Consider the following 144,179-nt stretch of genomic DNA (forward strand, 5'->3'; position numbering starts at 1 on the left):
CTTTTTTAAAAATAACTTTCAGAAGCTTGTAAGTGGGCCAATCTTTAAATAAAAGCCAAGCTGGAGAAGCCTCCTGGTAGCAGGTCCAGCACTAGAAAGGGTAGATGGGTCAAGGGCATTGTCAGAAGCAGTAGGATGGACAGTTTCCTTTGAACATTTGTTGCTTGGATTTTTGGTTGAAGAAAGTCCAGAAGATAAAATGCAGTCACCTTCTGAGAATTCAGATTCCCATGAGAAAGAAAAGTGCGGAAGGTTGCAGTGTACCGATACACAAATGAAAAAAGCAAGACAAAGAACAAGCGTGTGACTTGGGCTTTAAATAGGGAGATTGACAGATATTTTGGTGGGACAGAACAAGGTGGAGGAGCCCTTGCTCCTACCCCCTCAACCACACTAAAGGTTACAATACCAATCAATGGCAATTATGTTCCGCATTGTTTTAAAAGCCAATTGGAAGCAAATTTTACTCTCATCCAGGGTGCTGACATTTTTAGTGCCATACTGCCATACAGAGGCCGTAAACTGACAAAGAAAATATGTTGCAAAACTATATGTAGGGTTTTGAATTTTTCGGTTTTTATTTTTTGTTTAGTTCGAGGTGGGGGGGTTCGGTTTTTATTATTATTTGGCAAAATCGGTTATTTGCAGTTATTAAATATAAACACCACTGAAACGCATCAATTTTCAGTTTCTATAATAAATTGCATGTACGTTTCACTCATTTGTTGTTTTGTTTTTTTTCAGCCCACCCCAGCGTATGACTGTAGCTTACTATAGTAATTAATCTCAGCATACATGAAGTTATTTACATTTTTTCCTAAGATTAAACATTCATCATAGTACTTTAATTAAGGTGTGATATTTATGTAGCTATAATAATAACCCCTCGACCCGATGCATCGGGGCTCAGACACCCCTACTGCAGATGCTCCGGGCAGCACCATGTCTAAGTTCCACCCTTGCACGTCCTGTGGAGGGATGATTCTCCCACAGGATGATTCTCCCACAGCTGTGTTTTAGAGGTGGGGGGGAGGTGGCCATTGGGGGCTGTGTGCTGTGCACACAAGGGCGGGGGTATGTGGCAGGGTGTGGTAAAGTGGTTTGCAGTGTACAGGTGCAGGAGTGATGCAGTGTGTAATTAGCAGACAGAGATTTGTAATCCAGTTTGAAAAGTATTTTGTTCCCCGAAATAATGATCCCAGGCCCTGAGGTGAATAAATGGGACATTTTTATACCTCACGCCCTACTGGAACACACCTACCTGCTGATTAGGATTCCACACCTGTCAATCACACATAGCAGACAAGCTCTCCCAGTAGCGTCAAGTAATTAATTACAACAATTACAATAATACACAGTATTTACACTATACATTTACACATAAAACCCTCTTCATGTGCAGGAGAAGAAGCTGTGTGTGTGTGTGTGTATGTGTATTAAGATCCCAAGCTGAAATACAATCCCATTGCAATGCACACAATTCTCTTTACCTCAAGCTGATCTGAAGAAGATCCGACTATCCCTTCGTGTGTGAGACTAATTTAAATTTTTCTCCAGGGTAGCGCCAAATGTGTCAAACTAATTAATTACAAAATTTAAAAAAATAACTAAAAAAATTTGAAAATAAATGTTAATGCGATGATATTGAAGTTGACTTCTTATTCAGCCGCCTTCTTATCCATATGTACTCTTCCCTGTCTGACATGGAATTTGCTTTCCTTTGCTCTCTTGTCTAATAACCAATTTTTAAGTTTCGTGCTTTCCCAATTTAATATAGCATAGTCACACAGACCTGAACAAGAAAAAGTCAATTTAACAAACCATTCTGGAAGAAACTATGGGCCACATTTTCAAAGTGCTTACTCCAGTCTTTAATTAACTCCTATTTTTTGAAAGCGGAAAAACATCTATTGACTTCCCAAAACAATTATCAAATATCTAAGTCATGTAATCAATGGGCCTTTAAGCACTCTCCAGTTAGTTGTTTCTCAGTTTTGTACATTAATGTTGAATTTTCATCTTTCAAAAACTAGGAGTTAATTAAAGACTGGAGTAAGCGCTTTGAAAATATGACTGTATAAGGTCTATAAATATACTACAGAACTAAAATGTTATTTAGCAATGTTTAATAATGATACTGTACAGGGTACACATTGCTTTGCACTTTAGATATACATTGGGCTTACCTTTGAAAAGTAGAAATAAAAACTTCAACAAGGAAAACTGGCTTTCTGTACGCTGCTGAATAAAGTAGCAAACTTGGACAGGTGACTTTACAACAGAATGGTTTGTTAAATTGACTTTTTCCTGTTGCTGAGTATTTTGGACCCTTCTCCCAGACATCTCCCGGGACAGATTGTCTCCCATATTTTGGTCAAAACTGTACTGTTAAACCCCCTTATGTCAGTAAACCTTTAATGTCTGCAAAAGTCATGGCCGGTACCTAGCAGGGTTTAGGACCCAGGGGAGCCCTGTGGCAGGCATGCATTCAGTGCACGAGGCAGGTTTACATACTTAGCCATGCACCTGCACCGCCTCCCCCCCCCCCCCCCCCCCCCGGTTTACAGGGGAAAAAGTAAATAAGGGTTACAAAAGGATTGCACCACCCCGGTTTTATGACCCTATCCCTGCCAACTACCAACACATTTTCTTCAAGCAGGGATTTGCCCTGCCACACTGAATGGGAAACACCTGGGTGCATGTGAGGGAATTTGAAATTGAATTATTGGTTGAGGGTTTGTAATTATTGTTATGGGCTTGTGTATATAAGGTTGTTATTTTGTCTGTGTTGGTATGGATGTCTGAAAGGAGGAACGAGTTAAAATTAAAGTAAAAAGTAGCAAGAAAACTGGATTACTGCCCAGCCTGACCTAGGTCTTGTTTTATTTTATGTGTTTGTTGTGATTTGTTTTGGTTAAATATTTATTTTGCTCTGCGAGTGTTGTTTTTGTATAAACTTATTTTAAATTTTCATATTTATTTATTTATTTATTTTTACATTTAGTCGTCGCCAGTAGTTTTTACCCCGGTTTTCTCCCCAATTTGGAATGCCCAATTATTATTTTAATACCAGTTCACAGTTGCATCTCCCTCGTTGACTCGGGAAACGGCGACAGACACACATGTCCTCCGAAACGTGTCCTGCCAAACCGTCTTTTTTCACGCTGCAGGTCTAAAGCGAAGCCACGAGACCCATTGTGCCGGAGGACAACACAGATCTTAGTGGCTTCTACAGCAGATCTGTGAACCAAGGATTACCCTGCCGACCTGAACCCTCCCCACCTGGGCGGCGCTTGGCCAATTGTGCGCCACCCCCTGGGAACTCTCGGGCACGATCGGCGATGGCATAACCTGGACTTGAACCAGCAATCTCCAGCTAAGGGCACATCCTGCACTCCACGCAGAGTGCCTTTACTGGATGCGCCACTCGGGAGCCCCTTTTATTTATTTTTGTTGTAATAAAAACGCACACCACTGCTTTCACCCGCAAGTACCTGTCTGCCTCTGTGTCAGTGTCCTGGTCTGGGACGTCACTATTCAGCCGCCCTGTCGCATATGGTGTCCAGCATGGGATTGTAGTGCCTCCACGGACCCAGGCCAGAACAAGTACTGCGGGTACACATTTTATTATTTATTATTTGACAGAAGTAAATGGAGAGGTATGAGAGCTCACTAAGGGACATCCACCTGGATATCCTTTTGGACTTCATCAGGCTGAAGCCTGAAATCCAGTTGAAGGGGATCAGCAGATATCCAGGACTGATGGAAGCAGTGGAAAGGATGACCCCGGGCAGTAGACTGGGTTTATGAAAAGCGAGAGGCAGGCCAATCCCAGTTGGCCGGGGCCGGTGTCCCAAAGTGCTCCTTCTGCCTATGCTATGGGCATGAGGAGGACAGCTGCCTGGAGGCCGACTGGGACCCAGACATGGACCTGGAGTGGGAGAAGCCCGCATCTCCAGCGCCCAAGAGGGGTAAGCCCAAGCATCCAGCGTCCAGGGGGGAGCCCGAGCATGCACAGCCCAAGAAGGGGAAGCTCAAGTCTCCAGCGACCAAGGGAGAGCCGCACCAGTCTCCACAGACAGAAAAAGACTATCTGCTGCTCCCGACTCCACTGCCAGAGGGAGACTACTTGCTGCTCCCACCTCCAACGCAAGAGGGAGAATGCCCGCTATTCCCATCTCCACTGCCAGAGGGAGATTACCTGCTGCTCCCACTTCCAACGCAAGAGGGAGAATGCCCGCTATTCCCATCTCCACTGCCAGAGGGAGATTACCTGCTGCTCCCACCTCCAACGCAAGAGGGAGAATGCCTGCTATTCCCATCTCCACTGCCAGAGGGAGATTACCTTTTGCCCCCACCTCCACCGCCAGAGGAAAATTACTCACTGCTTCCACCTCCACCGCCAGAGAAAGATTACCTGCTGCTTCTGCCTCCACCACCAGAGGAGCTGGCACTACCTCATGAGGGTACGCGTCTGCCGACACCTCCTGAGGGTCCGCACCTACCATCGTCTCCCGAGGGTCCGTACCTGCCATCAGCTCCTGAGGGTCTACACCTGCCGTCGCCTCCCGAAGGGCTGCTCCTGCCTGGTTCCGCATCGCCATCGCCCGGGGGAGCCAGTGGGCCATTGCCTGGGGATGCCAGTTTGCCATTGCCTGGGGGTGCCAGTTCACCATCGTCTGGGGGTGCCATTTCGCCATTGCCTGGGGATGCCTGCATGTCACAGCCCGGGGATGCCTGCACGGCACCGCCCGGGGATGCCTGCACGTTACCACCTGGGGATGCCTGCTCGTCATCGCCCGGGGATTTGGTGTTTCTACAAGCGGCAGTTTCCCTGATGGAAATTCTGTGGCCGGAGCCCAAGAAGAGAGAGCCGCCGGCTACAGAGAAGGAGGGGGAGGTGAGGAGACCAACTCCACCACAACCCTGACCACCACCCCTGTGCCATAGCCCGCCACCTGGGGGTTGGATACCACAACCTGGACTCCTAGACACCTGACCTTCTTGTCTGGACCTATGGTCGCTGGGCCTGACTCCCAGGTTACAGCACCACCAGGCACAGTTGGTCACCTGGTCTCCTGCTTCTCTCCCCCTGGTAGCCCAGACATTGCTGCACGGTCGCCTGGGCTCGCACCTGTGCCTGGGGCTGCAGCCGACTGGTTGCCTGTCGTCACTCCCAACGCCTCATCACTGTGCTGGGTCCCCTGTTTAGGGGTGCCACCAGAAATATTTCACATGGTACGCAAAACTGAATCACACCAACATCACATAAAATACTGAACAGTAAACCAAACAGCATACTACAACAATAAAAAGTATACATAAATCTATTTCAAATATATATTTAAACCAGAGGGGAAACCACAAATCATGCATTTCTAATTACTTTTACAATCACTAATGTAATTTTTACTCCCATCTAACTAAACATAAAACTTTATTTTCTTGCATGTTGTAGCAAAAAAATTGTGCAATAATAATAATGGTTATAATAATAATAATAATAATAATAATAATAATAATAATAATAATAATAATAATGTGTTTTTCATTTTAATATTAATGGAACTATAAATGTGTTTTTACCTTGCTCAATCCTGAAAGAGCAGAGGAATTCTTCGGGTTCCCGTTGCATCAAAGTCCCGCAACACTTTCTCACTGTTGATCGCCACATCGTGGTGAATGTTCATCAGTGCTAGTCCAGTGAGTCGCGTCTCTGACATGGTGCTGCGCAGGTAAGTTTTCATGCGCCTCAAACAGCTGAAGGAGCGTTCAGCTGAAGCAGTGGACACAGGCATGGTAAGCAGTACTTTTAAGATGTTGTGGATGTTAGGGTACAGTATCACTGTGTCCTCTAATATTTCGCATATTTCACTGCTGCTCTTGTCAGTATTGCAGTGACTCCAGAGCTCAAGCTCTGCCAGCTGTTTGTACACGGGGCATCGTAGCCTCATACTCGTCTTTCATCTCACTCCACATTGCTTGGGTTAGCATTGGCAACGTGTTGGGGAGAAGATATTGGGCTTTAAGTCAAGGCAAAGAACTGCACACTCGATCATTCAACTGTGTGGTTAGATGATCCAAAAATGAAAGAAATAGATTCAAGCGCCAGTATTCTTGTGGCATTACAGCTGGGACATTCGACCTCTGTGTTTGAAGTCTTGCAATATGAGGCATTGAGACAGTTATTTCCATTTTTCCAGCCAGTGCACAAGCATTTTCCCACAGGTTGGTATAGGTGCTGTCCGCCCTTTGTCCCCAAGCAGAGAAACTAAATTGCTGGCTTGACTGGCTTTCACGAGATCGCAAGACGGGTTCTGAAGAGCATTGCTGAGTGGAGTGAGATACTGCAGTAACCCTTGGCACACAATAATACAGACCAGAAACTCAAATGACTCCATTGCTCTGGCTATGGATACAGCGGTGTCACTACACTTGTGGTCTGTGTCTGTTTTTAAATGATCGATGGTGGCAAACACATTTTCATAGTTCATGATGACAGTGGAGAGGCACGCATCATGCTGAGACCAACGGGTGTCAGAAAACTTCACAAACGCTGCTTTGTGTCACTTTTATCCAAAAAACACTGCATTTGTTTTGGAGATGCAGTCATAAAAGCCACGATCTCTTGAACGGTATTCAGTGTATTGCGAACTAAAGGGATTCTCGTTGAGTGTGTAATTGCAAGGTTTAGTGAGTGGTTTCTGCAGTGCACATATGCTGCTGAGGGGTATTTCTCTCTGATGCGGGCCTGCACTCCACGTATTTTGCCACTCATATTTCCAGCACCATCGTAGCCTTGTCCGACCAGGTTGGAGGGGTTCAAATTGGACTGCTGCAGGTGGTTCAGAAGCAGGGTTGTAAGCGTTTCACCTGTTGTATCGCTTGTTGAAATAAAAGTCACAAAGTCCTCTCGCACAGAGAACTGCCCTGATGGTGACTGATCCACATATCTCAGAATAAGGGACACTTGTTCTGTGCAGCTAATGTCAGCACTCTTGTCTGCCAGCAATGAGAACAATTTAGCATTTCTGCATTTAAGTAGAATGCCATCATGTATTTGCTTTCCGCACAGATAAATAATTTTGTTTTGTACTCTGTGGCTGCAGTACTTCACTTTGCCTGGTGCTTGCTGCAAGTGCCTTGTCAGTGCCTCATCTCCTTTCGCACGGTACTCTAAAAAAGCTCTGAAGTTGCTGCGCTCGTCGGTGTGACCCCTGATTGAAACGTTTTGTTTACCGCAAACCGCTATTAAATCTACAATTGCTCTCAGAGCTGACTTACTGCGTTCTGCATATTCCTGGTGGGCTTTATTCAAAGATGAAATTATGGACTGTTGCTTGTTATCACAAACACGTAAAAATTCAACAGCACGTATTTGAGCACTCAGATGCGTTTGTGTTGTAAGATGTTTTGTAATGATTTTCTTTGTGTTGCTCCAGTCCACAAGAGGTCGTGATCGTAGTACTATGTCACCAGATGAAAATATGATACAGGCAACACATAACACACCATCCTTTGCTTCACTGTATCGCAATGTTGGATACAAGGCCTCGTCAAAGAATTCATCTGGGACTCGTCGTTTCATTTAAAAAATACTGCGGAATGGTGCTGTCCATCCCTTTTTTGGCTGAAACCGGTTTTGAAAAGCACTTAACTTTATTGCGTTGGGTGCCGTTTTAAGTGCATCTGCACTGACAAGGCCAATATCTTGTACATCTTCAATCTCAGATATACTACTAGTACTTACATGGAATGCTGCTCCTGCCATCTTTTCAGTACTGAAAATCTCACTTCTGAAAGTCCCTGAAACAGACGGTTCGGTACTTGTTGTAAATATTGTTATTTTGATCCGATTCACCCTTCCTGCACTGATCATCAGAAGATAGCACTTTTTTGAAGCCGGCATCAAATAAACTCACTTGCTTCCATTTGCTCATATTGTACTATTTGAAAAGCTTAAAATAAAAAAAGACCACTGCCCGCCACGGACCATGACAAATTAAATAAACAATAATAAATAACTGTCCGTTTCTAAATAATCGTTCATTCACACTTCTCTATCGATCAACTTTTTATTTTAATCTCCTCTCCACACACCAACACTCCCCTTCCTCTCAACTCCGCCCCTGTCGGTGTTCAACAAACCAGGTAAGGCATTAGCTGAACTCCGCCCCTTAAGTAAAAATCAGGCGGTTGAGTGCCTGTCCAGGATTGGTGGACCCAGACAGATTGACGGCCGTGTATTCCCTCCTTCCTTCTGTAACCCCTCGAAACATCCAGAACATAAACAAACTGCAGAGCGAAACCCTGGGTCGCTTCATAAATACAATATCCGTCTGCGGATCGCACAAGATTACTTAAATATTAAGATCCAATGGTACGCATTAGTCCCGCCATAAAGGCACTGGACTGTGGACCAACCTTCCCTCAAGGATGGGAGAAGAAGGACAATAGAGGACTTGAGGGAAGGTGGTTGTGTTTTAGCGGTGGGGGGAGGTGGCCGTTGGGGCTGTGTGCTGTGCGCACAAGGGCGGGGGTATGTGGCAGGGTGTGGTGGTTTGCAGTGTACAGGTGCAGGAGTGATGCAGTGTGTAATTAGCAGACAGAGATTTGTAATCCAGTTTGAAAAGTATTTTTATTTTAACAATCAAGGTCTGGTGACCAAATAATAATCCCCGAAATAATGATCCCAGGCAATCCACAGCAATGTGTAGTGCACGGGGTGAATAATAACGGGTTTGCAGTCCCAAATAATAAACACAAGTATCCTTCCCACAATGTACAAACACGGTCACCAGTCCATGATGCGTGCTGTAGTGCTCGTGGTGGGTGATACAGCTTTTTGCGTGACAATAGTGCAGTGCTGTTCCAAGTTTTGTGCTGGCCCTTGGCGACAGCTCCGGAACCTGTTAGCCGTCTTAATACAACAAGCAACAATTATAGACAAGACAAAACAACACAAACACTCATGATAAGTTATCACATACTGCACATGTCCTTCCGGGTTATTTTCTCGTAACCAAAGCGAAGGAACAGATTGCGTCTCTCCGTCCCCTTTTATGCCATCACACATGACCCCTTGGTAAGCGAGTGCAGCTGCCCCTCCAATCCGCAACTGCCACATAATTTCCCTTCCGGGTCGATGAGTTAATGCACCAGAGTTCCACCCCCTTTCTAGCTGACCGACTTACCTTGAACCCTGGGAAAGAACTGTCAGGCCAGCCAGTTCAAGGTACTCTGTTCCCGCTACTTAGCGCCCTCATAGGTTGGGAGGGAGATTTACTACCAAGAATCATTGTATTTCTGTCGCACTGGGTGGTGTAATTTTGTAGTCCATGGGATGGGTGCCATGGCCGTAGGCCTTAAAAAATGACATTTCGCTGAAGCCGCTAGGGCTGAATGGGAAACACCTGGGTGCATGTGAGGGAATTGTAAATTAAATTATTGGTTGAGGGTTTGTAATTATTGTTATGGGCATGTGTATATAAGGTTGTTGTTTTGTCTGTGTTGGTGTGGGTGTTTGAGAGGAGGAACGGGAGTAAGAGAGAGCGAGTTAAAACAAAAATAAAAAGTAGTAAGAAATGTGGCACAGCACGGAGGGGTTAATATCCTCCCTGCCTAAAAACATGTGTTAATTGTTTTTGATTATTGTTTCATTTTTAATTATCATCTGCACCTGGCTAGTATTGTAAATTAGAGCCAGGTGCAGGTATTAAAGGAAAGCAGTCAGTCTGCTTAAGGCTCAGTTTAGCCCTGTACGTTTTGTGTTTTTTTTTTTTCATTTCCTGGTCTGACATCACCACTGCAGCCCTCACAGTGACAATCACACTGTGGGTTCTGCACAGAACTAACACATTAGCTGCACATACTAATAAGCTGTGCTCCATCCCTGCAAAAATGTATCTATTTTCTAAGTGACAGTGGTGCTGAGGGCTGAACAAATTAAATTCTTCAAAGTGACAGTTGCAAACATTACATTTTCCCCAAGATAACCGCTGCATAATCATTTTAAAATGCTGTTTCTACAATAAATTATGTTGAAACAGAATACTGTGTTCATATACTTTATATTTCTAAGTGCTGTCTTATTCTAATCACTTACATGTTTTACTCTGAATTAACTCTGGCATACAACTTTAGCTTCCTGCCTTTTTCCTGATCTTTTTGTTTGGTGCTGCAGTGCAGGCTTAATTTGTTCAGAACCTGAACCATACCATAACATTTTGATAGTGTCCCTAATGCTCACGCATCCAGAGAGGCTTTACAAACCAAACAGAACTTCATTTTAAACAAAAGTCAGATTAAATAAATAATATTTCAGCCTAGTCTTCAAGAGAAGAGAACTCCAGAGCTGGCACCGCCACTAAAAGCCCTGGCACCACAGCTCTTTAATAGAAATCAAGATGCTACCTAGAGATCAGCGTTTGCTAATCTAAGACAGCAGTCAGGAATGTAAAGAGAAAGGAGCTCAGTCAAATAAGGCAGATAACAAGAGGCAGAACTTTAAAATAACTGCAAACTAAGAACTGGAATGATGCGGTGAATAGAATATATGTTACTGTAATATTTTGCAAGTGAGATCAGACTGTGGAACTCCCACATGTCAGCATCCCAATTGTCTGCAAGACAGAAAACACTAAAAATAAATCAATAAGAAATGTACTGTATCCATATGCAACATATTATTATTAACAACATAATGATATACAGATTTTTTTTTTTATCCAGCCACAGTATTCTTTGAGAACCAGCCACTTGCACTGTGTATTTTCTTTATTTTTTATAAATGGGTAAACTTTACAGAAAGTGTCTGTTCTATAATAATATAAAAGCAATGTGACAGCATAATTAAGTGTTAGAATATTTATTCAAGGGAATGACAGCATGGGTTTGGCCCAGGATCTCGCTCTTGGGTTTTTCAGACACGCTGGGGGAGGGATTCTAACCCCAGCCCTGACATATTTAGCACAAAGTATTTTTCCCCAAAATGAAAACAGAAACAAAATACACACTTTTTCCCCATGGAAGGCCTCAGCCCTGCCACATTTAGGTTATAACTGTGGTTTATGATGTCACCGCAACCCCTCGATGCAATTATAACTTTGTAAATCACTGCAGCCCATCCATTATTCTATATGTAATTACAGTGTATCTGCATGCGTGGTAACATAGTAATTACATTATGAATACATAACCATGTGTAAATACAAATACGTGTAATTAGAAAGAGGCAACTGACATTTTTTTCATTTTGTAATTAAACATGTTACACTGTAGCATCACAACAATATGTGTACTTACTATGTTATTTCAGTGTAATTAGACATGCTTAACGTTAATTATTACCAAGCTAACATGTACTTTTGTGTGACTGTCTGAAGTAATCAAAGTCACTGTGGAAAACATGACATTAATTGTGAAGCCATTCACTGCGAAGCAGAACAGAATGATTGGCAACAAGATTATAGGACTACTGACTACCCAACTTTTGTCATTTTAATATCAACCCTAACTAATGCATTAACTAAGTTTTTGCAAAAAGAAATATATATATATATATATATATATATATATATATATATATATATATATATACTGTATATACTGTGTGTATATATATATACGATATGTTGTACATATCTTTTTGTAGTTGGATTCCCACATACTGTCAGAAAATCCAAAGAATCTAAAGAAAATCACAAATCATGAGGGATGAAATAAATTATTTGCATTGATTGGAGCAAACCTTGAAATGAACTGCTAACCAAAATGCTTCCTGAATTGAGTCCAAGTCCCAAGAAATGGCTGACCAAGGGGTTAATGAATAAGGAAAAACTGCTGGAGAGCAGGCAGACATATGGATCAGCAGGGGGCCTATGCAATATGTAATCACTCTGGTCCATCCTGCTGGGATAGGAATGTAACCATGCAGCATACTGTATTACAAATGTTGACTGCCCAACTGGACTGGACAATAGGGAGAGCTCTGGTTTTACTCTCTGTGGATTTCTATGGTTCCAGAAATCCTCTTTTTCCAAATAAATAAAGAAACACATTCCCACGTGTTTCTCCCCACACAGTGCAATGCTTTCTTATAAAAGTTGAATTGTATGTTCCTTAGTTTTGCTTCCTTTGTTTCAGATATTTATATAATATTACCTCCAACCCTCAGTGAAAGCCCAAATATTCATGTCATTCATATAAATCAAATCTAGGAAAGTTAGAACTTATTTTTTAATGTTTTGCGATCGTAGTGGAATTTTTTTAACCTAATTGCTTAAACTAACAGTTTTAAAAACGTTTTAATATGTTGCAGTACCTATCTTATTTAAGTGATTAAATTGAGGTTTGTAAATAAGAATAATAATGTGAGGATCTATGCGCCCTATAGCTTGGAGATCGCCGGTTCAAATCCAAGCTAAGTCACTGCAGGTTCCCAGGGGGTGGCGCACAATTGGCCAAGCGCTGCCCGGGCATGGTAGGGGTCAGGTCGGCTGGGGAGTCCGCACACCAGCGACCCCTGTGGCTGGCAGGGGGCGCCTGCAGGCCGGCCTGTATGCAATTCAGAACTGTGTGGTCCTCTGAATATGGCTGCACGGCGGGCTTGCAGAGCAAAAAAAAGCGGACGGCTGATGGCACTCGTTTCGTAGGACGTGAGTGCTCGTCTTCGTCTCTCCCGAGTTAGTTTGGGTGATTAATTCATCAACTGGCTGGGTAGCGGTGAGCCAGGTTGAATAATAATTGGACATTTCAAAATCGGGGAGAAAAATTGGAAAAATTTATAAAAATAATTGTTAAAAAAGGAAGCTTTTGGTTAGGCATTCCTGCACAATGGACGTATTCTTTACAGGAAATGTAGATGTTACCCTGGTATGTTTGAAACAAAATGGTGAGTAACGTAAATGCTTGTCTCTAAATAACAATGTGACAATCTGGTAAGGAGGTGACTATTTATTCTTTTAAATGATTTGCTATTGGATTGCTCACAGTTCATTTACCTTCTCATTCTAAAAATAATCTGGTGTCTTACTCTTTAATTTGTTAAGAATAAGAACCAACTTTGTCTCCAATTGTTATGAATCCCTAAAAGCAATAGCTCTCTCAGTGAGCAGGTGAAACAGTGGCGTCTTCAGGGGCCCTAGCTCTGGGGGGGCTTGGGCTCTGGAGGGGCTTGGGCTCTGGGGGGGGGGGGCTCGGGGGGGGGGGGGGGGGGGCTCTGGGGGGGCCTGGGCTCGGGACTTAAAATGCTTTGTTAATAGAATCTGATGCTCAGCTAAGTTTTGGTATTGAAACACATGATATTGGTCTTAAAGTATCTCTGAAAGCACATTCTTACCTCTGAACAATTTCCAAAGTTGCTGCAACTTCCATAGGATGGTCCATATGTTCAGACAATAGAATGATGCAAACAGCATACAGAACCCCAAAAATAAATTGGTCCTAAAAATTAAAAAGGCAAATGTTTAATACTTAATACATAACCACCAGTATTTATCATGTAGCAACATTTACCTTACTGCAGTGGTGTAAGTTCTAGGCTGTGCGTTTACACTCCTGTCACAAGTGCCATAGGTGCTCAAGACTTTGTATACATAGTAATACAACTAGGCTCTGTAGCATGCTCTGCAGTTTAAAAGAATCAATAAGAAAGTCAAAGTCCACACACAGTATTGCACAATCACACAAACAGGTGCATGAAATTAAGGCTTGTTCACACTTATGACTCTTGAACCCAATAGGCCAACTCCTTAATTCAGTTCTTGCAGTTTTTGGCTAAGTTTCATCTTAATCTATAGTGTACATTCCTCACCATGACAATGCATTTTAAAAGCTCCTTTATAAGCAGCAGTAATGTTTGGACTAATCTACAACATTTTTTAAAGAACTGTAATTAAAAACCTTCACTGATAAAAACAATTAAAATATAGGTAATAAGACTGCACTGATAAGCTAAGCAATATATTAGCCTACAGATACACACAAAGGAAACCAAGGTTTTTATTTGGACCTAAAGTAGAGAAGCAATCTAGGTTCGTGCATTTCTAGTTTAATAATGAGCATCTACAACTAGTCAGCATCAGCTGATCTTGATTACTTGCTATGAGGGTTAGTATTTGCTTGCCTACCTGTCATATTTTGGAGTTTGGACATTTTCAACTGCCAGGGAAATAATGTCAAACTAAAACTGTATCACATGATTATAATTTTATACCAGATCATTTTTTTTAAATATACACCACCACAGAACGTAAACCTTGATTAGTTTCTATGTACCATTAAAACTTTTGTTACTTTTACCAACCTAAGCAAATTTCTTAAAAGTAACTAAAAAATGAACCAGCCTACACACGTAGTTAAATAAATAAATTAATGTTGACAATCTTTGTCTGTTAATTATTGTCAGTGATATACAAATGATAACGATTTCAAATTAAGAAAGCTTTATTTGCAAGAAGTGCTCCATCATGCGTTCATTAATGCAGAAGGTTCCCCAACTTGAAAAACAAATTGGAATACTTAGAACATAAGAACATAAGAAAGTTTACAAACGAGAGAAGGCCATTCAGCCCATCTTGCTCGTTTGGTTGTTAGTAGCTTATTGATCCCAGAATCTCATCAAGCAGCTTCTTGAAGGATCCCAGGGTGTCGGCTTCAACAACATTACTGGGGAGTTGGTTCCAGACCTTCACAATTCTCTGTGTAAAAAAGTGCCTCCTATTTTCTGTTCTGAATGCCCCTTTATCTAATCTCCATTTGTGTCCCCTGGTCCTTGTTTCTTTTTTCAGGTCGAAAAAGTCCCCTGGGTCGACATTGTCAATACCTTTTAGAATTTTGAATGCTTGAATCAGATCACCGCGTAGTCTTCTTTGTTCAAGACTGAATAGATTCAATTCTTTTAGCCTGTCTGCATATGACATGCCTTTTAAACCCGGGATAATTCTGGTCACTCTTCTTTGTACTCTTTCTAGAGCAGCAATATTCTTTTTGTAACAAGGTGACCAGAACTGAACATAATATTCTAGATGAGGTCTTACTAATGTATTGTAAAGTTTTAACATTACTTCCCTTGATTTAAATTCAACACTTTTCACAATATATCCGAGCATCTTGTTGGTCTTTTTTATAGCTTCCCCACATTGTCTCGATGAAGACATTTCTGAGTCAACATAAACTCCTAGGTCTTTTTCATAGATCCCTTCTTCAATTTCAGTATCATTTGCCATGTGTCTGCCCATTTTGAATGACCTTTGCTGCTGCAACTGTGTTTGCCACTCCTCCTATTTTTGTGTCGACTTTGTCAAAAGCTTTCTGGAACTCTAAATAAACCATGTCGTATGCTTTGCAATTATCCATTGTCAATGTTGCATCTTCAAAAAAATCAAGCAGGTTAGGTAGACACAATCTCCCTTTCCTAAAGCCATGCTGACTGTCTCCCAGAATACTGTTACCATATAGATAATTTTCCATTTTAGATCTTATAATAGTTTCCATAAGTTTACATATAATAGAAGTCAGGCTTATTGGTCTGTAGTTATCTGGTTCAGTTTTGTCTCCCTTTTTGTGGATCTGTATTATGTTTGCAATTTTCCAGTCTGTTGGTACAACCCCTGTGTCAAGAGACTGTTGCATGATCTTGCTTAGCGGTTTGTAAATAACTTCTTTCATTTCTTTGAGTACTATTGGGAGGATCTCATCCGGCCCAGGGGATTTGTTTATTTTAAGAGCTCCTAGTCCCTTTTGTGGGGCAGAAGTGTTAAAGGGACTAGGAGCATTTCATTGAAAATAGTTTTAACAAAATTAATAACACTTGGTTAGTTTTGGATACTGAAGATGAGACTGAAAACAACTCTGATTTTAACTTTATAAATGCGCCTGCTCCATGTGACGTTTCAGTGCCACAGCATAAAAGTGGAACTGTACGCAAAGGACCTGAGAACATAAATATGGATGAAAGGCAGGAGGTGTGTAGTGACTGGCTAACTGTTAGATAAAGTACGAAGAGTAGGACGACACGAGCAGTCAACATAGAGAGGAGATTGATCCAGCTAATAGATTCTAAGGACTGAGCAATGATGACCTAGTGCTGGATGAAAACAGGGGTGAGGTTTTAGTAGGTGATTCAATTATACTCTATGTCGACAGTAAAGATCCCGTAAATAAGGTTGTTACCTGCCTCCCTGGAGCAAAAGTAAAAGATATTGAATCAAAAGTGCACAGATTATTAAATCACAAAAAAAGAGTCTGTGGTCATTGTACATACTGGTACAAATTACATAAGGAACGGAAAATCTGAGACTCTGAAAGAGGATTTTAAATCCTTAACAAGAGAGCTGAACTGTTGTTGAAATGATGCAGAATTGTTCTCTCAGGTCTACTACCTGTTGTTGGTGGTGGGGATGAAGTATTCAGTAGAATTAGGGCCTTAAATACTTGGCTGGCTGGTTGGTGTGTGCAAGAAGGGCTGGGATTTATAAACAACTGGGATTGCTTTTGGAAAAGAAATAGCTATTATAGGAAAGAAGGACTTCTCCTAAATAGGTCAGTGGCAAGCAGGCTAGCTGATAACATTGAACATCACCTCACAAGGTATTTAAACTTGGGGGAGGGAATCTATAGAGGCATGTAAAATTCAGGTTAAAATCCTGCCATTCCTGCTACCCGCTGAGTAAACACAGAGGTGTGTGCTACAGTAACCTTCATCAAATTCCTATTACCCCTGCTCAATCACATTCTCTTGATTGGACCAATTTACGCCTAGGTTTATTTAATGTCAGGTCTCTGTCTAATACGGCTGTTATTTAGTGATTTTATTCAGGATTACAACATTGCTATTCTGAAACTTGGCTTGGACCGAATGACAATATTTCCCTGATTGAGGCTTCTCCACCTAACTATTCTTTTTTCCAGAAAGCTCGCTCTACTGGGTGGGGAGGTGAACTTGCTACTGTTTTCTGTAGTGAACTTAGAATCAAACAGGAAATTGTTGAAGGTTATTGTGGCATAGTGGTTTGCAGTGTACAGGTGCAGGAGTGATGCGGTGTGCAATTAGCAGACAGAGATTTGTAATCCAGTTGGAAGTATTTTATTTTTAACAATCCAGGTCTGGTGACCAAATAATGATCCCTGGCAGTACACAGCAATGTGTAGAGCACGAGATAAATAATAACGGGTTTACAGTCCCAAATAATAAACACAAGTATCCTTTCCACAATGTACAAACACGGTCACCAGTCCATGATGCGTGCTGTAGTGCTCGTGGTGGGTGATACAGTTTATTGTGTGACAATAGTGCAGTCCTGTTCCCGGTTTTGTGCTGGCCCTTGGCGACAGCTCCGGAACTTGTTAGCCATCTATTAATACAACAAGCAACAATTATAGACAAAACAAAACAAACACTCAAGATAAATTATCACAATACTGCACAGGTCCTTCTGGGTTATTTTCTCGTAACCAAAGCGAAGGAACAGATTGCGTCTCTCCCCTTTTATGCCTTCACACATGACCCCTTGGTAAATGAGTGCAGCCGCCCCTCCAATCTGCGACTGCCACATCGTTTCCCTTCCAGGTCGATGAGTTAATGCAGTGGAGTTCCGCCCCCTTTCTAGCTGGCCGACTTCCCTTAAACCCTGGGAAAGAACTGTCGGGCCAGCCTGTCCAAGGTACTTTGTTCTCGCTACTTAGCACCCTCACAGGTCGGGAGGGAGATTTATCACCAAGAATCACTGTATTTCTGTCACAGTTATTCATCTTTTATTCATAGTTTTAACCTTGACATTAAACAGTCTGTTACCTGTTCATATTGTAATTATGTATCGACCACCTGTCAAACCCACTATTTCTGACTGAATCCGGGGCTCTGCTATCTATATTAACAGTCAAATATGACAGGATTCTTTTATTGGGTGATTTCAACCTTCATGTTGACATTGATTCTGATTCTAATGCCTTGGAATTTTTTAGGCTACTGGATTCCTTAGATTATATCCTGCATGTCAAAGGTCCTACGCATAATCGTGGCCATACTTTAGATCTGGTAATTTCTCGTGGTTTAGCTGTTAAGAACATCCTATTTACTTACTATTTCTGATCATTTTGAGATGAATCTGCCAGTATCTACAAGGACTGTGGACCGTACATTTAAATCCTGGGTAATTAATTTATCAACTGCTGTTAAGCTTTCTGATGTATTCAGCTCATTCACACTCTATGAGTCCTTATCAGTAGATGAGCTGATTAATACCTACAACACCACCTTGACTGGTATCTTAGATACTGTATCGCCAATCAAAACTCGGAGAGTGTCTTTTGAAAAAGGCTCACCGTGGTTTAATTATACAACTCGTAAGATGAAACATGAGGGTCGTAAACTAGAATGGAGATGGCGGGAATCTAAACTGCACGTTTTTATAAACTATTAAAAGATGTTCTTGGTGTTATTAATACCCACATTTTAAAAATGATAAATGGTTCACTTTCTTCCTGTATAGTTCCCTCAGCAGGTAGCTGTGGTAAAGCCTATGCTTAAGAACCAGAATTTGGACCCTAAAGTCCTCAATAACTATAGGCCTTATCTCCAACCTACCATTCTTAGATAAGGTTCTATTACAAAAATTTCGAACTCTTAATGGTAGTTTCTAGAAGTTTCAGTCTGGTTTTTGTGCTGCACATAGCATCAAGACGGCCCTTGTCAGAGTTGTGAAGGGAGCGCCGCGCCCCGAGGCAGAATGGCAAGGCTTGTGCACGCAGGGCAGGGGAGGCAGAGTGAGCTCAGCGTCCCTAGGCAGAACGTCAGGGCTCGTCCAGAGAAAGGCAGAGATGCACCGCACCTCTCACCCTGACGGATGGTTGCAGCATGGAGGACACGACAGCACAGCCGGGGGGGGGGGGGGGGGGGGGGGGCAGGATCCCCCCCCCCCCCCCCCCCCCCCAGAAACAGCTGACAGCACCATCATGACCGTGCCCACAACTTGGCGGTCTCATCCAGGGAGAGCCTGTCAACCTCACCTGACGAAAACCAGAGCCTGGCAAAAACCAGATCGCTTTGGGACTGTAGCATTATCTCTGACGAAGAGAACTTTAGGAGGGAGCTGTGTAGCGATCTATACTGTGTTGTATCGTTTTGTGTCGCTGTTCTGTGTTTTGTCTGTGTCCTGAGTGACTGTGCATGTGAGTGAGTGTGCTTCACGCTTTTCTAAAACTGGCCCAACTTGCAAGGTACATGTTAAGCATAGTGATCAAAGTTTTGTTTTGTTGTGATCCTAGTATTTTCTGTTATGAGGACTGCAATAAACAACAACCAAAACGGTGAGGTGTTTTTTATTTGTACAATGCCCCCTTTTCTAAAACATTTTGAAGAGTTTATTTAAGTTAAATGTGAGTTTTCACTTGCATGTACATTTTTTTAAAAAAGGCAGACGTAAACCACAATAATGACATTACTTTATGAAAATGTGTCTTTTGCCACTTTGTTTCTTGTGCAGAAACCACAATACCAGGGATAACATTTTAAAAAAAGGCTACTTTTATAGTGTTTCTGCCTGAAAATTATTTTTCTGGAATAGATCATGGTAATTAATCTACACAGAAACACAACAGAGAAGCACACAAAACACATTAATGTAAGATAAGTAATAAATACAAAATAAATAAAAGAAACAGGGATATATGTTCTAATCCAAGGCTATTATTGTAGCATGGCCAGGTCCTGTTGTAGGTGAGTGCCCAGGGTCTGGAAAGTATGGGGGTGATTTCAGAGAATACTATGGGGATTAAAATGGCCAAGTGCATCATTAGTCGTAGTAGTGCCTGTTACATAAAAAGATTGAGGGGGATTTTGGCCAATATTGTGCATTGTTTGACTTAGACCTTATTGTATCATTTTTTCATAGCATAGTTGTTTTTTTTATACCTTTTTTATAACATCATCCCTTTTTTAGGATATCTTGAAACAAAACTCCCTCTCTACAGCAGTTACTGCATAGTGTAATATTTCTTAATACTTATCATTTAAGGTTTAGCTTAAGTGTTATATTACAGTACATGGCTGCGTGATACAAGCAGAGGGTACACAAACTTTCAGTATTTTCAGCTTCCTTGTTTATGGTGAATTGGTTATATTTGATTAGTTATTTTTTAAGTCTTATTTTGTATTCATAAATGTAGCTTGTACCAATATGTATACATTTTAAAAGTATTTATTCATTAGCACTCAAATTGTCTCAATTTTTAAATGTTTACACCCGGCTGTGCATATGAACCTTTTTATTGAGAATTTCAACCCTATATATATCCCTGTTTCCTGCCCTGATGCCCCAAAAGCACCCTTTTTCTCAGTCATGCGATGCTTGAAAAGTGCCCTTTTTTCTCAATGAGCCCCTGCCCTTTTAACGTCCTCTGCATGTTACTACCTGTGTGTGTGTGTGTGTGTGTGTGTGTGTGTGTGTCTATATATATATAACCTAGACTAGATCCACCAAAGAATCTTTATATAAGTAAGGGCTGCCATCTAGTGATCTGCCAAAAGTTTAGCTGGCAATACACTAATGTGCACTAGATGGCACCGGCACTTACTAACTTAAACATACTTTGGCTGATCTAGCCTACAGTACGTATGTCTATGTCAAGCAACTGCAACAACATTTCTCCTTACCAGGAGAAATGTATATATCAGTACAAAAAATGTTTCCTTATAATGCTTACCCTTACTGAAATGTAATGACTGAAACAGAAAATGACAGACAAAACATAGCTTGGTAAGAAAGGACAATTGACCTTGTTAAGTAGCGTAACTTGGTGTAAATGGAACATGAGGTAATTTTAAACTGATTTCAAATTTGTATGTACGGTGTCATTATATACAACATGGTTGAACCAATGCTCAGTGGAATTCTGTTTAATGCTTTGTTTCACTTAAGAAAAGGTGCATCGTAAAATGATATTTGTTTCTTTGTTTTCCATGTGTTGTCTGGGGATATTCTTTATACAGCTGATGAGAGCTCAGGACGGTCATCAGAGACTAAAGATAGTATTTTAGCCTTTCAGCCTGCAGGTTTTCTGACCAGTGACATATAATTATAAACAAGGACTTGCCAACTGAATTGTTGGAAACACTTATCCATTACACAACTCAGCATAGTGTGGGCTTAATTTGATGAAATGCTTGACTTTTTAAGTCTAAATAGCCTTGACCACTTATTATTTAGAGTTCATGAATTCATTCAAGTTGGTGTTTTAGTCAGTGTGGATATTTCTTTGCAACCATATAGTCTTAGACCGTCATCCACACCTATCATAAAATTTGAGATAAAACAATTAAGAAACTTGACTGGAGACTCCCTCTTTAAAATGTTTGTTCTATATGTCTCCCTCTTAAAAACATGTTAAGCCAATACTGTATATATTCCAATAAGACTTGTCAAGACCTCTCTCTAACTGTATTAAAGTCGACTTCCTAAAAGCATTTTGACACTGGCACAAAGCAAAGCTTCTCACACGTTACCAAACTTCATTGGTTTGCCACTTTATAATAGTCCTTTCTTTAAAAACGTGATTTTCACAGGCTAGCGTTAGATTAATCATTTTAGTAGTCATCCAATGGTGGCTGTAGTAGCTGACTATGAATTGGGACATTGGAAGTTTTAGAATGTACTTAATAATATGCTGATCCGTAAGGAATTCCAATGGCTTGGAAAACTCTCCACCCGTTTTTCAGTTTTCAATTAATTTCCATTTATGTCGAGTCTCTAGACCACAGCTTCGGAACCCAACACTCGGCAATAAGACTCGGGATCATCTCGTACTCTGGCTCTTATCTGAGCTCGATTAAGACTTCCTGTAACAGCGGAGAAGCGCAAATGAGCCCAGCGCGCAGTCTCTCTGCCTATCTACTGGCATTTACTGAAACACAGCACTCAGTGGAGTAGAGCGAGAGAGAGAGAGAGAGAGAGAGAGAGCGAGCGAGCGCTGAGTGAGTGAGTGAGAGAGAGAGAGAGAGAGAGGGGGGGGAAAGGAAGGAGAGGCCATACAGATACAACAACTGCAAGAAAAAGTGTCTACAACCTTACAAAACATCGGCAAATAAACACGGACCATGGCTTCGGAGGAGCTGTATGAGGTACCGTAACCCTTTAATAGCGATACTTTCGCCCTTTGAGGCCCCCAGCAGTGTTTTAAACGGCGGTCCTCCCAGCTCGGTGGACGGAAATATATCTTAAAGGAGACGGCGAAGTGTTGCGATTGGCCTGCCACACTTTGACTGGGGGTAGACTACACAGAGTAAGGGGCTGACTTTACTATAGTGTGGTAAGTGGGGTTTGTTTATAAACTGGACACTTTTGGGGATGCGATTGCTGCTGTTCTGACTGAGTTCCCGAAATAAGTGAATCTGGTGTGTTAAAGACAATTATGTGGTTGTTATTTAATGTGCTGAAACAGCAGATGGAATAATAGAAGACCTACCTGTTACTAACTCACCCAGTCATGGGTTTCCTAAAAATGTAGAGCTAAACAGTTTCTCTAAAATGTTCTATTTTACTGGTTGCTGCTTTTTGTTGTTGCTTCAGCACTTTTTAAGTTATGCGGCGCAAACTCGTATATCGTTCATAAACGTAATTGCAGTGGGAGCACATCTCCATAGGTTTATGGAAGCATGCCTATAGTGGAATAGTTACAATTGTCAAAACTAGATGTTATACTTCAGTGTGACTTAGGATTTATGGAACACGTTAGAAAATGTGCGTGCATTTAGTAACGTGTCTTATGATGGAGATTTAAATATACCATTAAAGTAAGGTTAATGGATTTGTCAAAAAAACAAAACCATCTAAAATTGATTGGATTATCAGACATGGATTATTTGGCTTTCAAGATTTCATTATGATGAATTATTGTTCAGAAGTTGCCAGAACATGAAGATGCTGAAGAATTAATAAAGTGTTGACATATTGTATCCATTCTAAAACACATTTTTGTAACCACGGTGGCTTTTTACTACCAGTTTTGTTTTGGATGTTACAAACAAACCGAGATGAGATCACGAGAAAGCAAACGTCGTCCCCCAATTTAGAAGAGTTATCTGGAATGCTTCAACTGGATTGCATCGTCAAGTGGATAGGCATGGGTGTGTTAGTTTGTTGTTGTTTTGTTTTTAAATCATGGCTCCATTACAATATGAATGAACACCCACTGTAGGACATACCTTGGGATATAGAGGACGTGTAAATAGAGAAAATGGATTATTCGATTTACAGAAATAGTTTTTCCTGAACTTAAATCGTTGGTGGAAAAAGTAGCATTTTTCAAGTTGGCAGAAATAAACCCAGGCAGTCAAGAGCCTTTAAATGTAAGAGGTTAAAGATGACAGTTGAACCATATCGGGATTTAACCAAGGCAAGTGATGAACAGAAGTGTTTTTAATGTTTTATGGGAGTGGGTCAGAGCTGCAAAACCTGTTAATTGATTTCTGAAATGATTCTCGATATCCCTTTTTTAAATCTTTGATAATTAGAAATTATTCAGTATCCAATTAGTGACTCATGTCTACATTTTGAATTGGTTGAGGATGTTCTACTGTATATGGTAAGGATAATATATATCTTGTGCTGTTTACTATTGAACAATAATCCATGTTATTGATCTTTTATAGTGAGGTACTTCAAATTATATCTTGCTGAACACTATTCCTGTAAACCATGTGCAGCTCAATGGGTTTGCTTGGGTAAGGTTTATATGATGATGAACAATAGTATGACGAAGGAAGTTCTTTGTTTGTGTCTATCTTTTGCTGACTCTAGATTGCTAGTTGATTATTTTAAAATTGTGTTGGTGTACAGTATGATGATGTGTAAAGTTGACAGTGGCAGTCCAAAAAAGGTATCACAGAACAACAGCAAAATCGTTTTTACCCCACTGCTGTTCATGTTTTATGAAGTATTGTGGGATTATTTAGGTGCAGTTTTGTAACCTGAGCTATGTTTGCCAACCATTCATACCTACTAATGCCAAGTGACGTTTTCTTGTGTTCTGTATTGTCTTAAACACCCCTATCATATAAATCCCAGAAGTACATTAACTTGTTAAAATAAAATACAATCTGTTAAGTAATCTTCAGTCACACAATCATAATTTCTGACGTGAGGGTAATGGAAATCGGAGAAACCTTAGGTACCTAGTGTACACAACTAGCAGCACAGATGAAGACATGTCTTCTTGACTTGGGTTCTTATTGTCTTTCCAACTCATTTTTAAGGAGGTTTTATAAATCACATGTGATTGACAAAAAGGATCAAGAGTAGAGTCATTTTGATGGCTTTTTAATATTCCTTTTTCAAACAATAGCCTACAGTACTGTGAGAGAATTGATTTTGGATGATGACTACAAGTATTGTTTTGTTTCCTACAGTATATTTACATTCGCTGCAGGAAGGTGATTATTTGTGTTGTCTTGGAACTAAAGTGAAATTAAGGTTTTGGTTGAGAATGGAGAAGTGATATTTCATATACAGCAATGAAGTTACAGCAATGAAGTTAAAAGTCATGGAAAACTGTTGTTTGATGCATGCCACTGAAATACATGTTGGGTGCAGTTCATTGGGAAGTCATGGTATGGACATGGTATGGAAATTTATCTGGATGTGCCAGAGCTCTGCAGGATTAACCACTGGCTGTGGGTAGGAGTCCTTATCTCACAATGGCTCCGAGTCTTCAGTGATTGCTACTCTTTAAGATGTGTGCTTGAATGTTATCTGCCACTATGTCTGAGTTTCTTGGCAAAACATTGTACCTCTGAATTTCATTGACCAGTTACTCTCTGTTTTTAAAGAGGCAAGGGGAGTGAGTGTCTTTGTGTTATTCCTTTGTGGATTAAATATTGTAGTACAGTATTGTTCACAATGCACATGAAACCACTTTTGTCCAGTTCAAAGAGAAGGCATCAGGGTTCTCACCAGGAATTTTTCACAGCAAGGTAGTGGAAGGAGCGGGGTGGGGCGGGGCGGGGCGGGGCGGGGCGGTAGCAACATGCCGAAAGAAACGGAGATGCTTTCAACCCCCTACAGGCAAGGCAGGACAAGTCATGCACATGCTTACGCTTTGTGGAAGTAGTTGTCAGCATATATAATATTTTATGGGAGGCCATCTGGGTCAAAAACGCGTTGTGTAGTACACGTTTCAAATATTCGCTACACGTACTAATTTGGACCAATCAGTGCACAGAAATGACTATGTGTACCAATTTTAATTGGTACGTGTTCTAAAAAAATGAGACGAGCTACGTATTTCCTACATTGGTGGATAGTCATTTTACATTAGTGGCTTGTCATGACAATGTATTCGCTTCTAATCGCTTTTTATGCACGACGTAATTGGTGCAGTAGCCAATAACCATTGGTGTATCATTTAGACAAGAAGACATCAGTTTAAAATAAGGAATATTGCAAATATGGTGGCGAGAGATTTTCTTCTGCGCTGCAAGCATACATTTGCTGAGCGCACCCGTCTCATTGAGGTTTGGCATTTGTTCTTTTACGTGGCCAGTGGTCCTGGCCCGGACAGGGACCTTGTTTATTATCAAGTATAATACATCTGTTAATAATTATTATCTCTCAGTCTCCTGCTTTACTGTCAAAAATAGTAAGGATCATCACAATCTATTATTATTATTATTATTATTATTATTATTATTATTATTATTATTATTATTATTTTTTATTATTATTATTAACAACAACAACAACAACAACAATTACAATTATTTTATTTTGTTATAGCGCCAGGGGCGTTTCTTTACAATATCTGCCAGAAGCTCTGCCGACTATTGAGACCCAGCGTTTATTATGTAACATCACTAACATCTTCAAATACTTCAGATGCAATCATGGAGATGCCACTAACATACAACCTTCTAGCATTAACATAACTAAATTGCAACATTGCAGCAACATCGTTAAAAGGTTGTGTCAGTGGGTATTAAGTAACAGTTTTATTTTATAACAAAATGCCTCTGTATTGCACACCCCCAAAGTATAAAGCAAAAGTAAGCAAGGCTATGCAAAATGTTAGAAAATGAACAAGCAGAAGAACGAATCTGCATTGAAAAACTGAATTGCATCTACCACTGTTAATAATAATAATAATAAAAACAACACAATTCACTAAAAAGACCACATCCAGTGTAACGCACATTGTATCATAACTCGCCGTTTACAAAAGACCCGGCGATTATTGGAACTTTTACGGTGACAGAAATAAAAATAAAAAAAAAACATACTACAAGTAAAGGCATATAAAAAACATTGTACAAACAGAAGTTAAACAATTGGAAAGGCAAGTTTAAAAAAGGATGTTTTGAGACGGCTTTTAAAAATATTCAAAGGCTCAGATTCCCTGATCACTTTTGGAAGAGCATGGAAAATGTGAGGCAACTTTTCATTGGATCTTTTAGTACACATACTATTTTCTTTAAATTCATTTGCTCTTATTTCATTTGTAAAGAACCGATTGGCCCAAATTTGTACGTGTAGTAAAAATAGTACGTATAGTTAACAAAATAGAACGCGTAGTGTATCGCAGTGCTACATGTAGTAATTTATTTGAAACAGCCTTCCATAATATTCTATATCTATGGTTGACGTACTCCCTAGCAACGCATGGATGCCATTCCACGGAGGGGAAACTAGATTTTTGCCATAGTGTTATCGTTTTTGTCCGACTGAGAAACCTGTTTTTACCTTTTAAAACATTACGAAAGGCCTACAATTATGTGGATATAATTAGTGCTGTTTTTATTCTTTTTTCAAAAATAGCATAAATCTTAGGCTTTCTAAACATTTTTTTTAATTGAAGACTGTTTTTTTTTTTTCAATCTTAGCCTACTGCATAGTACAGTTGACCCGCGTTATACCGCCACCCTCGCCTACCACCAGCTATTCTTTCTGAACAAATGTCACCAATATAAAACAGTGCTATTTTTACCTGTTATATCGCCACCCCGCTGTCCACCACCCGTAACTTCCCCAGCCAAGCAAACGTAAATATAAGCATTGTAGTTTCCCTCATTGTAGCGCCAGCGAAATAATCATGGCCAATTAAAACAACAAAGTTATGCAGTTACAGTGTTCGCGCTAGGCCACGCCAATGTCCCCCCGAAGGGGTGTAATAATTCTTTGTGTATCATTGAATGCAACATTCCTGTTTAGCTATATTTTTGTTGATTGAGACACACACCATGAGCCAGATTGCAGCAGGGATGAAGAAACATTTGCTCTAATCAACATTTGGGCTGATTGTTTCAGTCCAGAGAAGGTTGGATGGTAGCGTCCATAACAAGCTGCTTTGGGGCATTGATACGTGCGTTGTGTACTTGCCTCTGTCACCCAGGTCAACCCTGCTTTATCAAAAGCAGTGTGAAATTGCATAGCTGACCCGCATGACACTGGGTCCTGACCCGGGTAGCTTCCGTCCTGGGTAGAGAATGCCAGTGTGAAAGGGGCTTCACCCTTCATAATGTTTGACCTGATATGGTACCATATTGTGGTGATTTGACTTTCTGGTGTTTGGGTGATAAAGGCCTAACACTTTTAAATGTTGTCTTCATACTCATTACCTAACTGTATTCTGTGATTCTCTTCAAGTTTCATGATGATTTTGTACCCTTTTATGGCAGTAATTATCCCCTGCTAGGGATGCATGTGGAGGCAGGCATACATTTGTCACACTTGAGAGTTTTCTATGTGCCTTGTTTAGCATAAGTTATATAATCAATCATAATCTGGGAGTACTGAATATAGAGTATCCATCTGACTCTGCAAATCACACTTACAATTTAAAATCTAGAAAACCGCTTTGCCAATTGTGATGAGACTTGAAAATATATATATTTTTTTACCATAAGGGTATCACATTCTGTTGCACATTAGTTACTGTGCAAATTGGAGATTATTGATTCTTTTGATAAGTTTAATTATACAGGGTTGGAATATCGCAAAAGATGCATCGTTTATGGATCATATCTTTTATATGTACAGTGTCATATTTTTCCTTTGCAAAACATGTTTTATGTATCTCCAGTTTTCTCAGTCTATTTATTCGTATATTTGTTCGGAACCAATTCCAAAAATCTCCTCAAATGCACATCACTAGAGAACAATAAGAATAAACTGTGAAATTCAGACGTGTACCGTAAAGTGTCAACAGGCATAAATGGAATGGCTGCTTCGTTCTGATTGGACCATATTACATTTGCATGACAAACCGGATAGCACAAATGGCAGTGACGTTGCTGCGTAGCAACACACATTTCTGACTTGATGTTTACACGATCTTATAGGGCACAAGTGAGTACATCACTGGCACGTTGTGTGTAAGTAGTTAATCAATATTTTAAAATAAGTTTCCTTAATTTTAAATAAGAAAACACAACGCCCCATTTTTTAGTTAAAATGTCCCTCTCCCATCCTCTTGGATGTAAATGCCCCCCTTTGGCTTCAGAACACCCCTTGGTGGGGCGGGACCACCCCCATTGAGAAACACTGGTATAATTTTTACACAGTAGTAATCCAACTGTTTCATGTTACTGATGTCTGATTTTGAATTTACAGCAGCGGCAGGAGGTGAATGTCACTGACATGCTTCTTTTAATATGCGGCTGCATACTCGGGAACCATTTGACATTCTAACTTCATATTTGCAGTAGATTCGCAACGGTACACCGGTTATATTGTGATACAGAAATTATCATTTGTATTGTTTGTCAAATCAATTACCGCAACATGTAGCATCATACTACGACTGCCTGAAGGTAAGCCTATCATTATGTGACAGAGTTCACAGCTTAGGTTTCGTTTTTAGTCTATAGCTCCGTCATTGTAGCAACTAGACTGAAAGGGGCGGTATCTTTGGAAAGCTTAGAAGCTTAGCTTCCCCCATGTACCATTTCATATTGAGGTTCAATGGTGCAGTGTTTTTTTTTGTTTGTTTTGTTTTTTATAAGCCATCTATGATTACAATATATATAGCAGTGACCAAACATGATTTTTTTTGGAAAAGCGTTTTGCAACTTGGATAATATGAAAGGAAATTGTGTGGCCTTTAATTTGATATGTTACATGCATGCAGTACAAACTATCCAGTAGTAACATACATAAATGAAAACCGTGAAAAACAGGAGGAAATAGGGAAATAGAGTGTAAAGAGTTAAAAAAAAAAAAAGAAATGGAGCGCTGGTTTAAAAGAAAAGCACCTTTTTCTTCTGCTGCAGCAAAAACTTCACGTCAGGCAATGGAGAGTGCTCTGTCTCACAGTGATGAACAGCTGTTTGGTCTCCTGAAAGCAGCTTCACCAGTGTGAATGATGATTTCAGATATATATATATTTTTTTTTTGCCATTCCCCCCTAAAACTTTGGAATCCCTCCATTGGCTGCAGCATAGGGGGGAAATCCCCCCAGCACACAAAAATGAAATTGAAGCCCGGATATAGCAATCCACACTTGGAAACCTTCCTTACTTGTGAGTTAAACAATGTGAAAGGCTTGAGGTTGAGTCTAGTTTTCATCAGAGGAAAGGACGTTTGTGTTTCACGTGACATGTAGAATACGCCCCAGGGAAGTGACAAGCATGTTGTTTCAACCGAGGGACTTCTGTGATACCAGTGTTTTATGTTTATGCCCCCCAAACAACATTGACTTTATCTCTGGTCTTTGGCTAGTACAGTACGTGCTTATGCTGCACACATTTGATCCTTGTTACAAGGTAGGCCTGAGTTACTAAAAAAAAAAAAACTACACTCGTTAGGTTTTGAATTTTAAAACATGCAAGTAGCAGGGCTGTAAATTGGCAAAAAAAAGGGCAAGGCCAAAATGCCCTTCAGTTCAATAAATTTGTAGAAGGCACCAAGGCCACTAAATTGAAGTCAAGGCCATAGTGTAGGATGTTGTGTAATTTTGATTAGGATTCATATTCAGTGCCTATAGAAAGTCTACACCCCCTTGAACTTTTTTCACATTTTCTTGTGTCGGTGCCTCAGTTTCATGCATTTAAATGAGGATTCTTTTTCCACTTATCTTTTTCCACTTATCTACACACCAAAAAGTTTTATTGAGGAAAAAAATTATATATTAACCCTTTGCGGTCCATTTATTAAATGCGCGTCAGGCACGCCAGGTCTAATTAATTTTCACACGCGCAGTTAATTTTAGACGCGCTGTTTAAAGGTATTTTTTTCACAGTCAAACGGGTTTAAATGGCCCTGCATATCAACAAAGCACTCACTAGGCATCTCCAGCCCCGCCCCACCCTTTCGTTCGCTTTCACCTATGTAAGAAATAAATAATAATAATAATAGTAGTCGTACATACCGATCAATCATCTCCTGATCCCTCGTTTTATCACCAAACTCCTCAATAATGCGATCCAAGTCATTATTTTATTACTATAACATCTCAACAAAGCTCTGCAAATGTCCGTGTTCTCTGCGCTGATTCACAGGCAGCCAGCTTGTTTACTTACGACCACCCCGTTATCTGATACCAGGCCATGTATGACTATTCATGAGATACGCCTTTTTTTTTTTCCCGACTTGTCTCGGCTCCTGTCGTTCCCACGCGGCCATTGAATGGTTTTCTCGACTTTTTCCGGAGAAAAAACGACTAAAACCCGTTTTTTGCGTTTCTATAATGATGTCGGACCAGGTCCGACAATGGACCGCAAAGGGTTAAAAATACAAAAATGAAAGATCATAATTGGATAAGTCTCCACCCCCCTGAGTTAATACTTGGTGGAAGCACCTTTGGTAGCAATTACAGCTGTGAGTCTTTTGGGATAGGTCTCTACCAACTTTGCACACCTAGATTTGGCAATATTTGACCATTCTTCTTTACAAAACTATTCAAGCTCTGTCAAGTTCCTTGGGGAGCGTTGATGGACAGCAATCTTCAAGTCATGCCACAAATTTTCGATTGGATTTAGGTCGGGGCTCTGACTGGGCCACTCAAGGACATTTACCTTTTTGTTCCTTAGCCACTCCAGTGTAGCTTTGGCTGTGTGCTTTGGGACGTTGTCATGCTGAAAGGTGAACTTCCGTCCCAGTTTCAGCTTTCATGCAGAGGGCAGCAGGTTTTCCTCAAGGACTTCTCTGTACTTTGCTCCATTCCTTTTCCCTTCTATCCTGACAAGTGCCCCAGTCCCTGCCAATGAGAAACATCCCCATAACATGATGCTGCCACCACCATGCTTCACATTAGGGATGGTGTTCTTTGGGTGATGCGCCGTGTTGGGTTTGCGCCAAACATAACGCTTTGCATTTAGGCCAAAAAGTTCCATTTTAGTTTCGTCGGACCACAAAACTTTTTGCCACATGGCTACAGAATCTCCTGAATGTTTTTTTTTTTTTTGCATACTTCAAACGGGATTCAAGGTGGGGTTTCTTGAGTAATGGCTTCCTTCTTGCCACCCTACCATACAGGCCAGATTTGTGCTTGGGATATTGTTGTCACATGCACACTTGGACCAACCTTGGCCATAAAAGCCTGTAGCTCTTGCAAAGTTGCCATTGGCCTCTTGGTAGCCTCTCTGATCAGTCTCCTTCTTGCTTGGTCATCCAGTTTGGAGGGACGGCCTGATCGAGGCAGGGTCTTGGTGGTGCCATACACCTTCCACTTATCCAACCAATCTATTTCAGTTTTTATTTAATTAATTTTCTACAAATTTCTAGAATATTTTTTTCACTTAGAAGTTGTGGGGTAGGATGTGTAGATAAAAAAAAAAAAAAAAAAAAAAAAAAAAAAAAAAACTATTTTAATTCCAGGCTATAAGGCAACAAAAGGTGAACATTTTGGGGGTGTAGACTTCCTATAGGCACTGTATAAAGCTAATTATTTGCTACAGAAAGAAACAACACAGTTAACCATGATAATAACTATTTATTTGTTCAGAAAATGCTGTTTTTTATTGTGGCTAATTGCATTGCTGCTGTGTGGCCCGCCGGACCGACAACTAGAAGCCTTTTTTTGGGGGGGGGGGGGTGGGGGGTAGATGTTGCAAGCCAACTGAATGTGATTTTGCAAATTGTATTTGATTGTACAGGGTAGTGGTGAAAAAAAGTAACTTATGCAAGGCTCTTGTTTCCTTCTGTATTGTGTGCATGACGGTTCAGTGTATGAGGTAATGGCTGGACGTTTTAGTTACACAGTGTTCAGAAGTTAGGATTCAAGAGTTATGTTTTTGTGCACTTTCTACTGGTTTTACTCAAAGTGATTCCTGTTCAGGTAGTTATGAATGGGAATAATAAGAGACATGCACTTCTTTCTTGTTTGACCAAGAAAAATAACTGCATTTCTAAAATGTTCAATTATACAAAGGTACCTAATTTAAAGGTTTGATAGAAACATCTCTTTAGTTTTTGCAATTTATTTTATTTACTAAAATTAAAGTGTTTTAAAAAAATATTTTCACTCTGTGCATATTCTATGTGATTTCCATCTTTCACAATATTTATTCAAGTGAATAAAGGGCAGTTTAGATTAGGTTTATTTATAATGTTACAGGTTTAAACATATACAATTTTTTTTTAATTTTACATTTTCCCAAGGAGTGCTAATAGTGGCTAATGCAGCTGAACAGGTGGGCCTCAGGAAAAAAAAGTTGGGGAACCCCTGTCTTAGTTGCTCCAAGTCTTGCACAGCAGGTGGAAAATTACATGTCAGGACTATATATTTGTAATTGAACATTGCCATGATTGGTTTCAGTGCATTAGAAGCCATTTCTGGAGTCAACTCCATGTCCCTTGCTTCCCATTTTCGGATACATCTACAGAGGCATTCTTGCATGTGCATGTTTTCATTTTATGGAAAACTGACAATGCGATGTCATGGTCAGCTGGAGACAGAAGTGAACTGTGCTTGATTTCCAGTATGGTTAATTGTGACATGCCAAAGAGTTTGCCATTCTGCCTGCAGAAAAATAACAGTTTAATATTTAAATACATTTATAAAACAATGTACACATTTAGAATGTGTTGTGAAGTTAAATTGCACCCAGGGTGATTTTTCTGGTCAAGGTCCCTTTCTCACTGTAGGTTGACCTTTGCAAGGTCACTGGTAGAAGGGAAAATTAAAAGAAAATAAATAATGGCTATCATTTCTGAACTTGGCGTGTCTGAAAACCCCCAGGTGAATTTTTCTAGGAAAATCTGAAACGGACGGACAATGGCACTGGTTGAGTTGGCATGGAATGACCCAATAGTAATATTGTATGCATGTGAACAAAGTAAATGAGGTATTCTAGCTATACACGTTTAGACGTTTGCATGTTACTCATTTCAGAACACATCTATCATTCTTAACACTACTATAGGGCAATTCTTCTGTAACTGACGCAACAGACGCAACAGTCAGAGTATTTATGTATTGTTGTTTACCAAATTTCTCAGAAGGTGTTGAGCTGAATTGTCAAGAGTAGTTATGATTTAATTTTGTTGCTCATAACCAGGGATCCTTGGAATCCGTTTGCTGCAGAATAACACTGAAAACGCAGCTTTTCTACGATAATGTGGAAAAACATGGATTTTCTATGTTTTTGGAGATTTTTTAGTTATACAGTTGGGGAGGGTCAAAAAACATGCAAGGCTTTTTTTGTTTGTTTGATAATAACTAAATCAATACATGTATAATATATAAACATTAACACAGGCAATGTGCTGTTTTGTAAATCATGCAGCAAGGCTGTAGATTATCCTTCCAATTTGACTGGCCACTAGAACATCACGGTTTTGTGGACCTCCTCATAGTCATCTGTTTTGGGCCATATAAAACACAGTTTACCATCACTGGAGACCTGGTGCAAAAACTTCATGCACCAAAATCCAGTTTTTCCTCCAGGCCTTAGAACTCGCCCCAAGTAAAATCTGTCCACAAAGTCCACAGCATAATACTGTTCTACCTGGATCTCCACTTTGGGTCAAGTAGTGGATGTCTCAGTAGATGTGCCTGCAGTCTGAGAGGACACTTGACCTCCAGAAATGCTAGCCTCATCTCTTAGGTTATGCTTTATCAAAATAGGTACCATTGTGTACTCAACAGCTATGTCTGACAGGAAAGGGCTGACTACTGATAACTAAAGTTCTGATGGAGAGGCAGACTTGAAGTAGTAGACACTGCAAGTTTCAGGGGTGGTCTTAGGCAAATTTCCTGCCCAGGAAGTTCCTTCAGTTAATTGTGGACATCAGCAACCTGTTCAGCACCTAAATAGAGCACATGGATGTTGGGGCTAGCATCTTTGGCTATGGCAGCAAACTCCTTGGGAGAGTTCAAGAAGACCTGCTTCTGGAGGATCCTTCTTCACACTGACCTGACTGTGCCAACCACTCCGTCAGCTGGACCTTTGTCATGTGCAGTAGCAAAGAAGCTCCAATTAACTTCCTCAAGATCTTTGTAGATGACCTCTGGTCTTACTAGATTGGAAAGAGTGAAGCAACTTTTGAACTGGCTGCCTGCTCCATCTGAAAAGATATGCAGCTTGTGGATGATGAAACCTTCAGATGCTGCTACCTCCAAAATTGCTCTATTGAAAGTCACAACTGCAAACTTGTCATGATGAAGTTCATTGGTGGTGATGACAGTTGTAAAAAGTGTTACTCCATTTGTAACCCGCTGTGCTGACATGATCTCATCTTTTTCAGAGAAGTCTTCTTGCACAACTGCTTCACCATCTGCAAGGTGTTCTTTCAGAGCTCTTATTTGACAGAGCTGTGTCTTGGCTATGTAGCTATGTTTAGTTATTTCTGCTTTTGCACTGCTTAGAGTAGCATTCATTTGTACCTTCTCATTCCATTGGAGGTATGGACAAGGGGTGGTGTCATCACCATCATCATTTTGCTGAAACACTTTGTCCATATTTTTTTACATCTTTGCATGAGCCACATTCTCCAAGGTGGCATTTCAGGTTCCAGCCACAGGCAGACTTTTCAACAAGTGTCTCTTTACAGGGTGAATCTGGCTGCAGTGTCCTTACTCCATCCAACAACATTTCAAAGTTTTCATGGTATGAGCAGCAGCATACACTGTGATCTTTCTCGGACACAGGCAACACATGTTTAGGGGGTAAACTTGCAAATTTCCACTTCCCAAGCTTGACATTTGTGGTTTCATTTTTGAACTGCTCAAAAACTTCTTAGACCATTGTCATCAGGACTTTTCTCTTGACCCTTTCCTTCTACCCATTGCTCAAAACTGTGACAAAGTCGAACTGTTGGGCAGCTTTCTCAAGGTCAGATGGTACAGTCATGGGTTTTTGGGACTTGTTAAGTTTCACCCTCAGGCCAAATTTATGTGCTAATTTCTTCAGTACAGCAACTTTCTTTTTGGACTGATAGGCAATGCAATGTTCACTCTCCTCATTGCTTTGCCAAAAGATTGTGCAGGCCTAAATGCTTTGAATGGTGACTCACTGGATGTAGATACAGATGTGACTTCAGATCCTTTAGCCATTGCTTTTCCTAGTCTTGATTTTCTCACCCTCACCTTGCTAAGTTCTATCTCAGTTCTTTTTCTGGTACTATCCGTCAAAATGTATGCAAAGTAAGGGGGGTGGCATATAAAAAGTTTGCGCACCACTGACGTAGGGGATCAGCATAAAAAAGGCTTTTTGAAATATACTATATATATATATATATATATAATTATACTAGCAAAATAACACTTTGTTTTTAAAAACAAGTACCATCATCAGTTCACATGCACATACAATCACACATACAATTACACAATACATATGTATTGGTAATTCAGACAAGTTGGTAATTTTTCAGCAACAAAGTTAAATTTCTGTCAACTTTATTTTAATATATATCATTAAAGAGAAACTTTAGAGAAACAGTAAAATATATCAAATGCTTAAATTAAATGTAGGCTAATTTCACACACAAACTAGAACATGTTTCAATAATTAATTAAGAATTTAATATTTATTTGTAAATGTACATTTATTTAATTTACCTCAAGAATAAGGTCTCCTTAATTAGATTTTAAGGGCGTTCCATAAAAAATAAGTGAAGCTCAGTGGGAAATGAAGATGCCTCCACCTCCTTGCTTAACTCCACCCCTCCCTAATAGACATTTCAAAATGTCACGGAGGAGGCATTAGTAATGATTATTAATATAGTTGCCACCGCTTATCTGGCAGATTTATGTTTGGTGAAGTAGTGGACAGCAGCACCCTCTCGTTAATCTGACATTCAAAATGTCCTCAAATTACCGGTACAGATTAAACCAATTAAACATGCATGTATGTAGTTAACAAACTTTATTTAAGACAGACTTATTAATAATAATACAAAGTACTAAAACCGGTTTAAATGCAATGATAAGTCATTTTAACAACTTCTACACTGCAGCGTTCGATTCAGCGTGGACTTCCGGGTCATGTTCCTGGCAGCCAAGGGTGTATAACATGACACTACGCAATATGATTAAATAGCCAAGGTATATGGTAAAGGGTTAAATCGCTGTAATGAGGTGCATTTGTTATTAAAATCTAGGTGAGTGGCAGGTAATGACGTGTAAGCGATGCTGTGTTATTAAATAGAATATGGAATATTCAATACACACTACATCCAGATTTTTTTATACAGGTACTAATGGGGCATTCCACAATATTTTGGGCAGGGTCATTCAGAGGCAGTTTTGTCATCTTAAAGTTATTCATAATTACATTTGTAATAAACAAGTACTTGACTGTATAATAAACAAACTCAAGAAACCTTAAAAAAAAGCAAGCACATTTTTATTATTTGTCAGCAAAAAAAAAAGGCTTTTTGCAATTTTGAACTACAATTCAAAAAGCCTGTGAATTTACAAACGTATTTTATTATGTTTACTTTTTATACATAAGTTAATTGCATAAGACTTAAGTTGTTACGTCAGTTACAAGCAAATTATATTTTTTAGTGTAACAAATGACATTGCTAGGGCCAAATTATGTGCCTATGGACCAACTAAAAGAATATAAAAAATAAGGACATGTGGTCAACGGTGCCAGAGCCTTTCTAAAAGGAGGTGGGTCAAGGCCAGTATTGAAGCAGGCTATATAAAAGTTATTTAATGTTTGCAATAACAATACTACTACACTACTACTAATGTGCTTGTTATCTGAATGTTGGGTAGTGAGTGGTATCCCACAAACATCGTTTAATTTACTTGTTTTGTAAAAGCAGGGGTCAACAATACAGCCTCCTTAGCAGGGCTATATCAAGGGCGGAGCGAGAGCAGAACTTCATTATAATATTTCTGGAAGGGGGTTGTCATGAGGGATTCCTCATATGATCTTCATATACAGTAGCGGCAGGGCAAACACAACGAACTGTATACTGTACACATAATATTTTCTGTGTTGTCCGCTGATGTGAGTGGGAGTGTGATGTGAGTCTGTTTCGCCGGCAAGTCTCTCTCCCTAGCAGCCTGCCTGCATGTCCATTTTGCATGTGTGTGTATGAATGCAAGTGGATATCGATGGGCCAAGGGGGTGATGAGTTTTGCGGAGTCAGCATCCATAAAAGGGCATGCTGTGTGCCATTTGAAGGAATTAGAGAGAGAGCCCCTTTGAATAAAACAGCGCGAAAATGATTTGATAAAAATAAAAAAAAGCAGTTTTACAATTTAAGTGTGTTGCAATATTGATTCCAAAGTACTTGTATATCAGGTTTTGCATACAAATGACATATTATACTACATTTAAGTCTTGCTATAGTACTGGAACACTCATACACAGGAGTGCACAAACCATAAAAAAGTAAATTCAAAAGTAGCACACATTTTTATTTTAAATGCTTCATTGCATTACATTCATGCCTCGCTATGGTATTGGAATCCTCATACACAGGAACGAAGAATAACATTGAAACAAATTTAAAAAAGTAGCACACATTTTTATTTTAAATTCTTGATTGCATTTTGTTCATTGCGTTTCATTTATGCCTGGCTATGTTATGGAACCCTCATACACAGGAATGCAGAATAACTTTTTTTTTCTTCTTTTAAGTAGCATACATTTGTATTTTAAATGCTTCATTGCATTATAACTGAACAATTGGACTTTCCTTTTGCGATCAGCTTTAAAACATCAGGTGTGAGTGTGACAGACTTGACAGCGACAATAGACAGTCCTCCAAAAAATGGACGTGCCCCTCATTATTTTGTTGAAATACCAAATCACACAATATGTCACTCCAAACCACTTGACAAATGTGGGGGGCACCGGCTGAACAGCTGACATTTTGAGTTATGTTTCACTTTCAACATATTGGAACGTTCAAGTAAACTAATTTGTCTCTTAATAGATGCAACATAGATGCTATATTATTTTTACTGATATGTATTTTCGGTCCACTGTAGTCGGAGCAAGGAGAAACCAGGCTGTTCCTTTGTAGGATCTTCGATAAGGTCCTTATCGAAGGACAACACCGGTTTTCCCACATCTCACGCCATTGGGTGGCGGGTCCTTTCAGGCCAACAGAAGAGTTGAGGCATGTGTCCAAAATAGCTGTCTCGACTTCAGACGGGAGGGTGGGGGGGATTTGATGTCGGTGTGCAAACGGAGATCTGGATTTTCCAAGATCTTTTTATACTTCCTTAGTGTTGCAGCATCATGTTGGATGTTCACGAGCACTTGCAGCTACAGCAGTAGTGTAGATTTTAGAGAGCCGCTTAACCACACGCAGTGCAACGTTGTTTTGGGTATCAACAAGCCCAGTGTGAGAGCTGTTGCACCAAACAGGCGCACAGTGCTGTGACCAGGGCCTGCATTGATGTCCGAAGGGTCCCAGCATCACATACCCAGGAAGTCCCTGCCAGATTTTGAATTTTAATTACCCCTGCTTCTACTACATTTTATATTCACTACATTGTCAGAGATGTAAGATCACTGGAGATGTATGTACTGCATTCCTTGGTGTTCAGAGCCCCCAGGATTATAAGACTTTGCCATTCTATTTATTATTTTTGCAACAAAGCTTTAGCATTATAGACCATGTCAAGTGTGTGGTAGAGGAATATAATAGCTTTGACAGGAGTGTGGTCTTTCTTTGTTGTTAACTGATGGGGTTGATGCATCAGTTGGCTAACCCTTAATTTGGTTTTAATTAAATGTTCCTTAAGCCTTTTGAAGAGGGCTCTTGTGGTGTAATCCTCTTATTCATTGGGTTGTACTCTAAACCCAGTGTGCTAACAAGGGAGGAAATACCCCACTTAAGGCACACTTGGCTTGTTGTTGAATCTAGGTCTCTATCTTGAACAACCCTATCAATGACAAAGAGTTGCCCTTGGGGAAGTTTCCTTAATTCAGTGGGGGTTTTTTTTGGTTTCTTCCTGGGAGTTAATCTGTAGTCATACGTTGTTTCCAATCAAAATTAAATAAATTCTTATTGGGCAAAAATCATTTGGCTGTTTAAACTATAGCATGCTCCCCATTGTTAAAGAAAAAGCTGTTGTTGTCTTCACTTTTATTTCAGTCTTGCCCTATACTTTTTTGGAATGGACATTTACTTTCTGTATCAGCCACAAAGCTGTTTAACTGACATTTTTACATCTATGTAAGGGGGTACTGCTTGATGGACTGTTCGTGTGTACATACGCCACTGCGGTACAATTACCATAACTGGACATTTCTGTGGGACGATTCATCTTAGACATGGTAGAGATACTGTAGCATGTAGGCATAACTTCATAACACTCAATCAGATTTTTAAGTTATAAGTATACAAAGCAGACTAATGTTTCAGGTAACCTCAAAAGTTTGACCTTGGAGGTAGCAAGCACCATTATGGATTTGCTGGGTATTCTTGTGTATTTTTTAAAATAGTATAAAACTGCTAAGAATATTTATTTAAAAATGTACTTCAGTAATTGTATTTTATCACAGTGTGCTAAAATATTTTGGTGAGGATCTGATCAAAGACAGGAAGCTAGCACCCATGATTTGTTTATTGTTCCTATAATGTCCTTTTACTGTATATTTGGTCAAAACTTTCTCTGCCGACAAAAAACGGTTAATTGTATTTATATGAATGATTGAATAAATAAATGACTCTACCACGTGAGTGCAGGGTGAGGCACATGATCAGGAGCTTGCTTTATTTGCCTTTTGCACTCGTACAGCTTGAGGAGGAAAATGCTATTTCATTTAAAAGCACTTCCCAGACTGCACCTTTGCCTCTAGGGTTATGTTGCTTGTTAACATCCACATTTAGGTTCCGCAGGTAAAGAGGCATTTGGCTTGACTGCAGGACCGCTCATTGATCAAATTGGGTAAAATCGATAAATTGTTCTGTAACCAGGGTTGGTGATTTATTTATATTTTAAATCTAAAAAATCTGATTTATTTGATTTAAATCAGATTTGTTTTTTATTTAATATGTGAACGACAAGAATTTAGCAATGGAATACACCTGAGAAATGCCCCTCACCAAAAATATTTCATACAGAGCACATTCCACCTAAAACTCTTTAACCTCCTAAGTCATCAATGTAGTTACAATTTGCAAGCTTAATACTAATTGAGACCAATTGTAATTTGAATATCCCTACTAAAACATAAGAATGTTGGGCTATATTGCAGAAAGCACAAATACAAGTCCAAAGAAGTTATGCTAAGGTGCTCTAATTCGACCCCACCTAGAATACTGTGTGCAGTTTTGGTCATTGGTACAGAGAAGGGCCACTAGATTGATCCCAGGAATTAATGATATGAACTACGACTTAATTGATAGTTAACTCAAGACACTACTTAATATTTAGCACAGAGAGAACAAGAGAGCATAAATGGAAGCTGAGTAAAAGTAAGTTTAGAACAGAAGGTAGGAAGCACTTTTTACACAGTTATAAATGCATGGGGTAGCCTACCAGGTGCAGTAGTATGATCTACAAAACTGGATAAAAAGACTAGACTAGATAACTGATTAAAATTAGTTTCCCCCAGTAGGGGAGAATGGTGTGCTAACAAGGGATGAGCCTTGATGGGCACGAATGGCCTTTTCTCGTTCTCAAAATGTTCTTCTGTTCTAAAAGGCTGGTGTTGCAGCTGCTGTTTCACAAACACACACAAAATACCCCAGGACCACAAAAAAAGTATCTTACCTGTGTAATAATTCATCCTTTCACCCACTTTGAGGAAATCCAGAACATTTCTTAAATACATCAACATCTGTTAATGCTGTTTGTTTGCGCTCATTTCCAAAATCTTGCTGCTGTGGTCTGTTCTTCCCCATTTTCTTTTTTTATTTTGTTTTTGCAAAGATTAAAACGTTTTTAACCAAACTAGCACTAAAACATAATGTTTAAAAAACTATACTAACTCAGTAACACATTTAAATCAACTATAGATTTACCGTTGTTTTGCACTTAAGAACAATTCTTCATATCAACATCATATTGTTGGATTATAAAAAAAACAAGGAGATGTGATGAGGTTGTTTTACACAACCTTTTGGCAGATCGATGTACTGGTTATAAAAATATTGACATCTTAAATATAAAACAGGTACTTAATTTTACTGTTAATTTGTCTGTCGTTCAATTAATGAATCCCACTATACCCCTATATACACTCAAGATATGCACTACATTGAAGATTGAAAGCTAGAAATAAAATAAGGGGTTGAATTTGCCACATTCGAGGACTGTGGTCAAAAAATCCTGAAGACCAGAGAAAACTGGAGAACTTATTTTTTTCTGCCAATTTGTTGCATCTTTTAAAGTACGGTGTTCAAAAGAAGGTAATGTCCAGCCATGTGGTAGCCAGGATAGGTTAATTTTCCGTTGTCTATTTAGCGGTACTGTAGTAATAATGCTGAGTTTAAGGGTTTAATGCATTGATACTTAATAGGCATCCCATGGCCCAAATTATGTGTATTAAATCCACGCCTTGTCTAAGCGAAAAAAATGACACTCATGCATGGCCTATCTTAATTTTAGTGGAAGGCTACAGTGTATTTCCTGTTGGATGTTATGCTCACGTATTGTTCAACATTGAGTCAGTCCATGGGAGATTTACAAGGTGTTGCAGTACATTAACCCTAAAGAATGATTCGTTAAAAAAGACAACTATGAAAATATAGGGGATGTAGAACAATATTGATACCCATTTTTGATATATATATATATATATATATATATATATATATAATTAGTGATTGTGTGGGGAAAGATTATAGAGGAGAAATACACAAATAACACACAGCCTGTACCCTCTAATCAATTGTAGTCTTGATGTGTAAAACAGGGACGCCAGAACTACATCATCTGGAATGCCGTGCACTTTCAATTAAGCCTGGATTGAGAAGCACCTGGGTATGATTAAAAACGAAAAACTGTATTACTTTGAATTACCGCTGCCCTTTAATAAGCGCTGCAGTCAGATATCAGATTTGTAATAGATGCCGCCTTCTAATAAACACAGCTCTCAATAATTAAACATGGACATTGAACATACAAGAAGTTGTGTTCTAAAATGAAACATTCCTCAAACCTTTTGAATCCACGATTGCATTGCTTGAGATGTCATCCATCCACTCCCTGTGCATCCCTTAGTTTTTGTGGTGTTTTCCTTTAAAAACAACAAAAGGTGGAAGCCTGAAGCCTTCTGCCATTGCAGCCAAACAGTCGCCCTGCTCTTCTCGTGCCCAGTTGTTACAATGGGTACATGCTTAAGCTGTAACCGTTCTCTCTGAGCCTTGCAAAAATTAACAAACTTTGCAACCTTCTCTGACAGCTCTTTTGGAAGCCTTTGCCCGGTAGTGGTTTTAGCGCGAATCACAAGAATGTTTCGCCTTATAACATTTTCAGTCCAACCACGGCTTACCTTAAGCTGGGTGTTGTGGGCAATGATTTTGCCTTCAATGCAATTGCTTTTTGCGTTACCCTTCGCTGTCTCTGTCTCTATTGCAATATCCAATTGATTAGCTCCTCTTCAATATCAGGAGGAGCAGGGTGACGCCCACCACCATATAGCCTTTTCTTTTTACACTGTGAAGATGTCTGCTCTTCTGTAGCTGAGGTACTTACTTTCTCCATTACCCAATGCAACACTCCTCAACCCCAAGTTCTTGAGCAGCAGGTCGATTACCTTTCTGATCTGCGAGCTCAACAGCTTTCAGTTTAAAAGCGAAGTTGTAAGACCTCTTCGCCATACTGATCAGGTTTTATCCGCAGAAATAAACCTCAATATACGCCTCCTTCAAATACAGTAAAAAACAGAGTATTTTGAAAACCGTAGTAGAGTATTCTCCGCTTATAGGAACACCTCCTAGGGGAAGTGTTCTCTTAAGGCAGAGGTTTTCAGACTGGGGCACAAGGTTATTAGGGGGACGCCAATACCTGACTGGAAAAATACTTTTTTCTGACTTCCTGGCGATTTTGTAAAAGCTTTGTGGTAAATGACAGACTCGGTGGACCTCCAGGATGATTGACTCCATCAACTACCCAGGCAGGGATCATGTTTAATCTGACCAACCCCCTATTAAAGCTGACCAATCCCCGACCAATCCCTGTAGTTTCAGACCTATCGTAGCTCAGCGACTATCGGCCAGCCTTCCTTCATTTGAAAGTGCTGCAGCGGCGGGTTATACCCACTTCAGCTCCAGGACGTACGCATGTACGTCAAATGAAAGAGCACTTGCAGTACCATGTCGTACCTGCGTGCGTCAAGGTTTGACGTCTGTTCGATTTTTTTTTTTTTTCTTGAATCTGATCTCTTTTTATACATTTCTGTCAGGAGGCGAGTCGTGTGGAGGACACAACAGTCTTATAATTACAAAAATAGTTGGTTTTTAATTAATAGTAATCACTGTACTGTGTTATTTTGTGAAACTTTGCTGGTATTGGGGTAAAATGGCGGGTTTTCAGTCCCAAGCAAAAAGGTTTCACAAGATATACACAGTACAGTAATCCACAATTGCATGGGAGAGTGCTCTGGTTGTAGTACAGTGTGCTGTGCTCTCCAGTGCTAGTCGTGCTGGCTATGTGGCTGCAGCTCTCGACTTGCTACACACATAAACAAACAAAAACACAGCGCTCCAGCTGCGTCCAATTTTGTACTGAGATTTGCAGCTCAGATTATTTCTCTCTCTGTCACAACGCCCTAAGGCAGTGTTAGTAATGTGATATGTGTTTTGAAGTCGGAAAGGGGAGCTCGAAATCATCAGGTGACTATTATCCAATTTTGTTTTGTGCAAACATCCCTATCTATCTGTGAAGACATTGAGAAGAGTTGGAGATACTGCAGCAAACAATCATTGGTCAAAGTATACATAGTATTTCATCTTATTTTACAAAAAAAAAAGTTTTTTGTATTGCTTTTATGTATTGTGTGTGTAATTTTGTACATACTTTACATAAAAAAGTGAATATTTCTGATATGTATATACAACGTTTATTTTCCTGTGTATACATTTTGCTAACTATTGTGGTAAAGTAGTAGAGGGGAGATACTTTAGTGCAAGATTCAAGGATGGTACCTTTCCCCTTTAACTGGAGGCAGAGGGAAATGTAGTCCTGAGGACCTACTTAAAGACCAGGACTACATTTACCAGCATGCACTGTACCAAGAGGCAGGTGAAGCACCTGGGTCTGATGAGCCCCTGGGTGAAAGCAAAGGAAACCCTGATGGTATTGTCTGTGCTTAGGGTAAAGCCTCATGGTGAAGGGACTGAGACTCTGTGAACCAGAAGGTATTGTGTATATGTTGATTAAGTTTGGGTTGAAAGTGCAAGTGGGGTGTTATATGTTTTGCCATTGGTAAGCAGCCTAGCTGTCCAGTGTTTATTTTAGGGAAATTACAACTGTTTAGTTTAGGCTCGGGTACGAGCTAGGTTTTTTTTTGTCTTTTGTTCATTTTTTGGTGAAAACCCTGCAAATAATAAAATATCCAGATACTGACCTGGTTTAAACTATTCCTGGGTGGAAATATACTGTTTTTTAAGCACAAGAAGACAGTGACTGACTTAACTGTAACAATTCCCTATCACACTATATATACAGTGCCTTGCAAAAGTATTCAGACCCCTGACCAATTCTCTCATATTACTGAATTACAAATGGTACATTGAAATTTCGTTCTGTTTGATATTTTATTTTAAAACACTGAAACTCAAAATCAATTATTGTAAGGTGATATTGGTTTTATGTTGGGGAAATATTTAAGAAAAATAAAAACTGAAATATCTTGCTTGCATAAGTATTCAACCCCCACACATTAATATTTGGTAGAGCCACCTTTTGCTGCAATAACAGCTTTAAGTCTTTTGGGGTAAATATGTACCAGCTTTGCACACAGTGTCTGAGTGATTTTGTCCCTTTCTTCTTGGTAAATTTGCTCCAGGTTGTTCAGGTTGGTTGGACGACGTTTGTGGACCGCAATTTTCAAATAGTGCCACAGATTCTCAATGGGATTGAGATCAGGACTTTGACTGGGCCACTGTAGGACATTCACCTTTTTGTTCTTGAGCCACTCCAATGTTGCTTTGGCCTTGTGCTTGGGATCATTGTCCTGCTGAAAGGTGAATTTCCTCCCAAGCTTCAGTTTTTTAGCGGACTGAAGCAGGTTCTCTTGCAGTATTTCCCTGTATTTTGCTCGATCCATTCTTCCTTCAATTTTAACAAGATGCCCAGTCCCTGCTGATGAGAAACATACCCACAGCATGATGCTGCCACCACCATACTTCACTGTAAGAATGGTGTGTCTTGAGGCATGGGCAGTGTTAGGTTTGCGCCACACATAGCACTTTGAGTTTTGGCCAAAAAGCTCTGTCTTGGTCTCATCTGACCACAAAACCTTTTCCCACATCGCAGCTGGGTCACTCATGCTTTCTGGCAAACTCCAGACGTGCTTTCAGATGGTACTTTTTGAGTAATGGCTTCTTTCTTGCCATCCTCCCATACAGGCCAGTGTTATGCAGAGCTCTTGATATGGTTGACTGGTGCACCATTACTCCACTCCCAGCCACTGAACTATGTTGCTCCTTCAAAGTGATTGTTGGCCTCTCTGTGGCTTCCCTCACAAGTCTCCTTCTTGTTTGAGCACTGAGTTTTAAGGGACGGCCTTTTCTTGGCAGTGCCTGGGTGGTGTGATGCAGCTTCCACTTCCTGATTATTGATCCTTTCGCCTACTCGACGGCGTACAAAAACCCTGCGTGATGAACCGAAGATTTCAAATTTTGATTCATCGGTCAATAAGACCTTCTTCCAGTCTTCAGTTGTCCACTGACGGTGCTTCATGGCCCAGGCAAGCCTCTTTTTCTTATTTTGCCATCTTAGCAATGGCTTTCTTACTGCCACTCGACCTGTCAAACCTGCAGCTCGAAGTCTTCTCTTCACAGTTGAAACTGAGACTTGCTTACTTTGACCAGTGTTAAGCTGTGCTTGAAGCTGTTGTCCTGTGAGACGCCTATCACACAAGCTGTTGACTCTCAGAAACTTGTCTTCTGATTCTGTTGTGGCTTTGGGTCTGCCAGACCTCTTCCTGTCAAAGTTTCCTCCAGTTTCCAAGTGCCTTTTGATGGTGTAGGAAACTGTACTCACTGACACCTTGGCTTTCTTTGCAATTTCTCTAAAGGAAAGACCTACCCTTTTACGGGTTATAATGGTCTGTCTGTCTTCCTTTGTTAATTGCCTTTTTCTCGCCATTATGAGAGCAATATACTACTTCCTGCAGTACAATACTGTCCAAATAATGCTTAAGAGGGTGTAGTAACACAGTCTGTACCAACACTGCTTTTATACAGACAGAGGGTTTGTAAGTAATCAATAAAAGTTGGGACACCTGTAGGAATTGTTAGCATCAACTTTCAAGGCTTAATTTTACTTCCATTGTTGCAGAACAGCTTTAAGTTTGTTAACCCATTACTTGTTCCCTGAAAAAGGCCTTTTTGTATAACTCTGAAATGTACATTATTTTTCAGTTTTTGGTAACCTAAACTTTTTTTTTAACCTCTGGCAGTTTACTGCTTACCTTTGTACCATTTCAGGTTATTCACTGGACTTGAACTGCTTAAATTTCAATAAAAACTGGAAAAATGGGGGTGTTCTAAAACTTTTGACCGGTAGTGTGTGTGTATATATGTGTGATTATATTTATATATATATATATATATATATATATATATATATATATAGAACAAACTATTATTTCCAGCACTAGATAGATAAAGTAACAATCCATGAGGATTCTCCTCTGTTTATAGCGGCAGGATTGAAGTCTATGCTGATCCAAGGACAGCTTTTGCTCTGTGCTACCAGGACAAACAAGCCCTACAAGTCTTATAAATTACCTTTTTAAAGTATTATAAAGACTCATCTGTTGTGGTGTCCAAGTCTGATATCACGAAAGAAGGGTCACGACTCTTCTGAGGAAGCAAGTGAAATTAAAACGAATATTCCTTGCAATGCATTTCAGGATATTGGTCTGTTTTTAGCTTGTGATCTAGAGACCTACAGTTGGTGATTGGAGCATATTTCACTTTTATTGGTGAACTGGAAAAATCAGGGAAGATTCCTGCTGAAGGTTCTTTTCATCCTGGTACTCTTCTGTCATTACCATCCATCCCCTGATGCATATTTAACTGACAATGGTTGTCAGTCCCAAGTTTTTCAATAAAGACCTTAGAGCAGTGAAAGCCTATGATAATAAAGCCTACATTTTCAAATCTTTTAATCTGAGGTAGCAGAAGAGAAAGCTACAATGAATGGGTTTGCAGAAGGTGAAATAATAACTGCCATTGATGGTGGCTCGAAGACAAATCGAGGTTCAGAAGACAGTTTGGATTTTTCCAAAATGGGTCATTATATCACTACAGACAAATGGGTATCAGAACTTGTTTCTGAAGGTGAAGTGTCAATTTAGTTTTCAAAACGATCACCTCAGTCATCCTAAAATGTGAATTCTCTAGTACAAAAACAAATCTGTCCATTGTAAAGGAAGAATTCAGCATTGTGTTATTATTGGTGCAACATGTGGGGTTTGTCAGTGTAAAAACGAGGTGAAGGATGCATACTTCAAAATCCTTGTAAAAGAGTGATAAAAGTTTCTAAGGCTGTGTTCACACTGGGTCCGTTTAGAGCAGGGGTGTCAAACTCCGGTCCTCGAGGGCCGCAGGGTCTTCTGGTTTTCATTCCAACTTAAGCTCTCAATTAACATAATTGATCTAATTATTTGTTGAATTTGACATATTTAATATTTTTCAAGGTCTTTTTCAGTTGATGGTTTTAAAAATGCACTTGATTCCAGGTACACTACCTGTGAAACCTTTTGAGGCCTGAAGAGATGTGTTAAATGTGTCCAGTTAATCTAATAATTAGACCAATTAAGTAATTGAGAGCTTGGGTGGAACGAAAGCCAGAAGATACTGCGGCCCTCCAGGAACTGAGTTTGAAACCCCTGGTTTAGAGGGTTTGGTCCGCACTTGGTACGGTTTGGTACATTTGGTGTGAAGTGTGAACAACAAAGTCCACTTGGGAAACTAACCGTAACGAGTCCAAAAGAGGTGGTCTCGGTCCATTTGGCAAACGCACCAAGTCTGGTTTGCTTTCTAAACCTCAATGTGAACAACAGCTGGACTCGGTCCTTCTGCACGTCGGAAACAAACAATACAAGGTAACCTGACTTTGAAGTAAATAAACAATATCTCGGAGCTGCATTCGGGTTACCAGACATCCTGGGAAAATTGAGTTTTAGCCTTAACCCTTTGTGGTCCATTGTCGGACTGGGTCCGACATTGCAATTATTCCTCACAGGTCCTTTGTCGGACTGGGTCCGACATCATTATAGCAACGCAATAAACGGGTGTTTAGTCGTTTTTTCTCCGGATAAAGCCGAGAAAACCATTCAATTGCCGAGTGGGAGCGACATGAGCCGAGACAAGTCGGGGGGAAAAAAAAAAAAAAAAAGGCGTATTTCATGAATAGTCATACATGGTATCAGGTATCAGATAATGGGCGTCCATAGTAAACAAGCTGGCTGTGCGTCAGCGCACTGAGACTATCATGGACATTTGCAGAGCTTTTTTCAGATGTTATAATAATAAAATAATGACACTGATCGCATTATTGAGGAGTTTGGTGATAAAACGAGTGATCCGGAGATGATCGATCGGTATGTACGACTATTATTATTATTATTATTTATTTCTTACATAGCTGAACGCTATAGCAAACAAAAGGCTGGGGCGGGGCTGGAGATGCCTAGTGTGTGCTTTGTTGATATGCAGGGCCATTTAAACCCGTTTGACTGTGAAAAAAAATACTTTTAAACAGCGCGTATAAAATTAACTGCACGTGTGAAAATTAATTAGACCTGGCGTGCCTGACGCGCAATTAATAAATGGACCGCAAAGGGTTAATTTTTTGTCCCGGTCGGAAACAAGTACAATTGTTTGTCCCGGTTTTGCTATTGTATGTTGTGTGTTTTATATATATATATAGATAGATATATATAGATAGAGTGTATCGGAGTGCTCAGCAAGGTAATAGCAAAGTAATGTATTAGGTTGTGTGTTAGCGTCATTCAGAACTAAAAAACAATCTTATGGATTATTTCTTTAATCGTTCTGATTATGTGAATAACATGTTTTCACTAGATGACAATATAAAGAACAGAATGAGTTGTTATCCTCTGCAATAAATTCACCTGATGTTTAATTTTTAAACTATTCTTTTATTTTATATACTGTTATTTTTGGTTTCAGAGTTGCTACGGCGATAATCCTAAACTACATGGACAGTGCGGGAAACTGAAGCTCTGACAGAACTTTTGGTCAGACACCAAAGTCTTGCAGAACTGGACAAAACTCACAAAAACTTTTCTCAAATTACTTTGTTTAACGCCGACATCAGGAGAACCATGCAGAATTGTGTAAACTGCATTCTCCTACTGTAGACATTCAAGAAATGTATCCATTAAATTAGCAAAGTGCTCCCCCAGTGCTTTCTTCCACAGCATTATGTAAGAATCTAAAACCATGCTATGTTAAAAACTGGAGAAAAGGGACAACAAAAAAAAAAAAAAAATAGATTTTTGGTCCCTTTTCTCGCAGATAAGTGTGAACAGCAAGCACATTGATACATTGTTTCAAACGAAACAAACCAGACCGGGTCCATTTTTGAAACACAGCCTAAGAGTAGGGCCTATACCCAGGCCTGGATTTACCTATTGTGAGGCCCTGTGCCCAGGGTTGCCTGATCTGTATGATGTTTGTAGCCAAAAGCTCAACCATAATCTGTGAAATATAGCTAAAAGCTGATTAAAAAATAGCCTAAAAGTAGTCTACATTTTTTTTGCTACATTTTACACAGTATTAACCCAAATTAACTAATTTGCCTTAAACTGTACTAATTCAGGACATATGTAAGTATTTGAAATGATTAGTAATAAAGAATAAAATTAAATAGATATATAAATAACATTTTTTTAAAATACTTAAATGCTTACATTACATTCTTGGTAAGATTTGAGAAGCTGGCTGGTTGACTGGAGAAGCTGGCTGGCTGGCTTACTGACTGACTGGAAGCTGGCTGGCTGACTGTTTACTTAAAGGGGACATCCACTTTTTTTTTTTGTATGTGTTATATAGGAATATGTAACACACATACACAAAACAAGTGAATGTTCCCTTTAAGTGCCATGTACCTGCTGAAACAAACCTTTACCATTTACTTGTTTGTTTGTTACTGCCTATAGTGTAAAATATCTTGCATCCTGCCTGGAGCAGGACAAAAGCTGAATAAATACTAATGATAATGACAGCGATAATCAACCAATTATATAATTTTATACAATGAATTCAAATTAGAAAACAATTCAGTACTGTCAGCCAATCGGCTTCCAGCATTAGCGTCACGAGCAGTAGATGCCCGTTGGAACATCTCAGCACCAACTGTAAATCAAATTTAAAATCAATCCGCTTGTACACCATTTTTAAGAGTAGGGTGTTGAAAAGCTAAATAGAAAAGTAAAACATAAACGATTTTGTGAATAAAAACACATATTGTTTTTCTCTTTTTTTATATATATGTGCTTCATCCTTGTTTTTTATAACTATGTTTACCATAACTGTGTTTACCATGAATAAAATGTTCACTGCAGATGGTTCTTGAGTCTGGTGGACTCCATTTAGACCCTTCATGCTGCCGATGTATAGCAGAAAGCCACGTATCCCTTTATCTGGGCTTAAACGCCTCTTTGGAAGTTAAAAAAATGACAGCCGCTTGTCTTTCATGTAGTCGCGGTTGCGGCATCCCAAAACCACACAACTCTTTGGCATTGTATTAATAAAGGAAACGGCGTCTGTCTTGGTTTGTTTTCAGCGGCTCTGAAGTTGCTTTGTGGTTACATTGTGCCTGCGCACCGAATTGCCCGGATGTCCTCGCAAACCTATACTGTATAAGTGCCTTCGTTTTTATTTTCACACGCATAACTAAACTACGGCGGCAGCCCCAGAGGGACAAACGTAAAGGTGCTTGAATGCGTATTGTATTATTATTTTTTTTTTTTCCATTATCAGTGACCGGGGCCCCCTTTGAGCAGGGGGGGCCTGTGCAAGTGTACCTAGTGCACATTGATTAATCTGGGCTTGCCTATACCTAGGGCTTCTGTTTTTCGGGTTTTATTAATTGTATTTTTCGGTGCTTATTTTTAGCTATTTTCGAGTTTTATGTAAATTGTTTTTTTTCGGGGCTTTCGTTTTTGATATACTGTATGAAATTAGTGTTTTCGGTTACTTTCCAAAATGCTTGAGCGGTTTTTTTTTCCTGTCAAAATATATATAGTAACTTGACAGTACTTGCACGCTTAAGTTGTACCTTCTTTCCATTGCTGTCTTCCACAACAAAATCCCTATGATCACAGGCACATTCTTCTGGGGTTTTTGTGTGTAGGCATTTCTGTACATTTCGCCACAATTCTGTTTTAAATCCTCTGTATCTTAACTGTAATGCAGTTTGAAATCCCGCTAACAAGCTTCCATCCTGATTGTAATCTCATTTTAAATCTTGCAAGCGGAGTCTCCAATAGAAATGTAGGAATATGCTGTCATTCAGTAGTTGGGGCGGGTTTAAAATATTGAGAACGAATCAATGATAGATGCAAGTCAGGAAGGCGGGACATTGCCCAGCAGCACTGGGAAATGTATTTATTATTTTTTTGTAGTAGTTTTTTTCAATGGGAATAGGGTAAAGTCAATGTGAATTGATTAACCATTTCCACAGTATATCAGGTGTTTTCTGGTATTTATTGGCTATCCACTGATTTTCATTTTTTTTTTGTATCGGGTGTTTTATCGGTTAAAACTGAAAATCAGAAGCCCTACTATACCACTTCAGTTTTATCAAAATATGTAATTGCCTTCTGAGTGCTCAATCTAGTCAAGAAGCAGCGGCTCAGACCCAGGTCATGCGAAACACTTTTCACACTTTCGGGTTGTCCCCAAAGCTTTAACACAGTTCTCTGCTTGTCTTCAGTAACCATTCACGTGCTGCAGGGTCTAGTACGGCTTGTGGTCTCAACCTTTCGGGCATTTCAGACAATATTTATTTCCACTCCATTTGATTTTAAATTGGTTTTGGATAAGTTCATTGGGTTTCCTTTTCAGGCAACAGATTTGGCCTTTTTTTCTGGCAGTCACTTGCGCCAAAATTTATCAAGGTCTTTAAACTGAAGTGCAATATGCCCCATTTGTTTTATATTGTTGGTATTGCAAAAATAATAAGTAACCTTTAGGGAGGCAAAGGTATGATTTAAAGTGTTTTGTTTGTTACCAGTTTTGTAACATTAACAGTATATTTGTCCTTTCACACAAACAATGGTGCAAAATGAATTGTGATGGGAAAAACCTTGATAAATCTGACCTGCTCCATCAAACAAAAACAAGCTATTATCCCCAATGAAAACCACAGAGACATAAAATGATACTGTTGTATATTTTTTTTACACAATAAAGATATGAGATTTAGAAAATTTATTTTTATTTTTTTTATTTTTTATTTTTTTCAATTATGGCAACACTAGTTGTCATCACTTGAGTCAATATCTGACTCTTCGCTTCCAGGTGTTTTAATATCTAAATCTGACTGTGTGGGATTTAGCCTAGATATTTGTGCTGATCTGTTCCCCACTGAACAGTGGCACCTAACAGGTTCATGTCATCCAGCTGAACCAGTCCTTTCATCTCTGCCTCTTCACGTGTCATGCTCATTTTATAGACTATAAATAAGCAGGGGTGTCAAACTATTAAAATGAGTATATATTTAATATTAACACACTTAGAAAAAAAAAATGAGTTGTTTGTCAACAAGTTTGGCTGTATTTTCGTGGGTGACAGTCCACACTAAACCAATCAAAGTGATTGTTGTGCAGTCTGGAGGCACAAGCATCACGGTGCATGGAGACACTTTCTAAGGTTTATATTACCTGAAGTAATATAAACCCTATAAATACCCTGAAGTAAGCATCATATTTGGATAACTGACATCGTAAGCTTTCTACGCGAGTGCAGTACATAGATTCCCTAAAATATTTCCTTTTGAGGACAAATGTAGCCTTTTTTCAAAGCAGACATTAAACAACCACACATATAAGAGTATCAAAATAACAACATTATACATTTGGAAATTATAGTTTAGGTGTTATATCTAGTGTTGGGCAATATACCTATACCCATGATACATAACAATACCAGCATCAGGCCACTGACAATATTGTGGAGACGGTACTATCGTGATTTGACATGTGCGTGCTTTAAAAATGGCGGGCGCTTACATTACATGCAACATGAAAAAAAATAAATAAATAAAATAAATTACAACGCATATCATTTTATTCCTTATAAAATCACTGCCGTTCATGGGTCTTAAATGTAAAATGCCGGTACATTAAACAAAGAAATCCAACCAAACCGCACAGTAAATGTAATTGTGATCTTTTCCTATACACGTGGAAATGTTCTGCAGTACCACGTGATAACACAGATCAACAGCACTTATTTTGTATGTGTGTTGTGGTGTTTCATTTGTTTTTCAGTTAACCAGTGACGGTGCTTAAAACAGAATATGATTTATTTATACATGCACAAATGTATTGCTGCAAGTGTCCAGCATACAATTAATGGTGTCTCTAATTCCTCATACTTTTTTTTTAGTGTTTTCAACATTTGATTCATCGAGGCATTTAATCTTTCATTTAAACTGACAAGTTACAAAATTCACTGGCAGTACGGTTGTGTTGCCCTAGTCCGTTTTAAGTTCCAAAATAAATGGTGTTGATTACTGTATTACCAAATAGTTCCTGTTGTAATGACCATATCCCTTTCCCTAAAAATAACACTGCAGTCAGAACAAAATATCTGAATGAATCATCTTGTGAGGGTGCCTAGTGTAACTGCCGTGTGGTGTTGCATGTAATGGCCTTTGAATTAAAATGACATTACAGTACAGTATTTTACTGTCACGACTACCACTATATTTAAGCATCTGTGGCTTGCATTTTTTCAGTTGCGATGCAAATCTCAGTTTTTCACTAAGTGGAGATGCAAAGCTCTGCAATCCCCCCCTCCTCTACATGCATATCACACAATAACAGAGCTGGACTCAGTATGAATTCAATGAATGTGTATTCACTTTATTAAAACACGTTTTCACCAACAGAGAACACAATACCTGTACAATGCAGTCGCGCGTCTTTCTTTTTCCTGCCATGTCGACACACATAAACTGCACGACTTGCTTTTTGTCTACTGGGAGTTGCTGCGGACCATGGATTATACTGCACACGCTGTGTACGTGTCTAATCATGCGAGAAAAACAGCTTTATTGGTTGTACACATCATTGCACTTGATACAGTATCGTATTACATGCAGTCAGTTTGCCCCGAAATTATTCTTATAAGTGGATTGCTTGATTGTATAAGCAGAGTATTTTAGCATGGTTAGTATAGGAATGATTTGGTCCCAGTGGTTTTGATTCTTGTATCCATAATTCTTATAAATAGTGTGCACTGTATTAGAATTTTAAAATCACAAACTTGCCTTAGCACACAGTAATTTTCAAAGTAAGTACAGTCCACATATTTAAGCAAACTGTTCGGTTTTGCAATACTTTATTACACAGAAAAAAGTGGTGAAAGAAAGACAGAACCAGACACCAATGAAACAGAGAAATTGTATTTCAGGCACAAAAACAAACAGTGTCATATAGATACCATAATACCAAGTGAGCCAGAAGAGAAAAATGTGAAGCAATTTAAAGACATAAGATAACAAGCAGTATTAGCCTAATTGGTAGTAAATTTGAATACAGTACAGGTAGGCCATAAGTTTGTAAAAATATTCATGGAAGCAACCAGTCCTTACATTTATCTTTAGTCTTCCACGATTCTGAGTATACATACTTTCCCATGGCACCGAGGCAGAGAATGCACAAGTACATTAATAAATAATGCATTTTTAAAAATGCGCTTGCGAGAACTGCAATTTCGAATACTGTGTTTTAGTTTCAGAAGTTCGTTTGTTGCATTTTCTGTAAACATTAATGCAATTTTCTACAGTAAGTTGTATTTTTCTTTTGTTTTTAATATTTTTTTCAATTCTGTTGCTGTATTGGCATTTACTTGTACACCATATTTACTTGAAGAACATAGCTTGAAAGTAAAAGTCCAGTACATAAATATCAAGTTATAGGTATATGAAATGGAAAAACATGGAAATTACAAATGGAAAAGAGTAATGTTGAAACGGAAAATCACTTTGGTCTACAAATTATATTTATATACACAAATGGTTTTGGATATTTCTTGTTCATTTTATTAGTACAGATTAGCACAAACAAACATACCACTTCTTTAGGAGATTAGCATGCGCTACTATAGGAAATCTGGAGAAGCTTCCGTTTTTGGCTGGTGCTTGCAGTCTGACATAAAACACTGCAATACATATCTTACTACCTTTTAATTTGTATTCAGCTAAAGACTACTTACTGTAAAAATCACATTAATGCTTATAAATGTACTGTTGTAGCTCAATTTTGCCAGATGTTGTTTTTTCTTTTTTTCTGTTAACAGAAACCGCTTGACAATATGAATACTATAAAACACACATTAAATGTCACGCACATGCAAAATTCGATCTTTCGATTTGTATAATGCTTATTACTAAAACAAAAGTTGTATTAAAATCCACTAGCAAATCGTTATACGTAGCAATTCTGTATGGCGCGCTGCTGTTCATAGAGCTTTCTTTATTCGCCATCTTGACGGAAAAGCGTTGTATAATGATTTCCATTACATGAGAGTAGATAAAACTTCATGCTGATTTGAACTTGGCTCTCGCCAAGATAAGCACCAACTAAGACGTAGCTTTACAGTAAACTAACGTGATCCATCTGTGTCTCCATCCATTTGCGTTTCCTTCCATATGATGATGTAGATATCCTTCTGCCTGGTGTTGATGGCTAAAGTGTAATGCTGGCTCCAGGGATCAGCTTATTTTGCTTCCCTAACGCATCAGCACACACAACGGCTGCGATGCTGGCTCCGGGGATCAACCACATTGCGCTCTCCCCAGCGCATCAGCATGACAACCATCTGGATTGAGCTAAGTAGGGTACATCTCTGGGGTCTTCAAGTGGGCACCTTCCATCTTCGGTGTTTCGTCGACTAGCCCATGACATCTCAAGAGGGCTCGACGGTGATTCTCCCCCCTCCGTTCCCCACTCAACTCAGCCCAGCTTACTTACTCGTACGTCAGCATTTCTTTCTTTCTATTGTGCTTGAGATCCCCAACCAGAATCTTTCCGTCTCAACCACAGCCAGTTGCTGCTCCTCTCTGCTGCTTCAGATAAGTTCTTCACTGTGCGACGCAACTCTTGGCTACTGAATCCGACGTCTCTGAGAAAGCGGGTTGTATAGTGTGCCACAAATCCTCGACAACCCACCTCCAATGGGTAAACCCAGACTCTCCATCCTCGCTGTTCTGCTTCAGTGGCTAGTTGAGCATACCGCAGTTTCTTCCTCTCATACGCCTCATATACGGCATCCTCCCATGGCACTGTTAACTCTACCAGATGAACAAGGTGTGCTGATCCAGACCACAAGACAATATCTGGTCGAAGGTTAGTGGTGGCAATCTCAGGTGGAAAAATAAGCCGATGACCAACATCTGCCAGCATTTTCCAGTCTCTAGCAGCTTCCAATTGTCCTGGGCGAGGCTTGGTTTTAACACCTTTTCTTGGCGGTTGCTCTCCTGGACAGAGGAATGTTTTGAAAGAAATGTCTCGAACCCTCTGTTGTCTGGAATTTTTTTTGTTAAATGTCCATACGACCAAAAAACGTTGAATGCAAACTTTGCAAGCGACTCGTATCATGGAGGCACAACCAATCTCCGGGATCACTTGACAACCCCCATGTAAGTTCATATTATTATTACTATTATTATTATTATTATGGTGACTGTTAAATAAAGCATTGTTTTGCCTAAGTCAGTTGCAGTTCTTTTAACTGGCTGCAATAAGGTGCTGCTGCAATGCAGGCTTACTGTATATATTGCATGTACATAAATGTGTATTTTCATTTAAATTATAAAAACATGATTACTGTTCTATATAACATATATTGTGAATGCATGTGAATGTTTGTTTTATTCCATTTATATGGATTACCTGTATGATGATAGTATGATTTTCAGTCCTATATGAACTAGTAGCTATGGTGACATCACCAGTAAATTATGCAAATTAGTACCATCGACGGTTCAAATCTTCCTTCTGCAAAGTGTTCTGAATCTTTTGAAGGTCCAAAATATACCCTTTGTTATAGCCCTACAAGAGTCTAATTATAGTGGCTCAGTGAAGTTAGATGTTACCAGGTTGTTAAGTCTAACATATGTGTACTGTAAAGGATTTAATCAGCTGTAGTGTTCCAAATGCAGGACTCCTCGCCAGGACAGCGCACAACCCCTATACAGCAGACTTTTGTTTTTATATAATGTTTCAGTCCTGTAACATCTCTTTTTATAACCCATCATTTTATAATTGAAATTAGTAGATTACATACTGTAGCACCTTCCTGTGTTTTCTGATTTCTTAGAAATTGCAATTTGTATCTAAAATTGTAGCCATGTCAAGAGCCACGCCAAACTTTCTTTTATTCACCACCTCTTTTGTCACAGTTTCCAGTTATCTCTCAGACTTGCAGAATGCCTTGGTTTCAGCAGCTACACAGTGATGTAGCCAGTGGAAACTGGAATCCCTGAATCACCATTGGAACCCTAAACATGTGATTTGTGTTGAAACTGGGCATTATTGAAAACCCCCAAGTTATTGTTGAAAATGCTGGCAAAAATAAGACAAGCCAATTGATTTGCAGTTATTTTTTAAACTAGTATACAGATTTGTTCAGTACCCAAAACAAACCAGTAATTGTAAGACAGCATTTGAGAAAAAAAGAAAATATCTCTTGATGAAACCTGCACCTTAATACAAGTGAGAAATGTATAAAAAATAATAAAATCAGCGGTGCTTGTTAACAATACCTTTTACTTCAAAGTAAAACCCCCTTTAAAAGACAGTAACCAAAATGCAGAGACAAACGCAGTTAAAAGCTTGAAATGCGACTGTCATTTAATGCTAACTTGCTAAAGAGCATGTATATGAAGCGTGAAGAGGCAGGTGTCAAATGTGCAGATAGAAACAAACAGAGTACTGAATTAGTTTGAGACCAGGTCAGCTTGCACTGCTGGCAACTCAAGCAACAGCTGTTTTGCAATGTGTCCGTGGTGGATATCGTTGTGGATTGTGTTTTACAAATGCAGTTTTTTTTTTTTTTTTTTTGTCAGCTGCAACCCGGCTATGGTGGAAGTACTGATCAGCATCATTGTCATGGGGTGAGTGGAACAGTAGTGCTGTAGTGATTTATCTCCTTCCCCCACGTTTTAGAATTTATTCAGTTGGCACTTCTAACATCTGTTGCCATTATGCACCAAGAATGTGCATATTAAAAACAGTCGTCGTCGGAATCATAGCTATTACGTGATGTCATTGCGACTAAACATTTTGTACCTACTGCATGTAGAATCTCTATCTGAAAATGGCAAGGTGTTTTTGCAATAAAATACCTAATGTACTCTGTTTTATTTTTTATTTCCCAAGTGAAGGATCTGGGATCAGCCTCAGAACAGATTCATTTATCATTTTTCAAGTACACTTGGGGTATTTTTTTAGCATACATTAATGAGATGTCAAACCAAGGTCCTGTTGTAAGTGCAGCAGTTGTTGATGCATAGTTCATCCCCTAGTGACTGTAAGTCGCTTTGGAGAAAAGCATCTGCTAAATGACTAATTAATAATGTGGAATGGAAAGGTTGGATACTCAAAAGCAGTAGAACTGTATCTACTTAACTTATTGCAAAAATAGGTGACAGTTGGCCTACTCAATTGATCTGCAGTACAGATATATTTGTGAATATAAGTAAAGGTTCCCGTTTTTTGTAAAAAATGATTTTTGCAGATAAATACCTGCCGAATTTAATGTTCAAATAAAACTGATAAAAGCAGAGAATATCCACTTGTTTTTATTTTGAACTCCATTTCCCAACATTCCCTGCTGAGAAAGAATGTGCGCGAGAAGGCTTCCCGCGTCAGTTCCTATCTGCTTTGTTGTTGTTGTTGTTGTTACACACATGATCGTATTGAGGACTATGTGATAGAATGTACAGAATTTGCAGTGGAAATGATTAATGACAAAAAGGAGCTTGTCAGTTGATATTTTAGGGAAATTCTAGAGAGAATAAAAAAATGCCTAGAAGCAAGTGGTGTGCAATACCAAAAAACAGGAGAATACAGCAACCCATGAGAGGCAGCTGATATTCCACATACATTTTGCAAAGTCTTATGTGAAGCCTTATGTAACCAGACCAATGGACCCATTGGAAAAATATTCAGAGAACACTGTCCTGTGGCATGTACTATGATTGAGAAGCTCTTACAAGAGAGTTTTGAAGCAAAACAGCAGCGAATCATAAGGAGTGTACATTGTTTACTCAAAACTCCACAAAACAAAGAAACAATTCTTAGGCCAGTTTCAGACGGATGCTCTAGAGGCGTGCCGAACTCAATTCAAGCACACAATTTTGACTAAGTCCCAATTAAGTACATGAGTAGAGCGCCGCCCGAAAGAATTAAATTCGCCTCGACGCTCTTTTAATTCTAGCACGCCTTTCTCTGCCGCTCCGAGCGGCTCTGGTGCACCTTGGTTTCATAAGGAGCTCCAGTATCGAACTGACCTAAGCTACACTTAATATTAAGCTACACAAATGATATACAAGTATCGTGTATCCCACAATGCAGCGAGCCAGGGGCTGTATTCTTGAAAGTCTTATAAATACAAAACTTAAAAAAGTTCATAAGAAAATAGTTAAGATCTTTCTAAGATTGTTCTTCAGTTCAATTCTTCAATTTTTCTTATGATCGTCCTAAATTTCTAAAGAACTTCTTAAATATTGTCTTAAAAAATCCTGAGTAATATAGGCCTAAGGCAAACTGAATTTTAATGTATGTATTTATTTATTTATACCTGTATACATATTACAGCTTTTTACTAAAATAAATAAATAAACCACGCAAATCAATCCTCGTTTGCATAAATATTAACGTGAACACAGACTTCTGTTAGTTTCATCTGAGCAATTTATTTTGATCCTCTTACACATCCAGGCAAATCTAAACAGAAAGAAAACAACATTACAATGACTATTTCAATAATTGTCAGTGACAGGTTTTTTTTAACTAAAATGGGGATGCTTTTTCTATTTAACTGACCGAAAATCGTGCTTCTTCCTGGGGAATCTGCTCGCTGATCTGTCCTTAGCACTACGGCTTCCGAAAACAGAGATAGCCCTGGTGACTAGATTGTAGTGCGGCGGATAGATCATGGTCTTCTTAAGGGTAAAAACAGTCCCTAAAGACTGAAAACCTTTTAAATTCAGATTTATTATTATTATTATTATTATTATTATTATTATTATTATTATTATTATTATTATTATTATTATTATTAAGATTTTGAAGGACAGCAAAAAAAATGTTGTTACAGGTCTTACTTAATGGCAGGTGTTAACTAAAACAAGGTTTAGTCGGTGTGCATAACAGTGATTTTTGGGAGCTTCTCTTTTTTAAATATTTACAGCCAAGATATTACTCTGTATATATTTAGATGATATGCATTATATACACTTTAAAACATAAGCGTAAAAGATATATTTGTAGTACTAATATATTGTGTGATAACGTATTACAAACAATATAATGCATGATAATTAATATTACCAAATGTTTGAGGGTTTGTTTACGAAAACAAAAATAAATTGCTCACAAACAATTATGGATTTGCAGCATTTGACTGATCATTTATGTTCAGAACCCTCCTTCCGTGTGAACTGTGACGCACAATACAGTATCATTGTGAATACACTAGGGTAGCTGCATTTGAACAAAAAAAAAAAGTAAACACAGCGATTTAAAAGTGTTTTTCTGTTGTTTTATGTGATTTACCCCAGCATTTTGTTTACGTGTTGAAATCCGTAGTTAACAGAGAAAAAATAATGGATATTAAACACAAAAAACGCAGTTTTACTTGACGGTAAGAGGTGATAATTCCGAAAAAGATGGGAAATTGTCAGGTAAGGCTGCCACTGCGCCCTTACCTGACCCATGTTCTGACCAGGCTTTCCAGCACACACTGCTTAACTGGTACGGTAGGTGGGTTTTCTTCAGAAAACATGTGTAGTCACCAGTGGTTTTGCTGAGTATTCAAAAGTTCTTTTAAACATCCTAATGCATATCCTTTAGAACAGTGGTCCCCAACCTTTACTGCCCCATGGGCAATAATACTGAAAAAGTAATATGCTGCGGGTAACATCTTCCTTGCTCAATCATGAAGAAGCATCTGTAGAATGCCAAATACAGGACATATGTCTCAGAAACTAAAATATATACAGTAAAACAACACTAGCTTGCTGTTTTACAATGCACTGTTCTACTTGCTTGGCAACTACAAGACTGTGCATTTGTGACTGTTCCTATATCAAAAGTATTTAACATTCTGACACACATACAGCAGCCATACATACAGCCAGTACAGCAACTGAAATATAAGTTGGATTGTTCAATCGGATTTAGATACCACAATATATATATATATATATATTATTAAATGTTGAAAACCAGGTAACCTTCAGGTTTTAATGGCCCAATTAAGTTGACAATTTACATAAAATGTAGAGTATAAGACAACAATGCAGCTATTGTAGATATTGTTTCCTAATGAAAATAAAAAAATACTAAGCCTTTTGTTTTTATCAGAAATAAAGGATTGTGAGCACTAGTACCTAACAAAAAATGTAAACCGCAGAGCATAAAAACATCTTTCACCGGTATTGTTTATTTTAGCTACAATTAATATACTGTATTACTAAAAAAAATAGTGTAAATATTTGCATGATGTACAAACTGTTAGTTGGTAATGATAAGCAATATTTCCTGATAAGTATTTATAAAAATAAAAAAATAGCGCTTTTAAATAAGTAATCCATTTAGAAAATAAGACTTTAATAAAACAGATGTGTTGTACATTTGTTATGTTGAATACTCACCTCTAGTGCGATACCTGACATTGCATATCCTCTGCTAGCTTTCCAAAGTCTGGTGTGCACTGTGTTATGGCCAGCTTCATGCAGTCATTGAGATGAGTATCAGTCAAGCGTGATCTATACTTTGACTTCAGGTACTTCATTGCAGAAAACGCAGTCTCAAACAAGTAGGTAGATCTGAAAAAAGCACACGTGCGAAGACAAAGTGTTCAAAACCCCTTGTCAGATGATCAGGACTTCAGTTCTAAATCATTCTGAAGGTGATTATTTCCATCTCTAAGTCAGCATTGTCACGTTTCGCTACATAGGGCGCAGTGGCGGCCTTACCTGACAATTTCCTGTCTTTTTCAGTTCTTAACGTTAAGTAAAATGTGGTTTTCTTGTGTTTTAATAGATATTTAATAGATATATTTGTCACTGGAAACAAACAACAATTTACTCAGGCTTCCATGGTATGTGTTTTGTTTTAAGGCAATTTGTTTAGTTTACGTGACAGTATGAGTTAACAGAACAGTTTGCATGATGTAATTTTTCTTGAAATTAACAGTACAGCCAGTGGGCAATGTTACATCTTGGCATGTGCCGTGGGACTGCATTACATTTTGTTGGCAGAAGCTGAGGCACATTTTAACACATTTTAACCTAGTTTTCCGAAAAATATCTGAATTCTTATGCTCATGCAAACGCACTGATTGTCTAGATGAAGACAGTTCTGAGTCAACATGAACTCCTAGGTCTTTTTCATAGATTCCTTCTTTAATTTCAGTATCTCCCATATGATATTTATAATGCATTTTATTGCATGTGTGCAGTACCTTACACTTTTCTCTATTAAATGTAATTTGCCATGTGTCTGCTGCAGTTCTGAATGCTGTCTAGATCATTTTGAATGACCTTTGCTGCTGCAACAGTGTTTGCCTCCTATTTTTGTGTCCTCTGCAAATTTAACAAGTTTGCTTACTATACCAGAATCTAAGTCATTAATGTAGATTAGGAATAGCAGAGGACATAATACTGATCCCTGTGGTACACCACTGGTTACCTCGCTCCATTTTGAGGTTTCTCCTCTAATCAGTACTTTCTGTTTTCCACATGTTAACTACTCCCTAATCCATGTGCATGCATTTCCTTGAATCCCTACTGTGTTCAGTTTGAGAATGAATCTTTTATGCAGGACTTTGTCAAAAGCTTTCTGGAAATCTAAACAATAAACCATGTCATATGCTTTGCAGTTATCCATTGTCAAGCAGGTTAGTTAGACATGATCTCTCTTTCCTAAAACCATAGCTGCAGAAAGAAGGCTCCCAGTTGCACACTCAGCACTACCCTGTGTGAGCTCCCTGCGAGAGCTACACTGTGGGAGCCTTTGTTCTGTAGCCGTATACTTTTGGCCACTCAACAATGCAGCGGCAGACAATGAAGTACAGGAAGTTAAGAGGATCAAAACAAAGGACAGCGATTAACGCGTGTTAAAAAAAATGATGCGTTATTAGGTTTTTTAGTTAATTGAAGAAGTTCACTGCGATTAATTGACAGCCTATATATATATATATATATATATATATATATATATATATATATATATATATATATATATATATATATGTGTGTGTGTGTGTGTGTGTGTGTATATATATATATATATATATATATATATATATATATATAATTTCAATGGCAAACACTTTGTTAAAGTAATGTTAAGGTTTGGTTGCAAAAATCCAAAAGGTTAGGAAATTGCAAGTTAAGGTAGCCACCCCTGAGGCTGGAGAGGTGGGGACAGATTTGAACAGTAGTGCTGAGGACAGTTATTCTTCATGTTGTATGGCTTTGTCCACTCTCTCTAGAAAGATCATGTAAGAATCATGCAGGTTTTTAGGCAGTCTGATGCGTTGTGTGCATTGCGTATCATTACATTGAAACCACTGCTCATCTTTTCGCACTCGGGCAACATAGTGACCATGGCTGACGGTTTCCCCTTTTGTAGAACACAATTGCCCGAGTTTAAAATGTTTTCCTGTCAATTGCAACTCTGTCATGCTTGAAATTGGCAAGTGCTGTATTAATTGCAATATCATATCATATTAATAAACAATATGGGGGATAATTAATTAATTCTGTGTTTGAATTTTAAAATGGTGCTATATAATTATTTTCTAACTCAGCACAAGTGACATTCCAAATACGTAATTTGTGGTAGGAATAAATGTATAATATGCATTCATGTCTTTACAAAATCATTTTCATTTCGGAATATTCTTTTAAAAACTGTAAACAGGAGCATGTTATCATTCATCTTGTTGTCAACCAACATTTGGTTATTGTTAAACTTTGCTAAATGTGGACATCGGTACGTACCTCTGAATCTGTACTATACCGTGTCATTGCTTGCAATTGCTGTACTAGCTACATGTTAGAGGTTGCGTCCCCACCAGTTTAATTTAATCTATATTGTATAATAAGTAACACTATACACAGGATCACTTTCATTTTTCATGTTTTATTATATAAAAGCACAGAGAAGTTAACTATATATTCCATGTCTCCCTGTTCAGTGCAATGGAACAGTTGCAAGTCCCTCTGCCTAGCAACGACATCAGACAGTAGTGACGTCAGACCATTATCTTTTGGGGTTCAATTTCTGTAAAACTAGGACCCTCCCAAAAATTATGAATACCCCGTTGCATATCTACACCCCTGGGACTCTGTATGTCGAGCATGATTTCTTAATTTGCTATACTTTTGAAGATACAGGTGTATAAAAAAGCGTCTTAATCATTTCCAAAAAGAAAAACAGCTGTTTTTTTTGCCACTCTATCTCAAAAAAGTATTCATCCAAATGCTACCCCATTCACAGGGTTTGTTGAGCCTGCCAATCTGACCACACATCATATTGGTGGGGTTTTTTTCCCCCTATTGAGCTGGTTGTAAAATCGACTTTAAACAGTAATTTCGTTCGAACCTTAACTAATATATATATATATATATATATATATATATATATATATATATATATATATATATAGTGCTCTCTTGCTATAATGTAGGTCTTGGGGGATACACAATATGGGTGAGGGGGAGGGGGTTGGGGGCGACGAGGGACACATAACAACACACATCTGACTAAAATACAAAATAAAATAACTCCCTCTCTAATGCACATATAGTAAAGCAAAAATGTAACTTTCCATGAATTAACCATGCATAAAGCACCATGTAATCAATGCTATATTTAAGAAAAAAAAAGTAACATTTCCATTTTATTTAGCAGTTTTTAAATATAAATAGCTTGGCTAAACGGCGGTCGGGAGTTCAGTTCGAAGCGAAAGACAAGCAAACCGAGTGTGAGAAGGAGGGCAGGTCAGGAGAGGGGAAGAGGGAATTTGGATTGCCCCAGTTTTGGTTGCTGGAGCGGGGCTGAAACGTCTCGTCTCCCGGAGAAAGCTGCAGCTCCTCGCAGCAAAAAAGTAAATACATCAGTGTGGCAAAGTGGTAAGTGGTACGTGCAGTGGAGTAATGAAACACAGAGAGTTATAATCCAGTTTGGAACAGTTTTTAATTGTATCCAGGTCTGGTGACCAAATAATAATACCCGGCAATACACAACAATGTGTAGAGCACGGAGTAAATAACAACAAGGTTACAGTCCCAAATAATAAACACAAATATCCGTCCCACAATATACTAACACGGTCACAAGTCCTGGGTGCGTGAAGTAGTGCTTGTGGTGAGTGATAAACAATTAAACAGTGAACGTCGTGTAGTGTTGCTCCAGGTAGTGCTGGCCCAAGGCGACAGCTCCGGAGATGTGTTAGCCGTATAGTGAATTTCACAAAAACAAAAGAAAATTACTAAACAACGAAACACTACAAACTCTTTTCAGTTTTTAAAGGGGTTTCTCCCGGTCCTTCAAGTTCATGTGCAATATTGTACAGATGGGTTTGTTGTTATTTTTTATATATTAATACAGTAAATATAATCATCTCTCCTAATCAACTGCCGATCCCAGAATTTTCACTTTTTTCGCATTTCCCCCACTTTTCCATGTGACATATACAATGAAGTAAGCCAGTAGCATTTTCAAGAGCTCATCACACGCTTTTCTGCATGTAGATGGTTCATATTAACATTCCTTAATAATTTTAATATGGCAATGTAACAAAAGGTGTTGTGGGATACACTACCGTTTACAGATTATGTCCTGTCCCCTGTCTGAGATGAGGTTAAAAGCTCTAAAATGATGAATGTAGACGAGCCTGGCTCTCTTGCGTTGTAGTTAAGACGCTCACTTGGGGTCGCCACTTCACGCTCAGCCTCCCACCCTGTTATATTGGTGCTGTGGCTCGTATCGTATAGATTGACTACAGCCAATCACCGAGTTTCTGAACAGCAAAATTGCAGGATTACAATTATGAAATTCATACAGAATAGCTGTAGACCTTTTTGTATTCATGACTAGGGGTGTAACAATGCATTATGTATCAATGAATTGTAATAGAGTTGTGTTTCATTTGTATCATCATACAAGACCAAAAGCACGTCATAGCTCATCGTAGTTTACCAAATGGTTCTTGAATAGAACCTAGAGAGGCCTTTACCGTCTGAAAGACCCGCCTTGTGCCGTTAAATGTCCCAAGCGAAACGAGAAGGGCCTTACCAGGTGGTAAAGCCCTCTTATGAATGAGGGTTCTTTTGCTGTTAGAAAATGGATACGTTTAAAAAATAAATAAATAAATAAATAAATAAATAAATAAATAAAAAAATTCAAGATTTTCTGTTTTGTTTTTTTGTGATTTTATGCAGCACTAGTTAGGGATGTGAAATTGAAATATTTATATTTATGGTTGTAATTGAAGTTGCTAGTGAAGTTATAACTATATACATATTGAACACATTTTCGGATAGTATAATGTTTTTAGAATACTTAAAGGTTCATTTAACAACAACAAAACAGGAACCTATTATGTTTTTTTGTATTTTTTTTTGTTGTTGTTGTAAGTAACTTTGCCCCAAATTATATGGTTTAAAAAAAAAAAAATGTAAAGAAAGACGAACATCACCCACTGTACAGCTTGAAAGCGAAAGCAAGTTGTGCTTACAATTGAAAAAGAGCACTGTGACTGATATTAAAAAGTCTGCCTCAGAGATTTAAAAGTTTGTGGTCTTTGATAGTAGCGTCAATCTTTCTGTTGCACCAATTAAAAAAGCTACTTGGAGGCAATTGCCAAACCCCTTCCTTTTTATAATATCCGCCCTTACTGTGGCACTAGAGCAGTGTCATATGCGAAGGACTACTGATGATAAATCACTAAAATTAATGCATAAAAAAATATGCGTTTGGTGACATTTGTCACGTGACCGGTTATACGTCTAGCATATTAGTAAATGTTTTACCACTTCTTTAGAGTTAAAAGTTTAAAATTCTCAACCCTAGCACTAGTTTTTTTTAACCCTTTGAGTAGTACGAACGTACCGGTACGTTCCCTGCTCTCTGGTCCCCAGGGAGTAGGAACATACCGGTACGTTCTGCAACTTTAAACTTGAATTACTGAGCCTACAAAACCCCTGATCACATAATACTGTAACACTAGGTTTCTGTAACACCTTTTATTGGTCTCTTGCGCCCTCTGCCAAATTGACTGAATTACATTTAATAAACCCATTCACAAAAATGTCAACAGTGTTTGTAAACTGGCGAAAATCGCTCAGTGAGAAAGAAGTATTAGTAATAATACTGAATTCAGATTCCAATTTCAATTCAAATGCATACAATTCTTCCACTGAATCGGATGTCAGCGAGTGTGTCAGTGAAGACATAAGCAAAGAATATTTACCATGAACATCAAGTGACAGCGAAGAGGCGTCGCCAAGCTTTGTGTGTTGCTCCATGCTTCAAGGAGTATCACACTCTGAAGCATTAGACACTCCCACTCCCTCTGCCCCCGCCACCTGTTTACCCGGATATGATTTATTCATGTCGCTCTCTCTCTCACCCTTTTTTTTTGTTAGGATGTGTTGTGGTTGTTCCACCCCTTTGTTTGTTTGTTTGTTTGTTTGTTTGTTTATTGCCTACATGTTATATTTTAGTCAAAACCTTTCCCTATGACTAAATAAAAAAAATATTTATTTGTTTTTATTTATTTACGGTAAAAATGATTTGTCTCTATTTCGTCAGTAATCATTACATACATACAAACATATAGCTTTCAGCTTGTTTGTACACTGTACTCGTAATAATCAATCTTCTACTTACATGGAGCTGTTCAGTTCAGGTACCTCGTACCCAGTAAGGTTTTAAATGTCTCGTGGGCTGGACCGTATCATTTGCAATTTTTGCAGGACCTTTTTTAACAAAGGCAAATCTTATTTGACTTAAGATCTACCCAGCAGTTATTGCAGCTTGCTATACTAAAATAGACACTCTCCCCAGGAGCTCACTTCCTGGCGGGACAGTTTTTGAAGGGATCTTGGAGGTTGCGTCCTGTAAAAAAAATAGTTGAATGTGGTGCTTTTCATGTCAATCAGTCATTGGAGTTGGAAGATTTTCATCCACCACCTTTCCAATCTGACAGGGACAGCTTCACATGCTCTGCCCAGTTAGGGCATTAGCGTACTATGTTGACTGGACTCTGGGTTGGAGTCAAGTTCCATGGACAGGCCTTTGTCCAAACAGTGGCTGTAGAAGTGGATTGCGGACACTGACCGGATTGCCTGTGATCTAGCCAACCTGCCCCCACCAGAGAAGGTTACTGGTCATCCCACAATGGGCATTATTCCACGGTGCATCTGTCTCTGACATGCAATGCTGGAGGATATAAAACCTAATGTTAATTTACTTGTGTTGTTGTAAGATGTACTGTATACAGTAAATAAAAATCGAATGTATGGTATAATGGAGACGAAAAATTGGTTGTACGGACTGACATATATATATATTTAAAGGGTTGTAACTCTAATCTTTCATCATTTTAATTGAGTGCCTTTTCCTCAGAAGTTAAGTTTTTTTCTTTTTTGTTTTGTTTTTTCCCCTGGTGTATCTTTTTTAAGATTCATTCTTTCAACACAAATTCACTTTGGGGGAAAAAAAGACAAACCTACCATAAATAATGAAATGTGTCTGTGGCTTGTACAGAAATACTAGAAGTCCTAAAAAAATATTATAAATCATTGAAGCAACTCTCAAACAGTGAAAACTCAAGATTTCAGAACATTCAGAGCTATTGACTAACAAACTGAGAACGCTTCTAAGGATCTGTATAATCGCGGTTTTTAATTAAACATGATTTATAGTACTGTGATTCTTGAAATGTATTTTTGTTTACGACTGTAAGTCGCCCTGGATAAGGGCGTCTGCTAAGAAATAAATAATAATAATAATAAGATAATAATGTACATTTGACACATTTCACACTTTCCCACCCAGTATTCATGAGAAGTCTTATAAGAGGCAGGGTCAACTGTACTATATTCACTTTCTATTTGATCTATTCGACTTCTGTACACAACTAACTGCACATATAGCCTTTTGGCTTGCTCCTTTTCAATGTTTATTTTTCAGGGGCTCACAAAATAACATAATAAATCACTCACCTTTTAGAGTATGTATTTGACTGGTTTTGCCACTTTCAGTTTGAGTAATTTCTGACCACAGCTGAGCTGACGACACTGTGTAATCGTGCTAGCAGAATTGAAAAGTTTTGGGTATGTGTGGCAAAGTGGGTAAGTAATGTGCAGGTGAAGGCAATACAGCAGTGCAGAAGAAACAGTCAGACCAACGATATCCAGGCGCAATGGTGTTTTATTGATTGTATTTTCCAAAGTCTGACAGCAAAACAAACAGTAAACAGTAATGATGTCAATTGATACAGCGGCGTGTTTCACTTTATTTATAATCCTGGGGTTTGACCCGTAACCAATAGTCCCATTCTTTGTACTCCCACACGTAACACAAAACACATACACAGGTTCTTTAGTGAATGAATTAGTGCTCGTGGTGCAAATACAGTTCTCTGTGAAACAAGGAAAGTGCTGGTGTCTGGTTTAGTGCTGGCCTTTGGCTACAGCTCTGGATCGTGTTAGTAGTCTAAACAACAACAAACAGTTTTTAGCAAGACAATACAAAGCAAACACAACACTCATGTTTTTTCACCTTTCTCCTTTTAGGTTCTCTCAAACCATTTACAAAGGAACAGATCACTTTATTACGTACCCTCACTCATGACCCCTTGGTTAACGAGCGCATCCGCTCCTCCAATCCACAGATGCCACGGCGTTTCCCGTCCGGGTAATTGAGTTTGTGTACCGTAGCTCCGCCCCCTTTCTAGATGGCCGACTTCCACCTAACCCTGGGAATAAACTGATGCCATTTAGTCCAGGGTACTCTGTTCCCTTTACACAGTGCCCTCGGAGGTCGGGAGGGAGATCTATTCATTTGATCTCTGTCACAGTATGATTGACACCTGTTTCATTTGCTGTTATTTTTCTTATCTTAAATGTATCTAATTATTTGGTCAGCTGCTGGCAAGAAACAAAAAATGTATTGACAATAATCTCATTCAGTTGCAAAACCCCTGCAACTCATTGCACAATTAACATGTTTCAGTATATTTCAATATAGAACTTGAGCCTGTGCAAAAATAAATGTTACTCTGAAAGGTGAGGGATTTATTTTGTTATTTTGTGAGCCCCTGAAAAATTGAAAGGATGCAAGCCTACAGTATATAAGGGCATGCTCACGAGCAGGACTGTTTACCTGGACAGCTTTTAGTGGATTTTTTTTTTTTAATTGATATACTGCAATAGCAGTCGTCCATTTTCAGTCGAGTTGTTGTTTTTCCTTTAGAGGCCTGTTGTGTTGAAAGAGTTCATCTTGAATTTCCATGATTTATATGAAAAATTCACTTTTTTTGTTTGTTTTAACAGGTAGAGAGTATTGTGGCCAAGCGGAAAAATAAAAAAGGCAAAACAGAGTACTTGGTGCATTGGAAAGGCTACAACAGTGATGATGACACGTGGGAGCCCGAACAGCACCTTGTGAATTGTGTTGAGTACATTCATGAATTTAACAGACTGCTGACTGAAAAGCAGAAAGACACAACTTTAATACGATCCACCCGAAACTCTCCCAATAACGCCAGGAAACAGATCTGTCGGCCCTCAAACAGCTCAATGTCAAAGACATCTCCAAAATCGGCGGGGGTGAGTAAAGAGGGTGAACCAAAAAACAATACCCAGCTGCTAGCCAGCAACCACAAGTACCGCCGGACCACTGCACAGACTGTTGCCGGCAGGAAAAGCATGGACCTTGCCAAATCTGGAATCAAAATTTTGGTTCCAAAAAACCCCATGAAAAGCAGGACTGTGGTAGAGGGGTTTCAGAGTGACAGGGCAGACAACCTTGACCAGATGGAGCAGGATCAGGACTCTGTACTTCCGGAAGTGGCTAATGAAAAGCCTTTGGGTGCTCTGCTGGGACCAGGTGCGGAAAGAGCACGAATGGGAACCAGGCCAAGGACACATCCTTTAGTGCCACAAGTGCAGGTGCCAGTGACTGCAGCTACTGCATCTGCACTAACTTTTAACGGGAAAGGTATGGGTTTAATATACATTCATTTTCTTTATTATACATCATACTACTACTTCTTAAGGTCACTACTCTAATTAATCATCCATTGTTGCACCTTTTCCCCCAAGATTCTATCTGTAGCTGTGGCCTTTAAACAATAATGTTTACAGAAAAACTTAAATCATCACATCTCAAATATTTATATAAGCAAAACTTCCTGTTGGACAATTAAGACAGTCATCACATCCATTGTTTGCTACACTGATCCCGCCTCCTTAAAATAGTGACCTCTTTTATCTCAAACTGCTCAGTGGATTACTTTCTGCTGACGCAAACTGTATTGCTTACATGAATTGCTTATAATCGGCTGGGAATATTTAATCTCCTATTGCTTCAGGGACTGATTGACCCTGCACGAAGCCAGACTAGGCCCTTGCTTCCAGGGTTCAGAAGCTTGATAACATCTTTCTTAACCCTTTGCGGTCCATTTATTAAATGCGCGTCAGGCACGCCAGGTCTAATTTATTTTCACACGCGCAGTTAATTTTAGATGCGCAGTTAATTTTAGTCAAACGGGTTTAAAAGGCCCTGCATAACAACAAAGCACTCACTAGGCATCTCCAGCCCCGCCCCACCCTTTCGATCGCTATAGCTTTCACCTATGTAAGAAATAAATAATAATAATAATAATAATAATAATAATAATAATAATAATAATAATAATAATAATAGTCGTACATACCGATCGATCATCTCCTGATCACTCGTTTTATCACCAAACTCCTCAATAATGCCATCCAAGTCATTATTTTATTACTATAACATCTCAAAAAAGCTCTGCAAATGTCCGTGTTCTCTGTGCGCTGACGCACTATCAGCCAGCTTGTTTACTTATGACCACCCCGTTATCTGATACCAGGGCCATGTATGACTATTCATGAGATACAGGTTTTTTTTTTTTTTTTTTCGACTTTTCTCTGCTCCTGTCGTTCCCACTCGGCCATTGAATGGTTTTCTCGGCTTTTCCGGAGAAAAAACGACTAAAACAGGGTCCGACAATGGACCTGATAGGAATAATTGCAATCTCGGACCAGGTCCGACAATGGATCGCAAAGGGTTAAGTTTGGTCGGTTGCATGTTGATCTTCAATTCTCCTGCTCTGTAGTGGGTTGCAGTGGTGAGGAGTAACTTACCAATGATTACATCACAAGCCGATTCATCAACTGTATATATCATCACTGTGAGAGAATTCACAGTGATAATATGCTGTACCAAAGGGGGTGGCAGGGGTTGCTGAAGCTACCACACAAACAGATACAAGTTAGCACCTGTTTTTGCTTATATAACATGCACTTGTCTAATATGGTGTGAAATGTCTCACAAACAAGGACCTTCTTGGGGAAGTCGGCAGTCTTGTTAAAGACTACCACTATTCACAGCTCGTAGCATAATACAAGCATCTTGGATTTAACAGTTACAGTAAACATAAATGGTTACAGAACGCTAAGGTGGGGACAATGATTTTCTGTTTAAAAAATTACTGTTTTCTATTTCACAAAACAATAATTTCCATTTATTTTTCTACTTATTACATGACATATTTACTTTTAACTTTCAGACTTCTGTTTAAAAAATGACTGTGTTCTATTTCACAAAACAGTAATTTCCATTTATTTTTCTACTTATTACATGACATATTTACTTTTAACTTTCAGACTACGTTGTTCAAGTAAAGTCCATTGCGGTACATTGTGTATTGTTGTTTGTGCCTGTTTTAATCAAGCAACGCAGCTCATAGAAGTGGGAAGTACTAAATACCGAGTTTAAAAAAAAAAAAAAAAAGCAGCATTGTGCGCGTTGGCTAATAACCAATCTGAACAGCATTTTCAATGCTTAATACTGAAGTTTAACTGCACCTAATACTGTACATAGTTTGAACAAGCAGCAATGATTTATCTACTGTCTAAAACACAAAGCATATATTTTACTGTTCGTAACAGATCTTAACATAAAAAATGTGTCCTTAAAAGCTACAATAATACGTTTTATTGGCTTATTCACAACTCTGCTGAATGTAATATAGTTTAATCTAGCGTGACCTGATTACTTTATATTGATAAAGGTCTTGGAGGAAATTGTCAGCGACACAGAATACAAGTTTCAATTTATTATTAGCAATACTTGGCAGAGACAAGTGACTGCTGTGGGATAGCCTACTTTATTCTCAAAGTGGTTTTGTTTCAACAAGTTTTAGGTAAGTGTGAATACATTATAATTTTTTTTTTTATATACACTCCAGATGTGTAATAATTATTTGTATCAAAATTGGAAGCTTACTTGTGAACTGTAGACATAAACCCAATAACATTCTTGGTTTTGCTATGCATATTTGAGCCTTGTACCAACCCTAAATAATTCAGTAGAGATGGCGGATTGATATTTGTTTTATAGCTGGCACTAGTGGGTAACAAAATGCAATATAAAGCACAGGCAATACTGGAATAAAGGATAATCCAGTTTATTATTGTTTGTGTTTTGTCTAAAATGGTCAAATAAACAAATGCTATCAAATTTATTTTTTCAAACATATAATTCCATTTCAGCATAGGAGGCTGTTTTTTTGTGGATTTTGATGTGTGCTTGGGGTCACTGTCTTGCTGGAAGATCCACTTGCGGCCAAGTTTCAACCTCCTGGCAGAGGCAACCAGGTTTTTGGCTAAAATGTCCTCGTACTGGGTAGAGTTCATGATGCCGTTGACCTTAACAAGGGTCCCAGGACCAGTGGAAGCAAAACAGCCCCATAACATCAAAGATCCACCACCATATTTTACAGTAGTTATGAGGTTCTTTTCTGCACACGCTTCCTTCTTTCGACGCCAAACCCATCGCTGGTGTGCGTGACCAAAGAGCTCTATTTTCGTCTCACCTGACCATAGCACCTGGTTCCAATCGAAGTGCCAATGCCGTTTAGCAAACTCGAGGTGCTTACGTTTGTTGGTTGCTCTCAATAAAGGCTTTTTTTCTGGCAACCCTTCCAAATAGCCTATTGGCATGGAGGTGGCGTCTAATTGTAGATTTGGAGACTTGGTGACCCCAAGATGCAACCAAGTTCTGTAATTCTCCAACTGTGGCCCTTGGATTTCCCTTTGCCTCCTGAACCATCTGCCTCACTGTGCGTGGGGGCAAGATACACTTGCGTCCTCTACCAGGCAAGTTTACCACTGTTCCAGTGGTTTTGAACTTCTTAATTATTGCCCTAATAGTCGTAAGTGCTATATTTAGTTTTTTAGCTATTGTTTTGTACTCATTGCCTGATTTATGAAGGTCAACAACCATTTGTCTCTTTTCATTTGTGAGTTCTTTGCCTTTCCCCATGGTGATGGATGACAAATGGATTTCATATGTGTGTTATATCATTTTTATACCCCAGTGAAACAGGAAGCCATGGAAGGCCACAATACAGTTCCTTAAGACTGAGATGAACTTACAGAAGTAGAATGTTAATGCAGATTTAATTTTGTTTGATTTTATTTATAGGAATCTTTAGGGGTGCCAATAATTCTGACACCTATCTTTTTTGAAATAATTTTTTATTACTTGTTAAACTTTCTCTGAGCAATTGTATTAGAATAAAATAATATGGTTTTCCCATATATTTGAGCATAAAATATAGCTCATTACTTGTGTTTATTTTATACAGCCTTTTTTGCTCATCTTTATCAAGGGTGCCAATAATTTTGGAGGTGACTGTATATACCAACCTTCAAAAGAAACTTATCACTATTATAACACATTTATTTTCAAAAAAAAATAAGGTATATTAATGATGGACATTTAATGAAATGTTTTTTTGTTTCTTTTTAATCATTCAATCATTCATCATTGACCACGACACGCTTGAGTGACTAAGACTGAAGCATATGCACTGTAAAAGACTTGCACCTTTCGGGTTCTTTGCCCCTTTAAAAATTGACCCCGAGCACAGAAATTGAGTTTTTTTTAACGCGCGTTCGCACTATTTTTAATAATAAACACAAAATAAACAAAATAAACAAAACAAACACCTAGCTCTAATCGAGCAATTACTAAACATAACCCAGGAACCTAAAGTAAAAACAGGACAGCTAAGCTGTTTACCTATTGCCAAACAAAACAAAACAAACACAATGTTACACAGCACACTCCACAAAAGGTTTCACACTACCTTTTCTCTTGTACGCCTACACGCACTTGCAAGCGGGCTCTTCACACAGCAGCCCTGAGCATACTGGCTGCTTTCTTTTTATACCTGGCAGCTGGCCTCAATTTACAATAACAAGGCCAACTGCCAGAACAATTAACACATAATAATTAAATCAATCAATACAATGAATCAATTAACAAATGAAATTAAACAATTAACAAATTAAGGCTGTGCCCTTCTGGGAGATGTAGTCCTCTTCACACAGGACTACACTATCTCACAGCACCTAATTAGTGAGACAGTTGATTGGACACTGGCTATGGATTGATTTCATCTGTTGAATTGCAAGCTTGAATGAAAGCAATAAAGAAAATCACAGAAAAAAAAAACAACAATATGCCACGTCTGTCCAGAGAGCAGCGCCTTCATTCAATCGGCATGTTGGAGGCTGGACTAGGGCAGCGTACTTTGGCTCGCCGCCTTGGTTGCTCACAGCCAGCAATTTCAAACCTGGCGAGATGGTATAACCAGACACACTCTGTCAATGACCGGCCATGAACTGGGAGACCAAGAGTCACAACACCTGCCCAAGATCGACAGATCATTTTGCAGCGTCTTCGTGATGTCAATTGTTAATCAGCACAATAAAAAGTCACTGCACCTGCTCTAAAACTGCAGAGTTTGTCATGTTTCGATCACATCTAGTGAATTTTATCCAAATATAAGTGATAAGTTTCTTTTGATGCTCAAATATAAGTGATACGTTTCTTTTGGTGCTCTGTGTGTGTGTGTATATATATAGTACTGTGCAAAAGTTTTAGGCAGGTGTGAAAAAATGCTGTAAAGTAAGAATGCTTTCAAAAATAGACATGTTAATAGTTTATATTTTTCAATGAACAAAATGCAAAGTGAGTGAACAGAAGAAAAATCTACATCAAATCATTATTTGGTGTGACCACCCTTTGCCTTCAAAACAGCATCAATTCTTCTAGGTACACTTGCACACAGTTTTTGAAGGAACTCGGCAGGTAGGTTGGCCCAAACATCTTGGAGAACTAACCACAGTTCTTCTGTGGATTTAGGCAGCCTCAGTTGCTTCTCTCTCTTCATGTAATCCCAGACAGACTTGATGATATTGAGATCAGGGATCTGTGGGGGCCATACCATCACTTTCAGGACTCCTTGTTCTTCTTTACGCTGAAGATAGTTCTTAATGACTTTCGCTGTATGTTTGGGGTCGTTGTCATGCTGCAGAATAAATTTGGGGCCAATCAGATGCCTCCCTGATGGTATTGCATGATGGATAAGTATCTGCCTGTACTTCTCAGCATTGAGGAGACCATTAATTCTGACCAAATCCCCAACTCCATTTGCAGAAATGCAGCCCCAAACTTGCAAGGAACCTCCACCATGCTTCACTGTTGCCTGCAGACACTCATTCGTGTACCACTCTCCAGCCCTTCGGTGAACAAACTGCCTTCTGCTACAGCCAAATATTTCAAATTTTGACTCATCAGTCCAGAGCACCTGCTGCCATTTTTCTGCACCCCAGTTCCTGTGTTTTCGTGCATAGTTGAGTCGCTTGGCCTTGTTTCCACGTCGGAGGTATGGCTTTTTGGCCGCAAGTCTTCCATGAAGGCCACTTCTGACCAGACTTCTCCAGACAGTAGATGGGTGTACCAGGGTCCCACTGTTTTCTGCCAATTCTGAGCTGATGGCACTGCTGGACATCTTCCGATTGCGAAGGGAAGTAAGCATGATGTGTCTTTCATCTGCTGCAGTAAGTTTCCTTGGCCGACCACTGCGTCTACGGTCCTCAACGTTGCCCGTTTCTTTGCTTCTTCAAAAGAGCTTGGACAGCACATCTGGAAACCCCTGTCTGCCTTGAAATTTCTGCCTGGGAGAGACCTTGCTGATGCAGTATAACTACCTTGTGTCTTGTTGCTGTGCTCAGTCTTGCCATGGTGTATGACTTTTGACAGTAAACTGTCTTCAGCAACCTCACCTTGTTAGCTGAGTTTGGCTGTTCCTCACCCAGTTTTATTCCTTCTACACAGCTGTTTCTGTTTCAACCTACATATTGAATTGATGATCATTAGCACCTGTTTGGTATAATTGTTTAATCATACACCTGACTAATATGCCTACAAAATCCCTGACTTTGCGCAAGTGTACCTAGAAGAATTGATGCTGTTTTGAAGGCAAAGGGTGGTCACACCAAATATGGATTTGATTTAGATTTTTCTTCTGTTCACTCACTTTGCATTTAGTTAATTGATAAATCTAATCTATTAACATGTCTACTTTTGAAAGCATTCTTACTTTACAGCATTTTTTCACACCTGCCTAAAGCTTTTGCACAGTACTGTGTGTGTGTGTGTGTATATATATATATATATATATATATATATATATATATATATATATATATATATATAATTTTAAAGACCGTGTATTTGGGGATTCAGTTTCACTTTTTACATGCTGTCACTTCACGTAACTGTCCAGTTTAATCATGTTAAATAAAACAAAGCAAGGGATTAATATAATTTATGCACCTTTAAAAAACTGAAACAAGATTTTTTGCCAGCTTTGTGTATGCATTTTCGTGTTGTTTCTGCTTCGGGTTAACACACACGTTGCAAAAAAAAAAAAAAAAGTTTGGCATAGATGGAGAAAGCACGGGAAGTGCTTTTTGGAATGATACTTTGTGAATTGCCAAATAATGTATCATTTTCTTTGAGTTTCTTTGTATTATATACGTACAGTATCGTACTTTTGGTGTTTGACTTACTGATATACCTGAGTATGGCCAAGTGCTGTTGAGTGGCGTGCGAGTGGTGACGTCACGGACCAGAAACAGGAACCGAAACAAGGAATGGTGGTGGTGGTGAAACTGAACGCTACGGCGCTCAATGCTTTTATTAAATAATAAAACAAAACAAAAGATTTAAACAAAACAAAACACTACAAACAAAAAGGCGCGTTGGCCAAACAAATAAGGTTTAGCAGTTGTTTAGCTTCTACTCTTCTCTCTCTCAAAACCCCGTCTCGCCTCTGACACTCTCCGCTAGGGTAGAGATCTGCAGGTTTATATACAGTGACCATCTCCCGATTAGCAACAATTAATCAATGAATTAACTTGGTAGAGGGTCACCATCTGCACGAGTTTAATAAGGATGCGTGACTGTCAGCTAGCAAAATAAATCACTAGCTGATCAGTCACGCATCCTCACGAGGTTTTTAAAATATAAAAATAATAACAAATACGCGGTGCTTTTATCCGCGCCGCAAACAGTAATACAAATAATAACAAAACAGTGCACATATATATATAGGGGCGGGACACTCCGCCACACTGACATTTGTTAATTTTGTAATGCCCTGACTACAACTATACAATATAGTATAACGACTCCCTGTGAGATACGATATTTTTATATATGATGGACCAATGGAACCAATTAAATCGTATGTGACAGGTTCTACTGTATTTCTTTAACTTTTTTCACCCAACAAGCATGGGCCTAATCACACCCTGACGAAGGCACTTTTGTATGAAAACTTTGGCGAAAGCTAACATTTTTGGAGCACAAGTGAGTGTGCGGTTCTCTCTTTTTCTATATTGATTTGTGGCTTCAGTCTTGTAAACTTTCACCTCATCTGCTTTGGTGTGCGGGCCCTTTTTCTCACCAAAATCATTATTTCATCATGCAATTGTCCAGTAGAAAAATGCTTGTATGAACAGAGCGTGCTGTGTGGTTTGACCTAATTCTAAGGACTTCGGATCGCCATACCCTAAAAAGAACAATAAGAAATATATACATCCTGTAGAAACTATTTAAACTAAGACTTTAAAGAGAAACAAACAAATGAGTGACTCTAATTGTATTCTTTTCAGTTTTAAGTGATTTTTCTTTCCTTTAACAATTATTTACTGTAATTTGACTACAGTTTTAAACTTTCAGTTTGCATATCTTAAGTTTTGTCTGTTGGAGTTAGTTATATGAACACATTTTGGTGACTTGAAGTTCTATGAGTATCATGAAATGTCTGTTTTCATAATTTATTTTTATTTGAATCTCCCGCTATTACATCCAAAAGAATAAGAACTCGCAACAGAAATCTATTTGCCTCTGAAACCCCTGGACGGCCCCTTTCAGACGAGAGACGTGCCTAGGTAATTCAGTCAGAATGATTGGATGCTACGGTAGGGTAATGAAATATCACCTCTTTGTGACGAATCAGTGACTTTTTCTAGTTTTACGACATTTAATTCTGTCCGTTTACAGCTCCATCTGTAGTACGGCAGTAAAAATGTCCTGGGTGAAAAGAAAACTTGGCTTTTAAATCGCACAATGCTGAAGTTCATTGTTATTCATTGGTACTCGGTTGTATAGATGAGGGCAAATAAATGAAAAGCAGCTTTTCTTGTTGTGAAAAAGGGTTTATTTAATACCTGGGAAAAACTGATAATTGGCACAGCTGTTTTAAAAAAGGTGAGTGGCGCTGTGTTTGTGTGAGTTAACGTTTATTATTTTACAAATTGCAATAATAACTGTAGATCCCATGTGTATTTTTAATATCATTGAATTTTACTGGAGAATATTGGATTGATTATTAAGAACAGTTGCTGACAATGCGATTGCTGTAATGTTACTGAAAGAGGACAGTGCAGATGTTGGTGTGGAGGGAGGAGTTAGCCTTTTTTTTTTTTGCTCCGGGTTATTTCCAGTGTGGACGAAGGACCATTTAAATTTGGTTGGTTTATTGCCACACTGCCACTAAGGATATGGGATCAAGTATTTCTTTCTTCATGGCTTACTTGCCAGTAGCTTCTGATGGATGACTTATTTTTTGTGACATGTTATGGACATTATTTACAGTGCTTCACAAGTCCAGCTTTGGTGAGAATATGAACAGCAGTAACATCAGATGTTACTGAAATATTTGTACATCTCTTACAGAAGATAGCCCCGCCACTTTGCCTGGCTTCCACATTATTGTACCATTGTAATACCCATTCGTTCCAGTGAGTCGGTGATGTTGTTGGAGGCACGTAGGATATAATTAGGGCTTCTGATTTTCGGTTTTAACCGATAAAATCCGATAAAACACCCCCGATACAAAAAAAACCCGAAATCGGTGGATAGCCAATAAACACCGGAAAACACCAGAAAAACTGTGGAAATGGTTAATCAATTCACGTTGACTTTACCCCATTCCCATTAAAAAAGACACAAGTTAACAAACAGTACATTATTTGGATTATTATACTCTTTTTCCCATGACATCATTTTTTTCTTTAACCCAATCAGAAGAAAACAAGTTTATTTTAGTTATACAAATCTCTTATCAGCCCTTTTTGAAGTATCTGGCTCTGTCTAGATCCCTTTAAAGGGGCTAGCTTTTATGACCCCCTCATAAACCAACTGTATTTTCTAAGCAAAACCTGTTTATATCTAGTTTACTATTTGGGAAGATGTTTATCAATAGGTTTATAGCTTTGATACAAAACAGTGGTCTCCCCAAAAGGCAAACATCTTTCATGTTAGGGCTGGACATCAAAGGACTTGTTTTTACAACATTGTTCTGTTGGTGAATCTTTTGTTCTAAAGACAAAAGCCAGGATACAACCAGCTTCCCAGGTTGACCAATCAGAGAGGAGGAGTATCTCTGCCTGTCGCTTCATAACTACATACAATACGTATAAATTCCATGAAGTCTGCAGAGTGCAGTTATAGATGGAAGTTTTCTGTTGGGGTGGGGGAAAATACACTAATGTATCATTTTGAAACAGTAATCAAAATCTCATCTTTGTCAGTTTTGCAGTTTAAATCGAAACAATCACTGTGCCCTAGCCTAATGTATCCCCTTGACAAAAATGTAATTGTAAATATCAGCCTTGCAGTCGTTGCTGAAAAAAAATGGTCAATTGTGACTTTATATTGCATCATTCAGAACAGATCCAAAGGCCCTTTCCTGTTTTACAAACAACTGATATTTGTGTTCTCATTACAATGGCTGGCTGCAAGTCCTTCTGATCCCAGTTTAACTTCCTTAACATCAGATCAACGTGTGTAGTAGGCTTGGCTGTAAAATGTGGCAAACTGCTGTTCTTTTACAAATCCCACAATCTATGTCTGTCTCCAAAAGGAGCTGTAAGAGCACTGACTCAGCTGTCAGTGGGGTTCTTTGCTTTCAGAATAGAAGCTAAAATGGGGTAAAAAGCTGATCATCTGGCAATGGGAACACAATACCAGTGATACTGTGGAATTTGAGGGATTTGCAGTAGTGTTGGGGGTGTAAAAGGTTAATTACATGAAATAAGAACATAATATTTATAATAGTCCCTCCTTTCAATAGCATGTACAGTACTTCTCCAGGAACGAGACCAAAGAAATATGATAATTAAAACACTCCATCTCTATTTAACTGAAATCTATTACAGTAGTATGTTTATTTTAATACAAAGAGGCTTAACTGCAGCTTGAATTCTCTGCGGTCTGTTGAATTTCATGTGTAATGATTAGAGGTTTACCATCATCAACGGCAAGCTCCCTGTGTGGGAGTCTTCTGTTTATTACAGGTCTTTTTAAATTATTTACACCATCAATATCTTGCTATATTTTCCTGTGATTCTAAGAAGAGAGGTGTAGTGGTTCTGTTATATGTTGCAGGTTTTTCCCTAAAGTCTTGGATGACTGACTTCTTAAATATATATTGCTGTCTGAGACCACAATGGTTTTTGAAACACTGAATCATTTTATAAAGTATCTTTATCTTTAAGTAACAAAGCATTTTCTGATCTGTTATTTCTAAGCTTCTGTGAATATATGAACAGTGATTTGTTACTGAAATGTGGCATTACTGGTGTTCATTTGTTTAACAGTTTAAGCTACATTACATCAAATGAATTGAGTTGTTAACGCTAAGCTTAAATTAAATGAAAAGGCTGAGCTGGTGCTTTGAATTTACACGGAACAGGTTTTCTCTTTTTTTTTTTTTGTTATGTGAAACTCCTCAAATGGTCTCTTTCGTCTTTCAAATATGTTTGGATGGTCACTAAATAAATTCCTCCACAAGTACTGTAGGCAGTGAGAGAATCGGCACAGAACAGGCCTTTAAAGCCTTGAGGCCTGCAGAAATATCAGGAAATTGCCAAATTCCAGCAGCAAACCTCTCCAGCAGTGGAAACAGGGAGCCAAACTGATCTCTTTTTTTTTTTACAAATGCTGATTTTTTAATCTGATAAACAGCCTTGTATTGTATTGCATTAACCTGTCATTCCCCTATAAATAAAAGAAACTGGCCCACAATTGAATTAAAATTGTGCACAGTATCATTACATGCTATTCAAATGTTATGATAGAGTTGGCATGCTAGTGATACGTAAATTTGCCATAGTGGACTAAAATATGTATAGCTTAATTAATTCAGTGAGTTACAATAGATGTACCCAGTAAGAGCTTTATTTTGAAGCTTTACAGTACATCATAAAATATGTTGTGCCACAGAGAGGATCATGACGTTTTGCAGTTGTGAAGCAAGTGCCGGTAATTTAATTTTATTATGTAGTCCATAATGAAGCACTAGGACCTGTGCAAAGACTCCAGCATCCTGCTACTTGTGAACGATGACCTCTTTGTATGCATACTGCATCAGTCTACTCAGTATTTTCTAAGGGTATAGTCAATCTGAATATATGTGTGTCTGTAAACATGCCAAGAAAAAAAAAAAAAACAGTGTGGAATCTATTCTTCAGCCCATACTCACGTAGTGATTTGCATTCATTGTTCTGTTTTGCTGGTCTTGTGTTATGACTCATTTACACCATGTGTGTGGGGGGGAGGAGAACCATCAGTTGCAACGAATAGCTGTAACATCTGTTATCTGTGCAGTTGGAACCATCATCACATCAGTGTTTTGTAACAAAAATTAGCAGTAAGGGTTGGCTTGTGATTGATTTTGTCAGACGACGGAAGCTCTGGAATGTGTGTCAGTCCATTTTAAATGTTCCGCTTTAATATCTATGGCATCAACTTGGAACAATATATGCCTAGTTTGTGCACAACACTGACACAGGATTTCAGTAAATTCTGTATGTAGTTACTAGGGATGGGCATTTCCGTATATTTTAATAATTGAATACCTGTAATTTACTAAACGATTCCACTATTATACTTTACATCAAAATAATGCTTACATAATACCAAAACTAAAGAAATATGTTAAAAAAAATTAGTCGCAGTACTATTTGACAATGCTTCAATAAGTAGCTATTTTTATTAAGAGGAAGTTTAATACAAGTACAGTGTGCATAAATGCCAGCTTGTGCATCATTTCCAAACAGCAATTAAAGACAACATCATAATTTACAGATTATAACGAATGAACAAATTATGACTTCATTGGACAACTATCAAATATAAATACAAAACAATTACGTCAAAAGGAGACAAATCAAATCTAAAACAAAATGGCCAAAATGTTTTAATAGATCAATTAAAAAAAATATTAAGCGAAAAAAGGCACTTTACAGAGCGTTTAAAAGGGACCAAAAAAGTAAACAGAAAGAGTACTTGGAACTGCAAACGCAAGTCAAAAAGGAGAAGATAGAAATTAACATTGCTAAGGGGGCTAAAACCAATTCCAAAATGTTTTTCCAATATTATAACAGCAAGAGAACATTCAGATAGGTTAAATGTCTAAGAGATACAAATGGCAAAATCACAGACAAAGAAAAAAAAAAAAGCAAATATATTAAATGATTACTTTTCACAGGTTTTTACAAAGGAGGACCCGGACAACATGCCCCACATGTTGACCTGTTCCTATCCAGTTTTAAGTAACTTTAGCATAACGGAGGCAGAAGTGTTAAAGGGACTAGGAGCTCTTAAAATAAACAAATCCCCTGGGCTGACTGAGATCCTCCCAATAGTACTCAAAGAAATGAAAGAAGTTATTTACAGACTGCTAACCAAGATTATGCAACAGTCTCTTGAGACGGGGGTTGTACCGACAGATTTGAGAATTGCAAACGTAATACCGATCAACAAAAAGGGAGACAAAACCCAACCAGGTAACTACAGACCAATAAGCCTGACTTCTATTATATGTAAACTTATGGAAACTATAATAAGATCCAAAATGGAAAATTACCTATATGGCAACAGTATCCTGGGAGACAGTCAGCATGGCTTTAGGAGATTGTGTCTAACCTAACCTGCTTGATTTTTTTGAGGATGCAACATCGACAATGGATAATTAATTGCAAAGCATACGACATGGTTTATTTAGATTTCCAGAAAGCTTTTGACAAAGTCCCGCATAAAAGATTAATTCTCAAACTGAACGCAGTAGGGATTTAAGGAAATGCATGCACATGGATTAGAGAGTGGTTAACATGTAGAAAACAGAAAGTACTGATTAGAGGAGGAACCTCGAAATGGAGCGAGGTAACCAGTGGTGTACCACAGGGATCAGTATTAGGTCGTCTGCTATTCCTAATCTACATTAATGACTTAGATTCTGGTATAGTAAGCAAACTTGTTAAATTTGCAGACACACAAAAATAGGAGTGGCAAACACTGTTGCAGCAGCAAAGGTCATTCAAAATGATCAAAATGACAGCATTCAGACCTGGGCAGACACATGGCAAATTACATTTAATAGAGTAAAGTGTAAGGTACTGCACGCAGGCAATAAAAATGTGCATTATAAATATCATATGGGATATACTGAAATTGAAGGAATCTATGAAAAAGACTTGTTGACTGTTGTCTCGGAAATGTCTTCATCTAGACAATGTGGGGAAGCTATAAAAAAAGGCCAACAAGATGCTCGGATATATTGTGAAAAGTGTTGAATTTAAATCAAGGGAAGTTATGTTAAAACTTTACAATGCATTAGTAAGACCTCACCTAGAATATTGTGTTCAGTTCTGGTCACCTTGTTACAAAAAGGATATTGCTGCTCTAGAAAGAGTGCAAAGAAGAGCGACCAGAATTATCCCGGGTTTAAAAGGCATGTCGTATGCAGACAGGCTAGAAGGATTGAATCTATTCAGCCTTGAACAAAGAAGGCTATGCGGTGATCCGATTCAAACATTCAAAATTCTAAAAGGTACAGACAATGTCGACCCAGGGGACTTTTTCGACCTGAAAAAAGAAACAAGGACCAGGGGTCACAAATGGAGATTAGATAAAAGGGCATTCAAAACAGAAAATAGGAGGCACTTTCTTACACCGAGAATTGTGAGGGTCTGGAACCAACTCCCCAGTAATGTTGTTGAAGCTAACAGCCTGGGATCCTTCAAGAAGCTGCTTGATGAGATTCTGGGATCAATAAGCTACTAACAACCAAACGAGCAAGATGGGCTGAATGGCCTCCTGTCGTTTGTAAACTTTCTTATGTTATTTTTGTTCGGGGAAAAAAAAAATATAGGGATAGTTTTTTCTTTTCTCTTCCCCTTTTCTCCATTTATATGCTTCTATGCCTTCCATCTGTTTTAAGTGTGGTTCCCCACTTTCTCCATCTTCTAACACAATGTATGTTTAATGTGTGTAGACACATCAATCACTCCAATTCACAAGGATGTTCCTTCCCCTTTGGTGGTTCACCGTTCTGATAAGAACCGTTCCACACCCTCTGCTTCTGAAAGAGCAGGCAGCCCCAGAGAACAAAGGGGTCCAGGTTTTTCTTCTCCCAGAAAAAGAACAAGAAAATCAAAACAGCAGACAACTTTACTATATTGTCAACGTATTTATTAACTGAAGCACGTTAAAAAGACGTTAAACTTGCACATATAGGCACCTGCATGCTATTCTCACGGAAGTGACAAATTTTGACTCGTTTGCTTTCCACGTGGAAATCGCGGGATAAGCAGCTGGGTGGTTAACAAGAACTTGCTCCGTGTGTCCAAACTCAAAGGGCAAGCTGTGGGTGGGAACCTGGCTGCGCTGGTAGCTGCACGTAGGCAGCTTTGGTTTTCCCAGGCATGCGTGCCTAACGGGGACAAAGCACTGCTGTTTGACACCCCGATTACAGGGCCGTGCTGTCCACTTTGTCCGACGGCAATGTGCAGAGAATAGCCACCTGTTTGGAGCTCTTTCAGCTAAACAGGGCGCTCATGGTAGTGACATTCCAGAAACTTCTGGACTTGATGGCAGCAGCTTCCCGGACCCTTGCATTGGGTCTCCTGCACATGCCCCCTCTGCAGGCATGGTTCAACAGCAGGGTTTCCAGCCCACGTTGAAACACGACTGACTATTGACAGTGTCTCATTACTGTCTAAAGGTACTCTCTTGGTGAAAACAGTTGGCCCATCTATGCCTCGGCATAGCGCTGGGCAGTGTCACCAGAAGGGAGGTTGTCACCACGGATGTGTCCAGCCTGGGCTGGGGCATACAAAGTGTTTGGAATCCCCCTTTGCACGTCTCCACATTTCTTGTTTTAGAGCTGCAGGCAGTTACCTGGCCTTGCCGAGGCAACTGTTATATGCCTTCCCATCGACCACCCTGCATCCGCTGTGTCTGGAGAAAATCAGGCAAGACCGGGCCAAGGTGCTCCTAGTAGCCCCTTATTGGCCCAGGAGACTGGTTTTCAACCCTGATGTAGCTGTATGTATTTTCATCTGACAGCAAAGCAAATAGGTATTATACTTATTTTATCCCTTTGCAGTCAATTTATTAAGTGCGCGTCAGGCGCGTCAGGTCCAATTTATTTTCACACACGCAGTTAATTTTAGACGTGCTTTTTAAAAGTATTTTTTTTCCCCCCACAGTCAAACGGGTTTAAAAGGCCCTGCATATCAACAAAGCACTCACTAGGCATCTCCAGCCCCGCCCCACCCTTTTGTTCGCTATAGCTTTCACATATGCCAAGAAATAAATAATAATAGTCATACATACCGATCAATCATCTCCGGATCACTCGTTTTATCACCAAACTCCTCAATACTGCGATCCAAGTCATTATTTTATTACTATAACATCTCAAAAAAGCTCTGCAAATGTCTGTGATATTCTCTGAGCGCTGATGCAGTACCAGCCAGCTTGTTTCCTTATGACCGCCCCTATCTGATGCCAGGGGCAAGTATGACTATGCATGAGATACGCCCTTTTTTTTTTCGGCTTGTCACGGCTCCTGTCGCTCCCACTCGGCCATTGAATGGTTTTCTTGGCTTTTTCCAGAGAAAACATGACTAGAAACCCGTTTTTTGCGTTTTTTTTGATAATGTCGGATAGGGTCCGACATTGGACCAGATAGGAATAATTGCAATGTCGGACCAGGTCCGACATAGGACCGCAAAGGGTTAATGGTGATATTGTGACATTTTTCAATGGGTGGAATGTGCAATTCACCAATGTGGAACAACGCAAGGTTGGCTGGCAAGACCTATGGTCAATGGAACAGCGCAGGATCAGTTTCCTCATCAGGTCAACATATGATGTTATCCCATCACCATATAACCTAAACCTCTGGGTAGGAGAGGATCCCTCATGTCCTTTGTGTTCATCACCTGCAACATTAAGGCACATTTTGACAGGATGTAAGGTGGTTCTTAGCCAAGGACGGCTTACTTGGCGCCATGACCAGGTGCTGCGATGTTTGGCCTTAGCATTGGAAGACAAGTGTAACATGACTAATAAGTTGCCACCAGTTCCATCAAAACATTACACACAAAAGACAACATTCCTCCGCCCAGGAGAGCAACCACCAAGAAAAGGTGTTAAAACCAAGCTTTGCTCAGGACAACTGGATGCTGCTAGAGACTGAAAAATGCTGGTAGATGTTGGTCAATGGCTTATCTTTCCACCTGAGAGTGCCACCACTAACCTTCGAACAGATATTGTCTTGTGGTCTGGATCAGCACACCTTGTTCACCTGGTAGAGTTAACAGTGCCATGGGAGGATGTTGTAGATGAGGCATATTAGAGGAAGAAACTGCGGTATGCTCAACTAGCCGCTGAAGCGGAACAGCGAGGATGGAGAGTCCGGGTTTACCCAATGGAGGTGGGTTGTCGAGGATTTGTGGCACACTCTACAACCTGGTTTCTCAGAGACTTCGCATTCAGTGGCCAGGAGTTGCGTCGCAAAGTGAAGAACTTATCTGAAGCAGCAGAGAGGAGCAGCAACTGGCTGTGGTTGAGACGGAAAGATTCTGGTTGTGGATCTCAAGCACAATAGAAAGAAAGAAACTCTGATGTACGGGTAAGTAAGCTGGGCTGAGTTGAGTGGGGAACGGAGGCAGGTGATGCTGGGACACTAGAATCACCGTCGAGCCCTCTTGAGGTGTCGTGGGCTAGTCGACGAAACATAGAGGATGGAAGGTGCCCACTTGAAGACCCCAGAGATGTACCCTACTTAGCTCAATCCAGACGGTTGTCATGCTGATGCGCTGGGGAGACCGCACTGTGGTTGATCCCCTGAGCCAGCATCGCAGCCTTTGTGTGTGCTGATGCGCTGAGCTGATCCCTGGAGCCAACATTACACTTCAGCCATCAATACCAGGCAGAAGGATATCTACATCATCATATGGAAGGAAACGCAGATGGATGGAGACACAGATGGATAACATTAGTTTACTGGAAAGCTGCATCTTAGTTAGTGCTTATCTTGGCGAGAGCCGAGTTCAAATCAGCAAGTTTTAACATCTACTCTCGTGTAATGGAAATCATAAATAATCATCAGCACGCAGAGATCTTGCTCTGTTTTATAATGTTTAATTATACATTGAATACATTGCTACATTATTCATGTTACCTTATCAGGTCCAAGAAGAACTTTTCTTGGTTATTAATTAAACAAAGACTTTCCCAATCAATTTGTAGGGATATTTTGTTATATTAACTTATTGTCCAGTACATTTAACTTCTATAAAATAAGAAAGGAAGCCATGGGGGGGGGGGGGGGATGGAACGGTTGAGAATGGATGTATCGTGGGACAGTTTGTGTATAGCTTTGGTTTTGTGAATTTTGTATTGTGTCTTTGGCAGGGGTCTACGTTTAGATTTTTAACTACTGGCCCCTTGGGCCACTGAGCTAGTGTTTTTACTGGCCCGGATGCAATTTCATCTGGCCCAATATATTTATATATTATTTCACAATGGTTTTTATTTTCAGTATGTTTCTAACTGTATATGGTAACCAAAGAGAGCCCACGTCTCAAAAGAAAGTGGTTTTCAATATATGTTACTTCAGCCATTTAACATGCACACATTTGTACGCTTGTCAGAAAATGAAAATACTATTAAGATTTGAAAATGTATGTGTACAAATGATACTCATTTTTTCACAAGCAAACCCGCAACCGAGCTGTTACCATAGGGTCACAGCAACTCTAAAATTGAATTATAATAATCCTAATTAGGGATGGGTCAGTGTAGTCGAATAGATGATTACACGAAAATAAAAAAACTGTTCAAATAGCATATTACATATTCGAGTGCACAAGAAACAGCCTTATGCATTAGCTACTAGTAGAAACGCATCATTCTTTAATTTTTTTTTTTTATTGCTGACGCTTAAAAAGTTTTATGTCTGTCTTAAACCCGTTGTTATCTGCATATTAATTATGCAATGCTTGTAATAGCAACACTCTACAGTAACCGTATTCTGTTTGAAATTTTTGCCAATTTTATTGCCTTGTTTTTAGCTAATGTTAACAGATCCCTGCTTGAGTTCCTCTGTAATGACTGTACACAGCAGCTTCTGCAGCTGTTGCTAGCCAGTCGTGAAACAGCTTCCGGGAGCATGGCACTGGCGAACTTTGAATGTGTGAATTGAAATAAAATAAAATAATGTATATAGCAAATGTAATCCAAACTATAACATTAAAATTAGAAAGGTAATGTAACATGATGAATGCAAATACATACTAAATGTTACTAAGAAAAGGCAAGATACTTGGAGTTGGAAAGGAGTTATTTTTTGTTACTTACTGTTGACTTTCTGTGAATGGATGGAGTAACGTCAACATTTGCACTGACCATTAAAAGTACAACCAGGTATCCTTGTTTTGAATTATTTACAGGTTATTGAATAAACAAAGTAACTTGACTTAGATTCATCTGATGTCAGTACTTGATGGCTAGTTGTAATTAGTAATGTTAAACTATTGTAATGTTGGAATGTATTTTCTATTGTTTTGGCCAGGTTACAATATTTAGACTGTTAAGATTATTTTATAAATATTATTTGTTAGAATTAAACAGATGTACAATATTTAGGTTGCTATATGATAGGTGTTATTTTATTCTGAATACACTATAGCAAAAAAGTATTATTTGGTGGTTTGCTCAATATTATGCTACTGTTGCTTTAATTGGAAGAGATATGCTGCTCATGGAGTTCTGTATTTTAATTCAGTAAACAAAAGGAAAAACATGTGCCTAAGGAAATAGGGTATTAAATGAAGAAATCTCTTCTTGGACATTGTTTGTACACTTTGTGAACCCAGCTAAACTTTACCGGCTTACACTGGTATGCGGTCTGCTTGTACACACGCATTTGCCTTTTACTCTTGGGAGTGTAAGGGAGTTTGGGTAACAAAACTGTTGCACCCTGTGTATTCAAATAGGAAACTATTAGAAATGCCCATCCCTAATCCTAATAATAAACACTATTAAAACAATATTCGTAATACAAAATAATAACAATCCTTCTCAGAGCGTTGTCGCTTGTGTAGCCTCTCCCAGTCAGCGCCAATCTTGCTATGTGTGATATCAACGAATCCTGGAAAGATTGTGAATGGTATTTTTGACCTGAACACATCGGATCCCAAATCAAAAAGTTAGACAATTGGATCGCGTATCTGGTGTCGATTGGGACATCTTACTGTGAGACTGGATATGATGTAAACGAAATGTTGAATTCACAGCAAATAAAGCTGCTGTTTTATCTGCAAGTCTGGGAAACTGACACCAAACAAGGCAGAACATTACATTTTTTTTCACTGTCATAATGGAGTCAGATGAAGCCTTCACTCTAAATGTTTGTCTTCATTTTTTTCATAATTACTTTCTTTATGATTTATTGATTTCAGCACTTTCCTTTTGCTTATTGGTTGCTTAGTTGTAGAAAACCCGATTTGTAAAGGATTTGCCATGTCACGGGAACGAGTACCAACACAGCACTTTGGTACGTAGTCTCAGATTCTGACTGTACAACAACTATGATGTGTGGTGGGAAAGTTAGGATTAGTTCGTAGTTATGGTTTTAAAAAATGGTTTATAAATTAATTTTTAGCTTTTTGGCACACTGGCCCATTTTCCTGGATTCATGAAATGGATGCCATGTGCACTATACAGTGCCTATAGAAAGTCTACACCCCCTTTCAAATTGTTCACCTTTTGTTGCCTTATAGCCTGGAATTAAAATGCATTAAAATAGTTTTTTTCATTTATCTACACATCCTACCCCACAACTTCCAAGTGAAAAAAATATTCTAGAAATTTGTAGAAAATTAATTAAAAATAAAAACTGAAATAGCTTGGTTGGATAAGTGTCCACCCCCCTTGTAATAGCAAACCTAAATTAGCTAAGGTGTAACCAATCGCCTTCAAAATCACACACCAAGTTAAGTGGCTTCCACCTGTGTTAAACTGTAGTGATTCACATGATTTCAGGATTAATTCAGCAGGTCCTGTAGGGTCCCTCTGCTGGGTAGTGCATTTCAAAGCAAGACTCAACCATGAGCACCAAGGCGCTTTCAAAAGAACTCCAGGACAAAGTTGTTGAAAGGCACAGATCAGGGGATGGGTATAAAAAAATATCAAAGGCCTTGAATATCCCTTGGAGCACAGTCAAGACAATTAAGAAGTGGAAGGTGAATGGCACCACCAAGACCCTGCCTCGATCAGGCCGTCCCTCCAAACTGGATGACCGAGCAAGAAGGAGACTGATCAGAGAGGCTACCAAGAGGCCAATGGCAACTTTGCAAGAGCTACAGGCTTTTATGGCCAAGACTTGTTAAAGTGTGCATGTGACAACAATATCCCAAGCACTCCACAAATCTGGCCTGTATGGTAGGGTGGCAAGAAGGAAGCCATTACTCAAGAAAGCCCACCTTAAATTCCGTTTGAAGTATGCAAAAAAAAAAACCACTCAGACGATTCTGTAGCCATGTGGCAAAAAGTTTTGTGGTCTGACGAAACTAAAATGGAACTTTTTGACCTAAATGCAAAGCATCACCCAAAAGCATCACCCAAAGAACACCATCCCTACTGTGAAGCATGGTGGTGGCAACATCATGTTATGGGGATGTTTCTCATCAGCAGGGACTGGGGCACTTGTCAGGATAGAAGGGAAAATGAATGGAGCAAAGTACAGAGAAGTCCTTGAGGAAAACCTGCTGCCCTCTGCAAGAAAGCTGAAACTGGGACGGAAGTTCACCTTTCAGCATGACAACATCCCAAAGCACACAGCCAAAGCTACACTGGAGTGGCTAAGGAACAAAAAGGTAAATGTCCTTGAGTGGCCCAGTCAGAGCCCCGACCTAAATCCAATCGAAAATTAGTGGCATGACTTGAAGATTGCTGTCCATCAACGCTCCCCAAGGAACTCTTCAGAGCTTGAACAGTTTTGTAAAGAAGAATGTTCAAATATTGCCAAATCTGGGTGTGCAAAGTTGGTAGAGACCTATCCCAACAGACTCGAAGCTGTAATTGCTGCCAAAGGTGCTTCCACCAAGTATTAACTCAGGGGGGTGGAGACTTATCCAATTATGATCTTTCAGTTTTGTATTTTTAATATAAAGTTTTTATTGAGAGAAAAATTATTTTCCCCTTAACAGTGTGGAGTATGGTGTGTAGATAAGTGGAAAAAATCCTCATTTAAATGCATGAAACTCTGAGGCACTGACACAACAAAATGTGAAAAAAGGTTCAAGGGGTTGTAGACTTTCTATAGGCACTGTATATATTATACTAGTTAAATGTAATCGACCCAATCGGGCCTGTGGTGCTTCATAACTACAGGCCAAACTGCGATTTCTACCAGCCCCGGGCTGCAGGGACATGGTTAATGTCGACCCCTGTTTGGTGTTTTTTACACAGGAAAGGCTGTTTTAAAAATATGTTGATTTTCGTGTCTGTCTTCCAAAAACATAACAAAGAACACTGCCTTCGTTTTTAAATCTTGTAAAGACAGAAAGTGCTAAACCAAGGTGTTCTTTATCAAAATCCCTCCCCAAAAATACTAAAAGCCTTTAGATTATATAAATTCTATTTGTTAAATATATTTGTCCCGTGTCCGTGTACCTCCAATGTTTTTTACTTTAAATGTGAAGTATGGAAGTTAATAATTGGATGTGTTTTGTCTTCGAATCCCTAGGTACCTCTACCTTTATGGAAGCCTTGGCAGCCAACGGAACAGATAGCATCCAAACTGCAGTCACTGGAGTAACTGCAGGAAAACGAAGATTTGAGGAAAGGCAGGCTTTTGACAAGAGGTTGCGGTTTAGTGTCCGGCAAACTGAAAGTGCTTACCGGTACAGAGACATTGTTGTCAAGAAACAGGATGGGTTTACACATATTTTACTCTCCACAAAGTCTTCAGAAAACAACTCATTAAATCCAGAAGTGAGTAAAGATATTATTTTTAATTAAAACAGCTGAGAGATTTGATTGTTGGTGCTGCCTTTTATATTTTTGAGTAAAACTGTATGAGTTTTATTTCCTGCAGTCACATTCATTCAAACACGTACACCAAAGTATATATTGAAATTAGGGCTGTCACTGGATTGAATCAGCTAATTTATGGGCATTAGTTGATTAACCGGTAGATTAATCCGTGCACATTTTTAATAAAGGTAACAATCTTATCGCGGCTGTCCTGCATGTAATAATAAAACATCTTCAGAATCTACAGATAGTGGACAAAAAAATGGAAACACCAATGTAAAGTCACTTAATAGGGCATTGGGCCACTATGGTATCCTGCTCTGTGGAGTTCTTGGCGGACCGTTTTTGATGAAACTGGTTGCTCGCGCCCCAGGTTGAAATTTGCAGTCAGTTGATCTGCAGTTGCTTGTCTGTTTTGCCTTGCACTTCGAATTAATGCACGGATATCACGATCCTGGAGTATGCGCTTCCGCCCACTGTTGCCCTTTGCTGATGATGTCTTTCCCTTGGAGTTCCATGCTGACATCATCTTAGACGCCGCTGCTCGTGAAACATCAGCAAGTTGAGCTTCCTTGGTCACGGAAACTCCTGCCAAACGTGCCCTAACATTCACCCCTCTTTCAAAGTCACTGAGGTCTTCTCTTGCAGCCATGCTAGCCATAATTATAGGCAACCAGGCCTGTCCAGCATTTTTATACATTACCCTAAGCATGCTGGGATGTTATTTGCTTAATTAACGCATGAGCCACACCTGTGTGGAAGCCCTTGCTTCAATGTACTTGGTGTCCCTCATTTACCCAGGTGTTTCCTTTTCTTTTGTCCATTACCTGTATATATATATATATATATATATATATATATATATATATATATATATATATATATTTTCCCCTAGAAAATTACAAAGGCCCCGGTGGTGGTGGTGGGGGGTGCACAGATGTCGTCTGTGCAGCTTATTTTTTGTGGTTCGGAGAAAAAAACAGCCATGGCCTTTTACCTTTGACCATCCCTGCATGAATGCGGACACATCTTATGTGGTGGTCTGACTTCATGTGTGCATCTAGAGTATCTTGCCTGTAATTACTACAAGGAACCTCAATAAATTCTCTCAGATGTGCCTCTTTTGACAGGTTGTCTGTGCTGCCTGCACAATCAGCAGGACATTCCTAAAGGTGACAACATAAGACATTAAATCCCCAGGCTGTGTTTCAAACACTCACGTCTTTGATATTTAACAAGTTTGATTTGCCTTACATTAATACGTCAACACACAAATCTTAATTCGTGCAAGCGAACTGAAAATTGATCATTGGAGGAAGTGTCAAAATAAGTGAAAATACTCTCCCATATGGATTATTAACAGCATTATACTTTTTCATTGGTAATTTACTCTATTCACATCGTATAATCGTTAGTTACACAAAGCATTTCCTTTACAGTTACAAATCAATCAACCTATTATTTTTTAGGTTGTAAACATAACATGGTCAGTGTTATACAGCCAGGGCCTGTACCTGGGGTCCTTTACCCATTCCTCATTCCATCCCGAGAGGCAATGTTTACTGCGAGACTCGCTCCTTACAGTGGCAGACGTACATGCTGACCTAACAGATCCGCCGCTGCGCTGCTCCTCTGAGCTAATAGCTCCGCAGCTACTGGTTGATAGAGAGTGACACGGGAATGAAACTTCAGTCCTGTCACTTAAATCATTTTAACCATTTGTGAGAGTGAGAATCTCGCTGGGTATCGTTTGATTTATATTAGAACATTAGGAAATATCTAAGATTTATTTTACTCTAAAATTAGAAAGAGATCAACTGCAGAAACATTTAGTTTTCGTGCTTACATCAGATATCTGAAAACGTGTGAATTGTTTATTTACCAATATCGTATGTTTTGCGTTATGGAAAAAAATGATGCATCGATGGTAGAAAAACCACCATCGTCCCAGCCCTATTACTTTCAGACCGTCAGGCCTAATTCTGATTAAATGTCAGTAAATTTCGATAAAATTGAATCATTTATCTCTGTGTATGTAGCTTCAATATTTCCCCAAATATTAGTAACTTATCTAGTTAGCTACCTATTGGAGATGATGGTAATAACATGATCCAACCAACATTTTGTACTAATTTGCTCACGATATTCATGTCATGATTAAAGTTACACTGTAGATGTTGCAAATGTTAAAATATTAATAAGCAACAAATTATATTTTGTAATGTAATTGCTTGAGCTGGAATCAAACTCATTTAGGCTACTTGCGCTAGGTGTGTATATATTGTTTTAAAATTTAACTGTGTTGGTGAGAGAAAAAATCGTTATGAAACTTACCCGAGTACCTGTAAATGATAATCCGCTTCTTGCATTGTGTATCATTTCTCACCCAATCATATTTCGATGCGATAACTGGCCACTTCTTGCATTGGCCGTAATTTCACAGCCAATCATATTTCAGTACAATCACAGGGTCATTCACATGACATGAACACCAAATATGTCCTGTTACGCAGGGGGTGGGGAGGCGATGCGAGGCAGTGCAGGAGCCTTGCTGAGCCTGTTCCGCTAAAACAAATCTGAAAACTAACTTCAGACGCACAATTATGATTTTTTTTTTTTCAATTATGTTTTTTTTTTTCCAGTTTTGTTACAGAATCTATCAAATGCACAGATTCCAATACATTGTTATATTAATTCTTTTTTTAAGGGATCGGTGCCACAAACAGGAAATCCAATTTTTTTTCTTTTTAATTCCCCTTCTGTTGACAAATTACATAAACAGTTGATTTGCGTAAAAGTGTAATGGTAATTTTAAAGCCTATACATAATTCATTTATACTTGTATGTTCTCTGAATTAAAATCGTGTTATACGTATTCACAGTCGCCTTCTAGAGCGTTCTGTTTATTATGGACTTTTGCTTTTTTACTGCATTCAGTAACTGCATCTACAGTAATTCTGAATGTTTTAATTTCCAATGATAAAGCATTGAACTTGTGTTTTTGTGGTATAGCAATTTTGTTTGGCATAATTATTTACATATCACGATTTTCTCATCCAGTTCCTCCAAATAATTCCAAATGTGGTTTTGCCTCATTCCTTTGTTTAGAGATGCAATTTTATTAAAAATATATAACAAACGTCATAAACGCTTTTCTTACCCGTGTGGACTGAACCATACCACACCCGCTACAGCATGAACACACAGTGCACCAATGAAGCGCCAGATCGACTGAGAATAAAAACCGACCCCAGTGTCAATCGTTCTGTTGCACCAATTAGAAAAACTACTAGGAGGAAATTGCCAAACCCCTTCCTTTTTTATAATATCCGCCCTTACTGTGGCACCATAACAGTCGGAAACGAGTCGGACTGCTGTATAGGATGATAAATTATTAAAATGAATACATTAAAAAATATGTGTTTGGTAAAATTTGTCACGTGAGCAGTTATATGTCTAGCATATTATTCTTCGTTTTACCACTTCTTTAGAGTTTATACATTTTAAACATTTAAAATTCCCGTTCCTAGTGTGTAGTCTAAATGTTTGTCATTTCAGTTTCTTTTAGTATTTCTAAATTCAGCACTATGGACTCTTTAATAGTTTTATAATGGTATTTTAAAACCAGGTGTGGATACATTTGTATATATATGTTTCTGTCATAAAGTTTTAAAGCAAAATGTAACAAGGCAATATGAGGGAGTATATTTTATTGGAATCCTAAACGACATGTTCAATCCACACACACACACACACACACACACACACACACACACACACACACACACACACACACACACAAAAAACATTTCCATGACCATTTCCATTTTTAAATTATTAATCAAATATTAATTGATTTTAACATACATAGCATGGCAATATAATATTTGAATGTTGCATTCGCAAACACAAGTACATTTTGGATATTTGTTTTCTAGGGGTAAGTTAAATTTGAACACTGTAATAAGTATTTTAATTAATTTTCGTGTCTTAATAAAAGCAGGACGACAGTTCCCAATTTATGCAAATACATTTAATAAACAAATCCAGAGATGAAAAATCTCAGCTGATTGGCCTCTTTTCCTCAGTCCCCCGGGGCTATTGATGTGATCAATGCAGATCCAGGGCGGAAAAAAATGTTCCCTATGTTTGTTTGTTTGTTTGTTTGTTTGTTTGTTTGTTTTAATCTTTCATTTTTTAAAGTTATTAAACATTTGTGACAGTTGGTGAGGTGCATTTATTTTATTTTTACATAAAACAAACAAATTGAAACAATAAGGCACAATGACATTTAAAGCAGTTGTTTTTACATTACGTACCCCATTGGTGCTTGCAGGCGTCTATCTTGGCAAGTTGCTATTTCATTGGTTCACAAACAAGTACTGTGAATTAAACAGTTATGGTGCAGTTCTACAGTTCACATTGCAGGAAATGGTAAAAATAATGGAATGAAAGGAAGGTGCTGGCAAAAAATTAAGATAAATATATATATTTATTTTCTGTTTCACTTGTGAAGCGAGCGAAAGTGGAGGTTTGATCGTGGACATTGTTGACAAACCCTGTAGACCCCCACTCTCCTGGAATAATCCATACATTAGGCATGGATTCCAGATTCCTGCCACTTGTCAGCTTTTTTACTTCTCATTTTATCTCTGCAAATCTTTAAAACTACAAATTACTTTTGTTTTTTCAAGTTACAAAATGCTATAAAAAAAAATCATATGAGCATTGTCAGAACAGGCGTTCAAAATATATTCAGATATGTATTAATGATGCATTTCATCAGAAACATTTACACAAAAATGAATTCCTATCTTTATGCGCCATTAAATTCAATAACTGTAGTTACCATATGTTCTGGAAGAGGAAAGTTCAAACCGAAATCTTGGCTTCAAAAACAAATCCCTCGATGAACATTGTTTTGCAATTGGATCCTTTATGGATTTCATAGAATTAAACTCGGATGAAAAGCGATGTTCTGTCCTTCAAACCAAGGTGATTTAGTAGGCATGGCTCAGCACTTTAAAGAATTTAACGTGAAGCAATTACTGTAATTGTTTTAGTTTTAGTTTAGGTTGCAATTTTGGTTTAGTTGTATGAAAGTTGTTTTTCCTCAGTGTTCCAGTTGAAGTTGCTTTCACTTAGAGATTTAGTGCTTCGTGTATCATAAAGTCTCCTTGCAGTGCAGGAACAGAGTTTTTAGAAGAGGCAGTTTTTTTTTTTTTTTTTAAGGAGAGAGCTTATTTTTTATTTCTTATAAGAGAGCGAGTTAATCCACATAATTCTAACCTAAACACATGATTCTAACCTCTACGGAAGTTGACAGGAAATCCAACACATCCAATCACACTAAGGATTACTAACATCCAATGAAAAGCGCAGTTTTTGTCACAATGTCATTTACTAGAAGTCCGTGCTTGTCCTGGGCATATGTTTCCCAAATCAAAATGGCTCCTTATTACCATATTCTTAAATGACTGGGCAACCGCAAACAGAGGCGGCCCTGGTAACTCCAATTAACCTTCAAAGAAACATAACTCTCTCAACAAATATTTTATTATTTGTTAAGAATGTGTTATGTTTTTCTAAAAAAGCATTAGTCAGTAGGTTTTAATCTTGAAGTTTAAACAATTGTCTTTTAAAACTTTGTAGTTTTATTAACCGTTTCAGGACCATGCATGTTTCATTTAGATGCTCCCCTAGGACCAGGTGTTTTTTGGCTGTAGTTGACTCTCTTCGTATAACAATTCACTAAAAAGCTGTTTATTACAGTAGCATCTTGCAAATGGTGTCCTTTTTTTCAGAACACTCTGGGGAACATTTTAAAGTGCTTCAGAAACGATATAAACGTTTTCACTTTTTTTTCAACACAATATTTCGTTTTTTGTTGTTTTTTTGTTTTTGTTTTTTTAAGTAATTTTTATTATGTATTCTGCTTAGATTCTATGACCCGAGGGACCGTACAATACTTCCTGAAAGTTTTGTTGAAAAATATTGATGTTTGGGCAAATTATAGGACATTGTTTCACCTGAGTGATTGCAATGACATAATACACTTTTATTCTCAGGGTCTATAAGCAGTAATGGACACTACTTTCGATTTTATTTTCTTAAAATAAATATTTATAAATAAAATAATAGTTTCATTATTATCAGTAATAAGGGAAAAACATGCCTGATATATATTTAGTTCATGAAATAGTATATGCTTCTAACCACTTGTTTCTTGATATTTATAGATGTTGTAAAATCATATATATTAAAACAAATGAGACAGAATAAATGTTCTAATATAATTGTCAAATACATCCGATTTACAGTGTTTCCCCTTTTTTATTATTTCTAAACAAGTTTCTGTGATGTTTTGTTTCAGCTTTTGTCTCTTCCTGGCTGCTGTAAACAGTCTCCGCCCTTTAGACACTAAATGCCCCTCTCAGTGACGTCACATGAAAAAAAAAAATTTCAGGAAGTGAACATCAGTCCCTTCCCTATCCACTGATGTGTGTTTCAAGCCTGTACTGCAAAGTACGCTGGCCCTGTAAGTCATTAAAACAAAGTGCTTTTTTTATCGTGTTTACACGATCGCGGTCCTAGAAGCCCACTTCAGTATGATTGTGTTAACACGATCCCAGTCCTTAAAGGGTTAAAGGTTCATTTGTTTTTGTTGATTAATCTAATAGTAATTCATAGCCCAAATGTACAATGTTTTGAAATAAGAGTTCACAAGAATTTTCTTTATTTTTAATGAGGTTTAAACCTCTGCATTCTTCGTTCAAAATTAAATCTTTTAGCACCAGTTCAACACAACCGCCATATTCCACCAGAGGGCGATGGTACTCTGTCTGAATGTCTTTCAATAGATTGTAAATTACCATTTTGTGGTCTGCAGTACCATCTGTTTTAATTGAACTCTGATCCTGTGTTTACAAAAGTATAAACAATTGAGGGGGTTCTCCCAGACAATGTCTGAAAGCATTGAGTGTGTTGTCCTGTAAAATTGCAGAGTTTGTAATTCTTGGAGAGAATACAATATATTTGATTTATATAAATCCTTGTAGAATGGACATTGTATTTATTTATAATCCAAGGCTGGCAATGGAACGTGAAACAAGCAATGTGATTGGTCGAGCAAAGTTCCAGTTGTCCGTATATAGGATGGGTGGATACAGACAGTTGGAGCCTTGTCACATATTCGAAATCACTGCACTGCGTCACAGAATTTAAAGTACCGGTAGCCATCTTGTTTATAGTTACAGGTGTACAGCTGTAACTATAAAACTGAGTGACCAATTATCAGGAAAAAAATCCCAAAAGAGCAGACTTCCGGTGGCTTCCACCCAAGATGGCGGTTTAGCTCGAGAGCTCCTACACTCATCGCCCGATTTATTATAAAATACACATATTATTTCAGTGAAGGGCACTTCTTGCTCTTAGAATTACAGAATAGAGACACCAGAGAAAAGGGATTCGTCGACTATGGACCCGAACACCCCCTCCACAACTACAAAAATCAAGGGTAGAGCCAGAAAGCAGATACTTATCTCTGATGATGCAGCACCGAAGGTAACGGAGCTCAACCATGAGGATTCACAGGGCCAGACACTGCCCTGGCTAACAGAGACACCGCTTAATTCGCTGAGAGATTTCATTGTGGGATGCATCAAGGAATGTTTGAAGAGCGAAATCATCGCGGACATCAAAACTCTTTGTGCCAAAATGAAGTCTATCCAGGCTCGTCTCCAGCAAACAGAGGAGAAGATTATCGCTACTCTCTCCTCTCTTGATAAGCAGAACAAGCGAGTAGATATTCTTCAGGCTGCCCAGTGCCAAAACCGGGCTAGCATTAAAGAATCAGATATGGAGATTTCCTTAAATCTTGCCTGACTGAGTTGGAAGATAGAAACCTCCGCTCAAATTTGTGGATCGTTGGCTTGCCGGAGGGTACCGAGGGGGGTGACCCTATTGACTTCCTACAAAAATCCATACCACTGTGGCTGCCCTCTGTGACCAGGCCTATTGAAATTGAAGGGCTCACCGCATTTATGATGGCTCTAGCGCTTGGAGAGACAGAGCTCGCACCTTTATTTTTAAACTACTTTGTTATACTGATCGGCAGCTCATCCTCCGGGCTGCCAGAAATTTAGACACACCACCTCGGCAGGACAGCAGCTCTCTTCTTTTTTTCCTTGGATTACTTTGCTTTCACTGCCCAGCGAAGAAAGAGTTTCGCCCTGGTTCAGAAATCTCTCAGGCAGCTTGGAGCTCAGAACTTTCTGCTGTACCCGACAAAATTGAAGATCATTCACGATGGCCAAATCCAGTCTGTTCAATTCAGCACAAGAGGCGGAAAGATATGTCTCAGGGCTACAGATGTCTTATACCCAACCTATGGAATAAATACATCACTATCAACAATGGAGTTGGATATTTACTTTTTTCCCTTTTTTGGCTTTTGAATAATAAACTGCTGCATCTGATCTGCTTCATTGGAACTGAACAGTTATTGTTAACGAAGTGAGTTACATTGATATGGGGGATGGGGGGGGGGGGGATAACGTGTGTGTGTGTGTGTGTGTGTGTGTATTATATATATATATATATATATATATATATATATATATATATATATATATATATATATATATTCAATGGCAAAGTAATGTTAAGGTTTGTTTGCAAATGTCCAAAAGGTTAGGAAATTGCAAGTTAAGATAGCCACGCAGCCTTAACTCTGCACCCTTATGTGTATGTTTCCTGTCACACTTGACATCATCAATGACATGGGCAATGACATCACTAAGCGCATGACAAATTCTTCCCGAAGACTGGCCATACGGAAGTCACTGTGATTGGTAACATGTTCAGTAACTGCATTCCCACAATCTTTGCTGTCAAGCTCATTATTTCACCTGTGTTCTAAATAAAACCAATTAACTCAGAATACAGTAGAGCTAATTAATTAGCCATATTAATTTAGCCATATTCCTCCAAACTCTAATACTGGAATCCACAACATTGGCTTTCTTGTATGAACTACACTGTTTCACATGGCAAAAGGAGTCACTGCATTTTCTACAGTATTATTATTCATTTTATTTTTGCACTGTTACCCATTCTTCTTTCAGACTTTACAGTTCAGTAAGAATTCTTGCTAACATAATCTTATGGCTGGAAGCCAATTATGACATTGAAATGTTTAGGTACAATTGCAGATTTCTGCAGTTCAATGAAGTACATAAAGCAGAAGTGGATTGTAATGTGTGGAGTTTATGCTTCCAAGAAACATAAAACACTGCTTTGTGTACCACAGTATACATGGAGCAGCAGTATACCATACTGTACTACAGAACATTCATTTTCTATTTCACTGGCGTCTTCTGAGTGAAATGTAATGGAGAGTGTTATCTTACATGTAGGGTTTCACATATTGCATGTCCCATCCATTTTCAGGTACTCCTTTCCAAACATCAAATACTCATCACTACATACCTCAACATGAATTACACATTTCTGAGTATATGGACATCTGAGTATAAGCACATTTCGACAGCAAAGATAATGCAGTTACTGAACATGTTACCAATCACAATGACTTCTGTATGGCCAGTCTTCGGGGAGAATTTGTCATGTGCTTAGTGATGTCATATGTGATGTCAAGTGTGACAGGAAACATACACATAAGGGTGCAGAGTTAAGGCTGCGTGGCTACCTTAACTTGCAATTTCCAAACCTTTTGGACATTTGCAAACAAACCTTAACGTTACTTTAAAGAAGTTTGTAATGTATTGTTTTTTTTTTTACTGGCTTTAGACAACTCGCTGCGAGTAGTAATTATTTTCTCAATTCAGGCTGATTGATTATCGTCATCAGCCATGTCTTATACTTTAAAAAAATATATTGTTATTCACCCATTTCATTAGCAAAAGTTAAATGACTTTATTTTACTTGTGGATGTTCTACTGCTGTCTGATACATCCTTATTTCAGGGGTTTCTTAAATCAACACAAATGATTAATAACAGCTTTTACCCACCTGTCAGTAAATTACTTCGCGTTGTGAAGAAGGTCTCTTTCAAGATAAACATTCTGTCGCAGTTGAGGAACAACTTCGTGGACCAGCGCGCACTGTTAATTTAAAAAATCTCAAACTTCCTTTGGCAGCGATATATAGTAAACAAATAGCAGAAAGTGTTAATGTATGTGCTTAAATATGGAATATATAACACGCATACATATAATAGTATGCATTTGTATTTTATTCTATTTGACATTATCTTCTCTTTTTTTTTTTTACAAGATCATAACCATTTACAGTATTGCGTTTACAAGTATTGACAGACTTCTTTCTTTTCTCGTATCCAGCAGGCAGTATGTATTTATTTTATATGAATCAATGTGTTCCTCAACGAACAAGAGTTTTGTTCAAGCCAGACCATGTAAAGCTGTCAATCAGATCATTAGTTTAACAAAGCAAATTACTTTGATAGAAACAAATAATCACAAACCCAATAACAACGATCTTCAATAAACAAAAAGCAATTGGAGTTTAAAATAGGAGATGTCATAACAAATACATTGTAGTCTTTATTATTTTGTATCCATTTGGTAGACGGCTTTATCCTAGGCTTACGTTTTATTGTTTAACTAGTGCTTAATTTGAGCCAAGGCTCTCCAGGGCTGAGCCACGGCACCTCTTGGTTTCCCCCTTTAGTTATGAAAGTTTTATTATTTTTCGCTGGAGAGCAACAATACAACCCAGCTAACAGGGTAATACTGTAAAGTGCCACTGCATTATCTGTTTCACTTGTTTCTTTCTCTGACCTCTGACGCTGTGTGTGTGTGTGTGTGGAATGGAACACTGACAGTTTTGATGAACTCCTGACCGTATCATAAAGTGAGAGGGGGTGGGGGGAACGTATTTCCTAAATAAACAAATTATTATTAGTTTCCCAAGTACTGAAGGCACAAACACTGATTACCAGTTTTATCCGGGCAGAAACACAGATCTGACCTGTGTGTGCTGAACTATAGGCTATTCAATGTCTCCCTATTCAGTGAAAAACGGTCGAAAGCAACGCTGCCAAGCACTGACGTCAGACAGAAGTGACATCAGACCATTATCTTTTTTGGTTCAATTTCAGTAAAACCAGGACCCCCCCGAAAATATGAATACGCCGTTGCACATCTACACTCCCGGGACTATGTGTATGCCAAGTGTGATTCCTTAATTAGCAGTTTTTTTTTTTTTTTTTTGATATACAGGTGTATACAAAAGCGTCTTAATTATTATTATTTAGTTTTATTTATTTTTTAAAACAGCTGTTTTTATCGCCACGCTGTATCTCAAAAAGTATTTCACCAAATACTACCCCGTTCACAGGGTTTGTTGAGCCTGTCAATCCGACCACACACACCAATTTTCATGCATATCGATGGGGATTTTTGAACGGGTTGTAAAATCGACTTTAAACAGAACCTTCGTTCAAACCTTAACTATGTCTGCACTACCGCGCAGACATAATATATACAGTATATTAATTGCATTATTTTTTTGGGACCTCCTTATGGTTGTAATTATTTGCTCTATGTCTTTACCCTCCTGAAGTGTATTATGGGTGGTTGGGTTTTGGGTGTGGGTTTTGCATCTTTGTTTGAAACCACGGAAGATGATATTTTTTGTTTTTGTTCTGGCAATGAGGGTCACGGCAGCGTTATGAGCTGCGGCTTCTCTCAGCTAGTCAGTTTTATTAAAATAGTTTTATATGTTTGTTTTTGTATCTTAGATTGCATTTAGTAATATACAATCAATTGAGAGCATTCTGTTATACAATTGTGGGGCCTTTTAAAGCATTTTATACTTTCGTTTTATTGGATCTGTCTGATTCTAATTTCAGAATATGTTTACTTCTCTCACTGCTGTCTGTTAATTGTGTGATCCTTGTTATATGTGCTCAGTTTACAGGGAACAAGTTGTCCTTTACTGGCGATTTATAAACCTCCTTAATGGCTAATTATAATATTATGTCCTGGAACGTACATGATCTTAACTCGCCCATTAAAAGAGCCAAATGCTTAGATTTTTTACAGCGTAAAAACATTAAAATTGCCTTAATTCAGGAGACCCATCTCAAATCTGCTGACTTTCACAGATTTCAAAATAAACATTATAAAGTCATTGCTCACTTCTGTGCTTTGAATAAAACAAAAGGGGTATTGATTGTGGTTGACAGAAAGATAAATATTACCATTAATGGTTGTAGTAATGATACTGAAGGCCGTTTCTGCCAAGTAATGACAGCGCTTAACAGTGTTAAATTATGCTTAGCATCAGCTTATGCACCCAATGTTTTTGATCCTCAGTTTTTTGAGAACATCAGGCTCAAACTATCAGGATTCCTTGACTGTGCACTTATTGTTGGGGGAGAGTTAACTTGACTTTCAACTCCGCTCTTGATACTTCATCACAGGGCACTGCCCTGTCCTCTACCTCTGCCTCCAAATGCTTTCAAAACTTTACACAAAACCTAAATGTATATGATGCATGGCGTTTGAGAAACAATGGTGTTACGGACTTGACATTCTTTTCACATAGACATAAAACATACTCTCGCATCGACTACATTTTTATTTCCCCAACTATTATGCGTAACATTATTTCAACAGATATACTGTCGGAATCACGCGTGCTAAACGCTGGCGTTTTAACTCATTCCTACTCCAGAATGAAGATTTCTTAAAATATCTTGCTGAGGGTATGAGAGACTTCCTAGAAATTAACTCTAATACTGCAAGCAACCCCCATTCATTATGGGAGGTTACTAAGTGCTTTATTAGGGGTTGCTGTACTGGTTTTTCTTCTAACCTGAATAAAACACGCAACAAAATGATCTCCCAGTTAGAAGCTATAATTTTGAAGTTAGAAACGGAACAAAAATTCAACTCCTTGGAGAGTAAAGCAAAACACCTAGCCACTTTAAAGAGCGAGTATAAAAATCTTACCAGCGTTGGAGCAGGATTCCTGGTACACAAGACAAGACAGCTCTATTATGAGCATGCAGAACGACCCAGCAGATTACTTGCATTACGATTAAAACGCTCCGAACACCTAGCTTTGATTGATTAATGTTGTACTTTCTAAACCACAGCAGGTTAACTAAGTCTTTCAAGAATTTTATTCACAACTTCACACCTCTGAAGCTGATGCAGACTTGGCTAAAATTTTTAAGTCCATTGGAATTGCCTCATTTAACTGTTGAACAGGCTGAGCTCTTGAATACTCCTTTAACTTTGCAAGAGTTGGAGGCACCAACTCGAACTATGCAGAAGCAAAAGTCCTCTGGGTTGGATGGCATTCCTCCTGAGCTGTTGCTGGCAGTATGGAATCATTAATACTCAATTCCATACATTTTTAATTGCAAAATGGCTCTTTCCATAGAGATCAGAAATCGGCTTTGATTTCGTTGCTTGTTAAAAAAGGAAAAGACCCTTTAGAATGTTCTAGCTACAGGCCCCTTTCACTTTTAAACTCAGACCTAAAATTATTTGCAAAGACTCTCTCTAGGCGGTCTGAGAAATGCATAGGTAACATAATACATCACGATCAGACAGGTTTTTTTGAGGGGCCGCTTTGCTTCAGACAACATGCAACGTCTCTTTCATATTTTAGATCAAGCCCTGCATCAACTTGCCTCTTGCGCTATGTTCTCTCTGGATGCTGAGAAGGCATTTGATCTCCTAGAATGGAATTACCTGTGGGCTGTTCTAGAACGATTTGGCTTTGGTCATTCCTTTATAAATATGATCCGCACCTTATACAACAACCCTACTGCATGCGTGCAGACTGGGTCAGTGTTATCCCCCCAGTTCTCGCTTGGCAGAGGTACTCGACAGGGCAGTCCATTGTCACCATTGCTATTTGTCCTTTCCTTAGAACCGCTGGCACAAGCTATTAGACAAAGTACCAATATAGCTCCCATCACTATACAGGGCTCCAAGCATCATATATCACTCTATGCTGATTATTATTTATTATTATTTGTTTATTTAGCTGACGCCTTATCCAAGGCGACTTACAGAGACTAGGGTGTGTGAACTATGCATCAGCTGCAGAGTCACTTACAATTACGTCTCACCCGAAAGACGGAGCACAAGGAGGTTAAGTGGCTTGCTCAGGGTCACACAATGAGTCAGTGGCTGAGGTGGGATTTGAACCGGGGACCTCCAGGTTACAAGCCCTTTTCTTTAACCACTGGACCACACTGCCTCCTGTGATATACTTTTGTTCCTATCTGATATTTCCAATTCAGTCCCCAGTGTATTAAATCTATTTAATAATTTTGGTAAACTCTCTGGATATAAAATAAATTGGTCCCTCCTCATATCCCTATTCGGCCACAGGTTTTACATATTTGGGCATTAAGATATCTCCTAATTTCCAGCAGATTCGTAAAGAAAATATGCTTGAAGCTCTAAATAAAATCAAAGCAGATTTGACTAGATGATCTGCATTACAGGTTACATTACACTGTAGGATCTCCATTATAAAAATGATCCCCATTTCACTCCCACAAAAGTGCTTTCTGATGTGACTGGTGTGAAAGTGCCGCTGAGTCCCCGACTGCTCCTTCTCAGTGATGACTCCAAAATTAACGTTAACCATCAAAATCTTCGAATTTTGTTGGCAGGCCTAACAGCAGCTAAAAAGTCAATCTTACAAGGCTGGATGGAGACTGAGATGCCCTTAGATCGCTCTTGGTTGTTTTCATTTACAGATATTGTGCTTGTGGAGAGAAGTACTGCTAGATTACACCATGCCAGTGTAAAAACTATAACTGTATGATCAGATGCTTTTTCTTATCTCAGAAATTTGCTCAATTAGGCCCCCCTTGTTTTTTTCTTTTTTTCTTTTAAAATATGTATGTGTGCATACATATAATATATATGATTATTATTATTTTGGATTATTAATTTATTTTGTGTTCCTGTTACTGTATTACTTTGTACATTTTAGAGCTCCCAATATTTTTAATAAATACAGATTTTGGATGTTGATGAACAATTAAATGAACCAGCTCTATATATAGTTGTAGTCAACATTTTACATACCCTAATGTAAATAAAAAAGCAAAAGTTTTGCTTTTTTGGAAGAGGAAAAAAGTATTTATTTATTTATTACAGCAATTTTGTTGCAAAAGTATTCATACCCTGACAAGGAAAAATAAATTAATAGCTAGTTGAGGCAAATTAAGCAATAAGTTTGACTCCAGCATTTGTCTATCTTTTAGCTGCCAACTCGTCCCATTTGACATCACTGCATCCTCTCTTGCTTATATGATGATGATGATGATGATTATTATTATTATTATTATTATTATTATTATTATTATTATTATTATTATTATTATTTCTTAGCAGACGCCCTTACTCAGGGCGACTTAGTCGTAAACAAAAAATACATTTCAAGAATTGAATACAATTAAGAGCAAGATAAAATACAATGACTTCAGTTCTAGTAAGTACAAGTATATATGACAAAATACGATTCAATATCGGAGCAGATAAGTGTCAGTGATAGTTACATCAGGATACGATTAAATGCAAAATACTACAGATTGAATAACACTTGTGGCAGATTACAGTACAGTACTCTGTAAAGTACAGGATTAAATGCAGCAAAGTAGGGAGCAGATAAGTGCAAGTAAAGCGCATTAGGGAAGAGTGATAAAGTGTCCAGAGGGAAAAGAGGAGTTCTGCAGGTGCTGTCTGAAGAGGTAAGTCTTGAGGAGGTGCCAGAAGGTGGTCAGGGACTGGGCAGTCCTGACATCTGTAGGAAGGTCATTCCACCACTGCGGGGCGAGGGTGGAGAAGGAGCGGGCTCTGGAGGCAGGGGAGCGTAGAGGAGGTACGGCCAGTCTTCTAGTGCAGGAGGAGCGGAGAGGCCGAGTGGGGGTGTAGGGAGAGATGAGGGTCTGGAGGTAGCTGGGTGCAGTCTGGTCAAGGCATCTGTAGGCGAATACAAGAGTATTGAACTGGATGCAAGCCGTGATTTGGAGCCACCAGGAAGTTCATTTAGATGGTAATCTCTAAGCACAAACTTCTTATAGCAGTTCACAAAAACTTCAATGTGTTGCTATTCTCAGAAAAACTGTTAGTTGGAAAGTACACAGGCCCCTTTTTAGTTATAGAAAGTTAAGTGTGTAGTCTGGCTCAAAATCTTATTTTGAAAGCAAACAGGCTCTTTTCTTCTGGGTCAAGCAGAACCCCATCTCCTTCTGTCTTCTCTAACTGAGAACTCCACATTTTTCATTCACGGTGAAAGTCTTGCTTCAGTTCCCTTCTTTTCCAAGGCAGGTGGGAGGACTGGTGCAGGCCTCCAGTATCCAGCATTGCATGTATGCTGAATCCATTCCGACTGGCTCCTGTAATGTATTGAAACGTCCTCTGTATCCTTCTTACACTGTATACATTCTGAGCTTTCAGCAGCTGCCCATTCTACATGATTTTTATACGTGACACAGGTTGCCCTCACTATTTCTTTTTCGTCAGGGATATGGATCGGCTCTCCTGGGCTAATTCTGGTATAAGCATGGTACCATTTGGGAAAACAGGCTGAACAATTTCACTTTTTAACTGTGCCCTGTCTTTTTGGACATCTGTCACAATTACAATCTTTGTGTCTCGGAGAGGCCCGCATCTTCCTGGAACGTATTACCCTTAGCCCAAACCTATGTGAATCTCCTGCAGGACAGTTATGAAAGGTACTGTACTTATCCATCTCAATCTGTTCACAAATGCACCATTCTGGGCACTCCATGAGCCATTTTAATTATTTTAACATAATATTGGCTCACTTCCATGTCTCCAAACTGCCACACCTCAGCATTGTAGTTACAATCAGTAGGTATTTGCAGCACTAAATTAGACAGAGAGCCTGCCTGAACACCAGTGTTTACTTTGTATATTTTCCACACCTTGCCAGGCCTATGGATCTTACCTAGCTCTGTGACAGTGCGAAGTGACCAGTCTTCGCTGGGGACTCTGAAGGAAGCTTCACATTGACTCTGGTGCTCCCCTGGGTTAGGGAGGCAAAACCGGCAAACTCTTTCTTCTCATCGCACTACAGCGAACCCTGCTGGCCAGGCGCCCAGTGAACTCAAAGGCGGACACCTGCAGGGCTGGCCTTTGTCCTCCAGAGGTCGGCAGCTCACTGACATCCGCTCTCGAGATCCTTGGTGAAAAAGGAAGCTGGCTTGGTCGTGTGATCGGAGGACTCACGCTGAACCATTAGGTCTCCTGAGCCAGGGGAATTGTGGCGGTGAGGGGAAAAACAATTGGGCATTCCAAATTGGGAAAAAATCAGGGGTAAAATAATAATTTGAAATTGACACACTAAATTTATAATTAAAAAAAAAAAAAAAAAAAAAAAAATAGGTGTGTGAAAAGATAGCGTCACGGCCAAGGATGATGAATGGCAAGAAGCAGACCCTGTGCTTGGACTGAGAGCACATCCTGTTGCACTCAGCTTCTCCCTCAACTAACCAACAACCCCCCCACAAACACTCCTTTCTCCTCTTTTATACCATGTGGCCAGGGGTGATTGACAATCATACATCCAATCACCACCTAGCCACATACCACACTTTTCCATTCAAACAATCACACAATTCATCTCTTAAACAATTAAACACTTTCCTTCACCACACACCCACAAACATGTGCACCCATGTGCAGAGCCTCTGTTCTGCACACATTCTCCCCCTACTCTGTCACAGGCTGGCAGTATTGTTTGAACTACCGAAGTGCAGCTCCGTCCTAAATTTCAGCATTACACCACTGAATTGGAATGTAAGCAGAGACACATTCAAAACTAGACCTGGTAAGCAGAAAATATATCCCACGCTAGATATACCTAAGCTCGTGGTATAAACGAATATCAAGTGTCTAATAAAGTATAATCATTTACACTTTCTCCATGGTGGTGTAGAGGCATTTCGTGGCAGGTACTTTCCAAGATGTTCTGTATTTTAGATTTTTCAGTTTGTAATATTTTAATCATGCATGAAAATAAAGACCCACCTGTTCAGTTTTTGTTTACTGTACTGTATTTCAGACTAATACCACGTTTCCGTGAACCCACAGAACACCCCGCCCCCCTCTCCGTTTCATGTTTTTAAATTACTCGAGTTGGCTCCCAATTCGGGCCGGAGCCCAAATTCTCTGGTCCGACTTCTCTCCTCGGGCTGGGCTGAATTCCAAAGTCTGAATCTGTGAGGAAATTGCATCACTAAATGTCAATCAAAAATGTTGTAGGGGGTGGGAACGTAGTTATACATCCGGGTTTGTGAATGTCAAAAACAAGTAAGGTGAGAGACATTTTTACTGAATAAAAAGATTTGAAAACATAAATACAAGTATAAGGCTTTTCTTTGTCAGATGCATATATATATATATATATATATATATATATATATATATATATATATATATATATATATATATATATATATTAGCTCAAAGAGCCAGCTGCCCAACGTTTCGATATGTTGTACTATATCTTTCTCAAGGGAGCATGTGTTTGAATCAAAACATTGGAGGTATTTATAGGTTTTTGATGGCATGACAACTATTATTGTTTATATTCAAATCCATGATTTATTCTTACATGATGGAATGGTGTTCTATATATTGTGACATCATTATTTATTTATTTTTTTGTACTGTGAAACAAATGTACAAAAATATCTTGATGGATTTATCTTTTAACAAATTCATGCATTGATCTTTATTTCTAGGGAAAATGTAGAAAAACTATTTCTACATTTAGTGTTCTAATTTACAATTAGAACACTTGATATATGTTTTGTAAAGTACAGCTATTTCTTTCTTTACCCCGATCTCTAAAACCATAAGCCTATATTTAACATTTGATCCACTGCCTGATTTCCTTTGGCATTTGTAACTTTAACTGATCAAAATTATATTTTTTAGCTAAACTATTGCATACATATTAATTGATAAATTATTGTTAGTACCACTGCTAAGTCCACATCTTTTGTTGTTTTTGGTAAAAAAATAAATTAAAAAAAAACCTCAATATAGTAACAAATGTAGTTGTAATACCAACATGCTCTTTTATTAGATGTCATGTTATGCAAACTGTAGCGATGTATAATGTTCATTGTATTCTCGACTCAAACTAATATTAACTGTCATTTAAGTGGAATTCAACCTTTTACAATGCACATACTGTAAAATAATGTGTTGTCTTTTCAAGGACGGTCTACAAGTTTGCAGAGAAAAAAACTAATCAAAAATACATTTTAGTGAAACTATATGCATGCATCTGTTTTTTTAAAAGAGTTAAAAGGTTGTTGATCACTTACAGTTTACTCGCCAAGCTTACCACTTCAAAGTCCATCAGGTTTCTCGTTGATCCATTCTCTTAAAACAATAGGCATATCAGCCCCCCAGGTGTGAATCGAGTTGGTCCAGTTAGCAGAATATATGTGGGTATCACATTGTTTTGTATACCATTGAGTGTGTTGCAGCTTTAACTCAAACACTTGATTAGCGAACATATCTAACCTTTTATTGCTTTTACCACAACCTCTTGCCTCAAGCCGTTTTTGTCAGTAATGTAAATAAATAAACAAGCAATACTGTTCTACCTTGATATTATTTATGTGTGAGATACACCCGCTAACAGTATAGTATGACGGTAACTAAATGAACCACATTTTCATTAATACTGAATGTTCTGGCTTGAGTTTATAACTGCCTTTTCTATTTTGACTACACATTTCGATCTGACATGAAGACCACCCCCTCATGTACAGTAGCATTAGTGTAGGCTATATGTGAATCATACACGTTATGAATGCAACTAAAAAGAAAAACAGGCGTAAATATGAGCCTAATTGCAATCATTCATCACTATTACATAAAAGCACAGTTTTTTATGTTAAACTGCATGGTGTACGCTCTGGTACGTTCTGCAATGATACTGTGCATTAGGAACATAATAAGAATATGATCCTATTACAGTATTACTTCTAATTAATGCCTCACTCAGATATCAGCTTTTTAATAGACGCCGCCCTCGAATAAACGCCCTGTGTTGGATGAGTCTCTGGGATTAAATGGTTTCTGCTGTTTGTTGTTGCAGGTAATGAAGGAAGTCCAGAGCGCACTGAACACTGCAGCTGCTGACGACAGTAAACTGGTTTTACTAAGTGCTGTGGGGAGTGTCTTTTGCTGTGGTCTTGATTTTATTTATTTTATTCGGAGATTAACCGATGACCGAAAGAGGGAAAGCATTAAAATGGCTGAAACTATTAGGTAAGATTGATTTTTCTTTAATGGTAAATGAAAAGTGAATAGTGTGCAGACTAATGGCTGTCCACATCATAACAACTAAATTGTAAAATGTTTTGTTTTTTGAACTTTTTTTCAGCAACTTTGTGAATACTTTTATTCAGTTTAAGAAACCTATTATAGTGGCTGTGAACGGTCCTGCAGTTGGACTTGGAGCATCGATATTGCCTTTATGTGATGTGGTTTGGGCAAATGAGAAGGCCTGGTTTCAAACACCATATACTACGTTTGGGCAGACTCCAGATGGGTGTTCATCTCTCACATTCCCTAGGATAATGGGGGTGGCTTCTGTAAGTATATAATAGCACAAATGAACATTCCTTCACTTTAATTTTTGTTGACTGAGCCTTTACTCCCACATAACCGGTTTCCATAAAGAACACACACTATGTATTGATATTAATGTTACAGAAAGACTGCCCAAGGTTAACTTCCCAATTACTTATACTATTATATATATATATATATATATATATATATATATATATATATATATACTTTATCTGTATGAGATTTTATATATATATATAGTTTGTCACCTGCTTGCCACTGTCGCTGCTGCTGTGAGTGGGGGACGTTCTCCTGACTGTGACATATGATCAGCCATGCACTCTGATGTGTTGCTGTTTATTCCATTTGTTTAATAAAAGAAATATCTTTTTTGGAAGATAAAAGTTGTACGCTTGGATTCTTAAACAGAAGATTGACACAGCCACTCTTGGTTCCCCATTTACTTCTGGCTTTCAAAAAACGTAAGCATTTTAAACAGAGTCCAGGTTAGGCTGTGCACGCAACACTAGCTGCCAAATACATGCATCCAAAGTTTCCGTCGGTGCTGCTTCAGATTTAGGAAGCGAGTCAATCGGGGTCCGTTTCTGTCTGCAATGTGATATAGGCCAGGTATGTCACTCCAATACCTCCTTTCCATGGACAGCCAACTCGAGTCTATCGAGTGCACTCAAATTGGCCTGAATTTTCCCAGAACTCGAGTTGATGGACAACTCCATGTTTTTCCGAGTTACCTGAGTTATCACGTGAGTTGGGCAGGAAATACTACTGAATACTGCCCTCTGGCAGACTGGTATGCAGAACAGGTTAAAGGCGTGCTGGACAAGGGAAATAATGTCCCTGAATATCAAAGCTTTTCCGACCGTCTGGAAGGGCTTTTGTGGCAGGGTTTTAACTGTTTTTCGTGCTCCATGCAAAAATAAAAAATGGCCAGGAAGGATGAGAACAGCCATAAAACCCCAATTCCGACAGTCTGAGGAATGTTATGCAAATGAAGTGGGCACCTAATTAACATACCCCCCGTGCAGAAATCAAAAGGGTTGATGTGGCCGGATTGAGTATTTTCCGTCTGTAGTGGTTCCACCGGTTTTAAAGTGTCCTAATGGAGATGGGAACCTATTTAAAACGGGCTCAGTGTGATGTGGGTGCAGTGACTCTGACGACTATAGTGACAGAGCCAAATGTGCTGCTAGAGGATTTTAGAGGATGAAAGAGGTAATGTAGCTGCTGTGCCAAAATTAAAAATAAATATATAAATAAACAAATACATACATTAATAAATATAGAAATAAATAAATACATTGTTAAGAAAAAAAATGAAATGATTTAGGGAGAGTATGTATTCATACCAACTGTAAAACACACTTGTTATTCATTCAAGAACCACTTGGTGAACTACAATGAGCTCTGCAGTGCTTTTTTCTGGTATCACGATACAAAAAAAGTATGCCTCTTTTACGATATGATATAGCGTGGGTGTTGTTACATCTGCGTTTCTAAATAAGTAACACAAACCCAAATAATGTCTTGGTCTCAGTCCTGTTATATTCTGTGTGAAAAGATGCTTACATCACTCAGATGTTTTTACATTCAGACACAGCCCACACCTTAACAGGTCTTGAATCACTTAGAACAATTCAAATCCATTGTAAGAATGACAGACAGCCTGCAATGTTTCGTGTTCTATTGTTAGTCCTCTGAGACAATGTCCTTCCTTAAGAACACTGCTGCGGAAGTCTGACCCACAGCAAAAGATTTCGTCTGGATCGTGTTCCCCTAGATGAGCATCCTTTGTTCAGTATCGGATCCCTCACAACATGTTTTTGCTAATTCAGTTCTGCAGATTTAGCTTCCCAGATGTGTTTAAGGGATACGAATGGAAGATGGGGCTATTATGATGAAACTTAGTTTTTAAGCCTCTCTCCACAGTTTGAAGGAAAAGGCCCAATCAGCATGTGTATCAATAATATGTGTAAAGATAATAAGTAATCACTAGAAGAGAAAGGCTTGAACAACATAATAAAATGTTTGCAGAAATAATGTACAACTGTAATAGAATGAATATTAAAATATGTTCCCAGCCCACTGCTATCTCTAATAATGATTAAAATAAGCACTCTTATTTGACCTTGTTTCAACCTGCTGTGTTTTGCAGGCTAATGAAATGCTTTTAAGTGGAAGGAAGCTGACAGCACAGGAGGCATGTGCTAAAGGACTGGTTTCCCAAGTGTTTTGGCCCGGAACGTTTACTCAGGAGGTGATGGTGCGCATTAGAGAGCTAATCACATGTAATTCAGTTGTAAGTCATCCTTTCATTTCTTTAGATTTTTATTTATTTATTTATTTTATTTATTTATTTTTATTTTATTGATTATTTTAAAATTCCAGACATGGAAATGTTGCAAAATACAATTGAATTGTACATTTGTGTACTGCATGGTTTTAAAAGCATGTGACTTCAGATCAAATTTGCTCTATCATTCAGGCAGGTTGTACACCCTGCATGTTTATGATAGTAATAAAAAATAAAAAAAGTAAATAAATGAATCCTAAAGTTATCTTGTTTTATTAATCTAGTACTGTTATTACCGGTAGTCCTTTTTTTTTTTTTTTTTTTTTTTCATACAGTGGATGAAACTTGGATAGTGCATTCCTCTGTGAGTTAGTGAGAGCATGTACACATTTGAAATGTAGGTCATGATGATCTTTTTCATGACAGTGAAATTGCTTTAGAATCAGTCAAGTTGCTACTATAAGGGTGACAGTTCTCAACATTATCATCATGGTGCCCAGATTAGATGGGCCCAGTTATTTGTGTCCTTTTTTTATCTTTAGGGAATGTAAACTACAGACAAGATTCACATAGGTGATTTGTCATTATAATCTGAGGCAAAGTCCTATGTGCCAGTTTTAATGTTACAAATCGCAAGCAACTAATATGTTGTAAGCACTCAAAAGTCAATGGTGTTGGCAGCCAACAGCAAATGTTTAGAACACTCATGGAGATGACCCTGTGATGACAAAACAATTTGCTAGGTAAGAGATAAACAATGATACAACTGCACTCGAAACAGTTCATCATTACCAATTCAACACTTTGAGTTGTTTATGTCACTTAAAACATTTCTTCCTAATTGATATTTGTTCGATAACGAGATTCAATTGATTGGTAATTGGATTTGGTTTTTGTTTCTTTGTTACGCTTAGTTCAAACAGTTAAAATGTTTGTCTCTCATTGTGAGAGTTGTCATGAGTTCCTCAGAGTTTTTGAGTTTGAAATTCCACTTACACAGACAAAAGTGTCTGGTGTAAGTGAAGATAGTAGAGAATGAAAGTTGCATTAGAAAAATAAAAGTGCAAAAAACAAAGGAATTTGAACCAGAATAAAATTATTGATTTGTTTTGCCAATCTGAAGCAGACCTCAATATCATTGCCAGCGATCGGTTTTCAAGAAGTACCGAGGCAAAATGTAAGTGGTCTGTAAAGCTTGTTTGAACAATGGTTAAAGCCAGGAAACGAATGCAAAAACTGAGTTTAAATCTAACGTTTGTGTAATTGAGGGACATTTACTAAGTGATGATGCAATTGCTGCTTTCCTAAACCTGTTGAAGATCCATGGATGGATTAGGGAGTGGTTAACACGTAGAAAACAAAAAGTACTGATTAGAGGAGAAACCACAAAATTGAGGAATTGTGGAGTACCACAGGGATCAGTATCAGGTCCAATGCACTTCCTAATCTACATTAAATATTTAGATTCTAGTATTGTAAGTAAACTTGTTAAATTTGCGGATGATACAAAAATAGGAGGAGTGGCAAACACCGTTGCAGCAGCAAAGGTTATTCAAAATGATCTAGACAGCATTCAGAACTGGGCAGACACATGGCAAATGAAATTTAATAGAGAAAAATTTGTAAGGTGCTGCATGCAGGCAATAAAAATGTCCTTTGTAAATACCATATGGGAGACACTGAAATTGAAGAAGGAATCTATGATAAAGATCTAGGAGTTTATGTTGACTCAGAAATGTCTTCATCTAGACAATGTGGGGAAGCAAAAAAGGCCAAAGAAGAGCGACTAGAATTATCCTGTGTTTAAAAGGGATGTCATATGCAGACAGGCTAAAATAATCTTTTAGACTGAATAGTCTTCTTTGTTCAAGACTATTCAGTCTTGAACAAAGAAGACTACACGACGATCTGATTCCAGCATTCAGAATTCTAAAAGGTATTGACAATGTCGACCCGAAAAAAGAAACAAGGACCAAGAGTCACAAATGGAGATTAGATAAAGGGGCATTCAAAACAGAAAATAGGAGGCACTTTTTACACAGAGAATTGTGGGAGTCTGGAACCAACTTCCCAATAATGTTGTTGAAGCCGACACCCTGGGATCCTTCAAGAAGCTACTTAATAAAATGGTGTTTGTTTCTCTGTTGTGTTGTTCTGATTGTGATTCTAAGCACAAACTGTGGATTCGTTAATCAAAATATATCTGCCTCGCACTCCCCTTCTCTTCCCACACAGGCACTTTGTTAGAAGATTCGTAGAATTTATCAATCAGTATATCAAAGGGTGACATCACACATGTTTTTATGTATACAAAAGTTTGGAAATCTCTTGGCAAACATTTTTTTTAATGTAGTCTAACCTTCGGAGAACTTAATGGGATTTTGTTTTCTTGACTTTTAGGTACTCCGAGAATCCAAATCTCTAGTCCGAAATGCTATGAAGGGAACCTTGGAGCAGGCCAATGAAAAGGAGTGTGAAGTTTTAAAACGAGTCTGGGGCTCTGCCCAGGGAATGGACTCCATATTGAAATACCTGCAGAAAAAGATAGACGAGTTTTAAGTGACGTGCACAGTGGCACTGGAGGTACCTTAGTTACCAGAACACCCATGTGGCTTACAGATGCCCTTATTTTTTGTCACATGGCTGTTCTGCAAGCTTCAGAATTGAGTATTGCAAGAAAAGAACTGAAACACACCATCTTGGCAACTACTCCTGGGATACGTTATCAATTTGGCTTCATGCATTGAGGAACTGCAATGTACTGTTCTACACTATGGATTTTGGAGAGGGAGGGGAGGGGGGATGCATAAAAGAATGTATATTCTATAGGGTGGATTAATGTATATTTTTGATATTGGGATGAGCAAGACTTACACACACACACACACACAAAAGGAAATGAAAGAAAATGGATAAACGGCCAGTCGTCCCCCACGCAGCCCAAAGATCGGCAAGGTGGGGATTCAGCACCTAGCCTTTGTCTTGAAAGAGGTGTTAAAATGAATTGAATTATAAACTATAGTGAAACTAACCAACAGATCCCCATGTCTGATAACTTTGCTAAATGTGCCCTTTGAATAGTTTAGCTTGGTGCAGATGCGTACACACAGGAGTTGTCGTACTAGATGCTTGTTCTTCTTTTGGAACCTTTGATACCAGTTCTTACCCAGTAAGCATGAAGAAACCACTGGTGTTAGATAAATAGGATGAAATCAACATAAAATTTTATCTAGTTTTAGCATTTAATATAGTTTTTTTGTTTTGTTTTGTTTTTTATTATCTATTACATTTATAACTTGTTGCTGGGTGAGAGGAATTTTCCCCAAAAAATGTATGTTAGATGCTTTTGTAAACAAGCTGAATGCTATATTACACCAAAAATACTTTTTGTTAAAAACTGTAATATTTTTTATTTCACTTAGAATATTTTTAATTTAATAAGTTAAAAAAAGTTGCCACACTATTCCTTCCAAAAAAGAAACCTACCTTATTCTTGATGTTTAAGTTCTTTGTCTAAGCTGTTTTTATTTTATAGCACACTCTTTTTATATGGTGTTCAGACCCCACCCGCACCCTTATGTAAATAGACCTATTTTTGCATTCCTTTCGGGAGTGGGTACTGACAGCAGGTATTAAACGCTGCCCGAGTAAATGAATTTGTTTATCTTGCTGAATGTAAGAGTAAAAAACTGAAATCAAACCTTATTTTTGTACAGTTTAGAAGTTTATAATGACCTGACCACCTCACCTTCCCACTACAGCTGTACAGTCTGTCAATCTGCCTGTACTCGGAATTCTTGGTATAGTATTTTTGCATCTGTGGGACCTATTTTTTGTTGTAGTTTGAACTTTATATAAACTGTACAATCTGTAAAATTTTATAGATTAATAAGTAAAATATTCAGCTGTGAAAGACTGGTTAAAAATTAAAAAAAAAATTATATTGAATACATTCTATCCAAAAACTGTGGAATTTGTATGAAGCAATGTAGTTGAGCTGTATGTCTACTTCTGTTGAAGTAAAATGCTGTCCATGAAACATTATTTAATGTAGGTGGCTGCATAGTCACAGGTAGTCACAGGTTGAAATCTCCCCTGGGGCTGACATAAGCATATTGCTATCAACTAAAGCTCCAGCATGGTGTGTGGGGGGCGGCATACAGAAAAACCATCTTTGAGATGAGATGGAAAACAGGTCCATCCTGCTTTGCAGATGATCAGAGATCCTCAAGCACTTAGCAAAGCCTCCTCTTCATCACCCCCAGAAAAGGGAATAAGCTTGCGATTTTTTCCGGGATCCTGGACATCTGAGTACCTGTTTTTGCACACATCTAAATTAAAAATGTTTTTTTTTTGTTTTGTTTTTTAATGACATACCTTACAAACTGTACTAGATCACAACATATAATATGTATTTTAACAGAATACAGCAGCAATAGTTTTGATTATCTGTACTCCGGTAGCAGATTTAAAAAATAGCCCTTGTGAAATACTCTTGTAAGGTTTGATTTCTTCTTAATAATAATCACAGTCTTCTTCAGTTAAGTTTAATCAAGAGTCTTATTCAGGAACAAACATCAAAAAGTAGAGCAAGATACAACAGCAACAGCAATGACACTGCAAGTAAATTCACAGGTCTCGCAGGATGTAATCTGAGCAACAGAGCTGCAGGTCAACTCGCAGGTCTCGGCAGGTGGATTCCGATCTCCAAAATACCTGTTAGAAGTTCTAAAATACCTATTGAGTGCCTGCCTGCTCACTGGCAGTAGAACTCCCACCTAGTTTCACCAATGAACAGTTAATAGACGTTCCTGACGCGGTACCAAAAGTATAGCGTATCACTTTTAGCAGAAGTTTGTGGTTTAGGAACCACCAGTTTTAACTGGTTACGTGGTTTGTGCATGTGATCAAAACAGCTTTTTAAGCAAAAACAACTTATGCGAAAACGGGATGGTCACAGCTGCACAAAGTCACACCATGAATCCCTGGCATGGGTGTAGTTCGGACTACGTGCAAAGCTAAAGAGCTACAAGGTCAGAACAATGCCAGGCAAGAGTTCGAAAAGCCTTACATACTCCCCCCTAGAACCCTGGACACAGCGACAAAAATCACCAAGGGTTCACACATTCTTACCCGAGTAGCAGGTCGGGCCTGTCTTAGGTTGTCAGGTCTGTTTTACCCAATCGTACCCATCCTGGGAACCTCCCTCACCTACATTCTACCCAGTTGTTACTTGACAGACACCCACGCCTTACAAAACTACTGCTGAATAAGGAGCCCTAGCTGTTGACGATGATCCCAGACCAAACATCGAAGATGGAACACATAAAAAGTCATACTTAGGAACATAAAACCTGAATTACAATCATACTTTTAAAATAAATCTCCCATTTGATACCAGTATAGAACACTTTCTCCTCTCTATGGCCTTTAACAATTGCTTAATCTTCTCTTCCACAGCCTTTTGTAGTTATCCAAATCGTGTGGTCTACATACCTAACAAATCTACTTCGCAAATGATTAATATTCAAAGGGATTTTATCTAAAGTTTACCAGATATTAGTTTGCTGTAGAGGGGAAAATGTATTTCCAGCAGAAAAGTGGACAGTCCCTGTAACCTGCATGCACATAAATTGATTTCCTTTTTTGACAGCATTACCCCCATTTACCCAATATTCATTAGCTATGGTGATGAAGCACCACGTTTTACCATAATAATGAATAACTTGGAAAATGAGCGCAGTCTTAGTTGCCAATGAGTGTTTACTAGATTCTGTCTGATTACCCCCATATCCCAAATCACATGGCAAGGGTGCCTCAGACACCACATGTTGCCTACAGATATAAGAAAGACCCTTTACCTCATCTTGCCAGGGAGACTGGGAGCCACGTCTCATTCCTACGGACCACGTGGGAGGAGAAATCCTGTATATTATGCATAATACCATTATAAAGCATACCTACATTATCACATATAATTGTTTTTCAAGGTTACTGGATACTGGAATAAACATAAAAGATAAACTAAACAACTCATCTTTGTCTGACCGAGTGACTGTACCAGCAGTATCATTCAGTCCCTTCCAGATCCTTTCCCTTCATTCATTTTAGACATATTCAACGCTACAGTAAATCATTCAAATTTCACATTGTTTACAAAAAATGTCCAGGGTGGGTAACAATATTATCGTGTGGCCAGGCATTGGTTCTTGAGCAGGATAGCAGTTTTCAATGGTCCCTTTGTAACAACATTCACCTGTTCTGTCCTATCATCCAAAAAGTCGTTATCCACAGGAACCACTTCATTTTTCCTGAAAAATAAGGCCAGGTGCAGTATTTATGCTAACATCTGATTTTACTCAGACCTCAATGGGGTCCTTCTTGACTTTCCTTTTCTTTCACATGGGAATGCATACCCTCTTGGTGCAGCTTGTAACAGAAAAAGAATGCTAGCTGCTTAACCCAATGATCTATTTAACAATAAAGGCTATCTATTTCCAAGATCTCTTCAAGAAGTGCAGGTTTTCCTTTTTTCTTAACCACAAACAGTCTCTGAGCACATCACCTAGACTTGAAAAAGAAACTTCAAGTGGCTAAAAGTTATTATTTTTTAAGTTTAATCAATATACAAACCTAAAGGGTTAATACATGTTTTTATAAATGTATTGACTTTTTTCCCAGATATTATTATTCTATACCAATTTCAGGGGTACAAATACCAATACCAATAATTTCAAAATCTGGTACCTGGAGAGCACATCCATTTTTGCATCTGGAGAGGCTAAAGGGGCACTGTGACAGAAATACAATGAGTTTTGGTTGTAATTCTCCCTCCCGACCTGTGAGGGCGCCAAGCAGCGAAAGTAGAGTTCTTTGGACGGGCTGGCCTGACAGTTCTTTTCCCGGGCCGGGAAGTCGGTCAGTCTGGAAGAAGGCGAGACTCTGTTGCAGGAACCTATTGACCCGGAAGGGAAACAACGTAGCAGCTGCAGATAGTAGAGACAGCTGCACTCGTTTACGAAAGGGTCATGCGTGGTAGCATAAAAGGGGACAGAGAATCGCAATCTACTCCTTCGCTTGGTTCGAGAGACCAGGAACTGGAAGGACTGGGAGAAACCCCTAAAAACTAAGAGAACGAAGTCGTGAGTGTTTTGTTTGTTTTGTCACTGTTAGTAATTGTCTTTTGTTTTTGTAAATCACTAGACAGCTAACACGTCTCCGGAGCTGTCGCCTTGGGACAGCATTACCTGGAACAACACTACACCACAGTCACTGTTTAATTGTTATCACCCACCACGAGCACTACTTCACGCACCCGGACTGGTGACCGTGTATTGTATTATTGTGGGGCGAATAACGTGTCTTTATTATTTGGACTGCAATCCATTTATTATTGTTTCTTCTGTGCTTTACACATTGGTGTGTATTGCCGGAGGTTTATTGTTTGGTCACCAGACCGGGAGTATAAATAAAATACCCCTTTTCCAAACGGATTACAGTTTCCTGGTGTGTGTTTATTTCTGCACTACATCACCTCTGCACCTGTTTCCAATCAGCAGCCACTTTGCCACACGTGGTGTCAGAGTGGGATGATGTATCGCAATGCACTAGTGGAGCTGCTGGAAGCACTGGATAGCAGACGGGACACAGAGGAGAGAAGGAGAGAGGAGCACTACACTGCGCTCATTGAAAGGGTAGGGCTGGCACTTTCCACAACACCAGCAATGTCGACACCGAAGGCTCGGGCGATGAAGATGACGGCGGAGGATGACCCAGAGGCGTTCCTGGTTGCATTTAAGAGGATGGCTTTCAGCGCTTCATGGCCGCAGGAGCTCTGGGCGAGCCAGCTGGGACCTTGCCTGATTGGGGAGGCTCAGGCAGCCTACCAGGCTATGAGCGAGCTCAACGCTGCCAGTTACGACATGGTCAAGCTGGCCATTCTCCGCCGCCTCAACGTTACAGCAGAGACCCACCGGGTACGGTTCAGGGAGCAATACCAGCAACATTGTTCAGAGAGAGACAGCGCGCTAGAGAAGCTACAGACCAGAGAGAGACAGAGTGAGAGAAAGAGAGAGATAGTTTTATCCATTGTGCCCTGTGCCAGACAGGCACTGCATTACAGAATGGCACAGAAAGTAATGGGACATGGCCTAAACATGTAAAATTGTAAATAGTTATCTTCGTTGTTCCATATTCTGTTTTATTAAAAAAAAGTTGCAAGTATGCTTGTTTGGTAAAAGTTCTTATAAAACTGTTGTTTTTCACACAATTTTTCCCCATGTTCACTGCATATTGAAGTTTAGTGGTGTAGTGTTTTTTTTTTGTTTTTTTTTTAGCAATCTATGATTACAAAATATGTAGCAGTGACCAACATGTATTTTTTGTGCATATATTCTCATCTCTACCACATATACACATATAGTATGCCTGATCCTGTTCCAACTTACATAATATGAAAGGACATTTTGGCCTTTCATTTGATACATGCATGCAGCACAAACTATCCAGTAGTTACACATACATAAATGAAACAGTGAAAAACAGGCAGTAATAGTGATGTAATAACCTTGATGGGGCCTCTTGGAATGTGCATTTAGCTACATTTCTTATCGGCAATTTTGAACAGGAGAGCTGCTCGCTTTTTTAATCTTATCTTGTGGGAGGACCAGGAGTCTTATGGTGCCATTTAATTAAGCCTTCGGATACACAAACTCAACTGATACAATTAAGTATCAGTTGAGTTTGGTAACACAGACTTAACTGGTCCATCTTTTGAAGACCTCTCTGCGAAGCTAACTGCTGGTGTACTCAGAGTCTCGAGTTTGGACAACTGTCCTTTCTTTGTTCTGTTTTATATTTTAAGATATACTTCTCTGCAGGAGGTTAAGCATAATTGTGATGGTGCAAGCCCATCCACTACAGAAATAATTAAATAATCTGAAACCTTTCTTGAAATGAAGACAAGAGTAAAATGGGACTGTTTACTATTACAATCAGGGACAGAGCAAAAACACTGTTCTGTTTATGTAAAATGTAATTGATTGCAATGTAAATGTTTTGTTTCAAACTAATGGTAACCAAAAGGAAAATATATAATGTGCTTACTTACCTGTGGTTTTGAAGGGGTGGTGCAGCGGGTTGAAGTCTGAATGGGGAAAAAATAGGAGCAGAAATAGTTGGTTAATTGGAAGCGGTACTGCGTACTGAATGTATCTCTCTGAAAAGGTGCACATTTTCAGAGGGATACGAGGATGTGTGTTCGGTAATACGAATGGTCTATAAAAATACAAATAAACTAAGGGCAGCAGTGTGGAGTAGTGGTTAGGGCTCTGGACTCTTGACCGGAGGGTCGTGAGTTTAATCCCAGGTGGGGGACACTGCTGTTGTATCCTTGAGCAAGGTACTTTACCTAGATTGCTCCAGTAAAAACCCAACTGTATAAATGGGTAATTGTATGTAAAAAAAATAATGTGATATCTGTATAATGTGATATCTTGTAACAATTGTAAGTCGCCCTGGATAAGGGTGTCTGCTAAGAAATAAATAATAATAATATAATAAAAGGGAAAAGAAAATACTGTTTTAGTACCGTTTAGTAATGGCGGTTGTGCTGAATCAGTGTTGTGCATGGGCGGCACCATGTTTGTGTGGGACCTGTGCTACAGTGAGACCCCATGTTCATTCGGGGCATATGTGAGCTCAGTTTTACCATAAGTCCTGTATAGCAGGTGTAAGCAGAAGTGGATTCTACCGTATTGTTGGATTGAAAGACAGATGGGTCTATTTACAAAAGAAAGGGGGGGGGGTTAAAGTTTATTAAACCAAATTTAAGTTTTAAGGGCATGATTTGTTGTGGTATTTTGATTTAGAATTTAGTAATTTCATGTAAATACTGTTATGTATTTGTATGTGATTTTGGGGGACTAGATTTGAGTGTTTTAGAGTTTACTGGTTTAATTCTTGGTTTGTTCCAAGGGGAGGAGTTACCTGAGCCAAGGTATAAAAGGGGAGAGGTTGTAAGGGAAAAGTTAGTATGGTAAAGAGTTATTGAGGTGAGGGTACTGTGTTAGTATCCTGACCAGGCTTCCATTCTGGTGTCTGTTAAGAGACAATTATTTATCCTGCACTCAGGAGTTTTTGGGGTTTTTTTTTAAAATTATAAATAGTTGTATTTTTTTAAGTTTTTGTTTTGAATTAGTAATGTTCTCGTTCAGGTTCCTGTAACATACAAAATAAAAAGAAAAACAAGATTGCAACCTTAACTTCTGTTGTCCGTTTGCTTACCTGAGATTACATCTGCGACCACTTGGCAAATCCTTTACAATAATCTTGAATTTATATCTCAACTATATTGAAGTATGAAGCTATAGGATAGAATTGTTATTAGCTTTAGTGATGATGTTATATTGTATACATTAGCGTAAATGGGTGCCTTAGACTGCCTGAAGGTACGTGTTGTAACTATATTGCTTTATATATTATTAATGCTGTTAGTTTGCAAAGGCACCAGACTGCCTGGACTGTCTATGAGCTAGGATTCGAAGTAGATCTGTGATCACTTGATCCATTTAAGCGTTAATACCAAAGCATTTAACCAAAGAATAAATATATACTCTGATTCATTAAACTTTGAATACCTGAGTCTGTCTGATTAGTCTTGATTATCTGTTGTCTGGGTCTGTGAAAATCTATAAGCCAGTACACAAACAACGCACTTACTAGTAGAATACAAAAAAAAGAAGGAAAACAAACACAACATTTAAGACTTTTAAAAGGAAGGCAAACTGTTTAGGTTTTGTTTTGTTATCCTTATTTGAAGTTTGTTATAAGCACAGCTCCCAGGCTTTGAAGGAAAACTAGAAGAAAACAAAGGGAGACCTTTTCAAGTCACATTAAGTTAAAATGTGAAATGATATTGAAATGTTGAAAGGCTGTTTCTGCTATATGCTAATAAGAAAGCATGTACAAGCAGGGCAGAACCACAGAAGTATAGATACCTGGAGGAAACATTAATACCAATAATAATGTTACCCAAATTAGCAGTAGGACAGGAATTGTTATTATTATTATTTATTTCTTAGCAGATGCTCTTATCCAGGGCGACTTACAATATCACATTATTTTTACATACAATTATCCATTTATACAGTTGGGTTTTTACTGGAGCAATCTAGGTAAAGTACCTTGCTCAAGGATACAGCAGCAGTGTTCCCCCAGGGATTGAACCCACGACCCTCTGGTCAAGAGTCCAGAGCCCTAACCACTACTCCACACTGCTGCCCTTATTGTTGGAGTTTAATGTTGGGATGGGCTTTTTTTCATTATTGATTGCTTACTTAAAATAGACTTGGGATGGGGTCTGGAGCTTGAATACTCAGTGCACACACTTTGTGTTCTTTTGTCTTGTTATATTTGAGTGTACTTTTGAATAACGCTCAGCTGGTATACGGGGGCGTGAACAGGCTGGTTGTAGGGTGACGTCAGGCCAGAAAGGAGTACACACGCAGACAGTACTGGCAGGTGAAAACAGACGCTGCGGCGTTCGGTGGGTTTAATGAAACAAATACAAGATTTAAACAAAAACAGCACACGGCACTTGAGGCCAAAATAAATAGGCAAACACAACAGACAGTGGACGAACACTAAACAAGTACGGTGCTGGTGCTTCCAGCACTTGTAGCAATTATTTATTTTAGTACTTTTTTTTTATTCTCCTCTCCACACCCGTTCTCCACTCACGAACACACAACCCCGAGTGAGTGCTTCGTGCATCTATATATACAATTGTGCTGGGATTCAATTACCAATGAATTATTCACTTGACTCCCAGCACCTGAACTAATCCCTGTGCCTAAATACAATTATACATTTTAAATAACTCGTGCTACACATACCCATTTATATCCCGTGCAGCAATATCTATACACCAACATTAACACACCACACGCAACATATAACACAGAAATGCACACGGGGGGGGGGGGGGGGCACATTGCCACAGGGGGTTTTAGGTAAAGAGCAATGTTTGGAATGGTTATCTGATTTTACTGGTTGGAGAATAATGGTATCAATTTATATAGATGTGTGGCAACAACTACAGCATATCATTTTTAATTGGAAACACACACACAAGGTCTAGTACTTTATGCAAGAGCAATGAGTCTGAGAGATACCAATGTGGGGAACTTCCCAGAAGGGAAGTACAGCCTATTACATTCAAGAGGTAATACCTGCTGAACAAATGTTAGATGATATTATTAAAACAGTAACATGGAATGTTAACGGTCTTAATACATGTTAAAAGGAAAAAAGTACTAACCTACCTTAAACATAAAAAAGCAGAAATTATATTTTTACAAGAAACACATTTGTTGAAACAAGATCTACACAGGCTCAGGCAGCCGTGGTTGGGGTCCTTCTATCACAATACATATCAGTGTATGAAACGTGGAGTGTCAATACGTTTTGCAAAGCCATTAAATGTGGCAATCCAGAAGGAAATAAGTGGCAATGAAGCAAGAGTCTTGATATTATTGGCGACAGTAAACAACCATAATTTAATTCTGGCAAACTTACATGCGCCGAATGTGGTGGACTCAGGGCTCTGTGCTAATGTAGGGAAACTTATTTTGGAGTTGGGAGACCTACCTGTAGTTACAGGGGGGTATTTTAACCAGACCCAGGACTTGTTTCTGGATAAATCAACACCAGGTAATACTAAGAATCCCAGTGACTGTAAAGCTCTAGCAGAACTAAGCTGAGAGCTCAGCCTGATAGATATACAGTATGTGGTGATTAATACATCCCACAGAAAGGGATTATACATTCTATTCCTAGGTGTCATCTAGAATTTACTATTTTTTAATCTCCAAAACTCTAGTTATGGGTGTCAGTAAATGCGATAAAGGAGTTATTGTAATATCTGGCCATGCAAATGTGGATCTTATATTGGATGTGGGGAGGAAGCCAGAAAAATCACAGAAATGGCGATTAAATACTAGTATATTACAGGACTTGGCTCGTCGCCCTAGTGAATTTTACGGGATTCCGAGACTTTCTTACCCCAGTCCTGTGTGAGATTTACAATGAAGCATGGGATAGAGGGATATTACCACTAGCATGAATAGTGCAATAATAACACTTATACCAAAACCCAGATGAAACATTAGGTCATGTGGAAGCTACAGGCCGATTTCTCTACTGAATGTAGATTATAAAATTTTAACCAAGGTTATCAAATAAAATTATACATCCATCCATCCATTATCATTAACCGCTTACTCCTTTACAGGGTCGCGGTGAGCCGGAGCCTAACATGGCATACACAGGGCGCAAGGCAAGACTACACCCTGGACGGGATGCCAGTCCATGGCAGGGCACCACACATACACTCACTCACACAGAGGGCAATTTAGAGTGACCAATCAACCTAGACAGCATGTCTTTGGACTGTGGGAGGAAACCAGATTACCCAGAGAAAACCCTCGCTAACATGGGGAGAACATGCAAACTCCACACAGACAGTACCCTAGGCGGGATTCAAACCTAGGACCCTGGTGCTGTGAGGCAGCAGCGCTAACCACTACGCCACCTTGCCGCCCAAAATGATACATATGTTGGTTAAATCAGACCAAATAGGCTTTGTCACAGGGAGAAATGCCTCAGACAATCTGCGAAAATTAGCACATTTGATATGGGAGCGCAGGGACCTAGATGACCCAGTAGCAGTAATGTCCTTGGACGCAGAAAAATTGTTCAACAGGGTTGAATGAGGATATCTGCATCACACTCTGGACACCTTTTGATTTGGCTTAGTTTTAACAAACGGACTGCTCTCCCCCTCTTTCTCACTGGGTAGGGGCACAAGGCAGAGCTGCCCTTTATCCCTCCTCGTATTTATATTGATCTTAGAATCTTTAACGGAAACCATAAGATAAAAGTGCATTTCTGTGGGGGCCCATGAACACAAAATAATGCTATATGCGGATGATGTATTGATGCTTATCTGTGACCCCCAGAGGTCAGTCCCATTGTTGCTTAGCTTAGTGGAATCGTTTTCTGTGATAACTGGATACAAGATAAATTGGTCTAAGACCATGGCTAGTCCTCACTAATTACAAGGTCCAGTTGATAAAGGGGGTCTTAAATGGCCAAACTTGAAATATTATTATTTTGCCTTCTCTTTAACTCAAATAGCTTATTTGAGAATGACTGGGAGTAACAGGGGAGATCTGTGATGACTGTCAGGCTTCATTTGTTCCTTTTTTTGTCTTTTCTTTTATTGCTATGGGGTTGATGAAGGGGGACCAATGTACAGTGCAGCATGTTTGCAAATGTTCCATTTGATGTATATGTGTACAACAATAAAAATAAAAAATAAAAAATAAAAAATAAAAAAAAAGATTTAGAAGCATCAGGCATAAGTGCTGTAAAAAGGCACTGAACACAGAAGGGTTGTATGCATGTACAGGATTCATACCTTATCTGATATATATTTCAAGGGCTTCAAGGACCAAATTTGATGACTAATAACCAACTGTAAAAACAAAGTAAAATAAAGCTTTTGCATTAACAGTATATTTAACTGTATAATAACATAATAGCACTTTTCACGTATAGATATGGACCAGTAAACTTTCTTATTCAATAACAGTCAGTTTTGGTACCTATAGGTGAATGTTTCATTCTAAAAGCAGTACAACAATTCAGTGTTTTAATCAACGTCAGAAGCAGTAGTCCAAGAATTTAGGCTGTATTCACATATGGGTCACTTTCAAACGGTCTGGTTTGTTTAGTTTGAAACAATGTATCAGTGTGCTTGCTGTTCACACTTATCTGCAAGCAAAGGGGCCGAGTTTGTTTGGATATGAGCTAAAGTTTGTTTTTTTGGTCCTTTTCCATTTTTTTTTTTCTAAGACAAAGTTTGTTATGTTCCCAATGTAGTTTGCAAGTGCACTCGGCTTGTTTATACGGTCTGTGAACAGGATGTTTACATTATCCTGCAAGGTATCTTGAAAGATTGATGTATTGCTCCAGTTTTTAATAGCATGTTTTAGATTCTTACATATTGCTGTGGAAGAAAGCATGGGAATGGGGGGAGCACTTCTTTTGTTGAATGACGTGCAGTAGGAGAATAGTGCAGCATTCAGTTACACAACACTGCACTGTTCTCCTACTGGCATTCATTTAAGAAAAGACTGAATATATTTTACTATTTTTGTGAGTTTTGTCCAGTTGTTCAGCTTGGGTTTTGGTGTCTGACCAAATTTATATCAGAGCTTTAGTTTCTCACACTGTACATGTAATTAGGGTTACCAGATTTGCAGAGTGAAAAACTGGGGTTTTTCACTAGCGATTCTCTTCAATTCACTGACGATGTACCAACAGTAAATAAAATAATAGTATATAATAACACAATAAAATAATTTAAAAAATAAACATAGGGTGTATTTATTGCAGATGGTAACAACTCATTACTTTCTTTATATTGTCATCTTAAAACATGTTAAATGTACAAAAAGCCAGATTTAAAAAATAGATCAGCTGTTAGTATTATTTATTATTATTTATTTCTTAGCAGATAAACGTGATAAACACAGATCAGAGCCATAAGATTGTTTATTTTATTTTTGAATGACGCTAACATAACCTAATTAATTACTCTGCTATTAATTTGCTGAGCACACTGATACAGTTTTGTACTTGAACTAAACTATGAGCAAAATGTTTACTTCCAAGTGGTGTTACCTTGTATAGTTTGTTTCCTATGTGCAAAAGGACCGAGTCCAGCAGTTGTTCACATTGAGGTTTAGCAACTGACTCGGTGTGTTTGCCAAACGGACCGAGACCACCTGCTCAGATGGACTCGGTATGGTTCGTTTCCCAAGCGGACTTTGTTGTTCACACTTCACACCAAACATACCGAATCGTACCGAATGCGGACCAAACCTTCTAAATGGACCCAGTGTGAACACAGACTTAGTAGAGTGGGTGGAACAGGGCGTGATCACATTATCACGGATTGGAACTACCACGGATTGGAACTACCATGGCGATGGGCTGATCGTGGGGAGGAGTTCTGGTAGTACAAAGGGGACGCAGCTACGTGAGTACGGCCCCTTACTGCTGATGTACTAACTAAGCCAGAGCACTGTTGTTTATTTGTTTTGATTCTGTGTTCGCAGAAGAGTGAGAACCAAGGAGCTGCAGCCACAAAACCAGCCGTATTACCCACAGCACTATTGCACTGCACAGCACAATAAAAACACAGAGCACTTTTCAATGCACAAAGGGGGACTACAATATATTCATTGTGATTATTTGTATTATTATTTGGGGACTGAAACCAGCCGTGTTTTGCACCCAATATCATTTCTGGTAGCAGGTTGCCTTATTATTTGTTTTATAAACACAGATCGTTTTGGAAAGAACTAGACATTGTGGACATTTTTATTCACCTGCACCTCTCGCACCGTGACAGAAAAAACACACCGACTTCATTACACTACTCATACAAACTGCTTTAAAACAAACTTAATACCCTTTAATCTTTCTGAATCCCTCTTTTCACATTATTCTGACAGTCGGAACATTAAAAAAAATAGTTTATTTTCTGAGCCGGTATGTGGCAGGCTGGCTGGGCGGTGACGTCAGACAGAAGCAGGGACTGAAAATACTGACACCAGGCACTGCAGTTTCAAAATAATATTAAGACGCGGCGGCGCCGTTTATTTAAAGACAAAAATAAATCAAATATTTTTAACACTAAAACACTTGCTCACAGAGCAAAATAAAAATGTTAAACAAAAATAATCACAAACACAAAATAAACTGGTCAGGGTGGGCAATCTCCTTCACTGAACCTACGGTAAGTTTAACTCTTTGATTCTCCACTCGCTCTCTCGTTCCTCCTCTAAACTCCCACCTAGATAGGTGGGCTGGATTAAGTGATGCGCATTCAGGTTTGTCGAAGCTCATTCTCTGTTCTTTGAGACAATGGCAACAGCAAGTGCTGCTGCATTGACAGAGTGGCTGTCTCGCTGCCACGCCCTCCTGACAGTCTTGGCAGGGTGACGGATGTGTTTTTAGGGCAGGGTGTAAAAAAAAAATACAGCTTTCAATTTAAAATCACAATCTAGCTTGGAGTGAATTTTCCCTTTGAAAAGTTTTAATATTTTCGTGACAAATAAGTACAGTGCAAAACTTAAATCCAAGATGTTCACCGGGCAGGAAATGTAGTCAAATTTGGTGCGTAAAACATTTATACACGTTTAAATCCTTTTTTTTTGTATTTTAATTTTAGATGTGTTTAAGTTAAGTAAAAATATTGGTAATAATGATAATGTGGGGACGTCACTAACCTCGCCTCTGCCAGAACACGTTTTAAATAAACAATAACAAAATGCGTATATGCCGTCATATTTATAAAACAATAAACCATAAATAAACAATAACACATTGTCAAAAATACCATAAATAAATAACAATACACAAATACAAAATAACACATGGGCGGAGGGGGAGACCCCGTTCTAAAAATAAATACAAAATATATTTATGTGCAGGCTTTCTACCGCCCTGTTACCACCCTGCTACTTAAAAAAAAAAAAGAAAAAAAAAGAAAAATCATAAAAAATCAATGGGCATTTCGAAGCCTGTACCTCGTTAAAATCGAGCCCTTCATTGTTAATTATATAAACCTAAAGTGCAAACAACTTATTTTAACACCAAAAAATAAATACATAAATAAATAAATAAAAAACGCAAACTGATCTCTAACTGAGATTCTGGATAGGTTATTAAGAAATACTGTATATTTTAAAAATCTAATTTTTGCATCATCTGCCCCACACTCCCCAAAGGTAAATATATTTGTAATTTTTTTATTTTATTATTATTATTATTATTCTCTGTAGACACCAAAGAGTGTTTAAGTAGTGGTACAGTAAAATTAAATAAAATTAGAAAAAGGTCATTTGCTGTAGGTTCCCGAAAAAGTCTTCCTGAAATCAAATCTCGCAAAGTTCGGCTCTGGAAAGGAGACAAAAATAGAACAGATGAGAAGATATTACTTGACTATAAAAATGAATGAACTTATCTTTAGCGTGGCTAGTTAGTGCAGATTCACCCATCTCAGAAAGGCAGATTGGTTTCTTACAACAAACACAGTAGCTTTTGCTTGGACTAGCCAAGATTTGTATTCCTGTTTCTCTAACCACCTGTCACTGAAAACACACTTCCCCCGGCATTTTAACGTAAATTGGAGGGTTACTGGTAAGCATGACAACAGTACGAACACAGTGCAATAATAATATAACTCTCACCTAGGTTACAGCCAATACGCGAACATTATTTTACAGCTTCTACATTGATGACTTTTTGCCAGGAGTCACTATTATTAGATTTACAAAATGTTCTGGTCATGGTCAAATTTAAGGTCACAAAAATCAAGTTTGTGTGAAAATTTCAAGCACTTTCAAGCATCTTCTTGAAAAAACTGCTCAATTCAAGCACTTTCAATGTTACAAACCACTTTTAAAGAAAATGTATAAAACAAACCGTCCTAAATAAATCAAGAAATATAAACAGGAATCTGAAGAATTCTTCAACAAAAGTCTCTGGTTCAATGAGACTAAATTATAACTTTCCCCCAAAAATGGACCATAGTATGTTTGAAGAAAAAAAGTGAAAGCCTTCAATGAAGAAAAGCTTGTATCTACAGTTAAACATGGAGGTGTTTTAGCAGTTCAGGGACTGGAGACATTCATGTGATTGAAGATCGAATGAATGCAGCCATGTGTCAAAACTTAAAACATTCTACAAAGTACAATGACACCATCAGTTAGTAGGCTGATTGGCAGGCAGTTTGTCTTCCAACATGACAACGACCCAAAGCATACAGCTAAGTCAACTCTCTAATTCTTGAAGAAAAACGATGATGAAAATTCTGGACTGGCCTTCGCAATCACCAGATCTCAATCCAACAGAAATGCTTTGGACTGATCTGAAAAAAAGCTGTAGCCAAGCATTGTGTATCCAATCTGTCTGAGCTGAAGGAAATATGCAAGACACAATGGTCCCATATTTCACCAACAAGATGTAACATACATGGGCAGCAGTGTGGAGTAGTGGTTAGGGCTCTGGACTCTTGACCGGAGGGTTGTGGGTTCAATCCCCAGTGGGGGACACTGCTGTTGTACCCTTGAGCAAGGTACTTTACCTAGATTGCTCCAGTAAAAACCCAACTGTATAAATGGGTAATTGTATGTAAAAATAATGTAATATCTGTATAATGTGAAATAATGTATAATGTGATATCTTGTAACAATTGTAAGTCGCCCTGGATAAGGGCGTCTGCTAAGAAATAAATAATAATAATACTGGTTATGAATTATCATAAATGTCTGAAAGCCGTAGTAAAAGGAAATGGAGTATACACGTAACACTAAAGCAGTGGTGTCAATCCTTTTGTCATGAATGAATAAATTAAATAAGCTTGTTTGTTTTATGATAAAGTTTGTTGGTAAAAAAAAATATATATATTAAAAAGTGGTTAAAGTTTACGAAATGTTTGTCCTTAATGTTATCTTGAATTATAGTATAATAAGTGTAGGGTGCCACTACTTTTGTCTGTGATTATTTGCTATAGTAAAATGGCTGTGTCTGCACTGTTAAGTGCACCATTTCGGTAAAAGGAATATATAAAAAAGGTAAGTCAACATCTTCTCAATTTTATAATGCAAACATTGTACTTGTTGTACCTTAAATCATTACAGGCAGAACATGTCTGAGACACATAATTCTCATTTTATTCAGAAAATCTGCATATTTATTTTACCGTCGCTGTTCCAGTAACATGCAAATATTCTCAGGTAAAAGGAAACCATTAATAGTCCAAAGGCAAGCTTGACCCATCACAATGCTCAGCTCTGGGCAGCAGTAGGTAGATACAGTGGCTCTCAAAAGTATTCACCCCCCTTGTACTTTTCCACATTTTATTGTGTTGCAACATGGAATCAAAATGGATTTAATTAGGAGTTTTTGCCACTGATCAACACAAAAAAGTCTATAATGTCAAAGTGAAAAATAAAATCTACAAATTGTTCTAAATTAATTACAAATATATACTTTCTTTGCAACAGCTACCTGAGAAACCACAGGGGACTCCTCCTTCTTCAAGAGTTCAACATGGTTTACACAATTAATGCAAGTCATAGCGTAATCACGCACTCACTGTGCTACGCGGCCTGTCTTGCTCTGAAAAGCAATCTCCGTTCATCATTTGAAAATACTGTATCTCAAATAAACTGACGTCCTAATTAAATGACATAAACAGCATTGGGATGAACCGTCTCCAGAGATGTATCCCAATAAAGCAGAAATCCCGATTATCAGACTGTACTTGTACTGACAGTATAATACATTGCAGCATTAGAAAATGCATTGTGACTTTTATAACAGAACTGCTTACTGTGTAGGCTGATTATTGTTGCAAATGTCTTCATGTTTTTATCTATATGTCCTGAGTCTTTAATGCTCCCATGGTAAGTTCACTGCCCACCAATCAAACTGTCTTTAACACATCAATGTCATACTGGTGAGTGCTTGTGGCAATATCACATACAGACAGCAAACTATACACTTTCTCAGAAGACTGTTGAGTGGCAGGGTTGTAAATATGGTATTTGAAGCTAAACGGTTAGAGTTTCGGGATTCAACACGTGCAAGTGTCTGTATTCATTACCTGAGGGGTGCTGTGCCATCAGGAAGTCACATGTAAGTGGCTTCTTCTCCTTTAGAGCAGAGATTACTCAGTTATATTGTTCTGTGCCAGAAGTGAAGGACGCATCACTGAAGGGAAGTCAGAGTAAAAGGGAAATTTTACATCGATTTCAAAACTGCTGCAGCACACACAATCTATGAACACGATCACGGGTTCGGCCACCCCACTTACACTGACCAAAAATGAGCGATCAACAGACACAGCACTCAGCAGGGGACAGGCAGAGGCAACGTAAAGTGAAACTGCACTGCTTTACCTTTTAATTTTAACGTATTCTTTGTATGATGAAAAAAAAGCCTTTTTCCTTTCTCCTTTAATGCATCTACAATAAAAGTGATGTTGTGCAATGGCTATTTTTCTTTTTGTTCTGCTTACTCAATAAATATTGATTGATGAGACAGCCTCAATTCTCTCCTTGTCTGCATTGCCACCCTGTACAGCAGGCTTCATGTATCGGGGTGACAGTGCAATGTGAGTACAATCAATAGTACATGTCCTGTAAACCTGTCCTCTGTGTTTTGGGGTTTTTTTGGGGTTTTTTTGTAAACTGCAGTTTATTAAATAGGTTGCAGGTAAAGCTAAATAACATAGTTTAAAATAAATAGTTAAAATCATGGGTGTCAAATATATGGCTCATGGGGCAATTTTTGGTGGCCCATCCATTAGTTTCTAAAATTGCATTGATGTACTGTATCGTTTTTGAATTCTTCTTTAAAACAATCCGCCTCTTTAATATAACACACGTAGTCAACAGGAGCAGTCTGCATTGTATGAGTGATACTCATTAAGCCAATCCAGCTCACAAAGGTAGTAAATAGTCAATCAAGTAGCACACAGGATCTGTTTCCTCACCCACACGTGTAACAGCACAGACCACATCATTTTGAAGTAAAGGCTTGTTTAAACTATTTATTTTTACTTTGTGTAAAATTTTAAATCAGTAGCCAATAGTTGGAGCTGTCATGGAAGCGAAAGGTGGAGGCGGAGCAGAGCAGATTCCAAAATTGTTAGCTAGATGATTATTTGTTCAGTTAATAATTTTGACGGCAAGGCAATATGTCTGACTTGCAGTTCTGAAAGATTAGAACGTACAACGTCACTATGACACGCTGCACAAAGCAACATATTTTGAGTTTACTGGAAATGAAAGAAGCTTTGGAGTCTCCACTAAAGGTTTTTCTGAAAATGAGAAGAAAAAATGAAAGTGCTGTGGATGCCATGAATAACACAACCACAAGAAAGGACTTTTTTTAACTTCAAAAAGCCATGGAAAGTGCAGAATTATTTTGGAAGAAACTAACTGGGATTACAACAGTGGGTGCACCATATATGACCAGAAAAAAGAGTGGACTGGCTAGCAGAGTGCAGGAAAACGTTAAAGAAAGAAATGCAGAAGTACCAATTTTCTTACACTGGATTCTGCATCAACAGGCATTATGTGGAAAAGTTGCAGAATTAGAACACGTCATGAGCATTGTTATCAAATGTGTGAGAAAAGAAGTGATAAAAAAGGTACATTTCATAGTGGTACTGTTTACTATTTCACATTTTCACAGCTTGTCTGTATCTTTTTTTCAGTGCTGTTAAAAACGTTATATTTTGGAATATAAGTTAAATATTGAGACAGCATTATATACTCTGATATCTTTTTTTTTTTCTGCTGTTTGAAATTTCCGTTGAAATAAATTACTCTTCCTCCATTATATTACATTTGTGATGTTGAGTTTTTTTTGTCAGCGTCCTAGGAAAGCTGCTTCTAGTTATAGCTGCCTATTTCTGTACTATTAAATACATTAAGTAATATGTTGATTAATTGATTGAAACTGTGCCTGCATACTTATTGATGACTATGAATCGTGCCGTGGGGGTAATGTGTGTTTTGTGTTAAGTAGTATATTTGAGTATATTGGCCTACATACAATGTACAGTGTCGTGAAAAGGTATTTGCCCCCTGTCTGATTTTCTGCATTTTTGCACATTTTTCGCATTGTATTTGGTCAGATATTTTTGTGGGTTGTAGTAGTATACAGAGGGAGTCAGAGAAAATATGACAACAAAGTTTGGTGCTTCTTTCATTTGTTTGGTGTGCAAGGTAATCAAACATGCAATCTTCAGGTATGAAAAAGTTATTGCCCCCCCTAGTTAACTCAACCCAATTAAAGGGATAATTAGGGTCAGCTGTTTGAGTACTTTGGTTAACAGCCAGGCCTGATTTGGGCCAGCCCTGCCCAATATAAATCTGACTAACTTTGGCCCTTACCATCAGAGTGATGTTGTCAGCACACAGGTTATAGAGGCATATCATGCCACGAACAAAAGAAATTCCTGAAGACCTCCGGAAAAAGTTGTTGATGCCTATTAGTCTGGAAAGGGTTACAAAGCCATTTCTAAGGCTCTGGGACTCCACCAAACCACAGTCAGAGCCATATTGTCCAAATGGAGAAAGTTTGGGACAGCAGTGAATCTTCCCAGGAGTGGCCATCCTGCCAAAATCTCTCAAGAGCAAGGCGTAAAATTGTCCAGGAAGTCACAAAGAACCCTAGAACAACATCCAGGGATCTGCAGGCCTCTCTCGCCTCGGCTAAGGTCAGTGTTCATGTCTCCACCATCAGACAGACACTGGGCAAAAATGGGATTCATGGCAGAGTAGCAAGTGGAAACCATTGCTCACTAAGAAGAACATGAATGCTCGTCTCAAGTTTGCCAAAAAGCACCTGGATGATCCTCAAGAGATCTGGAACAATGTTCTATGGACAGATGAGTCAAAAGTGGAACTTTTTGGCCAACATGGGCCCCGTCTGGTGAAAACCAAACACTGCATTCCACAGTAAGAACCTTATACCAACGGTCAAGCGGGGTGGTGGTAGTGTCATGGTTTGGGGACGCTTTGCTGCATCAGGACCTGGACGCCTTGCCATCATTGAAGGAACCATGATTTCTGCTCTGTATCAGAGAATTCTACAGGAGAATGTCAGGCCATCCGTCCGTGAGCTGAAGCTGAAGCGCAGCTGGGTCATGCAGCAAGACAATGATCAGAAACACAAAAGCAAGTCTACATCAGAATGGTTGAAGAACAAGAAATTTAAAGTTTTGGAATGGCCTAGTCAAAGTCCAGACCTAAACCCCATTGAGATGTTGTGGCAGGACCTGAAACGAGCAGTTCATGCTCGAAAACCCACAAATGTCACTGAGTTGAAGCAGTTCTGCATGGAGGAGTGGGCCAAAATTCCTCCATGGCGCTGTGAGAGACTAATCAATAACTACAGGAAGCGTTTGGTTGCAGTTATTGCTGCTAAAGGTGGCGTAACCAGTTATTGAGTCTAAGGGGGCGATTGCTTTTTCACACGGGGGCATTGGGTGTTGCATAACTTTCTTTAATAAATAAATGAAATATGCATCAAATTTGTGCGTTATTTGTTCACTCAGGGTCCCCTTTATCTAATATTAGGTTTTGGTTGAAGATCTGATAACATTCAGTGTCAAAAATGCAGAAAATCAGACAGGGGGCAAATACTTTTTCACAGCACTGAATATAGCATTTTCATATACATTACGATTTATTTTAAATTGATCAAAATGACTTCGGCCCTTAAACGAGGACGGCCTTTATTAATAACACTATGCTTTACAAATGCTGCAATATTTTATTACATTATTTAAGACATTTTATAAGCGGCGCCATGAGAGTCTCCAATCTGCAGCACTATACTCTTTTGTGTTTTGGTGGCTTGAATACAGTACATTTACTGACAGTTAACGAGAGACTAATAGGTGGGAGTTGGGAGGTCAGGGGAGTACTGTACCAGCGAATCAGGAGTGTGTATTGGTTGCTATGGGGTGGGACAAGAAGAGGAGAGAGAACGGTACGTGAGTGTAATGCAGTTGTTTTTTATTATTAGGTTTTTTTTTCCCACTGTAATTTACCTGCTTGTTTGAAACCGAAACTAAATCTTCTCATAGATAGTGAGCAAGTTTATATATATATACAGTATATATATATATATATATATATATATATATATATATATATATATATATATATATATATATAATTGTACAGGACTGAGTAAAATTCCAGTTGAATAAAAAACAAAACAACTAAACCCCCTACAAGAAGATGTCTTCAGCCAGCTTTCAGATAGTGCTTAGAGTGACCGGCAAAGCTCTAAGTTCCTCTGAGTTTAAGTTTTCACCATCCAAGCTGACGACGAGGTAAACAGACAGTCCTTGTTTTATCCCCTGCTGTGTTGGCGCTGAACTCTGCTGGGAAAGAAAGGGACGTGAAGGACTCCTGTGCTGTAAGTAGTTCATCTTGGGTTGTCTGTCAGGAATATATCATAAATAAAATTTGCTTACTAAGGTGGGTGTACATTAGTTTGTATTACATGCTGGATTGAGGTTGCAGTCTCTTCGGGGGTGTCATGTACAGAGGCAGAGTAGCGCGTTTATTTATTTTTTGAGCAGGGGTAGAAAAAAAGCACACTAATTGCAATCACACACCATAAAGTTTAGCGCACTTTCGAAAATGAGGCCCATAGAAGTAACAAAGTAATTTAATAAAAAAAAAAAAAAAAAATGCATTACCATAATTTCATACTTCCAATATGAAAGTTGCACAACTATATTAAATGTGTATCTTAATTGTATGGTATTTTTCATAGCTATTAGAAAGAAAGAAAAATAATGCATAACTTCTCTTTACAAATAAACACAGTTCACATTGAAAATATGTGAGTTCCATCTGGAAATATTTAGGTTTTTAAACTCTGAACTTTTCTTGAGCATTTTTAAAAATATATATACACATTACAGGGTCAAATTGTGTAAACAAATGATTTAGAGAAAGACTGGGGGTGGGGATCACATTGTCAATTTTTCTAGGAAAGCAATGAAACTCACTAAATATCTTAGTATTCCTAAACAGCTGTAAATTATTTTACATAATTTGTGTTGTGTTGGTACTGTATTTCTCCAGAAAAAAAGTACAAATGCAGCCCTCTCACATTGATTAGCTGTTTGTCCAACACTCTCTATGCTCAAAAGTGTCCCTTCCAGAAGACATTTTCTAGCTATTCACCTGTCACACTGCTTCAGTAAAGAAGACTATATTTATGCCTGTTCCTTCAATAAAAGGCTCACGTGCATTTTGCGGGTCTGTGAGTCCGTCGTCCCTCATGTCAACTGCAATGATATGTTTCACTCACTGTGTCTCAGTGAGAGTATTGGGATTGCTGTCCTTCCCGACCAAGTTCTTCATAAGTGTCCTTATCAACTGATAACTGATAATATTAGTTTACCTGTAAATACATTGAAGAAAACAATAAACAAAAACATTTACAAGTACACCCCACTGAAACTTAAAAATAATATTGATATAATATGCCGTACATTTTAATAATTTCTCTT

General features: G+C 38.6%; 1 protein-coding gene across 4 annotated transcripts; it reads left to right on the forward strand.

Annotated features, from left to right (window-relative positions):
* Positions 1 to 12,871: 12,871 nt before the first annotated feature.
* Positions 12,872 to 121,495, forward strand: LOC117399574 (chromodomain Y-like protein). 4 transcript variants are annotated; one of them, XM_033998847.3, is made up of 8 exons: positions 21,675 to 22,117; positions 58,855 to 58,902; positions 71,587 to 72,253; positions 94,749 to 94,996; positions 115,202 to 115,374; positions 115,490 to 115,700; positions 117,854 to 117,997; positions 120,392 to 121,495. In XM_033998847.3, exons 1-8 carry the CDS (start codon positions 22,094 to 22,096, stop codon positions 120,548 to 120,550), a joined length of 1,674 nt encoding a protein of 557 aa, XP_033854738.1. In that variant the 5' UTR covers positions 21,675 to 22,093; the 3' UTR covers positions 120,551 to 121,495. The 4 variants fall into 4 exon arrangements, with proteins under 4 accessions (XP_058878687.1, XP_033854738.1, XP_033854740.1 ...); XM_059022704.1 differs by lacking the exons at positions 21,675 to 22,117; positions 58,855 to 58,902 and adding an exon at positions 12,872 to 12,892; XM_033998849.3 differs by lacking the exon at positions 58,855 to 58,902.
* Positions 121,496 to 144,179: the final 22,684 nt, after the last annotated feature.

This window comes from Acipenser ruthenus, chromosome 4 (genome assembly GCF_902713425.1).
Source record: "Acipenser ruthenus chromosome 4, fAciRut3.2 maternal haplotype, whole genome shotgun sequence".
Taxonomy (NCBI): Eukaryota; Metazoa; Chordata; class Actinopteri; order Acipenseriformes; family Acipenseridae; genus Acipenser; species Acipenser ruthenus.

Coding starts and splice junctions, on each gene's coding strand:
- LOC117399574 (XM_033998847.3), top strand. CDS start 22,094: ATGGCTTCGGAGGAGCTGTATGAG. Junction 58,903..71,586: donor ATCAGCATCATTGTCATGGG/GTGAGTGGAACA, acceptor TTGTTTTAACAG/GTAGAGAGTATTGTGGCCAA. Junction 94,997..115,201: donor ACAACTCATTAAATCCAGAA/GTGAGTAAAGAT, acceptor TTGTTGTTGCAG/GTAATGAAGGAAGTCCAGAG.